The sequence below is a fragment of the Schistosoma haematobium genome, chromosome 5 (assembly GCF_000699445.3).
Source record: "Schistosoma haematobium chromosome 5, whole genome shotgun sequence".
Lineage (NCBI taxonomy): Eukaryota > Metazoa > Platyhelminthes > Trematoda > Strigeidida > Schistosomatidae > Schistosoma > Schistosoma haematobium.
In genome coordinates, this window is record NC_067200.1 from 6333320 (window position 1) to 6477498 (window position 144179).

A 144179-nucleotide genomic window follows, 5' to 3' on the forward strand; every position below is an offset into this window, starting at 1 on the left:
TCGTCAGAATTTTTTGTGTTCTCTTTTAGTAAAGTTAATAACTTCTTTGCAGTATAATATAATAGTGTCAGGAATGTATGATGCATTCGATTTCTCGAAAGTTTGCGAGATATCTAAATTCTGTTAAACTGATATCTTCATTTATGTCCATAAATTTGAACATTTGGATCCATACATCAGGTGTTTGATATATACTTCAGTGTTTCATATTGAATTCTATGCCTCTTTGATAAATCGGTATTACAGTTTTATCTAATTGTATCTTCTTCTTCTTCTCTTTCCAATGTCTGGATGTTTTAACTTTGAAAAATAAATCGTATGTCGGTGCGATTCGTCAGTTTACTGACCGTTGAAATCCGAGAAAAATTGGATAAATATTAGACCCTATTACAAAAATCCTAAACAATAAGCACTCACCACACTGCCATGTGTTGAAACTCAGGATCTTTAATTAATCACATGCATAGATGGGAATGGAATTCATACACTATAAATTAAAGTAATATCTTATGATTTTGACCTGAAAATAGCTTGCATTTTAAGATGATATTAGTAAAAGAAGATTAAAGTATAAAGCACTCACAACCCTGAACGGTATCGTATACGTAACCATTAGGTATCTCAAAACATGAAAACAAACATTTAGTTGTATAGACGTTAATCCATAAACTACTGAATATGATATAAGTATCACTTGTATTTCACTTAAATAGAAGGTGGTCAGTTTGAACAGCACATCTCCTAAAATGTAACTATCTTATTTACGATACACTTCAAGAATTTGACTATATTGTGAGTGTGTGTATGTGAATGTATGTAGGTATGTATGTATGTGGATCAACAATGAAACAAATCGTTAAAATATACTACTTTAATATTTAAGTAGTCATTTGTAACAAACTTACCGAAGTCTTTGATCTGACAGAAAATATGATATTCTTATTGACAAAAGAAAATTCTAGATGCAGACAAAAGAAAGACGTTTAATGCATCATACATATCTATATAGTATTACCTTATAAGTATACATATTAACATAAATTGTAAACATCCGTAAACACATCAAATGATCCTAGTTTCAAATACGACCTACATTGAGACATTAAAAAAAGACCATAACTGGATCATATGTGAAATTAGTTGAAATTGTATAGTTCCAATCGACTTAAACAGAAACATGTTATCTTTTCAAATGATATACCTTCCTCATAGAGTGATCACTTCTTTGCCTCAAAACTTCATAGAAGATTTGTAGCTGCTCAATAAATGTATCCTCATACCATCTAAATAATTTATAATCTGATCTAATGTAACTGGATGATTAGACCATTTGTACACTAATTGAGATCATGAACCAATCTAAGTAGGCAACAATTGAATGTCAAGAAGTGGTGAATAATCAATTTATCTTAGTTTTGGACTCTTTAGTAAGACTCAATGTTTGATTCCAGGATCGAAGGTTGAGCATATGACTTTCCATCTTATGTGAACACTTAACCTTTAGACCACTGAACGGGAATTCAATGGCGTAAAAAAGTAATTATTTCTCCCAGATACTGACTGTTTTGGATTTTAGGTATTTCATATCGTTTCAATTCTAGTGATGCTCGTACTCAGTATCTCCTATTTATAATACATCTTTTCTTAAAATAAAAACGGATATGCAAAAGTTGAATAATATTATACATTTAATAGTTGAATTCATGAGTAAATTAAAGCTAGACCACAGTGGAAAACCTGGAAGCATTGAACTACCGTTTCACCCTAGTATGAGACTCCTCAGCATTAGCCTTAAAAGTAAATGAATGATTTATGTCCGGACAATTGTCTTAAAACATAAACAAAATAAATAGATAGGGTTCATTTGACTGCCCTTAAACATGAAAATGAGCTAAAAAGCATCCTCATTTATTGTCATTTCGTGACGGTTAGGATTTACAACTCCACCAAGGATCGAACACAGAACCTTTATATCCCACAGTTATTGAATATTGAAGGTTTTAAGATTTTACTATTCATAAGAATTATGGAAGGGAATCACACAACAGTTATTTTTTAATCTCTATTTTAATCTATATCTGATACCTTCAACACTTACTGAGTTACGCAATCATTAAGAAATCATTTACTAAGCTGTAATAAATCAGATAGTTTTCATTCAGTTGAAAAATTTTTCATCTTTCACGGAATAATAATCTCAACTAACCAATTCTTGATATGATATTCACAGTTTACTAAATAGCTTTGTAATTGCGTATTCAAATACATTGGTTATCACCTGTGTTCTCAATCATTACAAGAATTGTATCCCTATTATACCTTTAGGATGGTAATACATATCATGGTAGAAGTTCATTAGTTGGAAAATAACATTTATTTTATCATTAAATCAATATAAAAACAAGAATCAGTCAATTTATCTATAAAAATGGACTTTTTTGATTGACATCATGAATCGATTGGTGTTAGACCACCATTGAAAACCTGAAAGCACTGAACGGTTGTCTCGTTCTAGTGTGAGATTCCCCATCAGTGCGCATCCACGATACTGCTAGCAGGACTCGAACCCAGGATCTCTGGTCTCGAGCACGAATGCTGAACCCCTAAACCACTGAGTCAGCATCCAACGGTGTTACCGTCCAACCTCAACCAATCCACGAAATTGAGTGACCATCTTCCATTGTACTGAGGTAGATACCTGTCTCTACCTGACATGGATTAGCTCCACTGGTCACGGCTTCTCACTAGTAATATCAAGACATTCCTCTCAGGATGCACATATGTCAATCACAGTCCTAAACATCAACAGAAAGAGTCAAATTACCAATACAAACATGAATTAAATTTCACCCCATTGCATATGGTAGTGACTATCTTGGCTTGATATCTAACTGAATAACGGGATAGTGTTTGGAATGACTGTTACATAGTTCAAGTTCCGGAGTGGAAACGAAACTGATTAAATCCAGTTCACTAGTCCTAAATAAGATGAAACACACGTCCTGCACTCCACTAGTAGCCACCATCCATCTCTGCTCATAATTAGCATATTGGTAAATCACATATCAATTGAAATGAATGCATACTTTTCACTCAAACTGGTTCTCTGAAATTATCAACAACAACAAGAACGAAAAAGCAAACTAATATGAGTTAAATAACACCAACTTACTCAGTGTTGTCAATTATTAATATCAATATCTAAAACATAAAATCAATTAGTGCAAAACTATACTCACAGAACTAAACATTAGTTAAAAACAACTCTTAGACATAATAATGAATTATCGTTTTACACAACAGAGATATATTCCACCAGATGTCATCAACCTAATCAACAATACCATTGGTCTCACCTTAGGGAATATAGATATGCATATCAGCTTAGTGGTCTAGAGGTTAAGCGATCGGGCGCGAGACTGATAAGTTCTAGGTTCGAATCTCGGGAGGCGGGATAGGGACTGAGCGCTGCTGAGGAGTCTCATACTAGGACGAAACGACCGTCCAGTGCTTCCAGGTTTTTCATGATGGTCTAGCTTCACTTGATTCATGACCTCAACTATTAAAATTACTATAATATCCATAAAACCTCTTCTGATACCAATATATATTGTGATGTCATGTCAGTCAGTCAGTAACAACGTAGAACTTCAGTCGGGGCATGTGATGTCATGAAAGATGGGAGATACAATATGACTTATGCATGATTTCATAAAATGAATTTCAAAGTGATAAAATTCCATTACAATAAAATAATGAAAAATATCTAAAAATACTAGAAAGAAGGAAAGAAAGGAAGGATGAATGAATGAATGAATGAATAAAGAAAAATAAGTTTAGTATAATTTGAGATTAAGACATTTCTACTTTAAACCAATTAAGAGTGAAAGGATTGTTTAAAGGTCATGATGAGTATACTAATTTAACATGATCTACATAGAATGAATATCAAATGAAGATTTGTGTAATGATTGTATTCTGGTTAATTTAAATGTAGGAAAAATATTATTAAATACTTAGTGTTATAGTTATTATGAAGATTTAAGGTCAAATATAAAATTTACAATCAGATTTAGAGTTTATGATTAAGATCTAACACTAATTGTTAACTAATTCAAAGTTAGGATTAAGAGTTTGGTTACTTATGGACTAGTCTTATGTAATCAATTGTAACCTTGATGGAAAATATTAAACTTTAGTTGCTAAGACGTTAATCACAGAAAGAAAAAATAACAAATAACATATTTTTTCCCAAGTTCTTTGATTTTTATAGAATTATTCATTCATTCAGATATTTATTTATAATTGATGCCTATTAATTGACTAAAACGGGTCTAGATCTTAGTATCATTGTATAGGATAAGTTATTATTTATCTCTCACCCTCTTATTCTCTCAATGCAATAATTCTTAATAGTTGAGATTATGAGTCAATTGAAGCTAAACCATTATGGGAAATCTGGTAGCACTGGATGACCGTTTCGTACTATTGTGGGATTCCTCAGAAGTGTGCAACTACGATCCTCTTTCGAGAGATTCGAACCCAGGACTTATCATTCACACGCGCGAGCGCTTAACCACTTGACCACTGAGATGGCTGGTATCCAAAGGTGTTACTGTCTAACTTTAACTAATCCAGCTTCAATTGACTCATGATTTCACCTATCGAAATTACTACAATCTCCACAACACCTCATCTCATATAACAATTCTTACACTCTTGACATTTAGAAACTACGAAATTACCTAGATTCAGGATTTATCATCAGTTACTTTCAACCATCTAACAACTGGACGTAGTACACTCAATGTAGAACCATTACAGTTTGTTCGATGGACAATTTGATCAGTCAGTATTCAGTTCTTTGACAAACATAATATTATTCGGTATTCAATGTTTAATCAACTGTAAATTTGATTAACTCAAGATTTGATCATATTTCTTTGATAATAACTTATCATTGCATTTTTGAACATCCACCTAGTGTGTGTATGTGTGTATGTATGATCATCATTAAAATTGAAGGATCGTGATAATTTTTAAACAAAGATGGATAGTGGCTAATAATGGAATCCAGGATGCACATTTCGTCTTATTCGGGACTTCTCAGTTGGATGTACCTACATCTTAGAATTGATGTTCACTCTGTAACTCAAAACCATTACCGTTCACTTCAAACGCCATCGTGTTCTCCATTTAGCTACTGAGTACTGATCGCCACCTGCTTGTGCAATGGGATGAAGTTTAAACTCACTTGGTGTTGTTTTACTTGTATCCATCTTTGTTTAATAAGCTTTTGACTTAAGGCTATATCGAGGAAATCCGCACAGGATGCACATATGCCAACATGACACTGATCAATTGCAGTTCTAAAGAACCATAAGAAGATACAAGTAAAACAACACCAAGTGGATCGTGATAATTATTTATCATTGAATAACTTGTCCTAACTAATATTATCACATATTAAATTTAATGGAATATTGTTATTCATCATAAAAGAAAGATTGATATGAATCATTCTATTACAAGATAGCACATGATTTATGTACATATGAAGGGACAATATGTATTAATGTATGTTACTTACGAATAACTGAAATCAACATTACTGTAGTTTTACTTCATCCATTATTGATTATATATCCTAGTTACTTATTCATTTTATATTTTACACAAATGTTATTGATTAACTTTCAATAAACTAAAAGTGATATCTATCTTAGAAATGACATTCAACTACATAAATGATAGTGTTATTCATATAGTTTGTTTGTTTATTCAAGATATAAACATTTTTGTTCATTTATTATCTGCTTTGTATTGGCTCATATATGTTGTAAATTGTCAATGTTACAATCTTGTTACATGTTAGTCATCAAACTACTTAAGTCGTATAGATAGATATCACGTTATATTGTAAAAATCTGTCATTTGTTTGTACATCAATAATAAATTTTTGATTGAGATCATGAACCAATTGATGTTAGACCACCACGGAAAACCTGGAAGCACTGGACGGCCGTTCCGTCCTATTGTGGGACTCCTCAGTAGTGCGCATCCACGATCCTGCTCGCGGGAATCGAACTCAGGGCCTTCAATCTCGCGCGTGAACGCTTAATCTGATGGACCACTGAGCCGGCATCCAATGGTGTTAATGTCTAACGTCAACCAATCCACGAATAATAAGTTAATTAATTTTCACAAATGATCATGGACATAAAGTATATTGCGGTGTGAGTTACTTATATCCATATAAGTAGTATATAAAAGTGGTCAGGCATAGAATGTATTTCAACAGAAAATCAATAAGGAAAGAACGGTAACAAAACGCGATCGGTATGAAAATGCATGAACAATGAAATCTGAAACAATGGACTGATATGTGCAAAAGGAACAGTGAAGTTTGAGACGATGAACTGATATTTTGCAAATTAACTTATTACTATATGGTTCTCAGAACTCAGTAGGACATTGATCGATTCACGATTTCAATGACATACAATAATCTCTACTACTGCAAACTGAAAAATACGATGTATCCACTGGTGACTGACTTTGGGAATTAATTTTCTGAGTTCTAATGAGGCAAATGCAAAGAAAATTTCCGATGACATAATAATTAACAATTAGAGTTGTGAATTTTTTGTTGTTGATTCCAATAATGTGTAATTTCAAATGTATACACAGAACATCCAACTAGTTACATGCTTCTAGTTCACTCATTTTACAAACTGAAATGAGACGTCTTTACACAAAACATAGATTGTAACTAGCAACGAAATCCACGAAATGGGGTTCGGCATATTTGAGACATGTCAAAGTTGGATACACTAGACTTTATTGTTTGTTTTCACATTAGAACTTGAATCCAATATGATTCACTTTAAATACTTAACAGCTTATCAATTGAGCTTCGAATTTCGAATAGCTACTCACCTGTATAACTCCTTCATAAGAGGCTTCAGTTTGATGAATTTAACAAATTACATTAACAATTTAAAAACAGAAATACCTTAAGATATTCATCATCACTGATGAACTTATTATTTGAAAATATGTAAGCATATTCATCTTATCATTAAAGGGTAATGAAGACTATTAAGTTTTTGATTAAAATCATGAACCGATTGATGTTAGATCACCATCAGGATCGTGAATGTGCACTGCTTAGGAGATCCACAATAGGACAAAACGGCCGTTTAGTGCTTCCAGGTTTTCAATGGTAGTCTAACATCAAGCAATTCATGATCACATTTATCTTATTTAGCTTAATATTAATAGCATCATATTTGGAAACATACAATTTTTTTTGTTAACTCTTGTTCAAATTTAATGTAAATGATAAAGAGAACATTATTGTCACATTCACTATGACAACTGAAGCAATGTACATTGAACTTAAATAAATACTGGTCATTAGTCGTGGTAATAGTATTATTATTATTAATAGTAATACTAGTATGGTGTGTGCTACTTATATTGACATGAGTAGTAATATGATGTTAGTCGTGAACAGAAGGTCTGACAGTAGAGAGACAAGAGGATCGAATAGTAAAGAATGGAAACAAGATGTAATTTGTATGAAACTGCAAAGTCTGAGTCATTTCGAGACAACTGATGGACATTTTGCAAATTAAGCATTTACTTAGTGATTGTTAGATTTTCATAACAAGTCCTGTTATTTTGTGTCAAATTCATTCGATTGTCCCCACTGGTGTTTGTGTTCACTACAGTAGTAATAATAAATAGGAACAAAACAAAATGAAGTACATAATTGACAAAATTTATCGATTTATTTATATTACATCAGAAATAGATTTTTTTTATAATTCAAGAATTCTACTGAATATTGAACAGAATGTGGTAACTTACTATTTCTTTTATTACATAAGACAGTCATTTGATTGTTCTTAATCAACGGAAATTCCAAACTATAATTATTTTTAGACAAAAAAATTAATATATCAGGATGGGCGACCTATTTTCCTTCACGAGGATTATTAGGAGTAAGTAAGCAAGTAAGTAAGTAAGGAAGGGACGGAGGAGGTCAATGAGTAAGTAAATAAGTAAAGTAGTCAAGTAAGTAAAGTAAGCAAGTAAGTAGGTAAGCAAGCAAGAAAGTAAGTAAGTAAAGGAAGAAAGGAAGGAAGGTAGTAAGTAAATTAGGGAGTACGTAAGTAAAAAGCACAGCAGACGCTTGTATAATTATTTAGAAAGAAATCAGTATTTAAGTTAAACATAGGAGATTGTAATCAGAATGAATTGAAGAATGAATGTTTAATTATCATACTATTTACTTCTATTGCTGAAGAAGTTGAAGGTTAACTACTGAATTTTTCTAATGGTTAATCTTGTTAGTTTTTATGACTTTTGTAAATTGTACAAGCAAGTGAATATCAGGACTCAGTATTTAAGTGAATAACACGATGGTGTTTTTAAGCGAACGGTACTGGGTTCGAGTCTGAGAAGTAGGTACATCCAGCTGACGAATCCCAAAAAGAACGAACTGTGCGTCCTAGATTCCACTGCTAACCACTATCCATCTTTCCTTATAATGCTTGTGAATTAAGACGATATCCAGGTAAGCACGTATGCCAATAAGTGACTGATCAAATGCAGTCCTAAACATCATTGGAAAGATTCAAGTAAACAAAGCGGAGTGAATTTTCTACAAAGTGCATTATTTTGAATGTACTTATCGTATTCAGTCTGTCGTATATCAAGTCAACTGGGAAGTTAATAAATGAAAAATTCTATTTTCTTTTTACTGTTATAGGTTAGTGAAAATTTACTAAATGAAATATGTAGGTTACTATAGTAATAACAGTAAAATCTGAGAACCGTACAGCAAATACTTCATTTGCAAAATATCAATCAATCGTTTTACATTTCATTGTTCTTTCGTTTTCACGCCAATCACTCTCTGTTTTTATTTACGTTTCTTCGATCTTCTTAACCTTCAGCCTTCAGGTATTTCACTATCGATTGATGATATATACTACTTATATCTGTCGATATCAGTAGCACACTCGGCATTATTGTTAGGCAAATTAATTATCTGAATGAATTTTACTTTTTAATACTATATTTAATCTATGACTAGTTCTAATTGTGATTAAATTATTTGTGAATTTCATTCAAACACAAAATATACTTGTTTTCAGATTTGTAAACTTTCATCTTACGTTACTTAAAGATACTTGAATATGTCAACCACAAGGAGAATAGAACTGTTGAGAATATCTGTTGGTTTATTTGGATAATTTTATACAACTATAAAATGATTAGTGGTTATCGACAGTGCACTCCATTCAATTTAGATGTTCATGTTGGTTATCACTTTTTGACAATACTTACTTATAATATTAAGGTAAATAATACTTTCTGTAAGATTCGAACCTGAATTATTCAACTTTACAAACTGAGCTATTATTATTGAGCTATTTAGACCGATATATTTACATTTCTACAGTAATTTGGATGACTCTCCCGGTCTCCCACATTGTACGAGCATTCCATGTACATAAATAAATGGTTGCTCTGGTTGTCAAAAGGGTCATCAGCCTCGTGACTTTCATCATGAGACATCATAACTCTTCTAATTGAAGAACTTCTAACTTCCATGACAGTTTAAATGGTTTGAATTATTTCTGCGGTATGGAGTCTTTAAACCCATTCCCAACCCTCCTCTTTTATCTGGGCTTGGAGCCGGTAGGAGCTCCAGAGGGGATTCCAGCTCCCGCCACTCTCAAGAAAATGCACTGGAAGTGGATATAGCACACGCTGGGGAAAACACGCAACTGCTTCACAGGGCTGCCCTCACATGGAATCCCGAAGGCTTAGCGAGAAGAGGAAGATCAAAGAACGTATTACGCCAAGAAATGGAGACAGACACGAGAACAATAAACCAAAATTGGCTGAAACTAGAAAGGAAGACCCAGGACAGACTGGGTTGGAGAATGCTGGTGGGAAGCCCATACTCCATTGGGAGTAACAGGCGTAAGTAAGTAAGTAATTCAGACCAATGTCTAACTTCTGTACGACTGAAACATTTTTAATCCGTTGGTCATTAAGCAGTGGCCAATGTGATCAATTTTATCTAGTGGTTTTTTTAGTGTTAATTAAATCTTATCAGTTAAGTTGTAATGTTCTCATTAGTCTAAGTGAGTCTATCCTAGTGAATTATGTTCGCGTAACCGAAATCGGTCGGTAAGAAACACTGGTGCGAGGTTTTATGTTGATTTTCATAAGTAATTAAGTATATATGATTAGACAAACATGGCATTTGTCCCTACTAAGTTCCTACTAAATAATAACTCCGCCTTGATCCCCTCAAGGGCCACTGCCGGTCTCAAGCCCGGATAAAAGGGGAGGGTTGGGCATGAGGTTAGCGACCCCATCCAGTAGAAAACTAACTCTCTAGAAAACGCTAACCAGAAGTAATCAGTCATCATAAAGAAAGCTTGTTTCTTGATAAGGTTCTTATTCTAGGTAACATTCAACAAATAGATCATGTTAAAGTGATCTTTTTCAAATTATTTTCCTAAGCAATAAATTTATAAGTTTAAAAAAATAAATGTTGATTTTTATTGGTTTATACGTTTGTTCAATAAAGGAGAACATGACTGTTTACGTGTCATATTCTCGTAAAATTTTCTTTTTATTTAATCGGTGATTACATGAGGAAATGTTTTGGTCAATGTATATATTATCCCGACTAAACATGGAAAAATACTAATATTTGGTACAGTACATATGAATATTTCATAGTTTGGATTATGTACATACTTTGGTTAGACAATTATTAAAAGCCAGAATACTGTTAACAGCTGTCTTGTCTCACTGTACGACTCATCAATAATGCATATCCACAACTTCATTGAGATCGAACCCGTCCGTCTCACAACAAAATAATTAAGTTCGTATCCATACATATATATATATGAATATTCCTTCCTCTCATCATTTATAAAAATCATTTATATCAATCCATAATGTTGATTTCCAAACACAATCATACATGTTTAGACTATTTTTGTCCAGGATGATTGAATAAACATGTACACATGTATGAAAAAACGTATATGCACGCATTTTCTACTTCTTTAGAGCATTGTGGAGGTGGCAAAGTGGAGGGGGACAGTAATTTATAGTCATCTTATAAAAAATGTCAGCGAATAAGTGTTTTCATAAAGAACGTTTGTCATAGATATGCTTTCAGAGATAACACTCTTATCGGTTGAGTTTCCAGGGATTAATCTTTTACTAGGAGATTTACTTGTTGACTTCTAATATGCATTTAATATGAATCTTTTTGGTGAAGACGCTGACAAAATATAGAGTCTTCTGACCACTTTAAGCATCCGTGCAAGCAAGACAGGTAACTAGGTATACGGATAATAAATAATAATGATTAAAACCTGTTTTTGAGGTGTAAATTCATAAAAGTCGTACAAAAATGTAAAATGGTAGAGTCAATTACAAAGAAAACACTGAACATATACATATCGAACAGTATCAGGGATATGACAAAGTGAATCAATATGAAGGGTTAGTTATTTTTACATAAAACTTAGTGAAATTTAATTATCAAATGGGTCTTAAGTAGCCAGCTTTAAAGTGAAATATTATTTCATTGTAATCATGAAGTGATCATGGTTAGACAACCACTGAAATCCTGGAAGCACTAGACGGTCGTTTTGTCCTAGTACTGGACTCCTTAGTATTGTCTAACATTGACCGGTTTGTCATCATAATGTAATTCAATAACCTTCAAAACCTTACATGGACAAGTATCATGTGCCCACTAGTGACTAGCTATGACTGTTCTTTCTCCTCTTGTTTTCTCTTTTTTTCTGGATGATTTGCCATCTTCAACAGAAAACACTTTTGTGAAATATTTGGACGATATCACTGTATAAATACCGATTTCTGCCTCTTTACATCACCTTAAAATGATTGCGTCCTTATTTCTTATTGAGCGATATTCCTTTGTTCATGGTCTCACACTTAATCTAAGTATCAAACTGTTAACTTTGGCTTGAGAAATAAACAGCCCTTAAACACTATGTTGGAATCACGTAAAGCTTGTACTATTGAAGATTCTTTAATAAAAACACTGTCAAAGATCATTTATCTTGGTGTAAGTATTTGCTCTTATTTCTCTTTGTCTTCTCATGTTTCATTGTTATTGAAGAAAGGTTTCCATTTGACTTTCTACATGCTTGCTGCATGCTTTTGTGATTACTGGGCGTTTGCTTCTACGATTTGTTAATTCTTGAATATTAACTATTATTCTTCTTTACTGTTCTCTGTTATTCTCTCACAGGCCTGTAGTGACTTACTTTTATCAATAGAACGCGGTTGGTATAATAGAAACAATTACTGTCATAACCAGTTGTACCAGGGATTGTTTTACGGTACTTTTTTGTTTAACTGTACTAAGAATATACATTCTTCCGTTGATTGTGACCTTGGACGAACTTAATTTCGCTCAGTAGTTCCACTTGCACTCCCTTGACACGATCTCGGTATTCTTTCCACACCACGAGATCGCCAACAAATATATCTTGCTACAACCTTCAATCGCCTTCTGATTTCTGGTTTAGTCGGAGGTTTAGCCTGTTCTGGTATGCAATCTTCTTGTAGTGGTGATCATAGGCAAACGAGACTTGGCGCCACATGAAAGGCCTTTGAGAACAGAATCTGTCGTACTCTGGAGAGTGCTAAAGTCAGTTATCAGGGTGCTTAGTAAATCTTTCAAGGTTATAGATAGACAACTAAAATCTTGCATATTCGTGCAATGTGTTATCTTGTCAGATACTAACAATCCACTTCATTTACTTCTTTCTACTGGTATATCTTCCGGTAAAACGAGACGACAATACATTAAGATCCATGTCCGCAAGTAAAGATATAAAAGCTCTCCAATACTTTATCTAGCAAATAGACTATGTGACGAACAGGTTGTTAGAACTGACCTAGTCAGTGTTTCTAATAACAAACTTGTTTAGATTCTAATCTTATTAAAAAACGTTTCATTTAATTCTAGCTAGTTTATTTACTGAACGTACTCAAAATATTTTGTGCCGAGAATTTGACATAATAATAATAGGAGATTTCTGAAGTTCTAATGAGAATCTGTGACTGGTGCAGTTCAACCGTGTCTAGTATCAGACAGTTACCCACCGAAGACAGTGGCAGATGGTCACAGAAAGTCATAGATTGATTGAAATTAGACATTAACACTGCCGGATACCGGCCGTCCCAGCAGTCTAGAGATAAGGCATTTGCACGCGAGACAATATGGTGGATTTTATTCCTGTAAGCAAAATCGTGGATGTGCGCTGCTGAAGCGTGACCATTTACTGCCTTCAGGACATCTATTTTTTGTTTAGCTTATATCAATTCGTGATTTTAATAAAATTCGACAATTTACACAAGCTTATATCGTTAAATATTACCTGTTGATTCATTTGTATCGATCGAGATTAGGACATTGAACAGCCGTTTCATCCTATTATGGGATTCGTCAGGCGTGCATAGGATTTTAACAATCTGCACAAAAACCTTCATACTAACAATAATGTTGTGTTCACTAGTAACGAACTTTGAGATCCAATTCCTGTCACCCTAATGAGAAGCCATGTTAATCAAGTTCTGACTGTGGCCAGTCGATTTCAAATATACCTTAGAAGCCCGAATATTTTAGCGGTAGCGCGTTTTTGCCCACGAAACTATATGATGTGGTTTCAAATCCTGTGACGACTATATATTTCACATTAGTACGTTGAGTTTATAAGAATAATTCATTTTTCAGACAAGAAAGTTCATAGATGCAAATATCTTTACTTCTATGTGTTTTGAAAGTCATGAAATAGGTTTTTAATTATTTTTCAAAAGATAATCTTTTCTGATTATTATTTCTCCTTCTTTCTCTCTGTTCTTCATCAAGTTGAAAGTATAAGTTTTTCTCAATAGTTGAGGATGCTTCAAAATTAATTAGATATTCAGGGGTTTACATAATTTAATTATATTTGAATAATTGATATAATCCATTACATATATAAGATCAGGTCACATTTTATGTTGATCATTCAATATACCTTATTTTCTCCAGATCGATTTTATGAAGCATAACGTAATAATTTAGGTTGTGGTGTGTGCTACTTATATTGATGTAAGTAGTATATGACGCGAGTTAAAAACGTAATGTCTGGCAGCAGAAGATGGGGAAGATCAAGAAAGGAAGAATAGGAACACAATGCAATTTGTAAGAAACGCATGAACAATGAAATGTGAGACAATGGATTGATGATTGCAACAGGAACGGTCCGGTTTGATAGGATGGATTAATATTTTGCAAACTGACGATTTATTATATGGGTTTTTTTATTTTGCTAAGTAACTCTGTAATTTTATGCTAAATAAGATTGGATTGTCCCCACCCGTGCTCTGTTTACAACAGGTTACCATAAATATTGTTTTTTCTTCCAATTAATGGGAACAAGGAGTCATTCAACACAGTTTAGTATTTCAGCTATCCAAACTTAATCGTTTCCTGTAAAAATATGAGCTTCTAACACAAACAATCAAATAGTAAAATGTCTATTATTATAATCAGATATAAGTTTGTAATGTCAATAAACTCTTACCCCTATTCAACAAGGAACTTAGAGTTTTCATCAACTTCTATTTGCTTTGAAAATAGTGTTAATCATGAACTGGTGTTCATTGAGAAATCTTTGTAAATCAAGATATCACTGACACACACCTATTTTATCCTAGGCTTGAATTGCTCAACTAAGACCACTACAAAAATAAAACCGTGAACCTTCAAATCAATCAGTTAACATATTACTTTCAGATCAATGTAAAAATTCCTATTTCTTAATTTCTTCTACATTAAATAACGACTGAAGTTTTCAGATTCAATCTTAGACAGTGTTCTATGCGTGCTTTGTTAAGAGGTCAGTCAACATCCCTTAATTTAAAATCACACCTCAACTATAAACAATCTATAATGAATATCATCTTGAGAATTGAACCAACCTCCAGATAATCCATTCCATTATATTATATTGTTTAAAAGTATTAAAAAACCTTATAGCTTATTGTTCAAATGGATAAAAACATTCTTTTCAGTAGTAAGTAACCATCATGATTTTTTTTCTTTTTCTATTAACAATGACAAATGAATGTGAGTATAAAGCAAGATATAAGCAAAATGCAAGATTAAAATCAGACAAATTATTAAATACTACTTATGTACCTACACAATAGTCAAACATAAACTTAAAAAGAACTTTGAAAAGTCAAATGTAACTTGAACAAATCATTGAAAAACAAACAAATTAAACAGTTGACAATAAACAATCAATAATACTGATGACATGACAAACAATTAGATAGACGGACAGATAGATAAACAAACAAACAACAAAACATAGATTTACCATGATTGTAATCATAGAGAAAAAGGGGATTAATGTGATTACGTAATAATAAGCAATTTATAAATTGTTGCCTGTTTCAGATAAATGAAATAATGAAAGAAATATTATTAATCAATATTTATGTAACAATGATCAAATCTTGGATTATTTAATTGATATTATTATTATTCATTGTGGTACTTCATTAGGACTAGTGGTTTCAAAGAAGTGTTGAGAATTTTTCTGAATTATTTTGACTAGATCTATGAAATGAGGCAAGAAGAAAAAAAAACAATGGAGATTGTAGTAATCTATCATTAATATAGATATTAAAAGTATTCCTGAGTATAACCAGATAGGCGTTTTGTGGATATAATTAGTAATCTATTAGTTGAATTCATGAGTCAATTGAAGTTGGATCATCATGGAAAATCTGGAAGAACTGGACGGCCGTTTCGTCCTGGGTATTTCATGGAGTTCTAGTGAGAAGCAACGACCAGTTGAGTTCAACCGGGTCTCTTCTGAGATAGTAACCCAATGATGAAATTGGTGGAAGGTGGCTCAGCTTCATAGATTGGTTGAAGTTAGACATTAACACCGTTGGATACCGACTAAATGGTCTAGAGGTTAGGGTCTCGCGTGCGAGACTGAGGGGTCCTGGGTTCGAATCACGAGAGGTAGGATCGTCGATTCGCACGGCTGAGGAGTCCCGTACTAGCACGAAACAGTCGTCCAGTGTATCCAGGTTTTCCATGGTGATTTAGCATCAATTGACTCATGAATTCAACTATTATATTCCTTAATAGTTCTATTCATTCTAATTATGTGCTCTTCAGCAGTTCTAGTTTACAACCTCACAGTCGGTGATCAAACCCAAAACCTATAAGTCTCATGATGAATGTTTAAACTTTAGAGTATTGAGCTAGCATTTAGTGGTTGACATTACCAACTTAACTCATTTCATGACGATTTATATCCATCTCCCAACGTCAAGGTTCGAGCACCAGTTAAAGCAAAAAATGCCCCTATACAATATCTTACGCATTAATAAATTTGAATAAAAAAGTCAGGTCTGATTGACAGGAATTGGAAACGGTAAACACTGGATAAAGATCTTCCCCATTTAAAGAATTCATATTTGTCACAAAACATGAATATAGTTGATTCTGATCATTTGAGCTTGAAATCTTAAAACGAAACCTCTATCAAGTGTTTTGTTTTCAGTTCTCAACAGTTTTCACCTCATATCACCATCAAAATATCTGTTTTTCTTTCTAAATCTACCTTAATTTTAAATTGCACAAACTTACTTCACATTGGTGTAGGGTAAAAATCTTATCATCGATTAAAAAGTTGGATTCGACTTGCTAGAAAGTCAATTAAATCAGATAATGTGGTCCATCTTTCATGAACGAATAGAAAACTAAATTAAACATGGGGTATTTATCATTTCCACCTAAAATATAATTGCAATTTCTATGATTCGACCTTCGAAAGAGATATCATCTATCTGTCTATCCATCCATATGTCAGTTGATGCACGTAACTAGTTAGTATCGAATGTCCAAAATAATATAAACTCCCTGCTGCAAACATCCAGATCTTGAATACAAGTTTCTAAATGTTCAGTGGTTCAGTAGTCAAGTGCTCGTCAATTACGAGGGTAGTCCGCGTTCGACTCCCAGCAGGCGCGCGTCGCTTGCCTCTAGATGCCCTGGTATGGCCGGGGGTGAGGAAAGTCAGCCTTCCGTTTCGAAATGTTCTCACATGGCCACATATATATAGCCACTATCAGGGAAGTACTACTCACTGCCCTCTCTTAGCGGCGTGTTTTAACCACGAAATTGAAGGAATGGAAAGCGAATGACTGGCACTTCAACTGAGTTTGTGAGTACGGGTGGTCGACCTAGGGGAGTTGGAAAACCCTGATTCCAAACCAATGGTGCATATGGGCTCTAGGATCCTGAAGGAACAAATGGTGTATGAACCTATTGTTGGTCACTGGATACCAAGGGACTGCGTCTCCTTATATTGCTCCATTGCCTTGTGGGTTAGACCTGTGGGTCAAAAGCTCGGGGTGTGACCCCTTAGGAAAACTGTCTGTTTCGGTTTGGGCGCTTGAGCAGTATTCCATTCTTAACACAAATCGAATGATTAATGTAGCGCATATGTATTTGGTGATTCCTTGTACAAATGTTTATATGTCTAAATAAATTTGAATAGTCACGTTAAATACACAATGAAAAATCAAAATTATGTAATTTATTATTGTTTTATAGACTAACCATTCGGTAAATTGGTTGCACTGGCTTGTTTACGTAGAAAGTCCATACATAATTCTTGTCCCATTCCTAAAGTATACATACGCCATAGAAATTTGCTAAAAAGCAAAATATTGAACAGTAAAAGTTTAATTTAATTTCAGATGACTTGGATTATCATGTTGTTGATATTTTTGACTGAATTTGAATCAGTCTAGGTTGGCATATGGCATCCTGTAATCATCGCCTCGATATAGTCTTTATGATACAATTTGATATCGAATAAATACAATGCGACTATCAGTGGAATCCAGGATACACGTTTTGCGCCACTTAAGATTCGTCAGCTGAGTGTACCTGGACCCTAGAATTGATGTACACTGAGGGATCGGATTATAAATGAGGTCAATTTTAAAAGTATATTACTGAGTTGTATGATAAACCATAGGATATACCCTACGATTTCTAAGCCAAACTGTTGAGGATATATACAGTTCCTATACAATTGGGTACATTTGACAGGTTTCAAACAGAAAGAAACGTGGGTTATAGATTTTACTGCTAGACACATTACATCTATTCTACTTCAGTAAAAATGTAGTTACTTAACTATTCATGTACTTGTTACCGATATTTTTCAAAGGGAATTCCACTTTCCTTGGCTTTATAATACTTCATCTTAAGTTACGGAATAGGGAATAGCTTCTAATTCATAAAAGTAACTAGAATACTAGAAATTTCTATCAGTAATGATGTCTTATATGATCATGTTAAATCTACTTACATTTACTAACTGATCATATGGAGGTTGAATATATCACAGACTACTCAATAATGATTTGATTATTTACTATTTTAAAATTAGTTACAATCTTTGGCAATTATTGAGTATATATTCATTTGGAAAGTACTAGAAACAGTTGTTCATTTCTTCTTCGTTTCAGTAGTAGTTATTTATCAAAAGTAATAGTTAGGTGTAACGTATGAAGCAGATATAAAAAGGATAAATAGCAATTGGAAAGGATTGCCCAGGACAACATTGGATAGAGAATGCTGGTGAAAGGTCTATGCTCATTCATGAGGGGTGACAGGCATAAGTAAGTAAGTATACAGACATAACATATTTACGGTTATAACTGTACCATTAGATACCTACTTAGTGACTCTAATGTTTGTGTATTCACTGCAAGACATGAACATTTGAAGCTCGATCTATGAAGAGGCCACGGATGAACACAGTTGGTTCTTTTACTAGTACTCAACAACTATTTATTACTCACTGATTTAAAATGATACACTAACTCTGACGAATCTATGACAAATACACTACACAAATTGAATCAATCTTCACGAAACATCATGAACTAAGAGAATGACATTATATGTGAAAATTATATTTGAAATATTCTCAGCGATTGAAATTTAACTAATTCCAACGTTTCGTCCAGCTAACTTGTCTGGACTTCTTCAGGGTAATAATCAAAATCAAAATTATCAAAGAAATATATAGCTTTTAACAATCAAGATTATACTGTGTTAAACCAATCATATTTGGGTGTTGCTTTTTTTTGTAAAATAGGATAAAATGAGTCAGTTGACTACAAATCATGTGATGAATTCAACTACATGGAAATACTTAACTGAGTAACAAATCGTATGTGTGTGAGTGTGTATGTATGTATGCATGTGTGAGAGATTGATATGAAGGAATAAATAAAGTTCAAGTTCAAGGATGAAAAAATTTGATAATGAAAGATCGATGTGCATGTCAAAACATAAATTGTATTGTTTAGAAACTCATTCAGTTCTTTCAATAATAATAACGATGCATGTGATATTAAAAACAGGTTTAAACAAGAGATAGGTTCCAAATTTACTTGTCAAACGAAATTTGCCAGGTAGTTGCCATTTGAATACCATCTTTTCGGTTCAGGCTGTTCTTGTTCGCCCATATATGCAGAGCTTCTGCTGTCAATCTTTCTTTATGGGTGTTAAAACCTTTCTGAAGTATTTTGGTCCCTTCAAAATTAATCTTGTGTCCTGTTTCTAACGCATGTAACGCTATCGCTGACTTATTTTCAAGTTTCTTTAAATCTACCGAGGATTTTGGAACATTTTTCAAGCATTGTTTGTGTTCCTTCAATCTTACATTTAATTGCCTGGATGTAAGATTGAAGGAACACAAACAATGCTTGAAAAATGTTCCAAAATCCTCGGTAGATTTAAAGAAACTTGAAAATAAGTCAGCGATAGCGTTACATGCGTTAGAAACAGGACACAAGATTAATTTTGAAGGGACCAAAATACTTCAGAAAGGTTTTAACACCCATAAAGAAAGATTGACAGCAGAAGCTCTGCATATATGGGCGAACAAGAACAGCCTGAACCGAAAAGATGGTATTCAAATGGCAACTACCTGGCAAATTTCGTTTGACAAGTAAATTTGGAACCTATCTCTTGTTTAAACCTGTTTTTAATATCACATGCATCGTTATTATTATTGAAAGAACTGAATGAGTTTCTAAACAATACAATTTATGTTTTGACATGCACATCGATCTTTCATTATCAAATTTTTTCATCCTTGAACTTGAACTTTATTTATTCCTTCATATCAATCTCTCACACATGCATACATACATACACACTCACACACATACGATTTGTTACTCAGTTAAGTATTTCCATGTAGTTGAATTCATCACATGATTTGTAGTCAACTGACTCATTTTATCCTATTTTACAAAAAAAAGCAACACCCAAATATGATTGGTTTAACACAGTATAATCTTGATTGTTAAAAGCTATATATTTCTTTGATAATTTTGATTTTGATTATTACCCTGAAGAAGTCCAGACAAGTTAGCTGGACGAAACGTTGGAATTAGTTAAATTTCAATCGCTGAGAATATTTCAAATATAATTTTCACATATAATGACTTCTCTATACTCGGCGCTCAATTACTGTCAAACTATTCGTTCTAATCTTGACGAATATTCGTATAAGAGAATGACATATTCTAAATTGCTCAATCACCTCACCGATCTTTCATTTATGTTAATATGAATTCTAATTTCATTCAATCATAAAATAAAACTCTTAACAAAGTCTCTACATGTAAATCAAACTATTTTATTATTTTAAACAAGGTATAGCATGTAAGGGTACATTCTTGTGAGTTGCCTTGTTTTGTTTTATTTTTCTTTCTTCTTTAAACAAAGAAAGAGAAACACGAAAATCCCACGACATAAACATAAAACAGAATGTTGTTTTTTATCAATAATTTATATGTTAGACTGTAATGAATGAACCTTGTTGTGAATTGTAGTCATTAATTTTTTTTATATTTAGTGTAGACACTATGATTTCACAACTATTGTTTGTATATATATATATATATATATATATATATATATATATATATATATTTGTTTTTCATAGTTTAAATCATGGGTCATGAAACGTCTGTCATGTCCTTCCTGCTTTTCGCTGGGCTTTTTTTAAGGAAAAAAATAAACTACAGTCCCTCCTCCATAACGCAAACAATGAAAAGAAATAAACGAACAAGTTTCATCTTTTCATAATTTTAAAATAGCAGACAAAATGATCTCAAATGAGTACAGATAAAGTTATGTTAAAACTAACGTTTAAAATAATCTCGTATCAGTTGGTTGGTATACTGGATAGCACACTGTTATCGGAGGGAATAGTTTGAATGTTATTCTATATACACTATCACAGCTGGTCAATAGATGATAAGGGGAGCAGTCGGTCATCATTACTGAAGAGTATATATATACATATAATATATGGTCTATGCTATTTATGTTTGTCAACATAAGTATTATGTAACACCAATCAGAAGTGGAATATCTGTTATCGGAAGGTTAAGGATATGAAATTGAAGAGAACGGTGCTGTAAACAGAGAGTAGTTGTTATAACAACAGGAATGAAGGAACGATGAAGTTTGTAAGCGATAAATGTTGGATGATGTGTATTTAACATAGTATATTAATTCGTTTCTAGCTCATAAAATATGACAAACATTTGTATACAACTGAATTTCAACATACACTTTACTCAACAATTTAGCATAAATAATTTAAAACTGAAACATCGAACTCCAGTTAATGTATGGGATGGGCGAGGAAAACAATTCAAACAACCTGTATCACTTTTGTATTTTTCGTAATGTTAATTAAAAGAAACGGAATGTAATTACTAAGTGAATTCGTTTGATAATTATCAAGATGAATGATTAATATCTTAGTCATTGGCTTATTTCTAATAATTTCGTTTAATATTGTATTGGAGGACCTTTAAAAGATTTATTATTAACAGTTATTTACTATATATACAATGGAATAAGATTGAAATGTCACCGGATGTGTGCACAGTCGAAGAGTCTTATATTAGAACGAAAACTATCCTGTGTGAAATGATTCTTGAAAGTTGTTCAATTAACACCAGTCTGTGTTGCAGACTATAATCTTATACTGTAGTTGACAAACAGGTCATAATAAATTTCAAGTAGAAGAGATTAGTAAAACTTGAATTTTATTACCGTCAATCCAAAATACAATTTTGATATTCTATTTCAGACATTTTATGAGAATTTACTTTTGTTCGTTCATGTAAAGTTGAAAATCAGGGACTATAGAATAAAACTGATTTAAAATCCCTTGACAGACCACATGGACAACCTGAGAGACTTCTATGATCTTTAATGAGCATTGATAAGGTGTTTCCCATAACAATCAAACAGTTGTTCAGTTCATCGTGATTACAAAACTATAATATAGAGCATCCACGATTTCCAATAGTATTGGTCTCGCTACTTAAAACTTATTAAGTAATACGAGTTAAAAGAAAATGTACCAATAAGATTGGCATGAGTGAGACAAATGGAGATTTGGCGAGACTACAATTTATGGACGAATCAATCACGTATAAGATAACACGTCTCAGATTTTGGTGCGAAGTTCACTCATCCACTTGGATAAATAGGGTTTTGGCATTACAGCTGATGTCGGTTCCTGATGAAAACCCTAAATCTAATTTCTAACCTTAATCATCAACTGTAAATCATAATTCTAATTCCTCACACAGGTTTATAACACTCATTTGGTCCTGGTTATTACGTGGACACTCTCAAGGTCAGTCTAGCGTCGCCCAAAGGTCATCCATAAATTATAGTTTCACCGGAGATTCGAACAGTATAAGCATAAAATTAATTGGATTTATCAGTTATTGCTGGTATATTTTACAATTTTGTTCAATTTTCAGTGGTCCTTGCTTATGTTGACTCATGAAGATTGTGTTCTAGAAGACAAAAATAACTGGAGAAAATCGTTGTCTGTCATTAAAGAATTTCGGTACAATGACTGTATAAAGCTTGAAACGATAAAGTTGTTTGACTAGGTAGCATTAAAATTTATCACAGTTTAGCCTCGACTTCGGCTGATTACTAACTACAAAATCAGTAGTACTATCTCATTTGAAAGCAACATAGTCACATGAATCTCTGATTGAAGTGAAACTAGGTAAGTTTTTTTCCCATACATACATCAAACTACAAAGAAACCAAGCGTATGAATATTCCCTTGATAATATGTCAGTAGAAACTTCAGTGTAAAAGTTTATTTGAAATATATTTGAAAAAGATTATTTAGAAAAATAGGACTATAAATATTAAATTATGCTATTAAAAGTGAATCTCCTTGACACTGTATGGGACATATTAAAAAACCGACTGCAAATACCTTATTCCTTTATTCCTCGTAGTAACGTATTCTATCTAGTGCACCACAACACAAAGCCCTAATGAAAAGGTTCTTGTTGATTACATTTGGGGATATCTTGAACAAACACCACAGTAAATACTTGTGATCAAGGTAGTTACCCAGTGCTTATTGAGAAAAAAAGGCTAAAACTACCAACCATCCTATTCAGACATATATTTATTGTAGTAAGTACACTTTGTCTACAGGGAATGTAACTTGGATTCTGTTGTTGTGAAAAAAGACTACGGAAAACTTTGTACATTCAAATAAATTCATCAAAAATTATCAAGTAAATGACTATAGTGAATTAAAGGTCTTATTCTTATTACTTCATTAGTTATGATCAAAAAAGTGTCAAAACGTTTTCCGGAACTACTCTTGTCATCTGAAACAAAAGTCATTTACTCTCAGTTAAGATGGGAGACATACACATACAACTATCTACTCAATACTAAAACTGTTTGTTAGATCTATTTGATTTCCTTATCTCCATCTTTCTAACTTCATAGAACAAATGCATTTGCAACCAGTGATGGAACACAGGATGTAAGATTCGTTGATGCTGGAATCCGTCGTCAAAATATTCTTACATCGCCTTTTTGATGTTCACATTAAATTTAGTAGCTTGCCTGAACCCTACTTTTCTTTTTTCTTTAACACGTTATACTACTTTTCAATATTCAGTAACTTATGTCATTTTCACTTATTTTTGAGTATATGTTATAGAATTTACATGAACCTGTGACATTTTATCGACTTCTTAATTTAACTGCATCCTCTTAAAATTCCTGACGATTTGTTTTCATGTGTTTAACGTGCATTTGACATTTGTTTTCTCGCAAAACTTTTATCTAGTTCAAAAAGTCACCGTTTCGACTTGTTGCTTTCTACTGTTGAATTTGACACAACTGCTAAATATTACTTGGTATAACGTATGCTCTTGGTGAATTGTTCTTATGTAACCAGATCATGAAGTACTTATTCCCAGATCGTACCTAATTATCCGTAATTTTTTGAGGTTTCTCCCGATCTAAGTTCTATTAGCTGTATATATAAGCATTTATTTAATAATAGTATCTTATTTTGAACAAATCATATTGCTTTGGATTTGGAATTTCATGAGTGACTCAATCATTTGATCTAAATCTTAGAGCGAATCTCACCAAATGTACTGAAGTAAACTTTACTCGACAGTAAAATATATATTCTAACATAATTCTAACTCACCTTAACTGTGAATATGCAATGTCGTTTTGAAAGTCAGTTTCCGCTTGGATTGGATCATCGCCTTCAATGCTAAATAAAAGGGAACAGAAAAAAATCAAACACAATAAAACATAGCAAACATGGTAAAACGAACGAACTCAGCTCTATTCTAAAATATTCTCTCTCCTTTTAAATTTCATGGTGAAGTCATCCAGTTAAAAGATCGATACTTAGTATCTTTTTTCAAAGTAGAGTAAAATCGGTGCAAGAATTCTATTCTGATGGCTTATATCTGTAAATATAGGACCAAATAAACTAACATTTATCTGAAAATACAACATTATTAGACGATGTGAAAATAATTAGTCAAGATTTGGAAGCTTCGATTAACAAGATATTCGTCAATCAATTAAACGCTTTATAAATGACAACAAAAGAAATGAATAGAATATACCTCAAATCAGTCTTCATTATTATGTCAGTTGACCTGTATGCACTACTCAATGATAACAGAACAAAAACATGTATAGAACTGTATATGATACATGACTGTATACAACCGTAGTATCAGAAACTAGAAAAAAAACATATGTTAGGAGTTATACTTACAAAATAGATAATCAACTTGAAAGAAATGGGATTTTAGAAAGTAGGTAGCACAAAGTAACAGACATATGAAGGGGTAAAAGATTATTGATGCGCATAAAATTAGGTGCTAAGATGTTGAAATAAAAAAATTACCGATTTGAATGAATGGTCGGTTACGAAAAAGAAATACTTATTATTCGATGAAAAGTACGAGGCCTAAAGACGTTAAATTAATGCTCAAACTAATAGTGTCGAGTTCATCTACTCATATTTAAGAAACAATGATGACAGTATGTGACAGTAGATGTTCAGTGTTTAAGATATTCGAATTTGAGCCTCCAGGTGACAGGTTCAAATATTGAACCACCCACCTGTGTTTTGGAAATCGGTTAGTATCATTGGATTCAAGCCTAGCATATTAATCTGTACTTGGTGAATGAGTTGAAATAAAATAAACTTGAATAAAAACTATTCATTTGTAATGTTTATTGAAAACTTATTTCCATATTTTGACCAGTAGACTACCACTAGTAAAATATTCATGAAGTGAATGCAGTACAGTGTGTGTGTTTGCCATACGTTTGAACTTCATTTTGTGAACCAAACCACAAATATATTCTTCCTCCTTAAATTTCTGAGCTTATATTGAATAAATGGATTATGGTTAACAGCGGAATCCAGGACGGCTGTTTTCACATATATGGGAGTCTTCAGCTGGATGTACTTGCATCCTAGAGTTGATGATCCCTCCGGATGAACACATGCCGAATAAGGCTGATCAAAATCCGGTCAAGATGTCAACAACTAGATAATCTAAGCCATTACAATTTAAGTTAAAATTCATACGGGTTGAATAAGTGGACAGATGTCTGAATAATGTGTTGGACGTTTCAAGCTAAAGCTACTAGGTTTAAGTCCTAATATGAAAATTAACACTTCAACATAACTACATCCGGTTGAAGAGTCCCAAATCAAATGAAATACACATCTGGAATCCACCTCAACCCAAATTCTATCTGTTCTACGTAAACATGTAAAGAATGTTTATGTTGAGACAATCATTCAAAATATCAATAATTCAAAACACTCTTCACTAAACTGTACGAACAGTCAGAGTAAAACCGATTCTAACAGACATGTTTCTACTGTACTTCATATTCTTTGTCACAAGACATTACATATGCATATGTAATTATTTTCACTATTGGATTCATGAGTAGATGTAAACTAAACCACCATTGGGAACCTGTAAGCACTGGATGGCCGTTTCGTCCTAGTATGGGACTACTCAGCATTGCACATCCACAAGTACGCATGCGGGACCCAAGTACAGGAACTTTGGTCTCGAGCAAACACTTGACTTTTAGACCTGACGGTATTAATGTCTAACTTCAATCGATGCATGGTCTCTCCCAACCCTTCAAACATTGTCATCGGTGGTTTATGTCTTACACCTGACACGGATTATGCTCTATTTGTCACGACTTCAATGATGCTTTAGCTTAGGTCAACTCATGAATCGAACAGAGAAAATACTACAATCTCCACAAATCCTCATACTGATATATTTATTTGTTTATAAAAACAAATCGTTGAGTCGCGCCGTTTGAACCCTCAGCAAAATGTTTGTATATTAATACAAACACTTATCTTTGTGAACTATTCTCCGTTTATGACAATAAACATCAGTTCATTACTGACTGTATTTCATTATTTGATTTGTTTGAAATGACAAAGAAGATTTACTTCTTATGAAGATGCTTTTGTTAGAAATGTTGTGTACTTTAAACTATGAAATGGCTAATCACTGAGATTTCATTGTTGTTCTAAACAATACTATCAGAGCCTACTTCATGCCGAATTGAGCTTTCCAGTCATTCCACAAACGTTGATTCAATTCTTTCTAATAGCCTTATATGTGATTGATTGTCTTCATTTGTACTTGCATTAACCTTGAATATCCATTTCAGTCGACCTCTGACCATGTATTTAACTGAGCTCTACAGTATGGGTTGATGTTACTATTGATTGTCAAATAATTTGAATTCCATCCTTCTTGAATTTCCACATCATACTTGTAGTTTCGTTGCTTCATAATTTTGACATCTCAATCGAATTTATGTTCATGATTGTTCACATAGATTGATTTCAGTGATGTATTACTTCCTGTGAAATAGACACTGGTGATATTGGCCAAAACTACAATGTCAACTTCCGAACTAAACCATTCAGTTCAAGCAACACAACGCCAACGATATGCGTAAGTTCACTGAATTATTTAAGCGTGATTGTGAATGCACAAATATGTGTAAAAAGAAAATCAAATCAAAGAAAGATATACTTACACTGGATATCTTTGACGTTCAGCCCGTTCACGTTGTAAAGCGATGAAAAAGGCAGCATTCCAGAACCTCATTGACTGCCAAATCACTTGATCTTTCAATAATACATAAAGATATTTTTGCTCAGCGGTACCATTTGAAGAGACAGCTGAAAACAGTAAATAATGCAAATAAGATGATGAGTGTTATAATATCTCACAAAACATAGAATGCTTCTATAACGACATGAATAAATATTTCATGAAAAACACGGACCGATTAAAGTTAGTTTACTGTTGAAAACGTGGAAGGTTGAGACAACCGTCTAGTCATAATACGGGACTCCTCAGAAACGTACATTCACGGACTCGAAGGCAGGAGTCGGACCCAGGACCTACAGTCTCATATACAATTACTAAATCGTGTCAGGTGTGAGGAAGGTATCCACTGAAGACAATGTAAAATAGTCTCACATTATCGTGGATCTTTTGAAATCGGGGTTGTACGTCAATGAATTTCGGCACAGTAGTATCGATGTTAAGCGTCAGCACGCGAGAGTAAAAGTCCTGTACCCAATCCCCTCTCTCAGCTTCGTGGATGCCCACTGCTCAGGAATCTCATGCCAGGATGAAACGGTCTCCCAGTGCTTTTATGTTTTTAATGGCAGTCTAACATTGATCAGTTCATGATTTCAATGAAATTCAATAACCTCCACAACTTCCAGTTGGCTACACCACATCAATATTATCAGTTTATCGCTCTATCAATGCTTGCATTAATGTTTAGATTAATATACTTTAAAAAGAGATTCTGGCTATCACATAAGGTGACTCTTTGATATCATGAATCGATTAAAGTTAGGCACTAAAATTATGGGGTGCCAGCTCAGTGGTCTAGAGGTTGCGTTCGCGCACAGAACTGAACTTTCTGGATTCTATTCCTACATGAGAGATCTAGGATGCGCACTGTTGACGAGTTCCATACTAAGACGAAACGACCATCCAGTATATCCAGGTTTCCAGTGGTCATCTAATTTTATTCATTTCTTGACTTTAATAAAACTTAATAATTTCCACAATCCCTCATCAGCTTTACTTACTTTCATGGTATAATGAGAAACTTAAATGCATAATGATATAAGCTGGAGTATAATCTTCATTTTCGCTACATTGATTTAATAATGGACCAATGAATAAAGCCAATTGTTCCAGAAGTTGATTAGGTATACATTTCATACCCTTTGTCTATAAATGAAGGGGGATGTACAATCAAAGTTTTACTAATTGGTTAAACATAAAAGCGAAAAAAGGCTATAAAAAGTTCTGAAAACAATTAATTATGGATGAATAAATTTGAAGAATTTATCATTTCAAGATACTACTTATAAAATGTAATAGTACTCTATTTTTGCAGTATAAAAATTCTAGGAACGTTTTGTCCAATCTGACCCAAACATTTTGAACTAATATTAATAGTACAGAATTATTCATGATCAATTTTGAACTTAGACGTAAGTCATTTCTTAGGTGATATGAATTGTTATACAGCTTGATTTAACTGGAATTGAAAGAAAGTAGTTCTAAAGATGAATACAATATATATTATAAGTATATGTAAATATTTTGGAATATTACACTATAAACTTGCGTTACAACATGCGCGTAGAAATTACTACGAATACAACTATTTGCTGAATATGATTAAGTAGTAAAAACAATATACAAAAGAGTTAAAGTGAAGAGAGTAGGAATAGAACATAAACAGACACAAGTTGGGATTGAATAAATGAGAAATATGTACAGGTGAAAAGTAAACAATCGTTTGCTTTTATTTCAAACTCCTCAGAAGTAATTGTTAACAACCTAGAGACTTTGATGACAGGATCACTCATTCACACTATTTCATGTGATAACGATAATAAGTAAATTTCGATAATGATATTAGAAGACGAAGATTATCAGAACTATAATAATAATAATAATAATAATAATAATAATAATGTGACATATTAGCGCAATACATTTCGAACAATCTGGTCGCACATATACTTGTTAAGAGCATTTATATATAAAGATAAAAGGTCAACTAGACAGGAAACGGGGTAAGAGGAGATAAGGATAATGAAAAGAGTAATAATAATAATAATAATAATAATAATAATAATAATAATAATAATAATATGAACACAAAGCGAAACCTAATCACTCTGGATAATAAGTCAATATTAATAAGTAATCTGAATTTCAGTCACTTTGTAATGAGATATCAAGCGCTACTTTATCCACGAGAGGATATCAGTTTCTAAAATATTGTTTGAAATATTGCCGTTCATCAAGATTAGACTATCAATGATATCCTTGAGCAAATCAGCAATATGCTTTTGACCTAAATCATTGCAGACATCAGATGGAAGAAACTAAAATCTTTAGTGGGATGACTGTTATATGAACGCTATTTCAAAATGAGAACTTCACAGAATCACTTGACTCATCTCAATACGAAAACATATTCTCCATGAAATGACAAAATAATAGTTTACTTGAGATTTTAGTTCTTTGGCAAATCTTGAACGACCACTATGCCTCTGAAATCAGAAAGTGAAAATTAGTCAAATCATCATTAATTTTTCGGGAAAAAGATATATTATGTTCAATTTGTTTATTTCAAGTGGACTTCAGCCATTTTTATTTCATTACTTACGCCATATTACTTAATATGCTTTCAGTAGTATTCCGTTTTCAATCATAGTTTATTGGCTTGTTATGACAATTCACTGACCGATTACTTTTGCTACTAGATGTAAAGAAGCAGTATTTTACTTCCATAATTCCCCTGAAAATTCGTTTAAGCACGAAAAATTTTGGGTACTGCTGATATACTAGGGTTATGGGAAATCAGATAAACTCAAAGATGTTTTATTTACGTTTAGACAATTATGAAACATAACTCCGAATGGAGTCCCTCCGGAGGCCACTGCCGGTCCCAAACCCGGATAAAGGAGGAGGGTTGTGCATGGGGCTAGCCACTCCACCCCGTAGAAAACTAACTCGCTAAAAAAACGCCAACCAAAAAAATTATTCAAACCATTTAAACTCTACCTTTTGAGTCAGAAGGTTTTCATTTAGAACAGTTAAGACGCCTCATGATGAAAGCCGAGTTCCTTCGGAAGTCACGAGACTGGTACCCCTTCTGACAACCAGAGCAACCATTTGTTTAGGTACATGTGATGCTCATACAATGTCGGGGACTGAGAGAGTCTTCCAAATCGCTGCAGAAATGAGGAGATACAACCTGGAGATGCTTGGGATTAGTGAAACACATTGGACACAAGTTCGACAACAAAGACTAGCTTCAGAGGATCTTCTGTTATACTCCGGCCATGAAGAAGAAAAAGCCCCACATACACAAGGAGTTGCATTGATGCTGTCCAAACAAGCACAAAATGCACTTATAGGATGGGAACCTCATGGACCAAGGATCATCAAAGCCTCCTTCAAAACAAAGAAGGAGGGCATTTCAATGAATATCATCCAATGCTATGTTCCTACCAACGACTGTAATGCAGACGTTAAAGATCAGTTTTACGATATGCTGAAGTCAATCGTCTAGAAGTGCCCAACAAACGACCTGACCATTCTGATGGGAGATTTCAATGCCAAGGTTGGAACGGACAACACTGGATATGAAGACATCATGGGACGACACGGACTGGGAGAAAGGAACGAAAATGGTGAGAGATTTGCAAACCTATGTGCCTTCAATAAACTGGTCATAGGCGGCACTATATTCCCACATAAATGCATTCACAAAACCACATGGACTTCACCGGATCACACCTCGCATAACCAAATCGACCATATCTACATCAACAAAAATTTCAGGAGGACGATGCAGGACGTGCGAACCAAGAGAGGAACTGATGTAGCATCGGATCATCACTTGCTGGTCGCCAAGATGAAATTGAAACTCAAGAAGCACTAGATAACGGAGCGGACAACAGCACAAAAGTTTAATACGGCTTTTCTTCAGGATACTGACAAACTCAATAAATTCAAGACAGTCCTCAGCAGCAAGTTCCAGGCCTTTCATGATCTACTCAATGGAGAAGGAACTACTGTGGATAGCAACTGGAAGGGGATCAAAGAAGCAATCACTTCAACATGTCGTGGGGTCCTGGGTCACAAGAAGCACCATCACAAGGAATGGATCACTGTTGATACACTGGATAAGATTCAAGAAAGGAGGAACAAGGAAGCAGCAATCAATACCAGACGAACAAGAGCAGGAAAAGCCAAGGCACAAGCTGAATACACAGAAGTAAACAAGCAAGTGAAGAGGAGAATAAGAACTGACAAAAGTAAATATGTGGAAGATTTAGCAATGACGGCGGAAAATGCTGCAAGAGAAGGAAACGTGAGACAATTGTATGACATAACAAAGAAACTCTCTGGAAATCACCGTAAACCAGAACGACCAGTGAAAAGCAAGGAAGGCAAGGTTATCACCAACATTGAAGAACAACGAAACAGGTGGGTAGAACACTTCAAAGAACTCTTGAATCGACCAGCCCCACTGGACCTACCCAACATGGAAGCAGCACCTACGGACCTCCCAATCGATGCTGGCCCACCAACAATTGAAGAAATCAGCATGGCCATCAGACAAATCAAGAGTGGCAAAGCAGCAGGACCAGACAACATTCCAGCAGAGGCACTAAAAGCAGACGTAGTGGCAAATGCAAGGATACTCCACATTCTCTTCAATAAGATTTTGGATGAGGAACAAGTACCAAAAGACTGGAAAGAAGGACTCCTGATCAAAATACCGAAGAAAGCCGATCTCAGCAAATGTGATAACTACAGGGGCATCACTCTTTTCTCAATACCGGGAAAAGCCTTCAACAGGGTATTGTTAAACAGGATGAAGGACTGCGTAGACGCCCAACTTCGAGACCAACAGGCAGGATTTCATAAGGATAGATCGTGTACAGACCAAATCGCAACTCTACGGATCATTGTGGAACAATCAATTTAATGGAATTCGTCACTCTATATCAACTTCATTGACTACGAGAAAGGATTTGATAGCGTGGACAGGACAACACAATAGAAGCTTCTTCGATACTACAGCGTCCCTGAGAAGATAGTAAATATCATACAGAGTTCCTATGATGGATTAAACTGCAAAATTGTGCATGGAGGACAAATGACAGACTCGTTCGAAGTAAAGACCGGTGTCAGGCAAGGTTGCTTACTCTCACCCTTTCTCTTTCTCCTGGTGACCGACTGGATCATGAAGACGTCAACATTTGAAGGGAAACGAGGGATACAGTGGAGATCTTGGATGCGGCTGGACGATCTTGACTTTGCAAATGATCCGGTTCTTCTATCGCAATCGCAACAACGAATGCAAGAGAAGACGATCAGGGGATCAGGGTAGCAGCAGCCTCAGCAGCATTAGGTCTCAACACACACAAACGGAAAAGCAAGATTCTCCGAAACAACACAGCATGCACCAATCGAATCACAATTGACGGATAAGATTTGGAAGATGTAAAATCATTTACATATCTCGGCAGCATCGTTGATGAGCACGGTGGATCTGATGCAGATCGACAAAGCAAGAGCAGCATACTTACAAATGAAGAACATCTGGAACTCAAAACAATTGGTAATCAACACCAAGGTCAGGATTTTCAATACAAATGTCAAGACAGTTCTACTGTATGGGGCGGAAACCCGGAGAACTAAGAAAGCCATCATTCAGAAGATGCAGGTGTTTATTAACAGTTGGGAGAGCACCCAACTGTGTTACAAGGCAAGCCCTCACATGGAATCCTCAAGTCCAAAGGCAAAGAGGAAGACTATGGAACAAATTACGCCGTGAAATGGAGACAGACATGAGAAGGATGAACAACAATTGGATAGAACTGGAAATGAAGGCACGGGACGGAGTGGGTTGGAGAATGCAGTTCGGCGGCCTTTGCTCCAGTAGGAGTAACAGGTGTAAGTAAGTAAGTAATATTGATAAAATGTTTGGTGTTAACCGTTCGGGCAGTAAGTGATAACTATCATGCTAGGATTAATACCAGGGGGAAATTTTCCCTTTACATTTATCACAGCAATAAACTACCAACTGCCTATAACTCAACAGCATGATTATGAACTTGGAACATTTGTTGCTTTGACATAGACTAAGATTTGTTTTGGCTTTGTTCTGTGAGTTAAATAAACTTACTCACATAATGTACTCCCCTATATTGTTATATGTATACACTAGCCCTATCTTCGAGGAGCATCTTAAGTAATTTAATTTAATTCCCCTTCTTTATTGTAGAATGAGAAGGGATCTCATATTAGTAGTCCGTGTCTTAAAAACTATTTAGGTGCAATGCTTTATCGTCTTGCTCCTTGTAGAACTAATCATACTTGAAGCTGTCATAAAGAGACTTCAAAATTAAAATCAAACAAACTCAGGGAAAGGTGTTATTTCTTCTATGGAATGGTTAACAACTGGAACACCATACTCGAATAAGTTGTATCAACCCAATTAGTGAACACTTTCAAGAAGAAACTGGATCATCAGTGGGAAGCCTACCTCGGTTATAATAAAGGTTGGCCGACCTATCGTCTTTATACTATACTCTCAACTAAAATCCCGCAGGCTTTGAATTAAATCTCGTACGGCATTCGTGTATATGTATCTTTAGTGGGCCCCAAATGCCCTGGTACATCCGATGGTGGAAAGTCAGATCTCCCTCTTGAAATGTCGCGCGTATACAGTCACTGTCAGCGTAGTCCTACTCACTACCTTTTCACAGCAGAGGTGTTGTTTACAAAATTGAGAGAACAAAAACCGAATTTCCGACGCTCTGACTGAATTGATGGGTTTGGATGATTCGCCCAGGGGAGTTGGAAAACCCTGATTCCAAACCAATAGTGCGCATGGGCTCCAGGATCTCAAGGGAAAAGTGGTGTACGAACCAATTATTGATCACCGGCTACCATGGAACTGCATCTCATGACGCTGCTCCACTGCCTTTTTGATCAGCCCTTTAGGTCAAAGGCTCCGGGAGTGGCCTCATAAGAAAACCACCAGCTTCGGTCTAGACACCCGAGCAGTATCACAGTCCACATACAAATCAAGTGACTTGTATGGAGCATATGTACTCAGTGCTTTTTTGTACCAATATTTATATGTTCAAATAAAATAAAAACCAGAAAATAAGCCTTTAGTGACTCTCAAATTCAGAGGAAATAACTCCGCATTAGTCTCTAAATTTTATTTTTTGTTTCTTCTTTGACTAACGTTAATTCATGATACGTATCCGACCTATATATTATCGAAAACTCTAATTTTCAAAAAAACGTCCAAGCAACGGGAGTGATAAAAACACTTGCTTTTAAAAGTTCATCAGTTCAATATATAATTGAGAAGAAATTTTCTTTGTTTTTGAACCATTATTATCAGATTATTTCTTTAAATAACGGAAGTTTACCTCATTGAACATACGTTTTCGTTTAAAGAATATAATATTTAATATTGGAGTGAAATTCATTCGAGTTCCATTTTGAATCAAAGAATAATGAACTTAGGTTCATTGTAGTTTACAACTTACTATTATAAGTCTTCGGTAATGATCCTGCGGATGGATTGAACTCACGAACTATATGTTTTGTAGTAATCATATTTTGTTTAGATCACCGAGATAAGATCTAATGATTTACACTTTCAATATCTATTGATTCGTTCTACATCATGGTGTTCGAGATAACTGTTCAAAGCTTTAGATGGTAATTGTAACCGGTTCGATTCGTTTATATTAAGAATTAAACAATCTTTAATAAAAACACTGGATGATCATCACGCTTCTTGCCAAACTCAGTAATGAAGATTCATCCCCCAACCTTGTCTTAATAGCTCTCTGCTAAGAAATACAATACTAGGATAAAATAGCTTACTAGTTCACCTTGACCTTTCTATTAACCTAATTGATGGAAACGTGTGACAAATATGTTTTTTTCTGTGTTTAAATAACTCAAATAACGGCCAGACTATAATTTGTGAACGAACCGATCACATATAAGATAACATGTCTCGAATTTTGGCGCGAAATTCACTCATCCATTTGGATTAATTGAGTTTTGGCATTATGGCTGATGTCAGTGCGTAATGAAAACTTGAAGTCTAATTCCTAACCTTATTCATCAACTGTAAGTCACAGTTCTAACTCCTCACACAAGTTTATAACCTTCATTTGGTCCTGGTTATTAGATGGACACTCTCAAGGTCAGTCTAGCGTCACTCAAAGGTCATCCATAGATTATAGTCTCACCCAAATAACTTTTATTTGAACTGTTAAGAAATTTAATCATCCAGGCTTTAGCTGTCTCTGTTGAATGTAGTCAATTGTCTGTCTATAAAACAACCGAAATTTCTTTCATCATATCAGACGATCTAACCACTTTTCGTAATTACAGGAAATAGATTATTAAAGAGTTTACTAATAAGTAAGTTGATAAAATGTATCATTAATGAAGTAATTCGGTAAAATACTTGTCAGATTAAGATCATAAAGAGAGAATACTTTGATCAAACCTACAAAAGTCTGTGTCAATATATCTTCCTGATTGATCATTATCTTAATAGTGTATGTAGCGCCGTATACTGAGTAAATGTGAAAAAGGGATAGGCTTTTTTCGGCGAGACTATAATTTATGGACGACCTTTGAGCAACACCAAGATGATCTTGAAAATGTCTACCTACTTAATTGGGTTAAATGAGGGTTATAAATTAGTGTAAAGAATGAGGACTAGAATTTATGGTTGATCGTTAAGGTTAGGAATTAGATTCAATGTTTTCATCACTAACTGAAACCGGTTATAATGCCGAAATAATATTTAGTCAAATGAATGGATGAATTTCGTGCCAAAATCCAAGACTTGTAATCCTAAATCTGATTGGTTCGTCCACAAACTATAGTCTCGCCGTTTTTTCAACTCTCATGATAAATGGGACCAAAGTAACTATTATGACTAAGCGATTAATACTTAGTTGTTGGTGATACAGTTTTCTTTGTAGTCTTTGGCTTCTCTTTTAGAGTTAGTTAAATTATAGGATTGACCACATTAATTGAACAGGACATCAGATCATAACAATGTATTGAATGCATAGAAATATTTGTTTAAAAGTGTGAAATCTCAAATTATTCTTTAGATTAAACCACTTGTAAATCTTAGTTTTATTCTGTAAGAAAATGATATTACATTTCAAGGATCTTATACCTTCATAGAAAATCATCGGTAATGTGGATTTTGATTAAACAGTGTCAAATCGGTCATATTACTACGTAGACATTTAAAAAATAAAACTGCAACATATGACTTATTCATGACTACTGGAATACTGCTAATATGAATAGCCATAAGTTAATATTTGTTATTACCATTTTCGGATAACTTACATTAAAATCTTGTTTCAAAAATATGAGTGAAGTCCAACATATGTCGGGTGGAAAGAGTTATCCACCTCAGACAATGGATGAAGGGTTGCGCAGGATCATCGATCGATTCAAGTCAGACATTTACATGATTGGATGCTGACTCAGTGGTCTTGGGGTTAAACGTTCACAATTAAAGCTGAAGGTCCTGGGTTTTTATACCGAGTGAGGGTACTCACTGTTGAGAAGTCCTATACTAGGACGAAACGGTCATCCAGTGCTTCCAAGTTTTCCGTGGTGGTCTAGCTCAGACTGATTCATGAATTCAACTTTGGAAATACTACAACCTCCACAAATCCCCATACTGATAACAAATATATGAGTTTCATTTTTAAAAGATTTCTTTAACTAAAATGTTACTGACATTTACAGTCGAGTAAGAAAAATGAATTAAAATACAGGCTTTCCTATCGATTGACTAAAACTATCCAACAATATTGTCTATCCATTATTTCGTATCATCAGGGATGTACATCCTACTGTCAACATAGTCAGTTGGTGATTGAAGCAAAAGGTACTGAATTATAACATCAATGTGAACATCAACAATGAGATTGAGGTATATCCAAGTGACGGGTTCTAAATAGGACGAAATGTACATCCTAGATTCCCTTGTAAGCCACTATTTGTTTTCAATAATAACTGAAAAATATTTTTATTGTTCATATAAAGTGTTTCGATGACTATTAGATCAGTTACTTCTGATTAACAACCGTTTGTTGATTAATTTCACGAATATTATCTTCAAAATGTAGTTAAAACATGTTGAAATGATGATGACAAGTTAAACTAGCTTATTGGAATGAGAAATTCGATGTAACTACATATGTGTTATTTATCTACTCAGTGAAAATTTTGTTGATAGATTAAACTAATCAGGACTTGTTTTTTTATAGTTTATGTTTGAAATTGGATCTTATCCAAGTAATACTATTACAGGTGATCTGGCTTAAATACACTCCAATGGGAAACAAATGTATGCACAGACTCATATTCTATCAGTGTCACTCTGATGACATATTTGTTAGTGTTCATTCACAAAGAATGTAGAAGCTATGTTACCTTATAAAAAAATAATAGAATAAACTTGTTTACAGTTATATAGACTAGAGTCTTTATCATTTACTCTTGTATATAAAGGTCGAAACATTGATAGTATGCCTTGGAAATACTCCTAAATCATATAAGAAACGCTAAAAACATTTCACTTATAAAAATTATCTTGGTAACAAATTCTTTATTTAAACAAATTCTGTGATAGATGACTAATTAAAGCCAATAGTTGTTTCATGGTCAACTCGCTTAACCCTGGCAGTATAGTATAAAGTATTACAATGCAGGAACAGAACCGAATAAATATATTTTGCACATTTTACTTTGGATTGGTTGTGTACTCACATTTAAACAAATCTAGTAGGAATAATTTTTAAAACAATTACTATGTTATTTGTCTAAACAAAATCTCAATAGTTCTCTTAGTGCCAGATCTTTATAGAAAGTAATCAGTGATGTGGTCGCTATCAATATGTTGAGTTACTGGCGTCGATAAACATTAAACAACTGTCGACACAAAAGTTTGTTTTTATGGGAACTATTGATGTTTTTTTATTTCAAACTTGAATGTATTTAAATTGGATTATCTAAAATCCAAATCGTATTGATTGATCGTTGTTCTCATGTGTTATCTGCTGTGAGGATTGCCTTCATACAGCCATTTTTCATAAATTTTTATGGTGTAGATGAATTTATGGCTAAGAGAAGAATCCAGTACTTTCATTTTTGACTTACTTGAGACTTATCAGCTGGATGTACCTGAATCTCAGTGTTGATGTTCACACACAAAATTGAACCCAGTGTCTTTCATTTCACCCCAAGTGTATCCACCTGATGAGTTCAAAATAGAGCGAAATACACATCCTAGATTCTACAGCTAACCACGAATCTATCTATTTGCTTAGATCTGTTTTAATTTATGAACTGAGTTTACCAACCGAGTACATTTATACGCTTTCATAGTGTTTCCAACCTATTACTAGTATGATTGCTGAAAGACTCAAAAAGTACATTCACTATACTTCGTATACCTTCGTTCCTGTGTCCTTTGAGGTAAAGAGAAGTAATTACTACGGGTTTCATGCATCATACTTATTCAGCGATGAAAACAGATGTCATCAGAGCAAGAATTTTTGTAAACATTTGTGTATGAATATCCATAGAAACTAGTAACTTTTTAAAAACATTTTTATATATCCTTTGAACACTGAAAAATCAATGGTCATAAAAAGGGAATTATTTAGCAATTCTATATTATTCGCTCAGTAAATAAATCATATTATCAAGATTCTCTATGAAAAAAAAATGAATTTGTTAAAAAAACGCGTGGACGAACCAAAGCAGAAAGTGAAGTGAAGTACTTCAAACTTACAATAATCATACTTAGTAACTAAGATGGTATTAAATTTATTCCTACACTAATAAATAATTCAATGGATTAAAATAACTTACCACAATGAAATCTCTGAAATTCTTCACCATTTTCTCATTGATCAAGCTTAAGAGTGAACGGCGTGTAGTAAGATAAATGGAAAGATGAAGCTATAATTGACTTTAATTATTCAAAATGAATATGCAATTAAACAATGACAGAAAATTTTATTCAGAGGATTAAAATAGATAATTTATTATTACTTTTACATACTGTGATGACTGAACCTTATATTATGAGAGTTTATTTCACCGGTTCACCCTACTTAGATAATCAGTGAAAGCCAGGAAATATTGGATAGCTATTTTGTTCTAACATGAGAAACCTCAGTACTGCTAATCCACAATCTCATGAGAAGCGCCTCACTTCCAGATCACTTTGTTGGAGTTCAATAATTTACAATTCTAGTCCCTATTTGTAGTTTGATTAAGGTTAACCCATGATGCACACTACAAAATTCATCACTTTCAAAAAACCCTTAAGCTTATAAACGACGATTAGGTATTTAGCGATTAGTTCATGTTACCACATCATGATTATTTAATTGGTCGTGCATGTAGATACACACTTATCCAAAACATATAATTTTGTATCTTGTTATTTATTCCACTCAAATAAGGACGCGAGAGAAAGTGCGAGGGAAAAAGGGAACTCATCAATAAGGACAATCATTGATAAGGGCGATCATCAAAAGCGAGGCCATCATATATATATATATATATATATATATATATATATATATATATATGCCATTCTATCTCTTAGGAAATTATTCTAATTCTTAGAGAATGTAATACACTTGTCTTTTAAATGACTTCTGATTACCGTCGACTGACCTTCTCATTAGGCTACTTCTGGTTGGCTTGTCATATCATTTACATCTACCCATCCGTAACGCTGATAAAAACAAATAAATTAACGAATATACACAATTAAACCAAACAGCAAAAGTGTTCATGATCCCGGTTAAGATCGATATTCTATGAATTTTGTAGTTTTCCATCACAGAATAGCTTTATCCAAATAATGAGTTGTTTTACTGGTAACTTACTTTGAGAGGTAACTGCTGGAATTCTAGTGAGAGACGATGATCAGTCGATCTGGACGACGTCGGATGTGAGAGTAATATCACCGACTCAGTGTAATAACTTTACCAAAGTTATAAATGTAAACCAATCGTATCCAATACTCTGACCTGTGAATTAAAGGATTTCTTGTGAAACGTGAATGTCCTGGGTGCAATCTGTGCTTGATGTGCATTTTTGAGGAACCGCGTACTAGAACGAAACAGTTATTCAATGTTTCCTAGTTTCAGATAATTCCTTAACTGAAGTCAGTTAGTAATGTAGAACTACAAACAAAAATATTTGCACGACCCTTTACCCAAAAAACAGTAACCCATTTTTACATTATAATATATCGACCATCAATTTACCTTTGTTGAAGTAAATCCGAAACTAAGGCACGAATTTCCGATTTACGTCGTTCAGCATCTTCATCTGGCAAACTGTCTATACTTTCAACTGATACTTGACGTTCTACTGGAGCTACTTCTGCATACATTGGACAATCACCATCATCTCCATATTCACTGGCTGAACTGTCATCATCATCATCATTACTCCTAGATTTCTTTTTCTTCGCACTCTCATTGGTCGACTGTTCGCCGGGCATTTTCAATGACGTTAGTTTATTCGATAAATCATTAATTAAACCATTCTTTTTTGTTTGAACAGAATCAAGAAATTTGGATGTACCAGATAGAAAATTATTTACTCCAGCTGTAGCTGAACTAGACAATGAAGTTGTTGTTGATGTGGCCCCGGTGGTCCCAGTTTCTTCTTGTTCCCCAACTTTCGCATCAGGATTTAATACACTTTTAAAAAATCCTTTCACACTCATTTTAACATCAGTGATAGTAAGTAGGTTACAGGTAATTCAATTACTTGATATGAAAAAGAAATCGAAATGTACTTTTAAGATTGTTTATGAATGACTAAAATAAAAGATATAATTATGATCAAGCCTAACTTAATTACAACTCATGGAATGTAAATATCTCATTCTTGCAATAATTCAGCTGTGATCGCAATACCTCTGAGGTAATATCTGTAACTGTAACAATAGGCGGCATGGCTTTTAATTCCCTGTAGATCAGCAATTTTCTTTAGATTTCAGATATACTCTGATGAGAAGTAATAACCAAATAGGAACCTAGTTGCGGCGCTTCATGTGGATTGTCTCCAACCACCTTATATGGTTAAATGATTTCACAGAATCAGCGATTCTTATCTAATTCTGTGTTTGTGAAACGAATTAATTTAGAGAGTCTTTGAAAACGTAGGATTTGAAACCAGATATTTTATTCACTTCTACAACTACTGAGCCTCAGATGTAAAGTAGCATTAAAATAAAGAAATACATATGAACATTATTAGTAAAACAGGTCGAGATTGAAATACAATCTATACGGACTCGTTTATATAACGCTCTGATCGACAACAAAATAAAAAAGAAAAATTTATTACACTGTACAATCTTGTTTACTACGCGCTGAAAAATCAGTGACTGTTACTGTCAATAATTACATGTACGAAGAATAGATTAGAACTTTTTCTGAGACAGATTTGATGAGAGAAGTACAAACGTGACTTTTATCATGAAAAGACTATTCTCTAGAGTAGTGGAGTTGGAAAATTAAATTATCTTAAGCACCTCAACAATCTATCATTTTAAATTAGTCAAACTCAGTGGACCAATGATTACTGGTATTTTGTATGTTGCACGATGTTAGCTTAAGCAACACAGAGAATGACTAGATAGTTTTTTCAGGCTAGTATGGGATCGCTTAACAGTGTCCACCAACGACCCCACCAGGGATTAGTCTTAGGAATTTCAAGTCTTCCTGAGAACACTTAAATATTACATTCATAGGCTCAGTATTTATTGATACACTTCCAATTTCAGTCATTTTACGACATAGAGTGCTGATCATCCAGTATAACTGTCGCCAAATGTTTCACACCTAGCTTGTTTAACCTCCAACGGCTTAGACTTCATACGAGAATTTTAGAAACATCTTTGAGTAATTCATTAATGAGCTCATTGTTATATTTTAGCTGGAGGATTATTTTGGAGACATTGAACAAAGAATTTTGATAGTTAATCGCTCGCTGGTGAACGTGAAGTTCCTGAATATAATCTATGGTGAAATTGTGGGTTCTCATTCTGGGTCTCATGTTCTTTAAAAGTAACTGTCTAGTGGGTCCTGGTCTTAAATGATACTCGAACTAAGGTCAGTTTGTGATAAATATAGCTTACTTATCCATTTGGTCTCCACAACACCTCTTAAATTATAATGCTATCGTTATTCATTAGACACACACACATTATATAAAAGTGCTCAATAATCTCGTTTTCTTTATTTCACTTTGTTCCTTTCCTCTCTTTTCTATTCCTATTCGTTTTTGTACACTCTTCTGTCTAACATCTATGTAATCAATAACTACCGATATCTATTGTCCTCTTGTTTGATTAACCGATGTCATTAACTTGAAAGAATATCAACATTTGGTGAGTCTGTGTGTATGAATGACATGAGATTACTCAGACTACATAGTAGTACAAATTAAAATACCTAACTTATGTTTAAATGATGTCGAACTTTTTAAAACAGTGAATTACAAGGATCTACAAATTGAATATTTTTAAATGAGGTTATTAGTAACGCTTTCAATCTTCACTAAATGTTGTGTACGTGGTAATATTAATCAAATTTCTATTCATTTAGTGGGTTAGTGTTGCATAAATAAATGTAATCTTTATTAAAGATTTCGCTTCATGTCCTAACGTCCCAACTGAATATGTTCTTAGTAGACAGTTTAAGAAAACTGCATTCACTTGTTATGAAATCTTTAATGAAAATTATATTTAAATATGGAGTATTCACCCATTATAAGAACGGACTGAAAACAGATAGTGTTGGGCATGACATACCTGAAAGAGCTGTAAGTAACCTCATCATAACTTTTCTACTTGTTTATTATTCGTCAGTAAAACAAGCGTCATATACTAACTATCCTCATATTACTTTATAAGTGTTCATGTGTGTAATATCAATCACTTCCATTTTCTTCGTCACATGAGCGATACTACTGCCAATCACAATCTGACCAGTAATATGACGTAGACACCATTTTTCTAGACATAACAAGAACAACTAGTTTAAGAGTACGAATGATCGTTTCCATTCAATTCTCTAGTATGGTCGCGAGTGGAGAAAGACAGCTTTTCCTCCCGAAATGCTCTCATATGGCCACGCGTATAGAATCATTGTCCTATTCACTGCATTCTTGTAACGGGCATGTTGTTTACGAAATTGAGAGGACAAAAAACGAATGTCCAGCGCTGGTTGGTGGATAAGGAAAAAGCGTCTAGGGGAGTTGGAAAACCCTGATTCCAAACCAATAGTGCAAATAAGCCCCAGTATCCTGAAGGAACAAATGGCGTATAAACCAATTACTGGTTACCGGCTATCATGGGACTGTATCTCTTTACGTCACTCCACTGCCTTGTGGATTAGACCTGTAGGTCAAAGGCTCAGAACGTGGACCTCTAAGAAAATCATTTGCTTCGGTTTGGGTGACCGAGTCGTACTCCAGCCTTCACACAAATCGAATTACGAAGTATGGCACATATGTATTCGTTGCCTCTTTGTACTGATAGATATGTGTTTAAACAAATAAATAACCCATTTTCCATAACTCCTTCATTAAAATCTACATCTATAAATTCAAAATTATCATTATTTCGTAACAATAAACAAAATACTGAAGATGAATTAATCCATTCTATAACATAACAACTGATATGACGATCAATTTGAAATTTTGTACATAAAATCAAGCCTTAAATCCCAAGTGAACAAATTTCCGTTAATAAAACAACTAATCAGATAACTTTTCAAATGGGGTGTGCTAAATTTAAGTTATTCATGTTTTGTAAAATATTGATCATGCCTAATTAGTATGATCATGAGTAATTTGCCGGTTATAGTCAATGAACAAAGAAACTAAAGTCCAACAAAAAAGCAATGATTATTCAGTTTAACGCATACCCAGTTGACTGGATTTCATTCCCTTATCGATACTATTGACATTTAGAGTAACTATAATCTGAGTAAATTTACTAGTGAATTATTATATTAGATGTTGGATTAATAGTCTAGAAATTAAGCATTCTTACGCAAGACAGGAATTCCTGAGTTCGGTCTCTTGTAGCGTGGTAGTGTATGTTCACTATTGAGGAATTTCATAGTTGGGTGAGATAGTTGTTCAATGCTTCTAGTGAAGGTCTAGCTAAAATCAGTTCGTTGTTTAAATTATAAAGGTTCTACAACCTCAATTAATCCCCCCCCTGTACTGAAAATACATATATTCTGAACTTTTACATCCAGGTTAGTTAACTAATATTTATGGACCCTCAATGTTTTATTAGACATTATTCTTCAACCTTTCGATAAATTAGCAAAATAAGGTTGAATATAAAGCATTGGTAATTCATATCGCGAATTGATATCAGATGATTTAACGAGTGAAAATCAAAGAAGTACTATCTAGCTATCTCACTGCAGTTAAAAGATTCTCAGCACATTATTTTGGAATCATTGACCTTCAGATTTTATCGAAAGCTGTAGAAGTAAGTTATAAAAACGAACGAATAAGATTTCAGACGGCAGAGAAGTTCAAAGCACCCTAAACCGGTAGTCCATCACTTTAATCACAATAGATTTTAAGGATTTGGAATACGTAACTTGGAAAGGACTACTTTGAATTTGTTCCAGATAGACAAGCTACAATACTGTTCTCATTACAAAACTTCCGTAGTACCTGGAATTACTATGTACTCAGATGACTGGATGGAATACTTGAATCTTTGAAGAAACGTCTACCATCACATAGTTGTCATGTAAAAGCGACATTTTTAGGTTTCACGACATGAGAACACAAAAAAACACATAGAAGCTATATGATACCCTCTAAAACATTACTAACGTGAATATCCTGTCTCAACAAAAAGAACTTGCTTTTCAGTCATATGAACCATTTTATTCATTAGGCACTTCGCAATTTTCATCTACTGATTCGATTTCCGGCATGGAAACATTCCCTGTTAATCGACTAGAATCTTATGAACTCCCTTGCTACAAAGTATTTTATAACTAAAAAGAATCTAATGATTAATTAAAAATTTGTTCAACATTGTCGGTATAGTTTATTTCTAGACAGTGAATAAATAAGGTTCAGTGAAGCTAGTGTTTACTCTCATTGCGATTATTAGAATTTCATAAGAGTTTTCTTGAGTACTTCTAATATTTAAATCAATAATTCTCGTGAATAATTAATTAAAATAAAGGTTAAGAACATACTATTTATTTATTTATTTGAAAACACAAATATGGGTACAAAGGGTCACCGAATGCATGACGCCAAACAAGTCACTTGATTTGTGCGTGAGCTGTGATGCTACCCGGGTTCACAGACCAAAGCACGTGTTTCTCTTAGGAGGCCATACCCCAAGCTTTCGACCTAAAGGTCTGACTTACAAGGCAGTAGAGCAACGTCAGAATACACAGCCCCATAGAAGCCAGTGACCAGCAATGGTTTCGTACGTCATTCGCTCCTTCAGTATCTTGGAGTCCATGTATATCGTCGGTTTGGAATCTGGGTTTCCAATTCCTCTTGGCGGATGCTTCATATCCACCAACCAGGTTGAAACGACGGACATTCGCGAAAATGCGGTGAATAGATCTTCCGTGACAGTGACTGCATACGCGTGACCATGTTAGAGCATTTCGAAAGAGAGAGGGCCGACTAAGAACATGCCATAATTTATTAATTTTAACAAATATATAAAAATAGAACGTTTTTGATGCAAACTAAATGACAGAATGAGCTAAATCGCTCGTTTTTTTAAAAAAAAAACGATTTTTTAAAAAGGTAATGGAAATAATCAATGGATTCAAACAATCAAATTTCATTACTCATTCAAAGTATATACAAACTGATTTATCTAAAGAGTCATTACTTATGTTTTTGTGGATGCTACTTATGTCCGTCGACATAAGTAGTATATAACACCAATTGAAAGTGGAAGATCTGGCAACAGAAGGTTAAAAACATTGAGTTGAAGAGAACAGAAATGGAAATAGAGAAGAATTGTTAAGGACAAATGATGAAAATTTGCAAGTCACGTATTCAGTTTATGATACTCATATTTTACCAAGATACTTTGTTTTTTTCTGTAAATTGGATGTCTCCACCTGAGTGATCGTTCACAATAATGATTCATATTACCCTTTTCCTTAATAATATTAATATATGGGCTAATAGTAATAGAAATATTCTTTACCCATTTCATTTAGATATTAATTAACAAAATTTTGCTTCACTAGTTGAAATCATGAGCCTCTTAGTATGAGACGAAACAGCCGTCCAGTGCTTCCAGGTTTTCCATGGTGATCTAGCTTCAATTGACCCATGATTTCAACTACTGAAATTATTAAAATTTCCACAATACCCCTTCTGACAAAATTTTGTTTGTTAAAACAACAAAGATAAAACTAAAAAGGTGTAACCTTAAAATAGCGATCTGTTTTCTTTCTTTTTTTTTAATTCAACATCCGATTATCATACAAGGTCATGGAGAATCAAATTGAAATAATAATGAAATTGAACAAGAATAGAATAAATTGAAAGTTCATTTTATCAGTCAATTAATTCTTGTTTACATGAAAAGAGAATAATTTATATTTTATAATTGAAGTAAACTAGTTCACTTGAATGTAAACAACCCGTTTGAGATAATAATATTTAGGCAAATGTAAATTTTATAAGCAGAGATAGATGTTGGTTAGCGGTGGAATCCAGGATGCGGGTTTCGTCCCAATTAGGGCTCGTCAGTTAGATGTATCAATACAAAGATGAATTGAAACTTCACCGCATTGCACAAGCTAGTGGCTATCTGGACTCAGTAGCTTGGTGGATAATGTGATGGAGTTTGAAGCGAACACTACTGGTTTCGGGTTCTGGAGTGAACATTAATTCCTGTATGTACGTACATCCTACTGAAAACTCATAAATAGGACGGAACGCGCGTCCTGGATTCCACTGCTAGCCACTATCTATCACTGCTCATAATACATCTAACTTAAGGCAATATCGTGACAATCCTCACAAAACACGCATATTGGTTGAAGTCCTAAACATCAATGGGAAGATTCAAACAACCAATACAAAAGATAAAAATTCATTTCATATCAACCTTATCTAATATGTCAAATACATTTATTTCAATTTGAATAAAGTATAATTTATTTCAATTTATAAGTGATTAATCATGGAATACTCAACTTAACGATTTCACCAGAATTTTTGAAAATAAGTTACAGTCGACAAGATAATAAACTATATTTTACTGAATTATACTTTTAATCGTATACCTAACCCTTCAGTCCTGTTTTAAGAATGTAAATAGGTTATTTGTTCAGAATCAAATTGATAGTGTTACTGTTTACTTTTGTAAGGCAAAACTGCGGGAGAAATTATAATTGACAAATACATGGGTTTCCTTGAGTTCCAGTGAAAATACGTGACAAGTGCAGTTCAAACGTGTTTGTTGTGAGCCAGTTACTCCCAGAAGACAAAGGTAGACGGTCGCTCAATATCGTGGATTGATTGAAAGTCAGACATTAATACCGTTGGATCCCAGCTCAGTGATCTACAGTTTAAGCGGTTGCACTCGAGACATAAAGCCCTGGGTTTGAGTCCCGAGTGCAGAGTCGTGGAAGAGCACTAGTGAGGAATCCCATACTATGATGAAACAGCCGTCCAGTACTCCCAGGTTTCCGAAAGTTGTCTCACATTCATTATATCAATCCAAACTCAACAATCTCCATAACTATATACTGATAAATAAATCTGTGGCTTTCATAGTATGATGAATGTTCACAAACGTGTTCATTACTTTACATTTGAAATCATATAAAATCTCATTAGGTACAAAGCAGTTTCTCAACGATTTGTCTTCAAATAAACTGATGATTGATATAGCTGTGAGGAACCCCATACTAGAATGAAACATCTATGGAATGATTATTTAACTAAGGTGAAACGATGCTCAGTATTTTGAAGACTCATTCAAAATTGGATAAACTAAGGAAGGAATAAAGGAGTCATCCAAACACTGTTATTTAAAAAATTAGATTAAGTAAAATAGATGCGATGAATTGAACAATTAAACTGTCAACAGTAAGCAGCTGAAATGACTGTGTACTTTATTCATATCCTTTTCTAGACTACTTATTAACAAACAAGTAGTTTAAGAGGAACTATTCCACAAAACTTTAATTAATATCGTAAAGTTTTTGCAATCACATTATCTGTTGAGCTTAAATAAAAACCTAAGTATTTGGTTTTAAAACATACGGAATAATTTTTAAATGTAGAGAGGTTTTATTAAGTTTGAGCAACAAAATACAATACAATCGTTTTGTGAGTAATACTGTAATACTAACTGGGGAGAGACTTTAAGAAAATAAACTATTACAATTACTAATACAAAATATGGTAAATAAAACTTCAACTAATGTAGAATTAAGATTAAAATAAGCTTACAAACGGACAACAAGACGAACTCATATAGAAATTTAAAGTATTACGATAATAGATACAAAGCATATTAGGTAAAACTATACGATTACTAATTCATTTGCGATGTGAGTTTATAAAATTTAATCGATTATCAATAATGATGATTAGTTTCGTTTGAGCGGTTCTGTAAAATACTACTAAGCCTCCAGAGGCTACAAAGGAGCCGAAGAGATTCCATCTAATCAGAACCTGATAGAGTCTTCTACAGTACCAATGTGGTATGTTATGTTTGGTTAATGGTATAACTTTATTACTTGTGGATTGGCTGGACTATAATAATGTCATAGCTAATACTAAAAACTATACATACCCTTGTTTTTCTATACAATTTTTGACGTTTACTCAATAATCAGCTAGATATACCTGCATCTCAGAGTTGAAATCAGTCTTTATTATCTTTGATTAACTTGTAATTATTTGTCTTGGTAAAAATATTCCTAAAAGTTAATCATTCGAAAAATTGTTCCTTAGTAAGATTCTTCTAACTTATCTTCCGTACTATTTTATTACTATCATTCTTAACAAAGTATCTAAATGTTTAATGTTCTTTTACGATGGTTATTGTTATATACCCATAGAAAACTTTATTTAAATAGTTACTCAGTACTTCAAAATGTTTAGTGATCATTAAAATGATAGTGATTTGATTTTATATGGTCTTTGAAAAAACATCACTTGTACAGATGAACAGTATATAAATATATATAAGTCGTCATGACAACAGCAATATCATTGTAACTCTATGATTATTGAGCGATCGATTAATAATTTTTAAAAAATGCTATGGTTTTTAGAAAAATTAGTAAATTCCTATCTTCTTTTCATTAAATTCCATTATTATCTTTTAACTGATTTCAAATTAAAGTCAAATCAAATAACAGAATACCCATTCAATTTCATATTGATTTAATATTTCTTTTGGAATTATTTGATCTTTGGATACATGAGTTGATTTAAACTAGACCACCCTAGAATCATTGGACAGCCTTTTCATTCCAGTATAAGACACTTCAGCTGTGCGCATTCACGATTTCAAATCAAACGGATTAAAACTCATAACATTTGATACCCAAAGTGAACTCTTATTCTCCAAACCACTGAACTGTCCAGCATCCATGAGTGTTAATGTCTAACTTCAACCATTTTACAATATTGCGCAATCATCCACGATTTGACTCCACTGGTCATGTTATACTTAATAGAACTTCAGAAAACTCATCTTAAAATTATTAAGAAAAGTTTAAACAAAGAAAAAAATATGTAGATGAAAAATCTTTATTCAACATACCTTTTATTTATTCTTATAAATCAATGATAATAATAATTATTGATTTTTATTAATTCAATAATGATTCTTTATTTTACTGTATAAAATAAAATTCAAATGAATCCAAAATTTAAATTTCAAATTACATGATACTATTCTATTTCTCTATTTGTTGATTGGTTAAAAATATTCTCACATTCTGATTGGTTAATTTATTATTATAAATATATTTACTAATCAATAAATATTGTATGTAAACATAAGGATAGAAAATAAAAATAATGAGGAGACGAAATATCGATTTTATTGATTAAGCTAACATTCAAAATATTGATTATATGATTCTATTGATTATATACTACAATTATAAATGAAAATAATGATGTAAACAACATCATAATTTCAATGGTTAAGATCAAGAGTCAATTGAAGTTAGACGACCATGGAAAACCTGGGAGCACTGGACGACCATTTCTTCCTATCGTGAGACTCCTCGGCAGTGCGTATCCACAACCTCGCCCCCTAAGGGATTCGAACCCAGAACCTACTGGTTTCGCGCGCGAGCACTAAACCACCAGACCACTGAACCGGCATCCAACGGTGTTAATGTCTAACTTCAACTAATGCATGAAACTGAGCGACACATTCACCATTATCTTCAGTGAGTTACTATATCACAACAGACCTGGTTGAACTACACTGGTCACTACTTCTCACTAGAACTCCAGGATATACCTCTTGAAGCCAGTCACTAGTGATTAATATCAGATGGGTTTTTTTGTGGAGATTGTAGTAATTTCAATGGTTGAGCTTAATCAATTGTTTACCCAATAATCACTTCCTTTGCTCCTTCCATTTTTTTATTTGTGACTGCCGATGGTTGCATACTGTTGCATGTATTTAAAGTTATGAAAGATGTATAGTTGTATAATGCTGAGAAGGAAATGGTTGTTATCATTGGTATTGATTAGTTTTTGTTTTATATTAAAAATTAGTTGAAATGAGAATCATATGCATTACATGTTGACAAGACTAAGACTAAGATTTAAATGTTCACTATTAGATCTCAATGTCTTGAGTTTAGTTCCGTGAGTTGTTCATGAGTGATTATTACAGAAGAATTCCGTGGTATGAAGAAACAGCTGTTCAAAGCTCTCTGATTCACATTAGTATTCTAACTGAGGTTAGCCTGTAACGAATATATTATAGGAATTAAGCCCATCTTTATTAAGTTCATTAAACTAAACAATAAAACCTGTTAGAAAAATTAAATACAGTTCGTGTTGATTCATTAATCGTTTCTTAAAAATAATTTCAAAATTTGATGTTTGAAAGTAAAGAACAATAATCCTGTTTTTGACTACTGACAAATGATATTAGTAGGACGGAATACTTTGAGTGCATATTTACAATAAAAGAATATTCAAATTACAATGTGTTTCTATAACTTATAAATGATGTAATAGGACAAAGTTTTGAATATTTAGGAAGAATGGTCATATTCTATCAATTCGAACATGACGAGTAAATGATTACACGATGTGATTTTCATTATGAATTGAAAGTATTAGGATTGTCCTAAGATTTTTTTAGTAACTGGCTTCAGGTACCCAGGACGTGAAATAAATATCATTGATCTAAGTGGAAAATTACTTTCTTACTGTTATCCCTCATAAAAGAGCATAGGCCGTTCAGCAGCATTTTCTTTCTAACTCTGTCCTAGGGAATCCTTTACAGTTATTTCAACTTCCTATTCATCCTTTCCATATCTGCTTCCTATTTTCGAATCAGTGTATTCCTTCACCTTCCTCTTTTCAAATTCTCTACAAGATTACAAATTAGCGCTTGCCTCGTGATACACTTCGATGACTCTCTCGATGTATATCCCAACCAACACTTCCAGCGTCTTTTCCTAATTTCCTAATCAACTGCAAGCTGGTTTGTTCTATCTCAAAGTAAGCTGTTGCTAATAGTATCCGGTCAACGGACATTGAGTATCTTGTGTGAACAATTGTTTACAAATATTCGCAGTGTTTTGATGATGGTTGTGGTAGTTCAACAAGTTTCAACTCCGTACAGTAGAACTGTTTTGACGTTCGTATTGAAGATTGCGACTTTGATACTAGTTGACAGTTGTTTTGTGTTGCATATATTCTTCAACTGTAGGAATGCTGTCCTTGATTTGCTAATCCTTGCCTTTACATTTGAATCAGATTCTCCAAGTTCATCGATGATGCTCAAGAGTTACGTGAAAATTTCCACCCCAGTCAGTCAGTTACAAGTTGCATACTTCGTTAGCACAACAAGATGAACACTGAATTCATACAAGTAGTTAATTCAGTAGTGGTAATATATAAAAGAAAGATTGTAAATAAGGACGTAGTACAAGAAGAAAGAATTAGTTTGTAGAAAGAAAGATATGAAACAATTTTAATCTCATAGGGTAAGGGAAGACAAAGAGCGTATACACCTACACTATTGTGATCGACTCTGAGCCATGTCATCCAGTCTCCAACCATTGGTTACGATAGTCACGCGGACCCCAATCAAGTAGTCTGCATCTACCGATATGGCTCAGACTAGAAATTAGTGACTTCGAGGTCTGATGCCACAACTTCCCACCTGTTCCAGAGTTTCTCCGTCAATCGTAATTGGATTGTTGTTCTGCGTAATGTATTTGAGAATGTTGCTTTTTCCTTTTTGTATATTGAGATCTACTGCTCTAGAGGCTGCTGCTACACTGTTTGTGTTGACCTGCATTTGTTGATATGTATGAGTTACAAGGGCCAGGTCATCTACGTTGCAGAAATCGTCTAGTTGTATCCAACCTGTACACTGTACCCAGTTCTTCACGTCAGATGTGTAGGTTTCCATAATTCAGTCGAACACCAGAAGAAAGAGGAAGGGGGAGAGTAAGCAGCCTTGTCTGACTCGTGTCCTTACTTAGAATGCATCTGTCAGGTGACTTTCACGCACGACTTTGTAGTGTAATCCTTTGTATGAATTCCGGATGATGTTGACAGTCTTCTCAGGTACATCATAGTGTCGAAAAAGGTTTCATAATGATCTTTACGGAATCCAGACTGTTGATCTTGAAGTTGGACGTCTACTGAGTCTTTCTTCAGGTTCAGCAACACTCTGTTGAATACCTTTCCTTGTACTGACTGTAATATGGTGCCCCAGTAGTTCTCGCATTTACTCAGATCTCTTTCTTTGGTATCTCGATGAGGTGTCCTTCTCTACAGTCGATAAGCACTTGTTCCTCCTCCCATATCTTCCTGAATAGGACGTAGAACATGTTTGCAGTTACTTATATATCTGATCGGTGTATGATAATCGCGCAATATTGCAAAATGACTGACGTTAAAATGTGTACTACTCGATTCTGACACAGTAGCCTAAAGATTAAGCTCTCTATCTTTCCAAGAACTGAAGACTCTGGGTTTCATTTGTTTTAGATACTTGGATGTACAATGGTGATAATTTGTATACTACGATAAAATAACCACTCAAGACTTCCTAGTTTTCAATATTGTAAGGCATATAAATTCACTTAAACTAGTGAGTACATTGCAGCTAGATCGATAGATTTCGACCAACACTAAAAGATTAAACAAGCATCGCATTGATCACAATTCAGGGATTGAAATTTTATGTAAAATTCAATTCACATAGATATTATTTTGGAAAATGTTAAGTTACTACTAATATAATATTTAAAGATAGATATTTCACTGGTAAGAAGAAAATAGTCGGAGTAGTAGTAGGAGTAGTAGTAATGGTAGTAGCGTAAAAAGGGGATCGAAATCCGACTCAGAGCCTCTATGTGGCGCTGATGGGTAGTAAGAGCAACTTTGTTAGCTAATTCGGGCGACCAGCAGAGATCGAACTAATCCACTAATCCTATATTGAACTTGGATTACTCACAGTTCACTTTTCAGCGCTTTAAAAATCTTGACGACCTGCCCGATATGTATGCTTAAGTGTTTGAATTGCATAAATCTCGGTTTGTGTAGTTCTGTATGTATGTACTTTAAAAAGGTATACGCTGGACTCGCAAAACGAACGTAGAATGAGATCCTTGCCCTATGTCTAATAAAATCAGCGACCTAAACCATCACGTCCAAGACATAATAAAAAGATACGATGCTAAATACTAATGAGAAGAGACTATCAACCCCCCCCCTCAGAAAGTGCTTATGATTGTATGTGTATGTTATGAAATGAATGGAAGAAAGTCTTTATACCAGTAGTATGCATGTAATGTGTAATGGACAGTCAGTTGTTGCAATTACATTCGAAGGAAGCGGTGAAGATCTACCCTTCCAGATTGATGAATATACCTACATGTATGCTACAGGATGCATGAGTGAAAATTTGTGCATAATCAGTGTGTATGTCACATTTGTTTGCTCACTGGATAATTATACCTTTGTGTAACGGTGCGATCTTGTGTGTAACTAATATGTATGTAAACTATACATGCGACGATTATGCACCGAAACCCGGGGATTCCAACGATCATCTCACAAAATCACGTCTACGTGGTGGGTTGGTGAACCTTGGAAAGTGTAATCTAATCCAAATAAGCCAACCGGCTATTCAAAGTAAGATTTCATCAACCTCAAATGTATGGAACACCGTACAACAGTTTCTTCAACTTGAATATTGAGCCATGAAATGTTTTTATTTATACCTAAATCTCTATTATATGCTTTAGTTAAACAAATGAATTTTCAAAATCATTCGATTAGTTACTAAACATCGGGTCATTTTTTTGACATTTTAAGACAATCATGGCTTTCTTATATATATATGATATTGATAATAATCCATTCAATAGATAAATGTTCATTCTGTATAAAAGAAAGTAGGTCAGAAAATATGATATGATGTGGATCTGTTATAATATGATACGATACTTATTGAATTACTTCCAAGTTGAATAGAAGATAACTGAATAACTGATGGATGAATGAATAAATGAATACATGAATGAATGAATGAATGAATGAATGAATGAATGAATGAGTGCGTATAGATTTGAAAATAGTGAAAATATAAAAACAAATCGTAAGATATATAAAATCAGTTATTTAGTTGTTGACATATCGAGACTTCTTTGTTTTGTTTCTTCATTGAATACATGTTAAAATAATGTTCATAAGGAAAAAAGATGACATTATTTAGTTCAAAATTTTTTGTATCAATTCAGTATGATGAGTGTGATTTGATTCCCTGTATAGGATGGTGGTTGGAGGTAGTCAACAGGAAACTCTGGACCCGGGTATCGTGCTACTTGGCACTCGTCAGCATGGTGTACCTGTAATCTTGAGAAATGGTGCTCCATGACGGATTCCATCCCGTGTCACTCAGCTCCACAATCAGGTACGTTACCACTGGGCTATCCGGGTTGTGACCGACCTTTTATAGGACTGAGATATACTCACAATTGATTGATCACTGGGTGGTGATCAGTGTCATGTGTGTCAAGTCCTTCTTAGTGCAGATCGAATGCTATCGACCAATTTGCAATGTGGCCCTGTATTAATTCAAGTGTTTTACTGCAAGCTCGTGGTTTCATTGATAGAAGTGAATCTTGCCTAGATCACAGGTGTAATGTTCTTTAACCCAACTGAGCATTTCGAATCTACGTTGAGATTTAAAACGACACTAATCGACTGGTGTTGATGAGACTTTCAAGATAATGAATATGATCGATACACTCAACTATTTCACTCTCTACTATTAATTCAAGTGAAGATGTAGACCAGTTCTGAATCAACAATTTAAATTTCAAGGAAAAGAATCCCATCTCAAATATGCTTACATTATTGATAAAGGTGATCAGAAGACTTTGGGTTTTAACAACATCTTCATGAAAGAGAACTATGCCATTTACGTGTTATAATTCAAAAGTAAGTTTCCTAATGTACAACTAAAAACGGAAAAAAAGAATATGTTAAACAGATAGAGAACTTTACAATTTATTGATCATTGGGTGGTGATCAACCTCATGCATTGTCCTTCTTAGTGCAGATCAAAACCTATCGACCAAGTTGCGATGTAGCCATCAGTCTAGATGACTCGACATTGTATGCACTATGCTGAGATAGGATGGTGGTTGGAGGTATCCAGCAAGAAACCGTGGACGTAGGTTTCGTTCTACTTGGCTATATTGCAACTTGGTCAATAGGATTCAATCTGCACTAAGAAGAACCTGACATACATGATATTAATCAACACCCATTGATCAATCAATTACAAATACACCTCTTTTCTACAGGATGTCAGTCGCGGCCCAGATATCTCAGTGGTAACGTAACTGACTGTGAAGCTGAGTGACACAGGATAGAAGCCGTTAGGCAGCATCAGTTCCCTCAAGCTTATAGATAGACAAACATTTCATATTAAGACTAGATAGATACAATATTTCAAAAGATTTATCTTTATATTGATTTAATTTACATTGATCAATATTTCAGATGACACAAATTTTTTTATTTTTAACGACCATAGATGAGTCAAATTCACCAATGAATAAATCAATAACTTATTTAATAGTTGGATTTATGAGTGGATTAAAGTTAGATCACCATGGAAAACCTATGCTCTAGCGATCACAGATTTTTCATGGTGATCTAGCCTTAATCAAACTCATGAATTCAACTATTTAAAAGAAACTACAATCTTTCAATACAAACGTCAAGGCAGTTCTACCGTATGAGGCGGAAACTTGGAGAACTACAAAAGCCATCATCCAGAAAATACAGGTGTTTATTAACAGTTGTCTACGCAAAATCCTTCGGATCCGTTGGTCAGACACTACCAGCAACAACCTACTGTGGGAGAGAACAGAGTAGATCCTAGTGGAGGAAGAAATTAGAAAGAAGTGCTGTAAGTGGATAGGACACACATTGAGGAGAGCACCCAAATGTGTCACAAGACAAGCCCTCACATGGAATCCTGAAGGCCAAGGGAGGAGAGGAAGAACAAAGAACACATTACCCCGGGAAATGGAGATAGACATGGGAAAAATGAACAAGAACTGGCTGGAACTAGAAAAGAAGGCCTAAGACTGAGTGGGTTGGATAATGCTGGTCGGCAGCTTATGCTCCATTATGAGTAACAGGCGTAAGTAAGTAATTAAGTAACAATCTCAACAAAAGATCCCTAAATCTGACAATAACTTATTGTATGTGACCAACTTATTAGTGTATAATAATAAATATCATAGGTGACAATATTAATTAAATTATTCATTCACAGTGAAGTGAACGAGGACTCAGATGGGAACAAGCGGATTGACTGTGCAATAAGAAATTACGAGCAGTCTAGAGTATTTATTGGTCATGCTTCCTGCCTAGCTCAGCCAGTTAATTCCAGAAAACCAATCTCAGCCTCTGCCATATAAATCATTTATTTCAAATATACTGAGTTTATATACCAATCAAACAGACCACCACGTACCATAAAATACATAAAATACAATTTATACAAAATTTGGCCAAGTGTGGCTGTGAATGTGTGAAGCAGTGACTAATAGACAGGGTATAATTCAAGAATGGTAAATCGTATAATAATAGTTCATAGATGAAAATGAAACGCATAATAAGAGGGACATGAATATGAATAGTTGGGTCATTTAACAATTATACGATAAAAATAGTATTGGTATAGTAGTATTGGTCCATAAAAGGACTCCAAAGTTACCATTCATTATGTTTATCGGGACCTAACAGTATATGTCTAAAGTAAAAGGGTCAATTGTTGCCCAAACAACTAATTAGTAATATCTGTGAAGCTGGATCGAATGGGTTCAAATACTGTTAGGAGGATTAATTTTTTTATGATTCCAGGTGTACTCAATGGTGACAAGTACCAAGTACCACAAAACCTGTGTCCAGGATATCCAGCTGATAAACTTTCACCAGCTAACAGCACAACATAACATGTTTGAATTGAAATCGGTCAGACGAGTGGTAACATTTTAATTTGTTAGACAGAATTCACTGAGCAATATCGGATTAAAAAAACATGACATTAGTCACTACTAACTGATCAGACAAATGTACTAAAAGAGTACTAAACACAACTCTTTATTCACCATCGTTATCTATTTACCATCCTTTTAGTATAACAACAAAGAACTTATACGCAAATTAAGCCAATTGAAATGACTAATTCAAACATAGAGACCAGTTGATTGTTCTATCACTTTACATAAGTTATCACAGTCAACAAATAATTATTACTCAATCATTCAATCCATGTTGTTATGGTTAGAGACTGTTCATTAAATTGATTTGTAATAATAATTGTCAAGGTAAAAACTGATTTGACATTTTATAAATAATACCCTAGTCGAGTATTGTTTTTCTTCAAATTTTAAAATCTCCACGGTACTAGTCAACAATAGAACCGTTCATTAACTGAATACCTGGATTTAATCAATAATTGTTTTATTGAGTCTTCAGAATTGATCAAATTCTCCTGCATGAACGTCAGCCATACATATGTAGTGTGGCGTCGAGTCGCCGTTGACTATGATCACCTTTATAAGAAGGTTGCGTACCAGAACAGGCCAAACCTCCGAGTAAACCAGAAATCAGAAGGCGATTGAAGGTTGTAGCAAGATACTTTTGATGGCGATCTCGTAGTATCGAAAGAATACCGAGATCGTGCCAAAGGAGTACAAGCGGAATCACTGAGCAAACGTAAGTGCCTGCAAGGTCATAATCAACGGAAGAATGTATGTTTTTAGTACAGTTAAACAAACAAGTACAGTAAAACAATCCCTGGTACAATTGGTTATAATAATAATTGCTTCCATTAAACCATTCGCGTTCTGTCGATAAAAGTAGGTCACTACACATATAATGAACAACTAATCGACAATATTCTCATGTTTAATGATAACCAGAGCGTATTTGAGATAATGAGCAGCAACACATATCTCTCCATGTGACTAACACTCTTTAATGACGAACACTAATTAATACAAAGTGAAGATTTATCAGACCTTTTGAAAAAATATGCCGGTATCAAATTCTGCACAAAAGTTTGTGAAAGTTGTTAAATTTTGTGGCCCGACATTGTAAATTAATTTTAATTTTGATAATCGTTGAAAAATAGAGCAGAGCATTCGAAATCTAATTCGTTATGTTATGGAACTCTACGACACAATCAGCTATAGGAACTATCACCTTCAGGTTTCGTAGTAAATGCTTAATCTTAATAACACAATGCTGTCAACCAATGGTTTGCAATGGTTTGAAGATTAGGCGCAAATCCCAAAGTCTGGAGGTATTTTGCGTAGATGACTGTTAATAAACACCTGTATCTTCTGGATGATGGCTTTCGTAGTTCTCCAAGTTTCCGCCCCATATAGTAGAACTGTCTTGACATTTGTACTGTTGATTAACAATTGTTTTGAGTTCCAAATGTTCTTCATTTGTAGATATGCTGCTCTTGCTTTGTCGATCCACACCTTCATATCTTAATCAGATCCACCGTATTCATCAATGATGCTGCTCAGATATGTAAGTGATTTTACATCTTCCAAATCTTCTCCGTCAATTGTAATTGGATTGTTGCATGTTGTGTTGTATCGTTGAATCTTACTTTTCCCTTTATGTATATTGGGACCTAGTGCTGCTGCTAAGGCTACTTCTCCACTGGTCGTCTTCTCCTGTATTTGTTTTTGCGTGTGCGATAAAAACGCTAACCAGTTTGTGTATTACATATGTGCTAAACATTTTTACTCTGTGCTAATAAATAATCGATTATACAAGAAAAATATCTCTGAAATTATCTCATTGATTTCTAACCTACACTTTTTCATTGACATTACATCTATAACACATTAGCTGATCATCCATATCTCACAAATTGTCTTGACATTTTCACTCTTTTCAAATCTATACTCACTCACTCACTCATTCAGTCATTCATTCATGTATTCATCTATTCAGTTATTCAGTTATCTTCTATCCAACTTGGAAATAATTCAATAAATATCGTATCATATTATAATAGATCCACATCATATCATATTTTCTGACCTACTTTCTTTTAAATAGAATATTTGTCTAATGAATGAATGTATTGTTCTTTATTTTTTCTTTATCATCTATAATACGTATACAATTAGACGACTAGTCATGAAACATACTTAAATAATCTAATATGATTATGAAGTAAAAGAAAAAGAAAAGAAAATATAACTGTTTAGTTGAATTATTGGTTTTGTCAGTATTTTTCATGATTAGTTCACAAGGGCTAGAAAAAGAAAACAACCAAACATGAGTGTTTCCGCATCGCAGTATCACACCGTCTAAATCCGTTTTACATGTCATTCGAAAGATTAAATGTTTGCATTTCATAAGAACTTATACTATTGCATTGGATCAACGATTTGTTTTCAGAATATCAAATTGAATTGAAGATATAAACAAAGATGGATAGTGGTCAGCAGTAGAATCCAGGACACACATTTCGTCCTATTTGTGACTCGTCAGGTGACTGTTGAGATTCAGTAGCTAAATGCATAACCCGATGGCGTTTGTAGTGAACGGTACTTGGTTCGAGTCTCAGAGTGAACGTCGACTCTGAGATGCAGGTACATCCAGCTGACGAGTCCCAAATGAGGCGAAACGCGCGTCATGGATTTCACTGCTGGCCACTATCCATCTTTACTTCAAATGCTTGTGAATTAAGGCAATGCGCACAGTATGCACATATGCCAATAAGTGACTTATCAATTGCAGTCCTAAACATCAATGGGAAGATTCAAGTAAACAATACCAAGTGAATTCGAATTTAAGGTAGTTAATAACTGATATAAAACATTAATTTTCTAGTTTCATGAATCTATGTCCTTGATGATCTTTTCTGGTTCAATTATGTGGAATACGTTCCACATTCTTGATGTGCATTAAAGGTAGATTTCATTCAAAAGAACCTGTTTCAACTGATGTATCTACACTTAAAATTAGTCTATGGGATTTAGTTATGTGCATTCAAATCTCAATTATCATGTTTCCCAAAACAAAACACAGTGTGTTTTTGCATTTTGTCTTTGATTTTATTACATCACTGCTAACTGGTACTCAATGCAATATATGTATATTTCATACCTGGTCTGGTGAACTGTATCTTATGATGTATTTGTAAACCATTATAGGAAACAATATTCAACCATTAAGATTTTGAAATGGAACCAATCTAAACATCTACTGAACTTACACAATCAAAATATTTATTGTCAATATGGCGTGGTGGAGATTGTTGAATTTCATTGAAATCACAAACCAATCTAAGTTAGACCACCATTGCAAACCTGGAAGCACTGGACGGCCGTTTCATCTTAGTATGGAACTCCTCATCAGCGCTCATCCACGACCCTGTCCGCGTTCAAGCGCAGTACCTAAGGCCCTACGTTCTATGATGCTAGTAATTTTACGGTGAATGTATCTTAATTCATACGTATATCTTATGGTTTGTTATATTTACGGTTATTTGGATAAATTCTGCTAGGGATTATCCATTCTAACTCTTTTATGAACCCAAGCTCATATGTGAAGTGAATCGCACAAGAGATTTAAACCTGTGATCTATACTTTGAAATGTTTAGATTTATTTCAGATAAAAGATGAGAATAAGAAATGTAATAAAAAAGGCAGATACTTCCAACTCATATTAAATAGCACAATAGTTTTCCGAATTATCCGTAATATGTGCAATAATATAACTAGGTTTAATTCGTTAACGTCTGATGTCACGTGAGATAAAATTAAGAACGAGGAGGCACAGGGCACTTGTTTCGTCCTCATATGCGATTTCTCAGCAGTGAACACCTAAGGGTTCTCTATGGATTGGAATCAAAAACTTAGAAGACTCACTTATTGATGGAACCACGAGTGAGATCAGTCTTTCAATTCCTAAGCGACTTTATAGAATAGTGTTTCATCGTTAATCTTAAGTTTTTTCCATGATTGACTCATTAAACAGTTAGATGAAAAGCCTTTATCAGTAAAATTAACTAAACTGTAAGTATCAGAAGGGGTTTTGGTGGAGATTGTAGTAAATTCAACAGTTGAGATCATGAGTCATTTGAAGCTAGACCACCATAGGAAATCTGGAAGCACTGGACGGCCGTTTCTTTCCACTGTGAGGCTCAGCAGTGCGCATCCACGACCCCGCCTCGCGGGATTCGAACCCAGGACCTGCCAGTCTCGCACCAGGCGCTTAACCAACTAGGCCACTGAGCGGTCATGCAACGGTATTAATATCTAATTTCAACTGATCCACGAGATTGAGCGACACATCGACCATTGTCACCAGTGAGTTACTACCTCACAACTGACCAGGTTGAACTCCAGTGGTCACTGCTTCTCACTAGAGCTCCAGGGTTCGAATCCCGTGAGGCGGGGTCGTGGATGCACACTGCTGAGGAGTCCCACAATAGGACGAAATGGTCGTCCAGTACTTCCATGTTTTCCATGGTGGTCTATCTTCAATTGACTCATGATCTCAACTGCTGAAATAAACTATAAGTGAAAGATAGTACTTTTCAGAACTCCTTCTGAGTGAACAGTAATAATTTCACTTCAAATGAAAATGAATTTAACAGAAAAATATTATCCATTCAATTCTGGCAAGTAAGCCTAAGCTACAAAGAGCTTTCTTGTATTTCGTTTTTACTAACTCTAAGGATTTACAAATTTTCAGTCAGAAAAATAGGTTGCTTTGATCATTGAATATTCTGTCGATATGTTTCTTCGATTTCCTCAAAATTTATTTAAAAATTAAATCAATAATCACCAAAGAGTATTATCGTTTTCACTCGTCAATTGCTTTCAGATGAGGTTCTGAAATTTTGGCATGAATTCGTTACTGTTGAAATGCTATCGTTTCTTGAATGAAATTGACACAGTCATTGACTTTGTATAATCGTCAAACTGATTGGAGTTAGAGCTGTGAACCATCAAATTTCAATACTATAATACTAATGGCAGTTACAAATCAACCCCAAAATGACTAAAGTTAGACATACAAAATATCAAATAAAAACTCAGTGACCTGAAGGTTAAGAGCTTGCCGCAAGAACTAATGATCATAGGTTTGCTCTGTTAATAGAGATCATGCACTAATGAAAGTGTTGTGCAGTGTTTCCTGGTTTTCAATAGTCGTCTAGTATGGTTAGCCTGAGAATAAAACCGTACATCAACATCATTGTTTGTACTCACTTATGACGTGTCTGAAATCAAGAAGAAACAGTCTTTGAATGTTTTCTAAATATAAATTGCTCTCCACCTGATTTCAGTGTTTGATAAGAATACAGTGTTATTATTTATGAATATTTTACACTAGGATACGTTTCATTACTTTACAATATTAAGAAAACTAGGAAAGGGCATGAATTGAAGCCACTGAAGGACTTTTTATGTACTTAGAGATATCTGTTTTCTGAGTTTAAACGTTTAATCATAAAACTTTTATTTCTATACAATATTATCAACACATATTTTCAAATGAAATGAACCATTAGACGTTTTCCCTCAAAATTGACTAACAGACTGTTCTATTGATTTAGGATTTGGTCAGTGGTTGTTCATTACATGCATAACCATTGTCTCTATGTGTATTTAATTGTTTACTCTCCTGATTTTATCTCGAACCTTTCTGTTATTCATCATTTTTCTTATTTGTTGAGAGATTGGATCAAATTCATTGTGCCTATTGATTGGTTTTTGATCGAAGTTTCAAGTTTCTAAAAATTCTCTGGCTTTCTTTGTTTTTTTCCTATATTTTGAGAGTTTTTTTCCACATGTTTTCCATATGTATCGATATAAGTTATATCTTGAGGTTTCACAGCCACCTGGTTTTTATATAAACAGAGAGCGAGGATATATTGAATATCACTGAGATCAGAGAGCGCAACACTTTCAAAATCCTTATTTTGTGCTACAAAATATTCTTCGTAATTTTAACGTTCATCAGATACTTAGATCATCCTAGATTAGGTCTTGAAAACAATTCTATAAAAGTTTATGTAGTTCTATTCATAATCTTATACCGGATCCTATTCAGAACATAGAGATCTAGTGGTGAATATGTTGTATTTGAATTAGTCACTCAGCATTGATCATTCTCAAAGCATGTACAAACATCCCTATAAAATCATCTTAACTACTTACTTGCGCCTGTTACCCCCAACAGAACATAGGTCGAAAACCAGCATTCTCCAACCCATTCTGTCCTGGGCCTTGGTTATGTCCCGATAAGCATAATGAATGGTAACTTTGGAGTCCTTTTATGGACCAATACTACTATACCAATACTATTTTTATCGTATAATTGTTAAATGACCCAACTATTCATATTCACGTCTCTCTTATTATGAGTTTCATTTTCATCTATGAACTATTATTATACGATTTACCATTCTTGAATTATACCCTGTCTATTAGTCACTGCTTCACACATTCACAGCCACACTTGGCCAAATTTTGTATAAATTGTATTTTATGTATTTTATGGTACGTGGTGGTCTGTTTGGTTTGTATATAAACCCAGTATGCTTGAAATAAATAATTTATATGGCAGAGGCTGAGATTGGTTTTCTGGAATTAACTGGCTGAGCTAGGCAGGAAGCATGACCAATAAATACTCTAGACTGCTCGTACGGTTTTATGCATCACTCATCCGATCGATAATTCAGTGTTCTCTAATTGGCGGTGTCGTTACGTTATACAAGAAATAGGGCACGCAGGTTTCAAGTTATAACAGCCTTCCTTTCTAGTTCTATCCAATTGTTGTTCATTCCTCTCAAGTCTGTCCACATTTCACGGCGTAATGTGTTCTTTGTTGTTCCTCTTCTCCACTGGCCTTGAAAATTCCAAGTAAAGGCTTGCCTTGTGACACAGTTGGGTGCTTTACTCAATGTGTATTCTATCCACTTTCAATGCTTCTTCCTAATTTCTTCCTCCATTGGAATCTGGTTTGTTCTCTCTCACAGTAGGTTGTTGCTGATAGTGTCCGGCCAACGGATCCGAAGTATTTTGTGTAGACAGCTATTAATAAACACTTGTATCTTCTAAATGACGGCTTTCATGGTTTTCCAATTTTCCATCATATACATTTGTACTGAAAATTCTGACTTTGGTGTTGGTTGACAGACAGTTATTTTAAGTTCCAAATGTTCTTCATTTTTAGATATGCTGCTCTTGCTTTGTCGATCCGCGCCTTCATATCTTCATCAGATCCACCGTGTTCATCAATGATGCTGCTCAGATATGTAAATGATTTTACATCTTCCAAATCTTCTCCTTCAATTGTGATTGGATTATTGCATGTTGTGTTGTATCGGTGACTTACTTTGACCTTTATTTATATTGAGACCTTTATAAAATCATCTAACCCACATATTCTGACATATCAATTTTATTAAGTTCATATAGTTATATCTACAAGAACAAAGATGTAATGAAGTAATGATAGAAATATATAGAATATTAAAGATTCCCATTGTGAAAATTAGAACAACACATATAAGCGAGCAATATTGTTTTCAATTAGATCGTCATCAGGCTTTACTCTAATATACATGAATATTTATACGAAAATGTTAAACCAATCAAGGCAATATGGGTCAATAATCACAATGAAATAGAATAAGTCTCTACACATAATAAGTACAAATACAAGTTGATAGTATGAAGACAGGTGAACTGATAATAGTGAGAATAATACAATACAATAACAAAACTCTTTTCAATAGTTAAACGTTGGAAATAGAAGGTCAAACAAACATGGGTAAATAGACTAGGTATAGTAATCACAAAACGTTAAAATCATTACGTAATAAGATGTGTGTAAATAATTCGATAGTGAAGAATACAAAGATAATAATAAAATTTTAAAATAAAAATTTTAAAAAAAATTGTTAGTTAAGTTATAACCGGCCATGGAAGGGATAGGGGGGTTACGTATTTCTTCTGTACACATAAATTGGGGTTATATGTACGAATTCCAATGGCTTCAGCTATATGTAGGAGACGGGAACGGACTCCGTCGGGAAATGATGGAGGTATACGATAGATAACTCGAAATGATTTCGATTTATCTACTGCATGACCGCTATATAGTACAGAATGCTTAAAGTAATGTTTCTTTGAATGAAATTGATGATGTACACTAGACAATGACCTTGGAAATTGTTCCTTCACAATCATTCAACCTTGAAATCATAAGATTGTGTTCAATGTCAACAAAATATATATACTTGTTTATCTGGCAAATACTCAATCATAGATTTAAAACAAATTATTATTATTATTATTATTATTATCAGAAATACAGTCATGCTTTTAAGTATCATATATAACAGACTATTAACTGTTTCAATGGATTGTTATTGTCAATTCCCTCTTATAAAAACAACTTATATCAACCTAGTTTTTATTGATAAGTATAAACTTATAGTTACTATGTAAAGTTACTACTATAAATATTACTATTATATATAGTTAAACTATTATTATATTTCAAATAAAGTAAAACACAAACATTGATGCAGAATAGTATGAATGTATAATATTTCGAGGTTTCTCGTCAGCTGGTTGCAGACCAAAACATCTGATAAAATTTTTATATTGAGATAGTGCAAAAACACTTGACATAAATAAGTGTAAATAACTGGATTACAATAATGCTAGAAACAGGTCAGAGGTAAAACAAGGGGGTGGGTTAATTCAGGTTGGGTGGTGTAATAGTTTAGTAAAGTTTATAAATTGTGTGATAACTTTAGAGATTAATGGAATTGAATAATGATAAGATGGGTTACGTAATAATAATTCAATAGAATTTGAAAAGTTAAGATAATTTAAGAGGATCAGGTGGTGGGAATATATGAATAAAATTTTGGTTTAAGAATTAGGTAATAGGGGAGGAGTATAACACAAAATAAATATTTTAAAATGAATAAATGAATAAAATAACCCAAATAACCAACAACAACAACAACAACAAAAAATTGGATTACCAGGATAATAATAAGTTTATTACTGTCTCTTTTTGAGTGCATCAATCAGGTTTAAGTTTTTTTTATCGTAATCGCTCCAGTGAAGCGGAGAGTAGTCGTATTTCTTTGTCTATTGATAATTTTAAAAGTGTGCAAAATGTTGACGGTATGCCCGGTGTCAGCTAAATCCCGAGCTATTGCACTGTTGAAAGCTTTAGTCCCTTGCAGCCTCAAGTTCTTTGGAACATGCTCAGAAATGCGAACATGCGCTCTTCTCTCAGTTCTTCTAATGTATGTGCTTTGGCACGTACATGTGAATTGGTAAATGCAGTTGGAGCTACTAAGAAAAAAGAGCTTGTCGATTTTAGTTTGTTTAAGTAAGCAATTCGTTTGCCATACTGTCGTAAGTTTTGCTGCTGGGTAAGCCAATTTCAACGCAGAATTTATTCTGTGATTAATTAATCCGGCAATTTCATCTCCTTTGAAACGTAAATGTAGGAAGCAGGTTTTCTTTTCTATTCCAATATCGACAAATGTCAGATGGTAAAAAATATCGATTGACAATCACCTGTTGATCATCTCTCATCATTTAATAACAATGATGTATCATATTGTTAAATTAATCGATAAAGTGTTGGATAATCATCACTAACTAGATAAGTAAAACTCTAATCACCAATACGTAATCCGTTTTATACTGTCAGTTCAATCATTTACCTTATAAGCTGTTTTATTTACTTAAGCCGAATAAATAATAATGCGTTACAAACAGCGGCGAGAGAGAGAGTAGTTGCATTTTGGCTTGAAAATATTGTCTAGAAAAAGTAAGCTTCATAGTTAAACTGTTCTGATTATGAACTAATACAGCTTCGTATCTGCCTAAAAAATGGAGGAGAATAAATAAAACATTTTTAAAGAACTTTTAATTCAATCTTATATCCAGTAAGGCGTTGTGACATTTGTTGAACCACATTGAAATCATAAACCAGTTCAAGTTAGACCACCATTGAAAACCTAGAAGCACTGACAATTACAATGACATTTAACAATCTTCACAACTCCTTACTGAAAATTATTATGTGTTTGCTACTGACCAGCTTTTCCGGACTGTTACTAAGAAGCCGTAACCATTAGAACTAATCTATGTCGAGTGTGAGAGATTTACCCTTTGAAGACAATGAAAGATGTTCACTCAATTTAATGGATTGATTGAGGCTCGATATTAAAACTGGTTGATGCTGACTCAGTGGTCTAGAAGTTAAGCATCCATGAGTAAGACCAAAGGTGATGGGTTGTGTATGTGTACTTTTGAGTAGTTCCATACTAGGAAAAAATGGCTGTTCATTGCTTCCAGGTTTTCAACTATGGTCTAAATTAGACCGGTTCATGATCGCAATAAGTCTTATCCGGTGTATAACCTGTCAATCAAAATTTCACTAAAATATGAAACAGAATTGTTTTGAAAATGGTTCATCATTTCTGATAGTAGAGAGAAATAGTAAATTTTCAAAAAAGTGTTTATTGATCTAAACCAGTTGACGGTTGACTTTATTAATAAAATTATTGAAGACTATAAAACATTGGATAGCTGTTTCATGTTGGTTATTTCATGATTTCATTAGTAATTAACATTAAGAAGTAATTTTGAAGTTCAGATGAAAAATTGTAACCATAAAAGTATAACTGTGTTGGATTTAAGATAAGTGTTATCAGTGACAAAGGATCCAGGATCATGAAGAAACAGAAGGAGTATGAACCTACAGTTGGTCTCCGGCTACCATGAGCTGCATCTCCTAAAGTTGCTCCACTGCCTTTTGGATTAGACCTGTAGGTCAACGGCTCGGGGTGTGACCCCCTAAGAAAACCACCTGTTTCAGTTTAAGCGCCTGAGCGGTATTCCAATCCTAACACAAATAAAATAATTTCACTCAGAAGTTCTTTAATCAACAGTTTATACATAGGCTATTTCTGTCACAGAATGATCTCAGTTGAAAAACCATTGAAAACGAGGATGTATTGGAAAGTCTTTTCGTCATAGTATGGAACTCCTTTGAAGTGAACTTACAAGATCAAATTATAGATTAAATTATGGATTTTCAAGTCAGTGATAACTAATATAAATCTGTGAGGTAAATTAAACCATGCTTTACATAACTCCTTTAACTCAAAAATAAATAACATTTAGTGTAGTCACTACTTAATTTGCATGTGATGCCGTGTTTAATGTTATTGTAATGATCGATTTATAGATCGATTACCCAACTCATTAACCATATTAGTTTATTGATATTAATGAATACAATCAGATTGTTACTAACATGATGATGAGTCTATGACTATGCATGTTTCTGTCATAATAACTTATACTGATATATCAGATGCCTGAAAGAGTAATAGTGTTATGGAAATGAAATGAAATTGTACGTTCTCATCTCTGGTCGATTTAATAAAACTATATGAATGCTAATAGTTTCTTATAACAAATGTTACATTTTAGTTGAGCTTAGTTAAATAATACTAAGCTGATCTGTTAGATAGTCGAAAGCTTACTTAATTACGCCTGTTACATCTCGTGGAAGAGTATAGGCCACCTAAAAGCTGTCTTCGTCCAACTCTGTCCTAGGCAATCTATTAGAGTTATTTCCGCTTGCTGTTCATCCTTTCCATATCTGTTTCCTATTTTCAAATCTGTGTGTTCTTTCACCTTCCTCTTTTCAAATTCCCTTCAAGATTCCAAATTAGCACTTGCCTCGTGATACACTTTGATGACTCTCTCGATGTATATCCCAACCAACACTTCCAGCGTCTTTTCCTAATTTCCTAATCAGCTGCAAGCTGGTTTGTTCTATCTCAAAGTAAGCTGTTGCTAATAGTATCCGGTCAACGGACATTGAGTATCTTGTGTGAACAATTGTTTACAAATATTCGCAGTGTTTTGATGATGGTTGTGGTAGTTCAACAAGTTTCAACTCCGTACAGTAGAACTGTTTTGACGTTCGTATTGAAGATTGCGACTTTGATACTAGTTGACAGTTGTTTTGTGTTGCATATATTCTTCAACTGTAGGAATGCTGTCCTTGATTTGCTAATCCCTGCCTTTACGTTGGCATCAGATCCTTTTGGTTCATCGATGATGCTTTCTAGGTACGTGAAAGATTCAACCTGTTCCAGAGCTTCTCTATCAAGTGTGATTGCGTTGGTGTTCTCTGTGTTGTATTTGGGGATCTTGCCTTTTCTGTTGAATGATTTTAAAACCTGATGATGCAGAGGCCGCTGCTACACTTTTTGTCTTGTTCTGCATTTGTTGATGTGCATGAGGTAGTAGGGCCAGGCCATCTGCGTTTTAGAAATCGTCTAGTTGCATCCAAGCTGTCCATTGTATCCATTACGTCCCCTCAGATGTGGAAGTCTTCATATTTCAGTCAACTACGAGAAGAAAGAGGAAGATGGAGATTAATCAGCCTTGTCTGACTCCGGAATGCATCTTTCAGTTGTCCTTAATGCACGACCTTGCAGTGTACTCCGTCGTATGAATTCCGTATGATATTGGCGACTTTCTCAAGTACTCTATGGTGTCGAAAAATGTTACATAAGGTTCTCCCGACAAAATAGTTGGAAGCAGTTGACAGAAAACACTGAAGCTAGGTTTCGTAATGTTTGGGACTCATCAGTAAAGTGTATGCTTAATCTTAAGTGAACTGGCACTATCCAGAACATTTGATTCAATACGTACACCTTTCTTAAAAGTGCTGAAATGCATGAGATCTATGTCCAAGATCTCCTGTCGATCACCTAAAACCACCTGAAATTTCAATATCCTACACGTGATATTAAATCACTTAGTGGCTGCACTAATATTTATTTAATGGACTTCGATCAGAACTTAAAATGGACTAAACAAACATAACAGTATTCGCCTGTCGTTATTCAGTCATTCGTAGAAGTTGAGTTATTGTCGTTTAGATTGGAGTAAAAACATTTGAAGAATTTATTTGAAAGCTGAGTAATATATGGGACTAATAGTAATGTCAAACCATCAATTAAATAATAGAATTCTTTTAGTTCTCTGTAGTACATATAGATGACCTAGACAAACGTTTTCGACAAGGTTATTGAGTTTATTTGATGTCAGACACTAACGGAGTTTGAAATGTTGTCTTTTGAACTTGTAAAACCAACCTTACTTTATTTTAAGTCTAAATGTTTACATAAAATGCTGGCGACCTATCGAGAAGCTGGTTAATGAGAAACTGAAGAAGTATCACAGAAAAGATCCCTATATTTTCCTCCACCATGTATGTTGTTTGGTGAAACGAGAGGCCATTATCGTAAAACTCATTTAAAGTACAATTTTATTTTAACAGTTGAATTTATGAGTTAATCTGAGTTAAACCACTAGTGAGAAACCGGAAGTACTGGACAGCCGTTTCGTTCTAATATATATATGTCTAGCTTCTAATATCTAACTATTTATTACACAGCACAATTCAGTGATTTACCATTCGGTCATGAAGCAACATAATTAAAATTCTAAATTCACTTGGTGTTGTTTACTTGTATCTTCCCATTGTTATTTAGAACTATAATTGATCAATCTCTTGTTGGCATATGGGCATTCTGTGCGAACTGCCTCGATATTGCCTTAAGTCATAAGCTTTATAATTCATTACAAATTGACTACTATAGAAGAATGAATGAAAGACAAGAAGTACTGAAATTGTTCAAATTATTTTCATCATTCCACATCAACTAATTGAAACTAAATCAATCTCAAAACATTTATATTTATCAATAGGTGTAATACTTAATCAACATTTCATTATTATTCTACTCATTCATTAAAAATAGATCAACAGAAATTGGTCTATGATTAAAATAATCTTCAAATATAAACATTTCATCTTTACTAAAATAAATTAAACTTCATCACTTCACTGGTTGGAATCATGAATCAATTGAAGCTAGACCACCACGGAAAACCTGGAAGCACTGGACGGCCGTTTCGTCTTAGTATGAGACTCCTCAGCAATGCGCATCCACGATCCCGCCCCTCGCGAGATTCGAAACCAGAACCTATTAGCCTCGCACCAGGCGCTTAACCAACTGGATTAGTTGAAGTTAGACATTAACACCGTTAGATGCCGTCTCAGTGGTCTGGTTGGTTAAACGCGTGATGCGAGACTGATAGGTCCCAGGTTCGAATCTCATGAAGCGGGTTCGTGGGTGCGCACTGCTGAGGAGTCCCATGCTAGGACGAAACGGCCATCCAGTGCTTCCAGGTTTTCCATGGTGGCCTAGCTTCAATTGACTTATGATTTCAACTAGTGAACTTTCTAACAATCTCCACAAAACCCATTCTGATTTTTCATTTTATATAATTCATCTAATAACTTCCATGTTCACGTTTATTTTCATCGATTGAGACCCAATCTAGTGACAATAGATAGATATATATATGTTTTAAAAGAAAACAATTAGGTTGGTACTTTGCTAATTTATCATTATTATTATGTATCTCTTCTGCGTGTGTGTGTGTGTATGTAGGTATGTATGTATGCTTGTTTGTGTTTATCACTATACTGAATTCTATTTGCCAAATATTTTAAGTAACCAGTCTCATTATAGTATTATTATCTTTGTAATATATACTGTCTAATTGAAGTTATCTTATATAACTGTTTATATATATATATAGTAGTAGATGACAAACAATAGGTCAAAAAGGTGGTCATCTAAACAAGTTAGATTCGTGTTTCTTTTCTTCTTTTTATTTTGCTTCTTTTTTAAATAACAATAATGATCATTACGACTATTATTATTATTATTATCGTGATTTATTTTTCTTTATGGTAGTGTTATTTTATTTATTGTTTTAATAAACCATCTATAGATGATGATGATGTTGATTTTGATGAGAGGGGGTGGACATAGTGATTATGTTTACGTTATTTATCCAATATTAACTCAGAAATAAACAATCAATTCAAATTCACTTACATATATATATATATATATATATATATATATATATATATAAACATTATTGAAAACACAATATAGTTACGTGAATAGGCATTAGATGAGACAAATTTGGTCTAAACAATAAATAAATAAACATATATATTTACTTCAGTTAACCAAAAGGGAACATTGTGAATTCACTTTGGATTGTATTATTCTGGCATTGAATATTGAATAAATTATATACATATATAAACAAAATAATGTAAGTACGCTATTGTAATATATTTTTTCATAATTATATGTTACTTACTTACTTAATTACTTACTTATTTACTCCTGTTATTCCCATGGGAGCATAGGCCGCTAACCAGCGTTCTCCTACTCACTCTATCCTGAGCCTTCTAATTGTTGTTCATTCTTATAATGTTTGTCTCCATTTTTCGGTGTAATGTGTTCTTTGATCTTCCTCTTCTCGTTTGACCTTGAGGATTTCAAGTGAGGGTTTAACCTGGAGTTCCTAAGAGGCTATTGTCGGTTCCACGCCCGGATAAAAAAGATGGATTGGGCATAAGGTTAATGACCCCATCATGTAGAAAACTAAATTGCTAAAAAAACGCTAATTATATGTTAATTATGTTCAATTTAACTTAGTATTATGATATATAGTGATAAACGTGTATGACATAAAGTGATAAGCTATACTGAATAGCTTAATTTTTAGTGATAACGGATGTAAATTTCATTCATGTCGAATATTTATTTTATTGGTTTGAATATATGAATATTGGTACAAAGAGGCGCTGGATACATATGTGCCACACAAGGCACTTGATTTGTGTGTGGGCTGTGATACTGCGCGGGTGGTTTTCTTAGGGGGCTACACCCAGAGCCTTCGACCTAAAAGTCTGATCCACAAGGCAGTGGAATATCGTAAGGAGATGAAGTCCCATAGTAGCCGGTGACCAACAATGGGTTCATACGCCATTTGTTCCTTCAGGGTCCTGAAGTCCATGTGCACAATTGCTTTTGAATCAGGATTTAACAACTCCCTATGATGGATCTTCATATTCACCAAACCGATTAAAGCGCCGGACATTCGCTTTTCGTCCTCTCGCGAGAAGGTAGTGAGTAGGACTTTCCTTGTAGTGATTGTATACACTTGGCGAGGTGAGAATATTTCGAGATAGAAGGCCGACCCCCCCACCCTCTTCCGTACCAGGGCATTTGGAGGCATCTCGAATGTAAGAAATTTATCACTGACAGGCAATTGAATATGATAGCTCAACATTACAAATGAGTTGAAATTAAATATGTATACTATTGGGTGCTATACTGATAAGAAACAACTGTGTAGAACGTTCTGGGATTCTATAGATTTCTTTAACTAAAATTACTTCATGATATAAATTAGAATATATCAGAAATCATAACCCTTCACCCTTCAGTTTATAAGTCATAGTACAACTCAGTTTTATAATTCTCAAATTCATTTCATCACATTTAATAGGAGCTATAGTTAACAAGTCAGTTTTTGACTCTATATTAAATGTTCTCATATCTACTTTATACAGTTGGATGGTATATGGTTCCAGTAGAAAGACATCGTAAGTATCACATTAGTAGGTATATGTCCAACCGGAATGGTAAACGTTCTACGCTACTAATTATTGTTAATCATATAGGTAGAGACAATTATTCTATAGGATACTTGACTGTCGTGCAAGCGGAATAGGTCAACTTTGGCCTGTTCGATTTGTACATATTTATATTATATATCATAATCTATTTATCTTTAAATAGATAAACACTAATTAACTAGAAATCTGATCATTTTGCACGTGTAACTATTAAGTATATTGATTTCGGAAAAGTACTTCAAAATATTGATAATGAAGAATATGTATGGACTCACACACACACACACACACATACACTTAATCAAGTGATCTTCTTGTCACCAGTTAGTATTCATTTTTTATAATGATAACTAAAGATCTAATACAAAGACTCTTCATTTATATCCCTTCAACCAGTCAATCAATAATCAATCGATTTTCTGATCAATATGCCACTTAGGGTCATGTGGTTATATGCATTGAGTGTCCAAGCCATTATTCACATTATTCAATGTTAATGAATATAAAACCTGTGAAAATTGAACATATAAATGATGTTATGATTTCAACGAAGTTACGTTGACTGACGTTTTATAAATATGTCAACCTTTAATGTATACAATTCCTTAACACACACACTTACACCGAGTTAGTAACAAAGACAATATGAGAATAATACGTATATTAACAACAATCTACTCAAGACTCAAACCTTGGAATTGACATCTACAAACAGACACAGAGAGAGAGAATTGTTGCATACTGATATTTGTTTACTTGATTACTATGCGAGTTGTATTCACCGTCAATTGTGACAATGTTTGATTATGAAGCATTTCCTATGGAAACACCATAGTCAACTATTTCACATACAACCACACTCAGTTATGCATTACTTACTTACTTACTTACGTCTGTTACTCCTAATGGAGCATAGGCCGCCGACCAGCATTCTCCAACCCACTCTGTCCTGGGCCTCCAAGGGCCTTCAAATAACCACAATTCTTTCACATTATTGAATTAGAATGTACTAGTTCACATTTTCGAATTCCAGTCTATACATTACTTACTTACTTACTTACTTATTTACTTACTTACTTACTTACTTACTAACTTACTAACTTACTTCCTTACTTACTAACTTCCTTCCTTCCTTCCTTCCTTACTTACTTACTTACTTACGCCTGTTACTCCCAGTGGAGTATAGGACCCCGAACAACATTCTACAACCCACTCTGTCTTGGGCCTTCCTTTCTAGTTCTATCCAATTTTTGTTCAATTTTCTCATGCCTGTCTCCATTTCTCGGTGTAATGTGTTCTTTGATCTTTCTCTTCTCGTTTAGCCTTGAGAATTTCATGTGAGGATTTGCCAGTCTATATATTAGCATCAGTGAATTACCATTTTTAATCCAAAGTTGACTGATATAAATACAGTTAACTTACTCTTGAGGAAATTCATTTTCATGATGAAATACCAGTACAGATTGAATTGTTGCTTAAACAATTGACTTACCAGGGTATTAGATTAATCTTGATCATAATGGTCATTGAAATAAAGATACAAAGACAAAAATGAAATATCCCACTACCAATATTTTTTCGTTCTAATTACTTCCGTTATTTGCAAAAAATTGTAACTATGCTACAAAGAAATATTATTGATCATTTCTGGAACCGGAAATAATGCTGAAATGAAATTTTTATCATTTAAATATGTCATCATCAAGCAGTTATGAAATGTGCGAGGGGGGAAATGGCTATCAATAGAAAGATATACGGCGAAAAGATGACCTAGAAATATGGTTATTATTGCTTCATATAAGTATATTTTAAAATATGGTTACCAATTACTTTTCCACCAAACTTAGAACTAATACTTCATCTTATAAACAGAGTATTCAACAAAGTGTTAATCTGATAAACTGTACATGATCAACTGAGAGTGAACTGAGAGATCGTGATGTCATTCAAGACCACTGATATGAAACTAACTTGTGTACATACAGCCTAGAGGAGGTTTCTGTATATTAGAAACTTAATGGAGGTAATTCTCGAGTCGATTGTATATGCAGATTCGATATTCCTGAGGATAATTTCCACCAACTGACTAATAAGATCAAATTCAACTTATATTTAGATATCTTAAAATTACATATATTTTTTCACTCAATAGCACATGATGATTTTAAGATTCCAAACTTATGCAAGAATGGTTAAACTATTATGATACTTGTGATATGCTGATAATGTTGTTTAGGAGCAGAATTTGATTCACATCACACGATAAATTTATGAAATCCCATACGATTCGATAATATTTAGTGAAAAGAATTGTACTACTCACAAGTAGAATGAACTTGAAATATAAAATATAAATGAGACATTGTCTACTATGGCTGGATCTGCTGTAGTGAATAGTTTCCAATGGAATAACAATAATGATAAGTCTTGTTAATTGAACGCTAGATTTAGTTCCCAAGTTCTCCCAGTAACCCATAGGCTAGGTCTACACAGTGACTTGAACACAAGAGAAAAGGCGCGAAATCTGCAAGAAACACTTTACTCCAAATATTCGTGTATGTACAGAAAATATAGGGCTATAGTATTTTAGATGTCCTTGGGTTTCCGGGAAATTCTAGAATGCTAATGAACGTAGTAGCAGTATAAGTAATCAATCAATCAGAAACTCTACATGTGACTTTACTTTCTTGATGTTTCTGGCTAAACGTCTAGTGAATGCTGATTGGATAAGATGCTTCTCAATGTTTTCAGAAGCTTTCCTAGCTTTTTTTGAAGAGTTTTCTGGCTCTCCCCAACAAATAATTCTCTTGTATTACGTAAGATATGCAAGCCAATCTTTTGAAATCAATCAATATTTCCATCCATCATTTGTTTCTTGAAGATGGAAAGTAACTCCAATAAAAACTATGGACACATTAAATTAAATGTTTTATGTTCTATTACAGATATAAACTACACTTCACATTCCATCTCTACACACATTAAATCTGTGAATTAAATTTGTAAGGGAATACAATCATCATTAAATCATAAAACAATGAACAAAAAGAATTCGTCAAAAACATCATCTTTACGAAAATCGTCTAAATCTGAATTGACACCAGAACAAATAATGAATCTTAAAACAGAACTTTATCAATTGGCTCAATCGAATATTATTCCTTTACCGAATGAACCGGATTTTGCAACATGTGATGATACGTAAGTGTTTGTTGTTCATTTATATTCACTTGGTATTGTTGACTTGAATCTTCTCATTGATAGATTCCAATGGTAGCCACTATTCATCTTTGCTTAGAATGCTTGTAAATTAAGGTGATATCGAGGCAATACATGCAGTATGCACATATGTCAATAAGTGACGGATCAATTGCAGTCCTAAACATCAATGGGAACAGTCAAGTACTTACCGATATCAACTACAAATAAAATAATCCCTTGAAACATCCTATATTAATAATAATCCAATTCAATTTACTATACCTAATAATTAATATGAGAGGACAACTAATGGGTGGATTCCAAGTGAGAACAGGAATCAAACAAGGTTGCTTACTCTCACCCTTTCTCTTTATTATGGTGGTTGACTGAATTATGAATTCCTCCACACCTGAGAGGAAGCACGGAATCCGGTGAACAGCTCGGAATCAACCAGAATATTTGGACTCCTTAGATGACTTAGCTTTTCTATCTCATGCACACGAACAAATGCAGATGAAGAAAACTAGTGTAGCAACAGTAAACTTCAACATACACAAAGAAGAAAGTGACATCCTCATATATAAACGGAGAACATCAACTCAATCTCACTTGATGGAGAAGATCTGGAAGATGTGGAATATTTCACGTACCTGAGAAGCATCATCGATGAAAGTGGATGATCTGAATCAGAAGTAGAAGAGAGGATTGGCAAATTCCTATAATTGAAGAACATATGGAACTTAAACCAAATGTTAACCAGTATCAAAGTCACAATCTTTAATACGAACGTCAAGACAGTTCTACTGTATGGAGCTGAAACGTCGAGAACTACAACAACCATCATCAAGAAAGTACAAGTATTCATAAATGGTTGTCTACGCAAGACACTCAACATCCATTGGCCAGATACCATCAGCAACTGCTTTCTATGGGAGAGAACAAACCAGCTTCCAGCTAAAGAAGAAATCAAGAGAAGACGATGGAAATGGATAGGACGTACAATACGCAAATCATCAAACTGCATCACGAGGCAAGTCCTAACTTGGAATCTTGAAGGGAAGCGGAAAAGATGAAGGCCAAAGAACACATAACATCGGGAAATAGAAGTAGATATGAAAAGGATGAATATTGACTGGAAGGAGCTGGAAAGGATTGCGTGGGACAGAGTTAGATGGAGAATACTGGTGGGTGGGCTATGCATTTGCACGAGGGGTGACAGGCACAAGTAAGTAATAACTAAAATCCGATATTATTCAGTTATACATCCTATTGGTTTCCGTACTTATTCATTCAATACAAAGTATTTCATTTCGAGCATAATGGATATACAAGGATTCCCAAACAATGTACACAATCGCACTCCATAGCATTTTCTTCGTTTTTCCTGATCAACTGTATAATCATTTAGAATATTTATATTATTTTCTAATATTAAATCTCAATACTGTTACTGTTAAATTATCTGAACATGGGTTGTATCATGATTAGAGGATTCTTCCTCTAGAGAGTTCGACGTTTAACGTCTAACATTACACTCACATACACCATCACTAATCTCTTTGGGTTATGTGAGGGCGGTCGACGAGTGAACTCGAGAAAGCTTTAAGAAGCTGAGAAACAGCCGAAGATATTCCACCCAATCATCTTTTGGAAGGATATTCTAGTATCTCTACGTGTAGCTTCCCGATTGGACGATGCTAATAACACCCTGTGTGCGGATTGGATAGCTATAATAATGACAGTTTCGTACTATAATTTAACACTGTCTGGAATAACATTCCTTTCACTAGTCTTCTGTCTTCTCATTGCGACTTGAAAGGGTTCTAGCGTTCAAGTGCTCAAGTTATACGTGGTATATCAAGAATATAAGCATCTACATATTACAGGTTATAATCAATTTCTTGTCGGACAAACATTTTTTACTCAATTCAATTACTTAATGAGAACCATTGAATTGTTTCAATCAAGAAAACTACAATCTACTTTATACATCTGATATTTATTTTTACTCTCTTTCTTCTCAACGTATTATTAGATTAACTCGATTTCTTGTGGCAAGAAATTATGTTGTTGAAGATGCTTTTAAACAATTGAAAACAGCTGTAGAATGGCGTCGAGAATATCAACCATTGACAATTCAATGTAAATGGTGTCATGAAACACCAGGATTTCATTCAGTTGTGAGTTATTATTGTTGTTTGTTTATGTACGTTACAACATTCTCGGAAGTCTGATTGTGCTGGATTATTATTATTATTATGATGAACACCATGACCAGTGTTCATATAAAGCAGATAAGATCTTTATTTAAATTTACGTTAATGATTCTGCTCACTATGTCAACGAGTTGATTGATTTCTGAATTCGTTAGCTGAGTGACTTACTCCTTATTCTTATTCTTTTGAAGTGATATGTATTGAGTTAAAACCTCAATGTGAACATTAACATTAGAAGCAAGCAAGTACATCTGACTGGAATAAGTTACAAATAGGACATAACTACTGCCTACTATCTAGTAATACAATAATAATAAAATTAGTTGATTAAGTTTACTGTTGTTGTTGTTGTTGTTGTTGACAAATAACACCAAATAGAGTATTTTTATATTCCATCGAGAGATAGCCTATGCTTATTCCAAATTTAAAACCATTCGAATATTGTTCTAACACGAAACATGATGTAGGCTAATTCTATGGACTGGACATCTAGTAATCGAAGAAACTGAGGGGTCAAAAACTTAAACAAAACCAAATCTGCATACAGTAATAAATATAAACTCTACATATAACAGAATTACTGAACTGAAAACGAGAACACCCAATCAGATAACAACATAGGTCGATGAGGAAATATTACTTACTTACTTACTTACTTATGCCTATTAACCCTCGTGGAGGAGCATAGACCGCTCATCAGTATTCTCCATCGAACTCTGTCCTGAGCAATCCATGGGGAAATATAGATTGGAAAAAATTCACTGCAAACTGGCTTATCAGCAAGTAATAAAAGAAACAGAATATATTAGTCTTTCTAGCACTCTAATGGGTCTAAACAAACTTTTTTGATTGGGATCATGAATCGATTGGTGTTAGACCACAATTGAAAACCTGGAAACATTGAACGATCGTTCCGTCCTATTGCGGGACTCCTTGGCAGTTCACATCTACGATCCCGCTCGCAGGATTTCAACTCAGAGCATTCAGTCTCGCGCGCGAGCGCTTAACCTATAGATCACTGGGACGCATCCCACAATAAGACGAAACGGCTGTCCATTGCTTCCAGGTGTTCATTGATGGTCTAACATCAATCAATTCATGATTTCAGTCAAAAACTTAATAGTCTCCACAACCCTATACTGCTAAATAAAATTACCATCTTATTAAACTTTTGATATCTTAGACCGTTTTATTTATTTTTATCTTTTCTACTCTTCGCTTTCATTTTAATCAGCGACAAGTTGGGTTCGATCGTGAAGGTAGACCATTGATGTATGCTTGCTTTGCTCAATGTCAAACATTGAAAAATAATCCAGAAGATGTTGTTTGCCATATGGTTTATCTTATCGAACATGCAAAACGAAGTATACAAACCTCAGTGAATACATTGGTATTTATTATTGATTGTACAGGTAAGATTATAATGTACTACTTAAAGATAATACGATTTTTTAAAACAACTTCAATGTAATGAGAATCACAATAAACATCCTACTGGTGCATGTGTTAGTGACTATCTAGACGATTGACCTAGTAGATAACGCGTCGAACATTTGAATTGAAAGTTGCTGTGTTCAGTGCTAGAGAAGTAAGTGTATTCAGCTGATGAGTCCTAAATAGGAAGTTATCTATGTTCTGTTAGACACGATCCATCTATTTCAGAAAACCCGTAGAAATTTTCAAGGTTATAACCAGTCGAAAATGTCATAATGTTATGATCCTTCAAGATGCTCCTCACCTTTGATAAAACATCTGCTCTATCTATATTTCTGTTGTTCCAAATATAACTAGCTCTCAAAAAGCTATCCAATGAGATGCTCTGAAGAGTATAGAATTACTTAAGAATTTCTTTTAAGCAAACATCAGAAGAACTAATCTTTATTGATTCACATTTTATATGTGCAATTTTTATTTAAACAAATAAATAAATATTTCAAGTGTTTTCTTTAGTATTCATATGTGTGGTACTGATATCTAGGGATATAAGTAGTATATATCATCAATCGAAAGTGAAATGCCTGGTGGCAGAAGGTTCGTAGAAAAATGAATGGGAATAGAGAATGATTGGTTGGGAAACGACGGAACAATGATGTCTGAGACCATTGTTTGACATTTTGCAAATGAAGTCTTTATTGTACAGTTCTTGGATGTTACTAGGATGTTCTGTAATTTCATATTCAAACACATTCTATTGTCCCTATTTGTGTTCTCGTTCAACACAATATCATCATGAATTAATGATATCACAGCATTCAATAATGGTATTTTTTACAAAGTTATTTGTTAGGTAAATTGCATCTGATAGTGATTCTTGAATTTCATATCTAAACTGAAAATGTATTATTACATGGTGGATTAATTCAGCAGTGTAATATATTATGACCATGGTGGGTTTTCAGCGAAAAGTAGACAGGAGTCCTTATTTGACCCACATTTTGTACAAGTTGACGCTCAAGAACAAGGTATATCTACAATCTTGAAGGAACTGATACTCCTGCAGAATTCGAATCTAAATGACCCGAGTTTATAGTTTAAAAAGCTATTGGATAACTGTTTTGTCAAAGTGCAGGACTTCTCAGAAGTGCACTTTTCGTACCCTCACCTAAGATGAAACCCGAATCTTTAAGTCATATGGCAAATCCTGAACGTTTATACCATGGAATTGTCATCTAGTGGTTTACATTTCTAACTTCAGTCAACTTTACACATTGCACTATAGAAAGTCTGGAAGCACTGGACGGCCATGTCATCCTAGTATGGGACTGCTCAGGAGTGTGCATTCAAAATCCACCCAGTGAGATGCGAACCCAGGACCTGTTGGTCTCTCTCGAGCGTTTAACATCTAGATCATTGAGTCGGCATCCAACAGTGTTAGTTTCTGACTTCAAACAATCCACCCATTCCCCCACCGTCCATTATTGTCATCATTGAGTTACTATCTCACAACAAACCCGGTTGAATTCTACTGGTCATGGCTTCTCACTAGAACTCTAAGAAATACCTCTTGCATGTGCACTGCCACTGAGGTATGTCATACTAGAACGAAACAGCCCTCCAGTGCTTCCAGATTTTCCATGATGGTCTAGCTTCATTTGGCTAATGAATTCAACTATTAAAAATTACTAAAATCTCATCGAAATCCCCTTCCAATATAATTTATATCAGTTTGATGTGATATTCATTAACTGATTATCAAGTTTGTGTAAAATCAGTTTATAATTTAGGGTATTCCGTTTAATGTTATCACATTTTCAAAGAGTTAATAATGCTTCGTTTGTTGTCATCTCCATTTCGCCTTAGTATGGGACAGAAGATGTTTTTGTGATTTTGCGAATCAATAAAATCATAATGGAGATTTTGTAGAGATGTTAATAATTTTAATAGTTGAATTCATAAGTCGATCACAGGTAGACCACTATTGAAAACTTAGAAGCACTCTACAGCTATTTAGTCCTAGTATAGGACTCCTCAGCAATGCGCATCCATGATCCTACACGCGAAACCTGAACCCATCTCAATGTGGTGTATCTGGAAGCTTGTTTATGATATACCGCGTATAACGTGAGCAGTAGAACGCCAGAACCCTTCCAAGTCGCAATGAGAAGACAGAAAACTAATGAATGGAATATTATTCCAGACAGTGTGAATTATGGCACAAAATTGTCAGGTATTTATAGTTTTTAGTAAGAACGAAATCATCATTACAGTCCACCAGTCCGCATAAAGGGGGTCATTAGCATTTCCAAACCGGAAGCCTCACGTAGGAATTCTAGAGTATTCTTCCAAAAGATAGTTGGATGGAATATCTTCGGCTTTCTCTGAGTCTCCTACAGCTTCCTCAAGTTCACCCGTGGTCCGTCGTCACACAATGGTTTATAGGTTAACGGTTTGCTTGCAAGAACAAAGACTTTGAATTCTAGTCCGACATGCAAGATGCACACTGCCATTGTGCTATCTCATACTAGAACTAAACAGCCATCCACTACTTCCAGTATTTCCATAACGATCTAACTTCAATTCACTCATGAATTCAACTATTCAACTAACTATCATCTCCACAAGACTACCCCCAATCCCTCTTTGATTATATTGACAAAATATTGTTTTATTTCTCGTCTGTTTGTCTTTTCTCATTTATTCACAATTAGGTTTAACGGTTGCTTGTTGTAATCCAAAAATTGGTAAGAAATTTGTACAAACATTTGCTGATTGTTACCCAGAAACTTTATATAAATTTATATTAATTAATCATGGTACATTTTTTCATGGTATATGGAAAGCAATTAAAGTTTTTATTGATCCAAATACAGTAAAAAAAGTGAAATTAATTCGTAAAGAAAAAATTCAACGAACATTTAATGAAATGTTTACCCCAGATACAATAACATGGTTATTAGATGAAATTAAATTAAATAAAATCAATATCACAGAAAATCAATTAAAATTTTGGGAATCACCACATTCATATGAATTACATGATCCACGTGGTACACATGAATATATTCAACGTTGTATAGAACCATTAAAATTATTCATTGAACAACAACAACAACAACAACGACAGCAACCACAGCAACAATCTAATCAAAAATCCACTATATTAACATATGATAATTTAGGCTTAAAAACTCATATGCCACATACAAATATTATGGATTGTTTAAATAAAACATTAAAACAAGTTAAAATTCAATCATTCTATAATGGTAAATATATTAAACCAAATAAAGAAGAATTACAAGCATATGGAGTTGATATCAATGATAATCTATCTGAAATTAGTGGAGGATCTGAAGAATAATAATAATAATGATGATAATAATAATAATGAAATGATTTAAAATATGCTCCTTTTCATGAATTGATCTTCTTTTAATATTATTCTTAAAACTCTATTTTGATCTTTCTATTCTGTTCATTTAACTTCAATGATCATTGTTCAATATAAAGTTGTATATTGAACCCTTGTGTAATATTTTTTGTAAAAAAATTTCTTTGGCTTGAATGTAAATTTCTGATATTTCAATTGATTAAAAAGAATTTAGGCAATAACTATAATTTATGGATGTAAGCATCAGCTGGTGAATTTGGCGCCGTGACATTGAAATCCATCAGACGTTGCTGATTGGTTCGTCTGCAAATTATAGTATCGAGACTACTAGCCAATCAGAAAACAGTTAATATAGAGTAAAAATATATACTAAACAAAGCCAAAGAATTAAAGTGGATACACTTCTTTTATATGATTTATAAACTTTTCAAGGTTAGAAAGAGGTTCAGAAGTTCTGAAATCGTAATGCATACAGTAGAGGAACTTATCCATATGGCTCCATAATAGTTGGCTTCTCGAGCCATAATAGTATCGTAAAAACTCTTCCAGCCTCGACCACATAACTTCATTATTGTTTGTGTGCACTCCAGTTGTCGGATCCACAAAATGCCGCTTGTGTATAACGACACGATGCTCATAACCAATTTTATATAGGCGCCTGTACGCTCTCCAATCCTCTGTATATATTGTTGTGCTTGGCTGTACATATTCCCGTATAATTGGTATTATTGTCATTGCCTATCGGTATCTGACCCGCTGGAAGTGTCCCTATTGAGATGATATGTCCTAAATTCCAAGGACCTCTGAGGTATATTTATGGAAGTGCTACTTACCCAGTCTACTTCAATACTACGTTTTCTGTTACATTTTCGTTTCCTGACTATTGTTTCGTCTATTTCAACGATTCTCTCAACTCCCTCCAAAAGACTCGCGTAAGCTTGTCCTTTTTTGTTGCATATATACCTCTACAATACTCATACCACTGAACATCCAAAGCTTCACTAACATCTGAAAATGTTGTAGCTAGTGTTACTGGCGCTTTTATTATCCCATTCGCAACAATTTTCATGATTTTCTTTAGTTTTAATCGGGATCGAGCGGGAAAAGTTCCTGTTTTTCCACACTTCTTGTTCCAACATAAACAACATCGAAAGACAACTTCATTATGGCAGTCTGTACACAGTACAGAATTCATTTGATTGCCTCAGACACAAATAAAGGAACTTCTTTATAATCCTATTTGTTGTAACCGCTCAATTATCACGTTTTCTATAAAATCCACTGTAAACCGATTGTATGTGAGCATCACGCACTGAAATTGGCGCTGTGAACTTGAAAACCCTCAAGCGCTCCTGATTGGCTCGTCCATAAATTAGAGTCTCGCCGAAAGTTATTATTTTAAAAAAAAACATCATATAGACTCTAATGATTCCGATCTAATCTGAATGTAATTTAGATACTGAGAGATCATGTAAAGTAGCATATGTGAAAACAAATAAAAAGCTGGAAAATAGGAGAATAAATAAAACAAGAGTAAAGGTTAATCGATAATTGAACCAAAGTACAAAATGCATCTATTTCTAGTGAAGAAAGTAATTGATAATAATTTTTAATAATACTGTAGTGAATGAGAACACAAGTGGGACAATCAAATGTATTTGAATACACAATTACAGAACGCCTTAGTAGTAGTATCTGAGAACCATATAGTAAATACTTCATTTGCATTGTATCAATTAATTGTCTTAGACATCATTGTTCCTTCGTTTCCCAACCAATCATTCTCTATTCCCATTCCCTTTTCTTCGTAATTCTTAACCTTCTACCACCAGGTATTTCTCTTTCGACTGATGATATATACTACTTATATCTCTCAATATCAGTAGCACACATCACAATACTAACGTAAAATTATGATAGTTTGGTATTCGAAAATTGTCGGCGACGTTAGATCCCCAAAACTCATATTTTGTAATTTCATCTTTGTGGAGCTTGTATGCAGATGTATGATTGAGCATTTCTTACCATCCACGCAGATAGTCGATTGACGAACTTATCGATCAAATTTATACGGATATTCGTCAATATTAGAACGAATAGTTTGACAGAAATTGGGCTCCGAGTAAATGTTTAAAAACTTCCATGGGAATATCGATTATATATATTTTGTATAAATACGCTTGATTTGTGTGCTTGATGGACCTGTTATCTTCTGTTTGTCTGTACAATACACTTTCTACATCTTACCAAGACTTCTGCATCGAGTTAGCTGAGTCGGGGACAACGGATCAGTATAGCCTATCGAGTCTCTGAATCCTCGATTCTTCGTTCGTTCCGAGTAAGACGAATCAGTAGTAGCATTCAAGTTGACGAACATAACAAAATTATAAGTTAGTAAAGTAAGGTTTCGAACTTGTTATTTGAACTCATCAAGAATGAATATTATTTAAAGTACTGATGTGTGGGCGAGAATGATAATGATTGATTATTTGCTTAGTAAGCCATGTAGATAGTCTGACAAGTGTCAGTTGAGTTATATATTCTCCTATCCTTATTATTATTTATTATTATTCATTGTTCCTTGCTGTTGAATTTTGTCGAGGTTTTGGTGTGGAAATATATTTACGTTTTAATCACGCTAATCACTTGATAATCAAAATAGTGAATGTTACATATACATTTCAACTCAGAATTCACCACTTGTTTAAATACACTTCACTGTGGGTTCAACTAAGAGTTCGTTGTTTGCTTCAATCTCACTGATATGCATTATTTCATCATATTGAAGAAAGTAGAAACAATTATCGAACTAACTAAACTTACAGTAAAATTGAGTACAATGAATATTTGAACAAACCAGTCAACATTGTAAGAGGATATTTTGTTGCGTGAAGGTAAGGCGATGTTTAATGACTAACATTCGTCTTCAAATTCAACCAGTGTATACCTTCCATCAAATGTTTGTCTCAATGTATCTTGATCATAACAAAAACCATCTTTCACCTAGTCAATGATGATTTTCATCTGGTCTGGCAATAAATATGGGTTGATAACTTGCCAAACTGCTCCTGGTGCGATTGATGATGATGAAGAAACTTCTGACTTGTGTGCTTCACTACTCCACTTAATATTCTGAATGATTTTCCCCAAGATCATTTTCAATCTGAAGATGAACACGACATCTTAATAGTATAGTTGAGTTAATCGAGCATTCGTATGCATTAGACCATGTGTTGAACTATGGTGTTTTGATGCACTGTTTGAAGCTACTGATATTTGTATAAGTAGTAAAGAAATCAATCAGTAATGGCAATAACAACGTCAATTTAAGCCATAACAATAAATTAAAAAATTAAGATTCTAAATCACATTAGCTGCATAACACCAATACTCTTTGAATGATACAAGTTTCCAGGAATCGAAGTATCATTCAACATATTGTTGAGTGAACCAGACTTTTAAATGATGAGTGAATATCAAAATATCACAGTATTCAGTCTGTGTAGATTTCGATTATTCAAGAAATCAATCAAACTAAGTGAATAACACGATGCCGCTTGAAACGAACGATACTGGGTTGGAGTCACGGAGGGAACATCAATTCTAGAATGCAGGTATATCCAGCTGACGAGTGACAAATAGGGAGAAAAGCGCATCATGGATTCCATTGCTAGTCACCAGCCATATTTCCTGATAGAGATTGAGTTATATTGATGAGGACAGACGAATGCATTGCATTCGGAATTAGAAATCGGACAGTCTTCAAGTACAAAGGTATCACTAATTTATACAAGCACCACAAACCTGTATATCGTATGCATTGAGGAATAAGATTTTGAAAATTGAGAATTCTGTCTCATTCATCACATTGAATATAACACAACATCAAATTCTATCATTTCTGTCATATTCAATAAAATATTCAAAGTAATATTGATTACTTCTTCAATCTCATTGTAAACAACGTGTTTGTCTAATGAAGAAACATATTTGTGTTGACCTCTTTTTTGTTTGTAGACCCAGCTATGATTATATTTTGTTTATCATTGATCACCTCATTCCATCTCAAATAATCAAATAATATGGTATTCTCTATTCTGTATCGTGGGCGTAATATCAGTCTTCGTTAGAATTAAACAACATCGCTTTCTAATAATTTGTTTATTTGACTGACAGTCACCGACATTCAAACATCAACGATGAGTGAAATTCTCATTTTACAAATTACTACTACTTTTGTAACAAGAAGATGAAGTGAGAGCAAATGTTCTGGTTGTCGATTCATAGATGGTCTTGTTCCAACTGTGAACAAACACTCCAGTCATTCACCAACTCAGTTGTATTGTTCAACTAACTTCATATTTTGTGATGAGGATAAGTCTCTGTTGTGATTTCTGTTTTGTAACACTTCTGATAGATTTACATACACTGGATGAGTTGCATAGCGTTAAACATGGAGTGTATCTCTCTGGTGATGTGAAATTAAACTACTATGGCGAATACGACAATACTTGAATCCATTAATCAATCTGAGCTAGGCCACCTTTTAAAACCTGGAATCACCGGAAGGCCGTTTAGTATGATACTCATGAATGTCAAGGTTAAAATTACTGAAATCTCAACGGATACCCATTCTGACAATAATATAATGCTGTTTAAAGTTTTGTTAGATAGAGAAAAGTCTCATATATATTCCATCATTCGATGTCAATAATAACGCTGACACTCAATTTAGAGGAAATCTGAATGACTTTAAAAAACCTTCTACAACTTCGTAAATTTTCTGGTACATAAATTTTGTTTTCATAATTTGAAAGATACTTCATTTTAATTAACATACAGATTGCTGGAGGTGTTAGATGCGAACTAAGGTTTGGATTGAAGAATAACTGACTAGATGGGTTGGATACGCGCCTTTGCCCAGATGAAACCGAAACTATGTGATTGAGTAAAATGACGATTCTGAAATTCATTATAAATTTAAATGTACCCTATTACCTAAACAAATATGACTACCCAGCTATTCAGCCAATAATTGTTCAATGAATCAAATCCTAATTACAATAAATAAGGAAGTTGATAAAGGATGCGAAAAAATTACCAATCGCAACAAATCAATGTTATTCCATCCTGTCTGGATAGATCACGCACAGATTCGTTCAGAACATACTATTTGATTGCTTTATAACACAGAGTGTTGTCAATTCTGGAATCGTGCCTCAATTCACAATCAAAAATGTACATTTCTAGTCAATACAAGCAACACAATCGAATGGAGGAACAAACCAATGCAAACCAATATGGCTTTTGCCAAGACTTAGTATCAAGTAAACACAACATAAATGCAGTTCACGAAGAAACACGGAAACTTAGTGAAGGTGTAAGAAAAATATAAACTATGACAAAATACAAATATGACCAACTGAAATGCAATCAAACAGAATAACAAAAATGTAAAACTAAAGGAACAACAATAGGAACAAACTACAAATGTGTACATGGAGGGATATTCACACACACACACACACACACACACACACTCACAAAACCTTCATAATGGAACTTACAGGAGGTGTTATTCCATTCATAATATCAGTGACAAATGTTGTGTAAACGAATTGTTCTTTTTGAAATCAACGTTATATAAAGAGAAGAGTGCAAAGCAAACGTAATCAGTTTAGAAACGTTTATTTAAACCGGAGGGATATAAGCTATGATACTTTACAAAACTAGTTATTTCACACTAAGAATGATGATCTGAGTACTCATTATGGAAGCGGTTATTTCATCATTATGAGATATGTTGTCCAATGTCAATATCTATCGTTAGAACGTGCTAGAATATCACTCAATAAATGTAGATGAGTACATCAGTCTGCGAATAATGTTACACTTTGAACAAACTTCGATTGGGGAAGTAACCGTACAACCTTAAACTCGTTGTACTTATAAAAGAACTGAAAAGGTTGAATAGACTGATGTTAGCGTTCAATGTTGCCTGACCTAATACTGACCGATCAACGAATTGTTAATGTACTTTACTTGACAGCTTTTTCGAATAACCAAGCAAAGTTGTTCTAGTCAACACAATGTGAACTTCACGAGTAAATTACTGAGGAAATATTTTCACAGTATTTATAGATAAAATATTTCACAGTCAGTGGTATGGATGACAATTCAAACCGGAATAACACCGTTAGAATCATCATGAAACGAAATTTTTATTTCTTCATATAGTCTACAAAAATGACTACAATAAACACAATGTGTGACGTTTTGTCAATGAAACTAGATGCATTCCAGGATATATGATTTTTGATTGAAATTATGGACCGACAAATGTTGGAACTTTATTAAAAACCCGGAAACACTCAACAGCCTGTTTGTTGTATTACGAGACCACATAACAGTACCTATCGACAATCATGAAAGGAGAAATCGAATCTAAGACTTTCAGTCTTGTGCGAACGTTCATTGTTCATTCACACCTGAGTTCTCACGCACTACAGCCACAGTGCCTAGATATCACCAAACACTGGTCCACGATACTATTTAATAAGAAGGTGTGACGTTGATTTAGGAGAGAAGTTCACATAATTCCCACCCAACTCGAGTAAACAATGATCATCGTTGCAGATTACAAGACGATGATGATCTACATGTTGATTGTGAAGAAGTGAATGACCAATTAAATTCAGTGATATAGACAATTATAAACTGGAGTGATAGGAAAAATAGAGGAACATGCACATTTCTCTGTAGTTGTAAACATTTTGTAAAACCGAGAGCAAGATAAAATGAAATATAGTTTTCCAATGAATGCTGAGTGAAGTTTACCTCTTTGTTTCATTATTGTTGCTGGTTGATAATCCCTAAACTCCATCCTTGATATGACGGGGAAATCTTTGATATAAAACACTTATTGTGGGCACAGTCTAGAAACTCTAAAGATCAGCATTATTTATTAGTCAGATTCCATCAGGTGTGGTGGATAACCCATCGATCCTGGCAAAGCATACCGGAAACCAACGTTTCACATCACAATTTCAAACTGTTCTGATAGTCCATATTACATATCTCAAGTATCAACGTAGAGAGTTTGTACGATAATGAAAATCAGAAATAGAAAGCGAATAATAATGAAGAGCACCTGGTAGTTTGCATAATTGTGTAGGGGTTTTTAGAGATGGTGAAATTGTAAGTGAAGCTTATCGCCTCATATCTGGTCTAGAATCAATAATGTCAGCTTAATATCCAAGACATTCAACACCAAACACATAAAATGAACCTTTCATTTGACTTAACGACAATTTTTTCTCAAGCAGACTACGAAGAAAGTAGTATGTCACTGACCGTGAGATATTTTTGATGGAAAGCATAAAGATTGAGATCATCTGGACAAACGTCAACTCTTTTAAGATCACTGACTACATTATGGAGCACTTCATGAAATATGGCTGGAGAACAACTTAAACCAAATGGAAGGTAATTATATTTGAATAGACCACGAAGAGTGATAGTTGTTGTCAAATCTGATGAAAGTCTATCCAGAAGAATCCGAAGAAAGACGTACTTCAAATCAGCCTCAATGCACACTTAAGAAAAATGAGCATGGCTAAAAATATCAGCAGCATCAAATGGGAATTCAACGTTGAGCAATGAATTCTTATCCATTCACAACACTTAACGTAATCAGTCATGAAATGTTCAATCAAAGCATCGGAATCTTCTTTGAAAGCTATTGAAGGCAGGTTCACTTTGTGAATTTGTAAAGTCAAATCTTTGTATAAAATAACGAAACTATATACCACGTTCGTCAACAATCTAATTATAGAACGAACCGAAAAGGGTATATAATCTCCTTTTTATGTGGAAATAAAACCATAAACATCATGATTAGATGTGGATTATTATCATCAAAAGTTCCAGTCTAATTAAGATTTAATAACGTGGTTTGGAATCATTATTAACGAAATGAACAGTAGTCTAACATATCATCATAGTCTGTCAATTTTTGTCACAATTCAAGCATTCAGCATCACGGAGAAGAAATGACTTTTGGGAGTGCAGACTGCCACAGGACAAATATTTATCATGTCTATGTTCACCTTAATATATATTACATTGAAGTTGTTTGTAGGAGCCAGTGGATATGTATACTGAGTAGCTTAGGAGATGACGCGACGATGTTTGAAATAAACGATATTGAGTATGAGTAAAGCAGTGACATATCAACTCTGTGATGCAGATTCAGCTAGCTAACGAGTGACGCGTGTCATGGATTTCATTGCTGGCCACTAACAAACTCTGCTTTTATTTTTCGTGACGTTATGGCAATATCGTAGCAACTCGCACATGATTCACATATAACATGAAAAGACTGAACACTTTTCAGTCCTAAACACTAACGAGAACATTCGAACACCTAATGCAAATGATTTTTGTAGACTAGTTTCTCATAAATCCATGAGAATGGGACCGATTATTAACCAAGTTCTGTTTAATAATGTGATTAACCATTGACGCAAACACTTCAGTGTTTTCTTTCTTTCAAATCTCTCATCTCATTACCAATGCAACGGCAGAACTGTTACTAGTTCATCATTCACTCTACATCTTTATTCGTTCCTACTTGAGAATCAGCTAGACCCTCTAAAATTATTGCATATTCAACACATTCATTACACCCAATTAACAACAGTCCGTCAACCAGCTTTCACTCAACAATGAATAGTCAAATAACAAAGGATTGAGGTGCCTTGGTTAATATTGATGCCTCATTCCCACAGTTAAGTTTAAAACAATGAACGACGTCAATTTCGAATGATATTTCTCAGTATTGAGACTTTAACAAGATGGACATTTACAACGGACTCATTTTTGGTTTTCAATGGTCACATAATCACGTATACACGATACTGTTAATTGACAAGTGCAATGTTGTAACCTCGTGTGAAATTACCCATGTTTCTTTTATTGAATGAAGATAATGACATAAATACAAAAAATTATATTTTTATATTCTACCAACAAAGTGACATCAGTCATTACGTAAACAATCATCAATGTGATATGCAGTTCCATGAAACAATCTTCAATGTATTGAAATGATTAAAAAAATTGAAAGTGTGTTTACTAAACTAAAAAATGAACAAAACAAAGTCAACTTGATGAAAACAAGTGACAAACTGTTTGTTGGGACTATGGATAAACTCTCTTCCTTCTGTAGAACCACAGCCAAATGCCAATGCCAATGCATACAATAAGGAAAGATATAACTAATGGTACAACGATGTACACGTATTGCGGTGATTTTCTTTTCTCTACTTCTATTGTTGTATCGGTGGTCATGTTCTGAAATGAACGAAATAGTACAATGATTACAAAATATCAAATATTTACCAAATGTGATTCAGTGCTTCCACTAGTCTCCTTCAATCCATTTATTAGATCAGTTTCAGTAGTTGCTATAGTTGTTGGTTCGCTGGAAACCTCGACAATCGAACTCTTCAGAAGAATGAAACAGTGGAAATATAATTAAATATCAAATATTTCATCATTCATTATACACCATTGTCAGTATTGATGACACAAGTGAATTCAACATTTGGTTACATAATTTACATTTGCACAATGTGATCAGTGAATAATGATTTAGAATATCTGATACTGATTTGACAGTCAATGTGATAAGTCCACACTATCCAAAAACTAACTGACGACTTTTGTTTTGGTGATGAAATTTGTTTCCTGGATGTCACATCTTATCACAATCTATACACTATTCAACAAACTTATGACTGACGGCTTTATTGAAGCAATTCATTCACGGTACACATTTCTCAACAAGGAATCAGAAATACTTGTTCTGTACTTCAACAATCGGACTACGAACTTTCACTCATTATCGGAACATGCTACACAATTTTCAACAGATTACGCTTCATCATTCAAACTGATTTCATCTGTATTCTTCAACAGTTCACGTAGATATACGGTTTCAAATAGAACATCGGGAATCACTACACATTCTATGAGCTAAAGAATTAACATCTTTCTAGGCATTGGTGTTAACCAACTCTTCTATTCATTGTTGAATGTCCACATGGAAATGGAACATTGCATTCATATGTGCTTAAATATCGTATAAGTTACTTTGATTTACGCACTTAGGGTACAATAGAAATCACTACTAATTCGTAAGTATACAAATGTTCTTCCGAAAAAATAGATTGCGATTTGGAATATCGTAATACTAAGAACAATCTTCAAAGTCTACCAATTGCTTACTTTATTTCGGCAACCATTTTCTTTAAAGTCATGATCATCCTTATCATTTGTAGTGATGCATGTATTGGCTATTTCACACCAAATACACTTTGGATTCGGTGTTGCTCCGCCTCGACATGCTTCAAATGAATTGTGATTTGGACAATCTTCAGTGAAAAGAAGAAGGTGGTTGCATTTCAAGTTATCAAACAAAAGATAAGTGAATTACAAAACATGTAACTGTAACCGAATGATGGCGATTTCGGAGTTAAATGAGTATTTCGTTCTCTGAGCATTTGTCATCACATTGCTCAATCCAAAATTCAATGCACCTTCAATGTCATTCACATTTCCCGAAAACATGTTGGAACTGAATAAAATTGCGTTGCATGTCGAACGATGAAATTTGTCAGGAGAATGTCACGGATGTCAATCACTGTTAATATTAGAAAACAAATGTACACGCTAGACGGTTAACGAATCTCGTTTCTGCTTTATGATTCGAAAATATCTCGTGTATACCATTTTTACGTATGCAAAATGGAGTATGACATTGTTATTTCACTCTAACTGACTATTTAGAAGCCGATGCACGAACGTCAGTTGTTCTCAGGGAGAAAATTTATATTCCATTATGTTAATTCAATGGAACAACAAAGGGAGAGTGACATTGGTTCTCAATTAATTGTCGAGAATTTCCTTGAAGAGATTTCCGTCAACCTACAATGATAAAAAGATTCAAACTACGTGGCTACATTCTAGTCTGTGTGCAATCAGTAAGCACGTCAGACTAGTTGGATTATGAAAAATCAGCGACAATCAACAATTTTTATTCAACGAATATTGAAGTCGATCTGAACATCAGATTATGGAATGATTCTTCCAGTTGTCGGAATGTTATTTCAATAGTCTAACACATGATGAACAGAACAATGTTTGTGATTATTCACTGTACGTATTCAGGAGAAAGGAAACACTTCCATACTGTGAAAACCCTCAGTGTTTTCGATACTGTACAAATATTTACTGACTATGATAAATTGAAATTTGAACACGTGATTTTGGAAATCAAGCTATTGTTTCCAAGGCAATTGCAGTTTCATGAAGTGTTTCTCCAATGTCAATTTCTCGGCGAAATTCGATATTGCATGTACCAAATGAAAATCAAATGACACTTCCCACTCAATGCACAATCAACTAACAGACTGATATCACCTCATGCATCGTCTTGCGACATTTTGTTCAAGTAAACTTCATCAAACTGAAGACTTCTGTTGTAGTTCAAAATGTATCTAGAATCATTTTAAATATTCAACAGTGAGTCGTTGTTTGGTGTAACGTCAGTTGTGACTGATGGCTTGAGATCATTTAATAGCTGTCTGAAATCATACATGAAATTTCCAATTTTATCAAACAAAGTTGATTGATTCAAGTGTGAAAATAGTCAACTGTGATAAAATAAGGTTTGACATACCACCGAGAACTTCATATTCCACTAGCGTTCCACTTTCGATCCATTCATCAGGAACATATATTGTAGGCCCTTTATAATCTATTGTAATTAATTGTACAGAAGAAGACAGTTAAAATTCTGATTTCCATTTTGGATATAACATGTTGTTTGTTCGTTTAAGAGGAGATCAAAATAAGAAACTGTTTAATATCTGATTATAGATACAATGGTGGTCAAGTAACATCCTTATGAAATATGCTCTACATCACTTAAGGTTCTGAAAGTGACCGATGTTCAACCACTAAATGAAAAATGATATCGATAAAATTGCTGATTTGTTTTACTAAGGTATCAGTGAGACATCTACAGAACAAATATGTTTATCTCGTCACAATTTGTTTCAGAAATAGTCAATATTGAGAGGCTGCACGTTTGACTGTCTATTAGTGGGTGAGTGAATAAATGAGTAGATATATCGTCTGTCTAGTATCCTCGTTCATATATTCCTGTCTGGATCGTTAAGACTATACAGAAGACTTCTCCAAATATCTATCTGCAAATTCGTGATGAAGACATCCACACATCTAAGTTATATTACTCGGTATACTAAATTAGACAAGCGTCAGCTGACGTGGATCTTGAAATTCTTTTTGATGGAGCTTAGTACAATAAGATAAAACAATACGATTCCGATTGAATCACAACAACTCAAATCTGCTTTGCGATATCAACGAGGATGACGGTTGTTGAATTGAGGATACAGATACTTTGGTATCAATTCTTAAGATAAGAAATATTTTCAGGTTGAGTTTCCATTATGAATTTTTATTACATGTGACACTTGAATGTTGCTTCAAGATTTCTAAACACCAAATTGACGTTGAATTTTCAATGCACAGTAACATTAGGACAGTGAGTTTGCCTAAATTATTCAAATTCTATTTCACACAATTTTCCTCAGCACTTCAACATCATTTCCATCAATTTATTGTAAAAACAAAAACAACTGAATATTGTAGACTGTAAGAAACACAAATTCGGTCACCATTATGAATTACAGAAAATCTGCACGTTGACATAGGGATGATCGTGTACAAACAGAAGCTAACATCATGCTAACAGATGACTACTCATGTAAGTCAATGTAAATTAGAATGTAAATAACGTTTGTTACCTTTTTCACACGTGATATAATAACCAAAGCCCGATTCGAAAACTTTTTTGTTTAGTCCTCTAGGAATCTGAAAAGGAGCAATGGAAGTCTGAAGTCAAGATCTATCAATACACAACCACGTATATCAAAACCAACCAAACATTGAAGCAATGTGTCGTCATTTGCATTATCTTATTCAAAGACAACTAATCACACTTACAGTAAGCATACTGATCTCCTCGGTTCCCTAAGAAATATACTCCATCTAATTTGCAAAGATATTCTGCCTCACCTCAGTTGACAACTTCAGTGAAGTTAGATGAACGATCTGTTTATCATGGAATGAGGCTATACATAGTAAGATGAAGATCTACGTCCGTTGGTAGAAGTGTGATTGTGAATAACTGCAATGTCGCTGAACGTGAATTTGTTGTCCTGTTGTGGAATTGTGTTTATGTGCTTACTTATATCAATTGCTGTTCATTTCTCAACAGAATTCATTCCACAATTTGTTCTGATTACCTCGAAACAAACAAGATGGATTGAATTCAACACTCATACAATTCATCATCTCACCAGCCATTTCTAGTCCTCCAGTATTTATTGTATTCCAAATCGATAAAGTTCTAAATAGTGACATTCGAACAAATACAATCTGAGGAACGATCAAGATTTTAACAACATCTCTCTCAAAATATTCAATTATGAACTTTCCAACAACTGGTCTGTAGAAGGCTGAAAATGACCGTTCACGTAGAGAACTCTGACACACAGTGTTTGTCGTTAATTGGCTCGAAGGTATCAGAATTCGTTTACATATTATATCACTTCTTTGTTGTTCGTTATTCTAAAAAGTGCTAGAATAAACTGTGTCATTAACGGATTATTAATACTTTCATAAAGTGTGTATACACAATACAAAATGTTGGTGTCCTTTTATCTTTATCCATATATTTCGATGTATTTGACAGTGCTGATATGCATGAAATAATAGAATAATCCATGCATTTGCTCAACTTACGTTCTCATAATAGAAATATATCTTCCCATTCGAGTGTATCACGTACATCACCTTGATTGTATCACCTGCAAAAGATAAAACTATCGATATTTAACATTTCAAGGATTAGTATCGAGCATGTCATTGCTAGATGTGACACTGTATGTACCTACACACACATGGGGATCAGATTTTAGCAGATATTTACTGTGTTATCCCAAATGTTTTCTGTAGTTGAATTCGTAATGAAAATAATCTCGTGAATATTGTATAAATGAAATAGGCATGTATCCTTCATAATGAATGTCAGATGCTTATTTTGCTTAGTTTTCATATTCAAACAATAAATCATCTAGTTTCTAATCAGATCCGATAGTTGGACTGGTATTCAAATTGGTGGAATATTTTCTATATTTCAGCTGATGCAATCGACTCTAGGAGAAAATGAAATGAGCTGCGGTTTGTTTGTTTATAACCCGAGTTTTACAATTTATTTAGTTATGTAACACATTGGTATATCAATCAATCAAATGACTTTGACCACATTATTTGTTAAAGATGAGAAGTGAATACGCTTAATACATATTGTTTTAACGATCTCTTAATTTGAAAGAGAAGAAGCTATGAATGACCGTGTAATGAGTGAATATCCAGATGAATGTGATGTATACAGAAATGATTTTCCGATGAACACATATGTACAGACTTGTCATCATGTTCCTTTGAAACCTGTCAATGAAGATGAATCTCTGTATTCGTTTATCTACAAATGAAATGTGATTATGACCTAATGTATCCAAACGTATGTTAATTATTCTTTAAGTTTCAATCAAATATGTATGGACAATCAATGGATTCTATGTATATTTAGCCTTTGATTTTGTAGAATGGTTACACTTGAATACTTTCGTCAGTTCTTTTAAGAAGAATTCAATTACTCAAACTGAATAGAAAATAGTTGAGTAATAACAATCAATGATGATGATGATGTAAAGTGTTAATAGTTTACATGTGATCAAACAATCATGGATATGGATACATACTTTTATCATCAATGTTTGTAGGACATAATTTTCTGACAGCTAAAAATTCCTCTGAAATAATGAAAGTAAAATAAATTTGTGTTCATGTATCTGTATAATGAATATTTACCTCATTCAATAAACCAAATGTGTTTGGACACAAGTTGTGATGTTCCTTTTCAAGAATGAAGTGAACCAATTCAACTAAATGAGAGTCTCAATGATCTGCATTCTGAAATGTTGGGCTTGTTTGTAAGCTTTTGGCTAACTAAACAACCGTTAATATCTATTCGACAATAAACATACATAATCATTTTGTGAAATTCTGTTATTCCAATTGAACAGTATTCTCCTAACTGAACTAATTATTGCCTGAAAATGTTACCCCAATGACATTAATTTCAGTAAGTGAATAAAATGAATGCCCTTCATTTTGATATTCTAGGTGTTCTAATTCGAATCAATCATGTTGTACCAGCCTATTATTCGTGATTGTTAGTTGATTGGATGTTTAAGGTAGTGCATGAGGTCAAATCTCATGATCAAACGATTATGATAATTATGAATGTGTTTAATATCCAATGGTTCAACGACAGTGAATAAGAGGGACTGAACTATTAAGAACCGAGTAAGTGACAGAAAGATTTGGAGAGCATCAAATACAAATTATTGATAGTTCATGTGCTTCAATAATCCAAACTGATTTCTCACACAACATCGCTCATTGTTGCATCTGTGATCAGCTTGATTCGTTCAATCTATCAAGAAGTGTCGTATTGATGAAATATCAGTTTTATGATAGTTCGAACAGATTGAAGAGTAGATTATTTCCACCTGAGCATTTACACCGTTTGGTGTATTATTTCTACTCAATCAATTTGTGTCTACTTTGAAGTGAATCATTGTTCTATTCAACATTTTCACTTCACAGTAATGAATTCGTCTTGTGAACACATTTCAGGGCAAGAAATCACACAAATATAATATACACTGGGTACTGGTCAGCTCTCATAAAATAATCAAGTTAAATGCCGAATTATTTATGTAAAATAAAAATGAGGAATGAAAGACATAAAACAAAATGTCACTGAATAATAGAAGAACTCACCTCGATCCGAAATCTCAGTTTCACACTGAAATTCCGATGTGACATCGTTGTTAACTGATGCGAAAGCTCCATTTCGATCTAAATAAATTCTTCCTGTGTTTATCAAATGAAAACATGCAATTAGATTAGTAATCTACAGTGAATGAATGAAAGACTTTGAAATTAACTGGAGACTAGAATGAATTGCATGAAGTGTCATTAGTTTGCTGCAACGCATCAAACGATTTAACTCCGCCTGTAGCTCTTCTAGAGTTACTGCCGGTCCCAAGCCCGGGTAAAGGAGGAGGGTTGGGCATGGGGTTAGCGTCCCCATCCCGTAGAAAACTAACTCGCTAAAAAAACGCTTACCAGAAAAAATAATTCAAACCATTTTAACTCTGCCCTGGGAGTTAGAAGGTCTTCATTTAGAAGAATTATGACGCTTCATGGTGAAAGCCGAATTCCTTCGGAAGCCACGAGGCCGATGCCCCTTCTAACAACCAGAGCAAAAATTTTTATAGGTACATGGAACGTTAGAACAATGTGGGAAACCGGGAAGACCAGCCAAATAGCAACGGAAATGAGGAGATACAACTTGGCAGTACTGGGAATCAGCGAAACCCACTGGACCCAAGTTGGACAGAAAAGGCTAGCTACGGGAGAGATGCTGCTATACTCCGGTCACGAAGAGGAAAATGCTCCACACACACAGGGAGTTGCTCTTATGCTGTCCAAAGTAGCACGAAATGCACTTGTAGGATGGGAATCCCACGGATCCAGAATCATCAAAGCATCATTCAAAACAAAGAAGGAGGGGATCTTAATGAATATTATCCAATGTTATGCACCCACCAATGATAGCAACGACGACATTAAAGATCAATTCTACGAGCGGCTGCAGTCAATCATAGAGAAATGCTCAAGAAAGGACCTCACCATTCTGATGGGAGATCTAAATGCCAAGGTCGGAATAGACAACACTGGATATGAAGATATTATGGGACGACATGGACTGGGAGAGAGGAACGAAAATGGAGAAAGATTTGCAAATTTGTGTGCATTCAACAAATTAGTCATAGGAGGCACAATATTTCCACACAAACGTATACACAAGGCTACATGGATCTCACCGGACCACACTACAGAGAACCAAATAGACCATATTTGCATCAAAAAAATTCCGAAGGACAATGGAAGATGTGAGAACCAGGAGAGGAGCTGACGTAGCTTCAGATCACCACCTAGTTGTAGCCAATTTAAAACTGAAGCTAAAAAAGAACTGGACAAGTGGACAAACAGCAATACAAAGGTTCAATACAGCCTTCCTTCGAGATACTGACAAACTCAATGAATTCAAGATAGCTCTCAACAACAGATTCCAAGCCTTTCAAGATCTACTGAAGGAAGAAGAAACTACCATGGAGGACAACTGGAAAGGCATCAAAGAAACATTGACTTCAACGTGTCAAGAGGTTCTGGGCCTAAAGAAACACCATCATAAGGAATGGATCTCTATAGAAACACTGGACAAGATCAAAGAAAGGAAGAACAAGAAGACAGCAATTAACAACAGCCGAACACGAGCAGAGAAAGTCCAAGCACAAGCTGAATACATAGAAGCAAACAAGCAAGTGAAGAGGAGCATTAGAGCCGACAGGAAGAAATACGTGGAAGAATTAGCAACGACGGCAGAAAAAGCTGCTAGAGAAGGAAATATGAAACAGCTCTACGATACAACGAAGAAACTATCAGGGAAATACAGTAAACCAGAGAGGCCGGTGAAAGACAAAGAAGGCAAGCCAATCACTGAAATTCAACAACAGCGAAACAGATGGGTAGAATACTTCGAGGAACTCCTGAATAGGCCGGCTCCAATGAATCCACCGAACATCGAAGCAGCACACACAGATCTTCCTATAGATGTCAACCCACCAACGACGGAAGAAATTAGAATGGCCGTCAGACAAATCAAGAACGGGAAAGCAGCAGGACCCGACAACATACCAGCTGAAGCACTGAAATCAGACGTCGAAGTAACCACAAGCATGCTTTACCCTCTATTCAAAAAGATTTGGGAGGAGGAACAAGTGCCAATGGACTGGAAAGAAGGACACCTCATCAAGATTCCAAAGAAAGGAGATCTGAGCAAATGTGAAAACTACAGAGGCATTACACTACTGTCAATACCAGGGAAAGTCTTCAACAGGGTGTTGCTGAACCGGATGAAGGATGCAGTAGATGCCCAACTTCGAGATCAACAAGCTGGATTCCGAAAGGATCGGTCGTGCACAGACCAAATTGCAACACTACGGATCATCGTCGAACAATCAGTTGAGTGGAACTCGTCACTATACATCAACTTCATTGATTATGAAAAGGCATTCGACAGTGTAGATAGGAGGACATTATGGAAACTTCTTCGACACTACGGAGTTCCTGAGAAGATTGTCAATATTATCCGGAACTCATACGACGGACTACAGTGCAAAGTAGTGCATGGAGGACAGCTGACAGATGCATTCCAAGTAAGGACCGGAGTCAGACAAGGCTGTTTACTCTCTCCATTCCTCTTTCTTCTGGTGGTCGACTGGATTATGAAGACCTCGACATCTGAAGGAAAACACGGAATACAATGGACAGCTCAGAACCAATTAGACGATCTGGACTTCGCAGATGACCTAGCCCTCCTATCACGTACACGTGAACAGATTCAGATAAAGACAGCCAATGTAGCAGGAGTCTCTGCATCAGTAGGCCTCAGCATACACAAAGGGAAAACCAAGGTCCTCAAATTCAAAGCGGAGAACAGCAATCCAATCACCCTTGATGGCGAAACTCTGGAAGATGTAGAATCCTTCACATATCTGGGAAGCATCGTCGATAGACATGGAGGTTCAGATGCAGACGTAAAGGCGAGGATTGGCAAAGCAAGGGTCGCATTCCTACAATTGAAGAACATATGGAACTCAAGACAACTTTCAACCAATATCAAAGTAAGAATCTTCAATACGAACGTCAAGGCAGTTCTACTGTATGGAGCTGAAACTTGGAGAACTACAACAACCACAATCAAGAAAGTACAAGTATTTATAAATAGCTGTCTACGCAAGATACTCAACATCCATTGGCCGGATACCATCAGCAATAGCCTTCTGTGGGAGAGAACAAACCAACTACCAGCTGAAGAAGAAATTAGGAAAAGACGATGGAAATGGATAGGACATACATTACGCAAATCGTCAAGCTGCATCACGAGGCAAGCGCTAACTTGGAATCCTGAAGGGAAGCGAAAAAGAGGAAGGCCAAAGAACACATTACGTCGGATAATAGAAGCAGATATGAAAAGGATGAATTACAACTGGAAGGAGTTGGAAAGGATTGCCCAGGACAGGGTTGGATGGAGAATGCTGGTGAGCGACCTATGCTCCTTCACGAGGAGTAACAGGTGTAAGTAAGTAAGTATCAAACGATTTACAACTTCAACAAGGAAAGACATCAGTAAATGTTTTGAATCTGAAAAAATGCCTAGAACTGATCTATTGAAGTAATGAAAGCGACTTTGATTCATGGAATTGAAATGTGAGTAAACAAAACTTAGTCAAAATTTTAATTCGAGGAAAATAATTCTCTTACCACTATCATCTCCACTGAATGTGCTGATATTAGAACCGTGTAATGTAAAGGGGAATTTCATATTTATTTCCTAGAAATATGCAAACATATGGATTAGCATCTCCGTTGCAAAATGTAGTTAACTCACCTCATCAGTAACCGGTTCCTCAAAATTTTCACTACCAATTGGAGAGGTCTGATTACGGCGAATTAACTGGGAATAGTCATAATAATGAGACTGAATATTTGTAATGGAACTTGACTGATGACTTACATAGCTATATGTATCACTTTGGAAAATTACTTTTTCACCATTAGAAATTTCAGATTTTTCACAAAATTCATGACAGTCAAACAATTCCGATGTAAAGAGAATGATCGAATAGATCGCTACCAACTGACCAAATGAAAATGTATATCTGAAATGGTTCAGATGAATAGAACAATGTTATCTCATTAGATCAAATTGAAATTGATGTAATACACTCATTTGTCTTAATTAAACAGTCAATACTCACATCATTTTCTTGTATTAGACGTTGGTAGAACGTGTTGAGTTTTATATAGAATTTTGTTAAGTGTTTATATGTTACTTTCAGATTGGATGATTCAAATTGACCATTAAGATGATCAAATTTGATAAAATCATTTCATAATTATTAACCAATCGTCATAGAAGATGAACTCATTGTTAAGCAATATTCTTACACTTGCTAAGGTAATAGAGCCTGATATTGATCCACAGTTGGTTGAAATTCCTGACCCCCCCCTCCTCTATTGACGAAAACTATTTTGGATATGAGTAAAAATATTTTAAACTAAGTAATTAGTGCTCATATTTTCATGAACAAACATTGTGTTACTTGTAATCAACTGTGAGTAGGTTGTCAACGGTGCACAGTTTTGATTTGATTGGATAAAATCAAAGTGCACACACTGCTTAAATTAGATAACTAAATTCACATTTTTATATTTGAATTTTACTTCAATAAAATGAATTCTTTCACTGGTTGAAATCATCAGTCAATTGAAGCTAGATCAGCATTGAAAACCTAAAAGCACTGGACGGCCGATTCTTCTTCCTAGTATGGGACCGCATTCACGATCCCGCTCCCCGTGAGATCCGAACACAGGATCAATCAGTCTCACGCGAGAGTGCTTAAGCATTAGACCACTGAGCCGACTGACATCCAACGGTGTTATTGTCTCACTTCAACCAATCCACGAAGATGCACCACCATCACCGTCGTCTTCAGTCAGTTGATATCTGACAACAGACCTGGTTGAACTACACTGTTAACGGCTTCTCATTAGAACTACAGGAGTGTCTCTTGAAGTCAGTCACTGGTGAGCAAATGATTATTATCAGAAGGGGTTTTGTGAGAACGAGACTGATAGGTCCTAGGTTCGAATCTCATCAACATCAACCTTCTGAGCAACAGATCTTCTCTCTGTAATCTCAATATTTGATCACAGTTTGTAATGTTGAATATCATCTTATCAAGTGAATTGCAGTGTGATCGTCAGAAATCAATTAACTGGAAGGACAGCTTCATGATAATCAACATAATCAATGTTAAATTTATATTTCAAGTTGATGATGAGGATGAACCCAGATATCATGTTCATCTACACTTAGTGGTAGATCAAATCGTCATTTCTGATAGCACCCTGATCATATATGCCACTATAAACCTCCTAAGAAATCTTCCAGATCAATTCGTGAATATCTACAATACTCAGGTTTGAAGGCAGTTACGACCAGATTAATTTCAATTCAGAACTGTTAAGGAAAGGAAACTTACAGAATCTTGTGATTTTGGTGGAATAATATGAATCAAAATTACATTAGCTGCATAACACAAATGTCTTCTGAATGATACAGCAATCGAACTACTTTTCAACATTTGCATGATTAAATCAATCTATTAAATGAGTGAATAGCAAAATATCACAGTATTCAATCTGTGTAGATTTCATTTATACAAAACAAAAACCAAAATGTGTACTTCTGTTTGATGAAACACAAAGATAACTATGTGTAATCCATCATCGAGGAGATTGATTTTTGAGGACACGAATTATGGGATTGTGATTCATTGGTTTATTTTCATAGATTACGTCTTAGGACTGAAAGGCTGAGTGAGCAATAGCATGTAAAGAAGAGCTGTGATGGAGTCCCGAATTGTAGCGAAATATAGATTGTTGTAGATTTATCAGAATTTCCCTAGCTAGTGTAAGTCAGCAATGGGAAAAACGAGTAACGTGGAATGAAAAATCATACAGCTGTGGAGTATACTACTTCTGTCTGTCGATATAAGTAGTTTGTAACATCGATCGCAAGTGGAAAACCTGACAGCAGAAGGCTAAGAAGATCGAGTTGAAGAGAATATAAGGGGAAAAAGAATGTGTGGACTGCAAGAACCATGCAGAATGTGATGGACAAACGATGGAAATTCGCAAATGAAGGATTCATTGCAATGGTTGTGATATTTTATCAAGGCTGCCAAATGCCCTGGTATGGCCAAGAGTATATTTATGAATGTATGTAAATAGTTAACTATTTTAGCATTCCTAAGTTACTGTCTCAATCAATATCCATTGAACCGTAGATAAAGCGGTTTTATGAAGTTAATTGTCACGAACACTTGTCAATTCCCTCGTTACGCCAAACCTACTTCATACAACCAACACAAACCTGTATATCGTATGCATTGAGGAATAAGATTTGCAAAACGATTGAGAATTCTGTCTCATTCATCACAATGAATATAACACAACATCAAGTCATGTCATTCCTGTCATATTCAATAAAATATTCAAAGTAATATTGATCACTTCTTCAATCTCAGTGTAAAGAACGTGTTTGTCTAATGAACAAACATATTTGTGTTGACCTCTTTTTCTTTAATAGAATCAGCTATGATTATACTTTGTTTATCATTGATCACCTCATTCCATCTCAAATAATCAAATAATATGGTATTCTCTATTCTGTGTGGTGGGTGTAATATCAGTCTTCGTTAGAATAAACAAAACATCGCTTTCTAAAAATAAGTTGAATATTGATCTGTTAGTTGCTTAATTGAATAGATCCTAATAAAGTATAACACAGGAAAATGTTAATCAAATTTGAGAAAACTACTATCGATCTTCTGTGAAGAATTCAATCGAAGATCCTCGCTCCGAATCTGAGGTATGAGGTTGTCAATGCTCACCTCTGAATAGCCTAATACTAAGGTTTCTAATCGTGGCGTAGCTAAGAACAGTTCAAGACTTCAACTGTGGAAATATTACACTCTTCACAAATCCCCCTATACTAATATACATGATTGCCATTCTCTGACCAAAGCATTAAGCCTAAAACATTGAAGTAACATTTGACCGACTTTCTCTAGTATTTGGGTTTATTCATAGTTTTCCACCTAACATCTAACGTTTAGACGACATGTGAGTGAGTATAGGTAGGTGATATGTGAATACTCGACTAGCATTTCTCTGCACCTCCCTTTTTTTCTAATACGGACTTTCAGTTTATATATCTATCACATACCGTACTCACTTTGATTGTTTGATACTAATTATCGACATTTCTAAATTACTTTACTATATAAGGCTATCTTTCGTGTCATATATATATTAAAATTAATACATTTTGCTCCTTTATATTCTAGTTTGCCTCCACACAAATACTGACATAAATACTTCATCTCCACTACTATCTTCCTGCCATTGTCATCTTTTTTTTGTTTTTGATACCACTAATCCTCACGATACATTCACTCTTGGTTAAAACATAAATTTTGATTTTTAGACCAAATTGAGCCCTCGGAATCGATTTTTTTTCATACCTTTCTATTTCCAACATTCTGTTCAATCCACTTGCTATACGTCACTTTCTTATCATGCCACAAAAGAAAATGAAGACCCCTGCTTCTAGGCGTCCAGCCAAACGTAGGAAAACGACACAATTTAACACCACTACTGACACGATTTCCGACAGTTTCAACGAGACGAGCCACTCCGTTCATCCGGAAGCAGACAAGCTTTTACCAGTTGTCTCCATTCCAGACATGTTGAAAACTCTGCTGGTAAACAGTGATGATAATCGCAACTGCAACCATATGGATGCTATAAAAAAGTTGCAAGTAGACATGAACATTCTCAATCCGCTTAAATATCTCATCAACCCCAACCTCACAGAGACTCCAGATCAAATGAATGACATAAATATTTTCCTAGATCGTGTTGCATAAGAGGTATTTGAAAGAATAAGACGATCTAGCAATGCAATTGTGTTTAATATACCGGATACACATGCCCTTAAAAATATCAAATCTAGTCTGCTTAGAGCCAGCAATATGACACACGTACCATGTGTATGCACAAGATTAAAAAGAAGTCATCCTGGTATGCACTCACCGATATTGTTCAAATTCAACTCATCTGTAGACGCCAGTGAATTTTTAACTTCCTCCAATTCATTGAGACAAAAACAGATTTTTAAGGATATTAAGACTCTGCCGGATAAAACACCATGCCAGCGAAAAGCAAGAAGAGATAGCTACAGACCACCAGCGTCAAACTCTCTCCTAAGTAACCTCGCTGTAGGTGGTGTCCATCCTCTTAAGAATGTTGACTTAGACTCAACCCGAAGTAGTTGCGGTCAAGACGAATGGGATAACACAGTCCAAACCCCTGTTAGTGCAACACCCAGTTACAGTAACTGTGCAACGGATAACAGGAAAACTAATCATAACATTCATATAACTGACCACGCACTTAACGTTGATATATTCGAACCTCGCAAACCATCGCAAGTATGTTTAACAGCACACAATCCTCTCCAACTTATGAAGAAGTCAAAATCAACCACAAACCTTGGAAATAAACGTCCTAAACACGTTACCCATACGTCAGGTATAAATAGTTATCTGAATTGTAATTGGCCACTTGGCCGCACACATAGACCTGATAGCCTTCTTGGTCCGGCTCCCAATATGTACACTATCCCTTTATCAGATGCTGTATCCAATAGCAATGAGAAGACCTTTTTTGTAATTCCGCCGGCTTTCCTGCCGGCAACGGTAAACATATTTCACATGATGACAAAGTGGTTAAATCTATTTCCCCTTGCAACACAACTTTTACCTTAGCTAATCCTATGAGTATTCATGGAACTACCAATTGCGATTTATACTCTAACCTGCTTCACTATGATAACTCTGAGTTTCTTATTCTTTCGTTCAATGCCCGCTCTCTGTCCGATAAAATTAATCATCTTAAGACTCTTTTATTCCTTGTAAATCCAACCATTGTACTTATTACGGAAACGTGGTGTAATTCATCTATATCCGATCATTCCTTGAATGTAGATAACTACGTTTTCTTTAGAACCGATAGATGTTATGGAATAGGAGGCGGTACAATTATCTATGTCCGTTCAGACATTCAAGCATGCAAATTTGAGGATAAATCCCTTGATGCTATAGACGACTCCACTTGGGTTACTGTAAACTGTGGATCTCAAAATTATTTACTGGTGGGATGCATATATAGACCACCTCATGCGGATACTAAGTTTGATAGATTACTAACAAACATATTTTCCATTGCTTCGCACCAACCGCATACTTTTAAAATCATCGGAGGTGATTTTAATCTGCCAAAAATTACATGTGGCTTGACTCCGGTACCAGGTCGATATAACAAGCTAGTTGAAATATTAGAAATTTGTGGTTGGGTTCAACAGGTCCGAAAACCGACCAGGGGGAATAATAAACTTGATTTAATGTTCACAATCAACATAGACTCTATCTCAGTGCATACCAGTCATGAGTTTTTGAAGAGTGACCATAGAGTTGTATTGAGTATTATTCGCTCTTTAAACGCCATACAATTGAACTCTAAAGCTTCATTGATGTACCAAAGCAGACATTTTGATCAACAAACATGGAAACGGACTGGAACTCTCATTCGATGTTTACCATGGGAAACTTATTTTACCACAAATAATGTTGACATTGCGCTTTCCAATCTATACCACAACCTGACATATTGTCTTGACTGCACTGCTCCAGTTATTGGCCGTGTGGCTTATAATGCTAATAGGTGCCAAAATACTTTTGAAAGAAAGCTGAGGAAATTAAAATGCCGCTACTACGAGCAGAATGATGTGTATGCACTTCAGAGTATACTTAAATTAATCAACAGAAATGCTTCATCTAAACATAAGTATTTTATGAATATAGAGAAAATAAAGCTCTACGTAGTAAAAGCCCAGAATTATCAATACTTCGACGTTTCCCTTGGCACGACTAAATTCTTCATAGTTAACGGAAGCATTGTCAACGACCCGAATACTATATGCGAACAATTCAGCAAGCACTTCTCGCAGTGCTACAAAACTGGAACTGAAAACTCCATCATTACATTTCCAATGCTGACATCCAGACATCTGTCGAAAATTGATTTTACACCCTCCAACATCAAGCAGGCCATATCTGCCCTGAAAAAGTCTTATGATGGTGGACCTGACGGGATACCTTCATCATTTGTGAAATATGGAAGTAGAGAATTTCCACTATTTTGTTTGAAACTTTTCAATCTATCTATGGAATATGGGACCTATCCATCTGTATGGAAAACATCCCTTATCACCCCTAGATTCAAAACAGGAACACGTAGTGATATTATTAACTATAGACCAATTAATTTGACATCCGTGCTCTCAAGAACCATGGAAAAAATCATCCACAAGCAGCTTTTATCATTTTTGTTTTCGGCTAGTCTGATCAGCCCATCCCAACACGGGTTTATGACTAAACGCTCATATTTCACAGCGCACCTGGAGTTTTTTGATCAAATTACCCAGAAAAGAGATGTTGGTCAGTCAGTGATAATTCTTTATTTCGATTTTAGTAAGGCTTTCGATAGTGTCTCACACAAACTTCTTTTAAAACTCTCTTCATTTGGCATACAGAATCCCCTTTTATCTTGGCTCAAACCTTTTTTAGAAGGACGTAGCTGAATCGTTCGCTTTGGATCTTGCTACTCTAAACCTGTGAATGTAGCCAGTGGGGTTATACAAGGAAGTGTGGTTGGTCCAATACTCTTTCTCCTTTTTATCAATGACGTGTGTTCCCTCTTTCAGTATGGTAAGCCTTTCCTTTTTGCTGATGACCTGAAAGTAGTATATTCATTCTCTTCTCCTATGAAAGAAAGCTATATTTCAGCGGTAATCCAAGAGGAAATAAACAAGTTGTACGAATGGACTGTTTTGTGGAATATGCCACTTAATGTTGACAAAAGTGGATTTATTCACATTGGTCGCTGCCTTAACTTAAATCTGACTGTACACACACATACACTCAAACCTCTCAACAATGTTCGTGACCTGGGTTTAAGATATAGCAACAGTCTGAACTTTTCTGAGCACATTATATCTCAAGTATCCAAAGCTAGAAAGCTCATCGGATTGATAATGATAAACTTCAATAATATCGAATCGAGATTGTTATTATACAGAAAATGTATCATACCCATTCTTGAATATGGTATTTTAGTTTGCAGTAATTGCAGACATAATGACCTGATTAAAATTGAAGGAGTTCAAAGAAAGTTCCTCAAAGCTGTTCTGGGGTATTCTGATAACAAAGACTATCACCAAAGATGTCAACAACTCAACTTAGAACCTCTGTGGATCAGACGTATCAAATTAAATCTTGTCTTCATCTACCGGCTTATTAACGGTATTTCCTACTCTTCGGTATCCACCCCTTCATACCTTATGATATCATCCCACAATCTACGCAATAAGGAGAATATTCTAGCGATTCCAAGAGCCCACACAAACTTACGTCAGAATTTTTTCCTTATTTGCTACTCAACCATGTGGAACAGACTGCCAGTGAACCTCCGTTGCAGTGAAACTCCAACCCGGTTCAGAAGTCTGCTTGAAGATTTTCTTTCCGAAAGTGGACTATGTCACCTATTGAATATCAATGTATTTAATAATGATTTATACAAACAAGGTCCGTCATCCATTGAATTGCCTGAAAAGCAAAATAAAACCTCTAAATCTCTTCACGTCTATTTTATTTTATTTCTATTCATCTTGATATATGAAGTCTGCTTATGTTCGTATCTATAATTATTACTGTTATTAATATCATTATTGTTCCCCCGACATATTAGATATTCCTTTTATATCTTCTTATCTTAATTCCTGACTGTCCTTTGAAATTAATTGTGACTTTCATAGCATCAATCTTAATTATGATTGCACAGATGTTTATACTAATATCCGGTTTCACTCTGTATACTATTACATAAATCTAAATGTATTCATCCAAGTGCATTGAAGGATTTTTATTTTATTTTTCTAAATTGTTGGTTTCCTTCTGAGGTTGATATTCACTACACAATTATTATTCTTATCATGAATCAAAACTTTTCACTAGGTGTTCACTTCTTTTCACTCCATTCTTTCCCTCTAAATAAATATTATTCTTAAGATTACGAAGTTTATAATTAAGACAATAACTTGTGTTACACTTACATTAACTTCTCAGACCCGTTTTATCTTCACTATGTATATATGACTACTCATACATATTGATAGTTTATTATCCTTTTCACTTAATTGAGACTTTCGTAGCATCACTCCAAACTATGTGACTGCACAAACATTTATTCTACTGCCATAACTTACTACAATAATAAGTTGCTTTTTCTTAATTATTTTTAGTTACTAATTTGACGATACAAACATAGTCGTTTGTTCATGTTTTTTGATGTTCATAAACACGCCAATTAAACTGTTTGCGTATTTCACGTCTCCCTTATTTCCATTCCCTTATTTTCTACATTTCCTTCATTAAACTCAATTCAATATTCTTTTCACTTACACAGACCCGATTTATTATTAATCATATTCTACCATGATTACTCTAAATTCTTTTTTTTTAAATATGGCAAGTATAATGCGAACATTATTGAAAATTGTGTATTATTGCATTTTTTTGAAGAAGCCCGAAATGGTTTCTTCACAACACTTATGTACCCATAAGATGTATGTGAACAATAATAATAATAATAATAACTGCAGTAAAAACGAAATGATTATACTGAGCAACACAGATGAACAATGAATGATGATGATGATGATGTCTGATCACTGTGGTGGAGTTGAATAGCCTGTGCTCCAACGAAGAAGCCAAGCACTCGGCACATAGAACATGGAAGAGACCATCTTTATAGAGCAACTGATCAATAAGTCAGTTCAAAAGATACAACATCAACCTTCTGAGCAACAGATCTTCGCTCTGTAATCTCAATATTTGATCACAGTTTGTAATGTTGAATATCATCTTATCAAGTGAATTGCCGTGTGATCGTCAGAAATCAATTAACTGGAAGGACAGCTTCATGATAATCAACATAATGAATGTTGAATTTATATTTCAAGTTGATGATGAGGATGAACCCAGATATCATGTTCATCTACACTTAGTGGTAGATCAAATCGTCATTTCTGATAGCACCCTGATTATATATGCCACTATAAACCTCCTAAGAAATCTTCCAGATCAATTCGTGAATATCTACAATACTCAGGTTTGAAGGCAGTTACGACCAGATTAATTTCAATTCAGAACTGTTAAGGAAAGGAAACTTACAGAATCTTGTGATTTTGGTGGAATAATATGAATGTAAATCACATTAGCTGCATAACACCAATGTCTTCTGAATGATACAGCAATCGAACTACTATTCAACATTTGCATGATTAAATCAATCTATTAATTGAGTGAATAGCAAAATATCACAGTATTCAATCTGTGTAGATTTCATTTATACAAAACAAAAACCAAAATGTGTACTTCTGTTTGATGAAACACAAAGATAACTATGTGTAATCCATCATCGAGGAGATTGATTTTTGAGGACACGAATTATGGGATTGTGATTCATTGGTTTATTTTCATAGATTACGTCTTAGGACTGAAAGGCTGAGTGAGCAATAGCATGTAAAGAAGAGCTGTGATGGAGTCCCGAATTGTAGCGAAATATAGATTGTTGTATATTTATCAGAATTTCCCTAGCTAGCATAAGTCAGCAATGGGAAAAACGAGTAACGTGGAATGAAAAATCATACAGCTGTGGAGTATACTACTTCTGTCTGTCGATATAAGTAGTTTGTAACATCGATCGCAAGTGGAAAACCTGACAGCAGAAGGCTAAGAAGATCGAGTTGAAGAGAATATAAGGGGAAAAAGAATGTGTGGACTGCAAGAACCATGCAGAATGTGATGGACAAATGATGGAAATTAGCAAATGAAGGATTCATTGCAATGGTTGTGATATTTTATCAAGGCTGCCAAATGCCCTGGTATGGCCGAGAGTATATGTATGAATGTATGTAAATAGTTAACTATTTTAGCATTCCTAAGTTACTGTCTCAATCAGTATTCATTGAACCGTAGATAAAGTGGCTTTATGAAGTTAATTGTCACGAACACTTGTCAATTCCCTCGGTACACCAAACCTACTTCATACAAACACCACAAACCTGTATATCGTATGCATTGAGGAATAAGATTTGCAAAACGATTGAGAATTCTGTCTCATTCATCACAATGAATATAACACAACATCAAGTCATGTCATTCCTGTCATATTCAATAAAATATTCAAAGTAATATTGATCACTTCTTCAATCTCAGTGTAAAGAACGTGTTTGTCTAATTGAACAAACATATTTGTGTTGACCTCTTTTTTGTTTGTAGACCCAGCTATGATTATATTTTGTTTATCATTGATCACCTCATTCCATCTCAAATAATCAAATAATATGGTATTCTCTATTCTGTGTGGTGGGTGTAATATCAGTCTTCGTTAGAATAAAACTACATCGCTTTCTAATAATAAGTTGTTTATTTGGCCGATAATCACCTGCCCTCAATCAAATTATTACTACTTTTGTAAAAAGAAGATGAAGTGAAAGCAAATGTTCTGGTTGTCAATTCATAGATGGTGTTGCTCCAACTATGAATAAACACTGTAACCATTCACCAATTAATTTCAAATGATTGTAGTTAGTCGTTTTCTCAGAAAGTCATCCAGTTTCACGTCCGTGATTTATAAAACTGTGAAATGTCCATTAATATATTCGATTCTTTAAAACTCGTCTAGTTATCACGTCCTGTGTATATCGGTGAAGGAGACTGTGGAGAATAATCCTGATTAAATAATCCACAGCACATTCTGTGTATCAATCACTGTGACGGATAAACTAATTGTTAGCCGATATTCTGGATGAACATATTTGTCTATTAAACAGATGTATGCTTTCATTGAACATTCATTAAGGCTGGATATCATAGTTTAATGGAAGCAATCGAATTCTATATGTGGCTGGATTCGTTTAGACATATCAGTTGATATTGAAATTTCTCTTCATTTTTCTACAGAATTGAAATGTATTTCCTCATAAAGAAGCATTCTTATTACAGATGTTGGGGACATTAGATCCCCAGAACTCAATTAGCAAAGAACCTAATTTCGTAATTTTATTTAGAAAATTTGTATTTCTTTGTTTTCGTGCCAAAAGCGCTCTTGTCACTTTCATGCGGTATTTCCCACTTGGGAAATATCTTAAATGCTATTGGTCCATTGCGTCTCTTAATATGCTATACGGTAACTCTCGCCGAGGACGGTTTTGTGCTGTATATATACGTTTTGATTTGTGTTTATTGTTATCGCTCGTTTCTGGCTGTTTGTAGAATGTACTTCCCCATTCCAAGCTTCGACTTCTTCCTCTAGTAAGCCGGGCTGGGGCGCATCAGAATATCTAGCTTATTGGTCTTTGGTCACCGAGTCTTAGTGCTCGTTCGCAAATAAGTGAACTCGTAATAGCTTCAAACATAGCAACAGAAGACTACAGTTAACGCGAAACTGCTTTGGCTAGACAATGCACATAAATTTTTATTCAAATCATTCCTGTAGCTCGTCTAAGGTTATTGTCGATCATATATCCAAGTAAATGAGGAGGGTTTAACATGAAGTCAGCATTTCCATAGTTCAGAAAGCAACGTCGCTAAAAATATGCTAACCACAATAAACAAATTATAGCATACGAACTCTGACCTGGAATTTAAAGAATGTTCTTGCACCACAACTGTGATGCTTGATGGCGAAGCCGAGATTATTCCGACGTCACGAGACCAACTTCCTTCTAATAATATATATATATAGTTTAACTTAATATGAGAATAAAGTTATACCCATCTACATATAAAAATAATAAAAACATCTTTTCATTTTGAATATTGATCCGTTAGTTGCTTAATTGAATAGATCCTAATAAAGTATAGCACAGGAAAATGTTAATCAAATTTGAGAAAACTACTATCGATCTTCTGTGAAGAATTCAATCGAAGATCCTCGCTGCGAATCCAAGGTATGAGGTTGTCAATGCTCACCTCTGAATAGCCTAATACTAAGGTTTCTAATCGTGGCGTAGCTAAGAACAGTTCAAGACTTCAACTGTGGAAATATTACACTCTTCACAAATCCCCCTATACTAATATACATGATTGCCATTCTCTGACCAAAGCATTAAGCCTAAAACATTGAAGTAACTTTTGACCGACTTTCTCTAGTAGTTGGGTTTATTCATAGTTTTCCACCTAACATCTAACGTTTAGACGACATGTGAGTGAGTATAGGTAGGTGATATGTCAATACTCGACTAGCATTTCTCTGCACCTCCCTTTTTTTCTAATACGGACTTTCAGTTTATATATCTATCACATACCGTACTCACTTTGATTGTTTGATACTAATTATCGACATTTCTAAATTACTTTACTATATAAGGCTATCTTTCGTGTCATATATATATTAAAATTAATACATTTTGCTCCTTTATATTCTAGTTTGCCTCCACACAAATACTGACATAAATACTTCATCTCCACTACTATCTTCCTGCCATTGTCATCTTTTTTTTGTTTTTGATACCACTAATCCTCACGATACATTCACTCTTGGTTAAAAACCTAAATTTTGACTAGCATTTCAAGTAGTTGTGTCTGTTTCGTATTCATGGACAACTAATTAAGTAATGTGTACTCATAATAAATGTACATGTGAAAATCTAAAACATTTTTCTTCCTTTTCACTCAGCGAATATGGTACCTTTATTCAGAACAAAGTCGAAACCCACTGAGCTACTGTTCAACCTTTAAAATAAACTACTTACTAATAGTAAGTAGTTTAGGTAAATTCATTTATTTATACAAAATAACTACTACAATAAAATACGCCTTTATTACTTCTATTTATATAATTATCTTGCATTAGATTTCTAAATCCTCAAATACAACATATCAGGAAGACAATTGAACTTTATTTACAACGATTTCCATTCACTTAACTAACAATGCATTTCCTTTGTATGAACCAATTCCGAGGGAATTCAATTCATAAATTATACAGTTAATTAATTGATTTTCGATCCGTTTTCATCACAATGACGAATCCACTGCAACTATTGCTAAGTTTGATAAAACTCTGAAATTAATAATCACTAAGTCAGTTAATATATAATGTGAATATACTTGAATATAATTCAATTATTTTGAGGATATAAATAGAGCAAGAACAAACATTGATGCAGAATAGTATGAATTCATATTATTTCGAGGTTTCTCGTCAGCTGCTTACAAACCAAAATTGTGATAGAATTTTTACATGGAGATAGTGTGAAACAATTGACATAAATATATATATATAGTTATTATTGTAATCAAGTTATTTACACTCATTTATGTCAATTGTTTCACACTATCTCCATGTAAAAATTCTATCACAATTTTGGTTTGTAAGCAGCTGACGAGAAACCTCGAAATAATATGAATTCATACTATTCTGCATCAATGTTTGTTCTTGCTCTATTTAAATTCATAAAGGGAACCAATTGCATGAAATTTCTGAAAAGCCGTCTCCCTGTCCACATTTTCAAGTCACTCAACAAGTTGGTGACAATTCGTTGCAGGATATCGAGAGAAACAACAAGATTAAAGTTTTTGTCACGTTGCCTTAACGATGGCTGCTTCCCTCGCCACATTTTTAAAGCTGTCCGCGCCTGTAAAATACCTCCTTCGTTAAAAAATCTTCGACGTGTCACCAAATCCCAAATTGAATGCACTAAGGATCTTATCTCTAAACTTAAAATAGAATCCTTTGGTTATGACAAAATCGTTATGGATTTAAATATTGTATGTCGTATTAAACTTATTAACTTCATTCGTGATGTTCAGTCGAAAACCAGTCACAAATTCATGAAGACATTAACCAAAACACTTGTTAAAGAACAAAATCACGTGGCATTTCCTACCAATCCACGAAAATACATACAAAACTTATCTAATAAAAAACTAAATCAATTGAAACTGAAGCACTCTGCCTTGGATTCAAATTTCATATCCCAAGGAAATGCAACAGAATAGACACTGAGACCCAGTTTCAATACTTATATCAGCAACTGTCGGACTTTAAACCCATGAACGACGAAAAGCACAGTTGGTTTAAATCTAAATTAGTGGATATCACAAACCAGTATGTTACGACACCAATCCCACACTCAAGGGTGTTCACCGAAGACCACCATCAAGCATTGGAAAAACTTATTAAAGACGAAACAATAATGCTACTTCGTCCGGATAAGGGTTCCAGTGTAGTCATTCTCAACAGAGATGAATATATCAATAAGGTAATGACCATTTTAAATAACTCCACCAGATTTATCATTGATAATACCCAGAAAGACTTAACAGATGCGACAGAGAAACGTGTCTTAAGAAAGTTGAGAGAACTTGTTAAGAAAAATCTAATAGATATTCATACGTATAACGAACTCAAACCAAAAGGGTCACAATTGCCATATTTATATGGGCTACCCAAAACACATAAACCCGACACCCCTATAAGACCAATATTATCGATGGCCAAATCACCCTTCCATAAACTTGCCCGCTGGCTTACCAGATGCTTGGAACCAATCCGCAAAAAGATAGCAGCCTAGAGTTTGAAAGACAGCTTTGAATTTGTACAAAAACTTGAAAACCTTAATGTCTCTGACAAATTCATGGTTTCATTTGATGTCTCTTCGCTTTTCACAAATATTCCCTTGGAAGAAACGGCAGCGATCATATGTGAATATCCAGAACTCCTGCCTTTACCACCCCAGGAATTTAAACAGCTCCTGTTTTTGTGTACAAAAAACATACAATTTAAATTTAACAATGTTCTGTACCGACAGATTGATGGAATAGCAATGGGCAGCCCTCTAGGCCCAATTCTTGCCGACATATTTATGGGACATCTGGAACAAAAGAAACTGAAGCACGCAATTGACAGTACCACTCTCTACTGCAGATATATGGATGACACGTTCCTTGTCTGCAAAAATCACCAACACTCCAGGTACCTACTTAGTCTGTTCAATAAAGTACACAAAGATATAGAATTTACCATGGAACATGAAGTTGATGATAAATTCCATTTCCTAGATATTGGAATTAGGCGAACATCAGACGGCATACTACAAAGACACATTCACCGCAAAAATACTTGGAGCGGAATTTATCTCAATTTTAACAGCTTCTGTCCAATAAGTTACAAAAAGGGTATTGTGCGAAACCTTTTTGACCGCGCACGAAAAATCTGCTCAAAAGAATGCCTCGAAGAAGAAATTACTACAATCACCAAATGCCTACGTGAAAATGCATATCCGGATAAATTCATCCACAAATATGCTAATACAAACCATCCGATTAAGCATGATACAGTTGAAAAGAAAACCTGCTTCCTATCCTTACGCTTCAAAGGAGATGAAGTCGCCGGAATTATCAATCACAGAATTAATTCCGCTTTAAAAGTGACCTACCCGGCAGCCAAACTGACTACGTTATGGAAAACATATTGCTCACTGAAACAAACAAAAATCGACAATTCCTCTCCCCTCAGTTGCTCCAACTGCATTTACCAATTCACATGTACGTGCCGTAGCACATACATTGTAAGAACTGAGAGAAGAGTACGGGTTCGCATTTCTGAGCATATTCGGAAGAACTTGATGCTGAGAGGGACTAAAGCTTTTAACAGTGCAATAGCTTGGCATCTACTTGACACCGGGCATACCGTCGATATTATGCGCGCGTTTAAAATAATCAATAGACAAAGAACTACTACCACTCTCCGCTTTGCTGAAGCCATTGCAATTAAGAAACTGAAACCGGATTTATGCATTCAAAAAGAGACTTTAATAAACTTATCACTACCCTGGTAATCTTTTTGTTTCTGTTTGTTTTGTGTTTTGGTTATTTTATTCATTTACTTATTCTAAGATAATTTATACTCCCCCTATTACCTGATTCTTAAAATAAATTTTATTCACACATTTCCGTCACCTGATCCTCTTAAATCATCTTAACTTTCCAAACCCTATTTAACTATTATTACTTTTATAACGTGAAAAATATTTAACAAGTGAAGTAAACACCGACCAATAGGAAATGTACATTTAAGGTCCAAGGCCACCGTAGACTTAACACAATAATTATTGGTATATTTTTCCGACTATCCCAACATTGTAATCAAGTTATTTACACTCATTTATGTCAATTGTTTCACACTATCTCCATGTAAAAATTCTATCACAATTTTGGTTTGTAAGCAGCTGACGAGAAACCTCGAAATAATATGAATTCATACTATTCTGCATCAATGTTTGTTCTTGCTCTATTTAAATTCATAAAGGGAACCAATTGCATGAAATTTCTGAAAAGCCGTCTCCCTGTCCACATTTTCAAGTCACTCAACAAGTTGGTGACAATTCGTTGCAGGATATCGAGAGAAACAACAAGATTAAAGTTTTTGTCACGTTGCCTTAACGATGGCTGCTTCCCTCGCCACATTTTTAAAGCTGTCCGCGCCTGTAAAATACCTCCTTCGTTAAAAAATCTTCGACGTGTCACCAAATCCCAAATTGAATGCACTAAGGATCTTATCTCTAAACTTAAAATAGAATCCTTTGGTTATGACAAAATCGTTATGGATTTAAATATTGTATGTCGTATTAAACTTATTAACTTCATTCGTGATGTTCAGTCGAAAACCAGTCACAAATTCATGAAGACATTAACCAAAACACTTGTTAAAGAACAAAATCACGTGGCATTTCCTACCAATCCACGAAAATACATACAAAACTTATCTAATAAAAAACTAAATCAATTGAAACTGAAGCACTCTGCCTTGGATTCAAATTTCATATCCCAAGGAAATGCAACAGAATAGACACTGAGACCCAGTTTCAATACTTATATCAGCAACTGTCGGACTTTAAACCCATGAACGACGAAAAGCACAGTTGGTTTAAATCTAAATTAGTGGATATCACAAACCAGTATGTTACGACACCAATCCCACACTCAAGGGTGTTCACCGAAGACCACCATCAAGCATTGGAAAAACTTATTAAAGACGAAACAATAATGCTACTTCGTCCGGATAAGGGTTCCAGTGTAGTCATTCTCAACAGAGATGAATATATCAATAAGGTAATGTCCATTTTAAATAACTCCACCAGATTTATCATCGACAATACCCAGAAAGACTTAACAGATGCGACAGAGAAACGTGTCTTAAGAAAGTTGAGAGAACTTGTTAAGAAAAATCTAATAGATAATCATACGTATAACGAACTTAAACCAAAAGGGTCACAATTGCCATACTTATATGGGCTACCCAAAACACATAAACCCGACGTCCCTATAAGACCAATATTATCGATGGCCAAATCACCTTTCCATAAACTTGCCCGCTGGCTTACTAGATGCTTGGAACCAATCCGCAAAAAGATAGCAGCCTAGAGTTTGAAAGACAGCTTTGAATTTATACAAAAAATTGATAACCTTAATGTCTCTGACAAATTCATGGTTTCATTTGATGTCTCTTCGCTTTTCACAAATATCCCCTTAGAAGAAACGGCAGAGATCATGTGTGAATATTCAGAACTCCTGCCTTTACCACCCCAGGAATTTAAACAGCTCCTGTTTTTGTGTACAAAAAACATACAATTTAAATTTAACAATGTTCTGTACCGACAGATTGATGGAATAGCAATGGGCAGCCCTCTAGGCCCAATTCTTGCCGACATATTTATGGGACATCTGGAACAAAAGAAACTGAAGCACGCAATCGACAGTACCACACTCTACTGCAGATATATGGATGACACGTTCCTTGTCTGCAAAAATCACCAACACTCCAGGTACCTACTTAGTCTGTTCAATAAAGTACATAAAGATATAGAATTCACCATGGAAAATGAAGCTGATGATAAATTCCATTTCCTAGATATTGGAATTAGGCGAACATCAGACGGCATACTACAAAGACACATTCACCGCAAAAATACTTGGAGCGGAGTTTATCTCAACTTTAACAGCTTCTGTCCAATGAGTTATAAAAAGGGTATTGTGCGAAACCTTTTTGACCGCGCACGAAAAATCTGCTCAAAAGAATGCCTCGAAGAAGAAATTACTACAATCACCAAATGCCTACGTGAAAATGCATATCCGGATAAATTCATCCACAAATATGCTAATACAAACCCTCCGATTAAGCATGATACAGTTGAAAAGAAAACCTGCTTCCTATCCTTACGCTTCAAAGGAGATGAAGTCGCCGGAATTATCAATCACAGAATTAATTCCGCTTTAAAAGTGACCTACCCGGCAGCCAAACTGACTACGTTATGGAAAACATACTGCTCACTGAAACAAACAAAAATCGACAATTCCTCTCCCCTCAGTTGCTCCAACTGCATTTACCAATTCACATGTACGTGCCGTAGCACATACATTGTAAGAACTGAGAGAAGAGTACGGGTTCGCATTTCTGAGCATATTCGGAAGAACTTGATGCTGAGAGGGACTAAAGCTTTTAACAGTGCAATAGCTTGGCATCTACTTGACACCGGGCATACCGTCGATATTATGCGCGCGTTTAAAATAATCAATAGACAAAGAACTACTACCACTCTCCGCTTTGCTGAAGCCATTGCAATTAAGAAACTGAAACCGGACTTATGCATCCAAAAAGAGACTTTAATAAACTTATCACTACCCTGGTAATCTTTTTGTTTCTGTTTGTTTTGTGTTTTGGTTATTTTATTCATTTACTTATTCTAAGATAATTTATACTCCCCCCCCTATTACCTGATTCTTAAAATAAATTTTATTCACACATTTCCGTCACCTGATCCTCTTAAATCATCTTAACTTTCCAAACCCTATTTAACTATTATTACTTTTATAACGTGAAAAATATTTAACAAGTGAAGTAAACACCGACCAATAGGAAATGTACATTTAAGGTCCAAGGCCACCGTAGACTTAACACAATAATTATTGGTATATTTTTCCGACTATCCCAACACCTCCCTTTTTTTGGAAGATCCGGAGTTGACATCGGATTTTGAAATTTTTCTCGCGTCTATCCTCCCCCTCGAAATAATGTTGGGTCTTCATAAATCCAAATTACAATTAATTTGATGGTATTTAAAACATATTGCACAGGGAATACAGTAAAGTCGATCAGATATTGAGGATAAACGCCATCCAATTCGAAGTCATCAAGGTTTAAATCTTTAGTAAGTAGTGGAGCATTATGATAATCGGCGTCCAACAAAACTGTGCCAGGTTCTTGATTATTAGTTGATGCATGAAACACATTTTCTGGCAAAGCAATGGGATCTTCCCGTGAGCTGGATACGTTGCTGTCTGTACATGCTGTTTCGGGGATAACGGAGTTCGAATCCATTACCGGGCATGTTTCTGAAATGGGAAGTTCTGGACCACTGGGCGCATCATGGATGACTGCCGTTCCGTTTGAAGTACAGTTAATCGGGGATTCATGGAGGCTGCTTTCATTTTCCAGCTCACTGTGTAATTCAGATATCAATCCATCCACTTCCGTCGCATCTTCATAGCATGAGTGATTTAGCAGCTGCGTGCGGAATTTGACTAATAACTCCAAATGTCGTTCAAAGAGCAGCTGTAATCGATCGGAAGGGAGAGTCATTTTTTTGAATCAGCACCTGTGATGAAAATCACTGTATGACTAATGACCAATGTGGATCAAGGACACTGATGACAATCTGGATACTGATTGGTTGAATAATTAGACTGGATTTCGTCCAATTACCGAATGACTTTGGATTGTATTTTTTCTTCGCCCCGTCGCCAATTGTTATAACGTGAAAAATATTTAACAAGTGAAGTAAACACCGACCAATAGGAAATGTACATTTAAGGTCCAAGGCCACCGTAGACTTAACACAATAATTATTGGTATATTTTTCCGACTATCCCAACAATTACGTAATCTACCTTATCATTATTTAATTCCATTAATCTCTACAATTATCACACAATTTATGAACTTCACTAAATTATTACACCACCCACCCTGGATTAACCCCCCTCTTTTGACCTCTGACCTGTTTCTAGCATATATATATAGTTATTATTGTAATCAAGTTATTTACACTCATTTATGTCAATTGTTTCACACTATCTCCATGTAAAAATTCTATCACAATTTTGGTTTGTAAGCAGCTGACGAGAAACCTCGAAATAATATGAATTCATACTATTCTGCATCAATGTTTGTTCTTGCTCTATTTAAATTCATAAAGGGAACCAATTGCATGATATTTTGAGGATCTCTATCAAGAAAATGTTTGAAACAAACATGAAGTTCTTACTAAGGTTAGTGGGCCAGAAAGAATGCGATAGAAAAACAGTCTTGTTCCTGATTGAAATCATGAACCGACTGATGTAAGACCATCATTGAAAACCTGGAAGCACTGAACGGCCGTTTTGGTTTATCGTAGGACTGCTCGTCAGTGTACATCCAAGGACCCATGGTGCACTTCTGTGGAGTCCCATAATAGGACGGAACGTCGTGACTTCCGAAGGATCTCGGCATTCACCATGAGGCGTCATAACTCTCCTAAATGAAGACCTTCTAACTCCCAGGTCAGAGTTTAAATGGTTTGAATTATTTTTCTAGTTAGCGTTTCTCTAACGAGTTAGTTTTCTACGGAATGGGGTCGCTAACTCCATGCCCAGCACTACTCCTTTATCCCAGCTCGGAACTGGCATTAGCCACAGAGGGGCTACAGGAGGAGTTGTAAATATTTTTACTTTAATTTAAGTGCATTAGTGTGGTATTTTCATGTTTATCGACAGATGAATAGCAAAGTAAGAGACTATATAATTAAATATTTCTATGAATAACAATAATCTTTATTATGGGAATATTGTGAAGATCATTTAATGAGAAAATTCACATCAGAGACTGATTTTAGTTAAATAACAATTAGAATCCAAGAAATAGCAGACAGTTATTTGAGACTCTTCTAGTCGAAACCATCCATGACTCTATTAGGAGACGAACACAGGAATTTCAGTTCTATTTAATAAGTCAAAAGATAGATTATCTGTTAGTTCAAAGGCTAAGACTTCATTTCATCCAGTTCAGTCTGATTAATTTATCAGGACGTAGTGTTCTGTAGTCCTATTCCCTTACGACATATATACATCTGACGCTACAATAAAAACACAGTGTATGTGAGGAGACTGAAGAGTGAGGTGGCTAGTTTAATTTTCAAACCAAATTTTAATGTATGTCAATCATATTCCATTGTTCTTCTAACTTTGATAAGGATTTGTAGGCTGAGATATTGAATTGGTGCATAGTCGATTACCTCCAGTAGATTCCCGTGTTTATAATTTCGTACTTGCAATTTAACCCTCACATGGAATGTAAATACATGTACATTGATAAGTCTTCCTAATTGAACGCTAGATTTGGTTCCTAAGCTCTTCTAGTAACCGCCCAGACTATTTGAACACAAGAGAAAAGGCATGAAACATTCAAGAAACACTTTACTCCAAAGGTTCGTTTATGTACAGAAAATCTATAATTTTTATAGTATTTTAAATGTCCTTGGGTTTCCGAAAAATTCTGGAATGCTACTGAACCTACTAGTACTGTAAGTAATCATTCAATCAGAAACTCTACATATGACTTTTCACATTCTTGATGTTTCTGACATAAATTCTAGTGAACGTTAATGTTTCTCAATATCTTCAAAGCCTCTCTTGGCTTTTCTCAAGGAGTTTTCTGGATCTCCCCAACACATATGATATCCTTATTATATCTCAGTTTATCACCTTCCTATTCCAAAATATATTCTCGCTTTTTCAGGATTCAGCTGAGGTGATGAAATATAGTTTCCCTCCTTAAGTCGAATACATAAACTTGTAATTGATGAATATAAGAACACAAAACAGTTTTTCTTTTCTTTGGAAATGAACATAGTACATCTTAACTTTGCATAGTAATTCACTGAATAATTCTGTAAACAAATGACTTCATTCAAGTTCATGGAAGAAAAATAAGTCTATTTCATTAGTCTGTATTTTAACGATGTATTCATCATCACAGTTAGTAGCGATTTCATTGATTAACAACTAATGATGTGATCGTGATCGATATTGTGAGATTAGCGGGCTAATCCATTCACTATCTTTTACAAAACAAATTAAATAATACTAATCAGTAATTCATAGACTACTGAAAACTAGGTAGTAGTAGTAGTAGTAGTAGTAGTATTATAGTGTATGGTATCTGATGTTAACAGATATAAGTAGTATGTATCATCAATCGATAGCGAAATGCCTAGTGTCAAAAAGTTGAGAAAATTGAAGAGAAAAGGGTGAGACTATAATTTATGGACGACCTTTGGATGACTCTGAAGTGACCATGAGAGTGAACAACTACTAATTAGGACTAAATGAGGGTTATAAAGCAGTTAGAATTCCCATTTACAGATGATAGTTAGAGTTAAAAATTAGATTTAGGCTTTTCATCACGAAATGACAGCAGCAACAATGCCAAAACTCTATTCAGCCAAGTGCATGGGTGAATTCCGCGCCCAAATTCATGATTGGTTATCTTATATCTGATTGGTTCGTCCATAAATTATAGTCTGACCGAGAAAAGAACAAGGATTGGCATAGAAACAAAAGAACAATAAAGTCTGAAACGATTGATATTTTGTGATTTTATGTTTAAATATATTCGATTGTCCGCATTTGTGTTCTCATTCACTACAATATGGAATAATCGTTTAATCCTTATTTAAACTTCTTGAATGATGCATGTGCACAATAACTCATGAAAATGAATCCAAGATATTTTTGGCTTACCATAAATACTACACTAAATTTAATCTCTGGAGTGAGATCTAACGATTTGTTTCTTTAGAGTTACGATCAAATCACGATATTCAAAGCATAAATTGTCACGTGAATGAAGTTTTCAAGCCTATCTGAATCCGAGTGTTCTAATATGGTGAGTGGGTCACAGATGGCAACATGATATCAGTATGTTTAATACGGAATAGTAGTATTTCAAAGACTCCGACTCGAGAGACCAGTAGTATAAAGTACAGAGATTGATTGAAACATGGGTTTTGTGATGTATGCCGATGACATGATAAGGTTTGATTGGTTGACTGATATGGCCATTAATCGTTCCGTGAATTTTTTTATCATGTCTACGTAATCCAAACATTTATTCTGATTAAACAGGCAAACATAACATTAGTCATACTTACTCACTTAATTACACCTCTTACCCCTCGGAGAAGAGAGTAGGCCGCCCACAGGCATTCCTAACCCAACTCTGTCCTGGACAATCCTTTCTAGTTCTTTCCAGTTGTTATTCATCCTTTTCATGTCTGCTTCCAATTCCTCACTCAATGTGTTATTTGGCCTTTCTCTTTTCCGTTTCCTTTCAGGATTCCAGGTAAGCGCTTGCCTCGCGATGCAGTTCAATAATTCTCGTAATATATGTTCTATCCACCTCCAACGTCTCCTGATTTGCCGTTCAACTAGAAGCTGGTTTTTATTACCTACAGTAGTCATACACATAGATACAAATTATACATGAATAAAAACACACATTATCAACCATTTGAACGAGTAAAAATCAATATTTATTGCAATCAGATTCCCTTAGTTAATTACCATATCAATATCTTGCCTTATACTTGTCCGAACCAGTATACATCTACGTGTAAGTGTAAGCTCACTACACTTTGAATGAATAATATGATGCTACTAATAAGCTTTGTTAAAATTATTTTACTCGTAATCAACATGTGCTCACTAGTGACTAGCTTCGTGAGGGAATTCTCGGAGTTCTAGTGAGAAGCCGTGACCAGTGGAGCTAATCCTTGTCGGATAGAGACAGTTATCTACTTAAGTACAATGGAAGTTGGTCGCGCAATTTCGTGGATTGGTTGATGTTAGAAACTATTACCGTTGGATGCCGGCTCAGTGGTCCAGTTGGTTAAGCGTTCGCACGCGAGACCGAGGGCCCTGGGTTCGAATCCCGCTCGCGGGATCGTGGATGAGCACTGCTGAGGAGTCCCACAACGGCCGTCCAGTGCATCCAGGTTTTCAGTTGTGATGGTCTAACATCAGTTGGTTCAAGATCTCAATTAAAATTACTTTACTCAGTTAATATATTTATATACAGTAACATTGGTACACCACATAGTCTAATGATAAGTATGGACTAAATTCATTTCCATTGAACCCTTTTTCCACAACTATCTAATTGTAATTGTGCATTTGTAAAGGAAAATTTATTTACCCATCAATAATGATACAGAAGCTGCAGTCTATCGTATTCAACAATGGAATTTCGGAATATTTGGTATGTCCTACCACAGTGTTCCAAATGTAACATAAACATGTGAAATAGTAATGGAGAAATAAATGAACGAGCATTATCAGAAGGGGGTTTGGTGGAGATTTTAGTAGTTTCAACTGTTGAGATCAGTAGTTCAGTGAGGCTAGACCACCATGGAAAACCTGGAAGCACTGGACGGCCGTTTCGTCCTATTGTGGGACTCCACAACAATGCTCATCCACGATCCTGCTCGCGAGATTCGAACCCAGGGCCTTCAGTCGCTCGCGTGCGAACGCTTAACTTCTAGACTACTGAGTCGGCATCCAAAGGTGTTAATGTCTAACCCCAACCAATCCATGAAATTGCGCGACCATCTTCCATTGTGCTGAGGTAGATACCTGTCTCTACGCGACACGAATTAGCTCCACTGGTCACGGAGTGTTTATCCCGTAGACAATAAACACGTATCATGAAAAAATTTTTACTAACATTAATATGCTTATAGAATTGGTAACTTTGATGGATGTGTAGTGATAAATAATTCCTTAAAATAAATAGACAAGAAAACCTGATGGTCATGAGTTTGATCATTAGCGGAGCCGTATATGTATATCGTTGAGGAGTTCCATATTAAGATGAAGTAGTTGTCTTATGCTTTTCATATTCCAATGGCTCTTTAAATGAAGTAAGTCTACAATTTTGAATTGTTAAACCTGTCAACCCTCATAATTCTCTAAACTGATATGTATACATTCATTTTTCGGCTCTCATTATTGTTCATTTTTAACGTAAATCAAAGAAAGAAATGAATTTTCATAGACCCAGAATTTAGGCTTATGGGTTTTCTTAAGCCTTATTAGGTAGAAGACATTTTTAGAAAGCTTTGCCTGATCTAGATATCGTGCTTACTGATACTCTTCAACAAGGTATATGAATGATATGAAGGAAATGATGTTCTTCGCGGAACTCGGACCAACTTTATTCGATTCCACAATCGGAGACGTTAACACTGATATATTCAGGTTGAGACTGATCTGATGTAGAAGTGATTTGTTTACGATGAATAAATTGAGTAGTGATCAATTGCCTGTTTGCTTAGGTTTTAGCGCTGATCAGAATTTTGTCCACTGCTTCATATATAGATTTCTTAATGAATATTAATGTTGAGCAATCAACATTAACGGAAGCTCAAAAAATTACTTCAACCACTTTAGGGGAAAAGAAGGTACTGAACAAAACTGTGAATTCTTTGACAGTACAAACATGGGATCACAAAGACTATAAAGTTGATATTATCGTTACATCGGATAGGAATAACTGGAAATAACCGAACTTTTCAAACGATTCTATGAAGAATTATCACACGTAATTGTATTGTATATTTGTTAAATACTTGATTTGCGATATTTTTGTACGGATATCACTATAAGCTTCCATTCTATTCATTAACAGTTGTAATGAATTTTACTGTCCCTAAATTATAGTGAATTCATCATAAACACATAGCTCAGTTTCAAACCATAAATAACCTACTTATGTACACAATGTGGTGTCTTATTTGCAATGTGTTATGGTTATGTAATTGAGTTGCTGTGTTGTTTGTATGAACTGATGATTCCTTTATAATTGGTGTTACAACTTGTGGCCTAGGTGCCCTGTTGATGTATAACATAACGATACCGCCAATTAGAGAACAGTGAATTATCGATCGGATCAGTGATGAAATTTTGACATTCCTGATGGTAATTTTCTCCCAGTTTCATCCCTCTCTATTCAATAAATTGGAATTAACACATCATCGTGAAACTCATCACCGTTTAGATTGTAACAACTATGACAACAATCAATTATCTGTTATACACAACATTCGCGAAACACTTAAACAATGTATATCATTTATATTGTTGTACAGAAGTGATCAAATGTGAATAGTGATGTGGTAACACCCATACTTATAAGAACATTCTAAACCCCCTTATATATTCAAAGACAATTTGTAGCTGAATGAAATCTACTCTGGTGAATATTGACTTTCATGTACTATAGATGTTACAAGTAATGTGTTTGACTTTTGTTGTTTTCATGTGCATATTTTTCTGGTGTAACCTCTCCCATTTCTTAAATAAATTTCTAATATAAGGTCGATGTTTGATCGGATGGCAGTTCGAAATGTATTGAGTTAATATCATCACATGATTTTGATAAACTTTGTCTTCTCATTATAAACACACACTCACTTGTACTACAATGTTTGAGGAAGTGGATCTTGTTGAAATGGTGATTTGAATTAATTCAAATCTTGAGGTGAATTTTGTTTGACACTTTGAAAATCTTCTAACGTGGATGGGCATGATAAATGACTTTAGTGCAAAATGTATTTGTTGAATCCGAGAACTACAACGGAGCCTCTAGAGGCCTTGAAGGAGTCGAAGTGTTTCTATCCAATCAGAACACGATGGAGCTTTCTAGAATATCAACATGATATGTTGCTATTGAACAGTAGCATAATATGTCTCTTTATGGATTGGCCGAAATATAATGTTGATTTAACAAATGCTAATATCTTTAAATACCCGTGATTTCATATACATTTCGTTCCTCACCAAATAAACACTTCCTTAGCTTTTCTTCTGTCTTCTGATTTACGACGGTAAAGTTCCAACGTTCGAGTGTCGTAGTTGTAAACCGTATTCCGCGTTAATCAAGTAGCGAACTTAACAGTATTATACTAAGTAATTTGTTTGCAGTAAAGATATTGAACTACTTTTCAAATATTTTGTCAGAGAAATATCATAAAACGTATGTGGAATTCAACATAAACTGCTTTACTGATATTGAACATCTTTTTCTCGAGATGAGACCTTTTAAACAACTTCTAATGGTTACTTGTTGTGCTTAAGTGACTTTATTGTTTCTGGATATGATGTAATAGATGGTTTACGATATTTTCCTCTAATACACGTATATGACAATAATAAATTAACACGCCAATAAGACTAATTACGTTAGATTAGAACCAGGATTCACGAACCAAAATAGAGAACCAGGTTAATACTAGAGAATACTTTATTCAATGCAATTACAAGCAATCACATACAATGAGTCTGGAGTAGAAATCAATGACAGGAAGGAAAATCACATATTAAATAATCCGTAGACTGTAGTTGTTTGCCCAAACTCAACGACTAATCATACTTTACTTTCACTACCACACAGGACTGATTGTGCTAAGTATCTATTATATCCCAGTGAGAATAATAAATGGTAACTGTTGCGATCTATTTCTGGACTAATAACTATACATATATTTTTTATTGTATAATTGTTAAGTAACTAAACTACGCATATTCATGTTTCTCTTATTATGAGCTTTATTTCGACCCACAGACTATTACTATACGATTTACCACTCTTGAGTTATACCCAGTCTACTAATTACAGTCCCCCACATTCACATCCACACTTGGCTAGATTTTGTATTTCTATTTTATGGTACGATGTGGTCTGTTTGGCTTGTACATGAACCCAGTATGCTTGAAATACACTATTCGTATTGCGGAAGCTGAGGTTGATGTTCTGGACTCAACAGCCAGGAATGTTGCACATATCACAATTATTCAATTGACCAATAAGCATATTTATAAATAGACTACTAAGCCTAGAACATGGGGTGTATCAAAGTTACACAGCAAATATACAAATATGAGAATAAGACATTATATGGGCAAATAGATCCTTCACTAATTCATATTTCAAAACAGATTTTGGTATTATTTAGATCGCCTTAACTACACATAAATAAATACATGAGAAATATAAGTACTGACAGATTATTAATAACACTTCCTACACTGTTCTTTGCCCTTTCTAATCTAGAAATGTCGGAAAACAACTCAGAGAATTGGCTAGTATATGTATATGTATCATACATCATTGGCGATTGCTTGTTAACCGATAGATATATGGATAATACAACTAAATTATTAAACCATAATACAGTTCTATTCAAGTTAAAACGTGCCAGAACAATAATGATAATAATAAGAAAAATATATAAAAAATCAAATTAGTCAAAATGGGGTTGATCTCATTTCACACCATCATCAACTATCATTTACATATCCGCGCATAAATCTATTCTATATACAATAGATTAGTTACTATAGAAGAAGATATAATGAATGTGTTTCTGTTAAGTACATTTGTAGTTGATCATCGATCTTTTTTCATTGAACAAATCATGTTTACTCCAGACCAAAGCTTCTGATTTATCAAGGAATAAATTAGCTTCACATATATCTGTATGTATTTGTTTAATTAAATCCGCTAAAGTTATCTACAACAACAACAAGTTAAAGGAATAAACTGATTAGCAAGAAAGAAAACATTCATTATTATGTAAGTAGTTAACAGTTTAATAAAACAATCGAACAAAAGAAGCATTACAAAATGCATACAGTTCATCTCGCTGATAATAGCTCATTTGTCAAATATAAGTTTTATGTGTTTATTATTATTATTATTATCATTATTATTATTGAAACACATAAACATTGGTACAAGGAGGCACCAAATAGATATGCGTCACACAAATCATTCGATTTGTATGAGGGCTGGGATACTGTCCGGGTGCCCAAACCAAAACAAGTGATTTTCTCAGGGAGTCACACCCGGAACCCTTGACCTTAAGGTCTGATCCACAAGGCAGTGGGGCAACATTAGCAGGTGCAGTCTCATAGTAGCCAGTGACCAGTAATTTGTTCATACGCCGTTTGCTCCCTCAGGATCCCGGACCCCATGTGCATCACTGATTAGAAATCAGGGTTTTCCAACTCTCCCATGTGGACTCTCCGTGTCCATCAACCCGGTTACAACACAGGATATTCGCTCTTCGTCCTCTTAATTTCGTAAACAACACCCCCGTCGCGAGAAGGCAGTGAGTGGGGCTTCCTTGGCAGTGGTTGTATGCATGTGGCCATGTGAGAGCATTTCGAAAGGGAGAGCCGACTCTCCCCTATCTCAGCCGTACCAGAGTATGTGGGGACTTTATGGTTTTTATGTGTTCAGCATGTATATGACGACTAATAATGCCACTAATTAGCCTAGATCGAAGTATATATGATTTAAGCAAATAACTCACTTATTAAAAGCCGGATACTTTACGTATTTATATGATAGAAATGATGGTTTGGTTGAAAACGATAAATGTTATTTGTTTAGTTAGATATTTTTAAAAATTCCTAATGATACTGTATTCCCAAAATACAGTAGTCGAAACAAACTACATCGATGGGCACAGTGGTTTTATTTTATTGATCAATCATAACAAAACTATAATGAATTCTAAGATCAGCAAGGACTAAGTCTTTTGCAAAACAACCAACAAATTTTTATTATAAAATCCTTTTTGTTTCAGCACAGACATGTGTTTACAGATTATTTTGTGTCGATAATACCCCATTTTTATATTAAGAGATTTTTCCAGAAATTTTTGAATCGCACCAAAATTCATTTAAGTCATACAAGGAAATCTGACAGCTCTGTATAACTTGAAAATTTTCCAGTACAATCAACAGTAGAGACAGTTGTCATCTAATTAAATAAACACATCGATTTTGAGACTGTCTAAATAATTCGAATTTGCTTTCCCAATTACAAAGACGAGTAGCTGAAGCATTCCATGGTATAATACATCACACTGCTCCCAATAAAAAGTATCGCTTTATATATTTATAAACCAAAACTTATAACGACGGTAAGCTACTATGAGGCGAATAACCTAGGTAACTTAACGTCATCGTCAACAATCCAGGTTCTCAACCACTAGTAATAGGATCATAAGTTCAAATTAAGGTGTAAACACTTGAATAACTCGAGTGTTCTCCTAGCACGATAAGTATTATCCATAGATTTATGCACAAAAATGTACTTTGTTACTGAAATGCAAACTTAGCTATATATGATCTCAGCTCAGGTAAAATAAATGTGAAATATAATCAACTTACCAATGCTTGGAAAGTCATATTCAGGTCTGAAGTACTTAACAGCAATTACCTCAATTGTGTCACCATAGAAATTCTCCTCAAATCTATGGAGTATATGGACTTCCTATAATAAATTAGACGATAAGAAAAAGGATTTCCTGACCACAGAACGTTTGATATTTTTAAAATAAGGATTCCATCCAATACTCATCACCATTTTATACACTGGAGTGTTGCTCAATTTAGCCCATCCGAAGTAAATGCCATTTTTAGTTGAGTCTGGTATTTCAGTAACAATAGATTCTTCAAGATTTGCTACATAGACCACCAATAAAGCAATAAGCGATAACATGCAACAAACCAGTTGGAATTCCCAGCTGTTTTGATCCTCTTCCAAAACCATGCACGACTTTACCAGATGCATAAAACAATGCTCCAGCTGACAAACTAACAAACATTTCTACAAAAAAGGACGTTGAAGGCATACAATAAACTGTACAGAACGTACATAGATCTCATACAACAATGAAAATAGTTTGTCCTAACCCCGAAGTAAGACCAAACGAACACTGAAACGACCATAAATGAGAGAACACATATAAGACGTTCAGGTATAAATAGGGCAAGACTTGTAAAAAATTCTCATCTACTCTAAATTAGCACAATTCACCGAAACGTATACCGACCATGAAACTTTGCATAAAAATACCGTTGAAAGGTGATTTCAAATACAATATAACTTTGGCTTTTCTTGAATGACAACGGTGGTTGGTGGAATTTAAGTTAGTCTCAATTCATTCCGTTTCCTGCTCATTTTTACCAGTTTGCTGTAAATATGACAAATAATAGTTTAATAAAGCTTATCGCTCCTAAAGTTGGGATGAATTTCATGAAATCGGTGTATCGTCGAACCTATTTTCGTAGTTTAATGGTTCTTGCTAAATTACAGATACAGAATGATTTTGGAGTGTAAAATTATATTTTGTTATATGGTGTTGTCATTAAAACATAACATTGCCAATAAATCGAGGGTTCGAACAGTGCCCCTCCTAATTTGGTCTAGACATGAAGCTAATATCAGCATCTCTTAAGTACTAACCAAGTCCTAGAGCCAAGTACATAAGTGTTGTGCTTGGTAAATGAGTTCCCACATGCAAACAACTCTTCAAAGGCACTTACAGTCAAACACTAGCCATCTGAGCATGTCACTTATCAAAGATCATAGCTTTAAATTGATGGATGAGAGTCTTGTGATAAACGGGAAAAGGATTTACACCACAACATTATCCCACTGCAAAGAAAAGCATGAGATCTTTACATGCTCCATCATTATGATTTCTATATTTGCAGCTCATAAGCAAATTTGGACATAAACTAAAAACAGTGGAAAAATAGGCGACGAAATCAACAATTCATGTATCGAAAACTGGCGAGGTTGTGTAAATCCTATCTGCATATTAATAAATATACTTTTATGCAGTTAACTTACCTTTTGCTTAATAGCTAGTTAAGTGATGTCAATCCACTTAACGAAATTGCCGAAAAAGGAATACAGGAACAGCTTACTATCTACGGGCGCAAAATGCAACTATGTCTACCAACAAACATAAATCGTCGTAGTTAACACTGCATAATCATAAATTCATGACAAATTATTACTCAAAACTAGAAGGAGGATGTAAAGGACTTAAAACCTCATAACAGCAGTTCTGGTTGCAATTAACGAGGTGTCCCAGGCTCATGCTATCGTTGATTGCTACTAGTTGCTGCCATCACTAATTGTAAGCTCACGCTACTTGGTTGCTGAGTTGTCAGTTCATTTATTCTTTAGTTCTTCTGTTCATCTTTCCTTACACATACGTCTCTCCATATCCCTGTAGAACCTAAAGTACCTTTGTGCTAGGCATGAAAAGATACAAGTAGGATTTTAAATGTGTTGGATAGTTTATTTTGATTAAAAGTGATTTTTATTATTCAGAAGTACCTGAAGTGTATAAAAGACGTAATGTATGCAGTTTATAAGTCTTAGTAATGAGTATATCTATTGTAGTCCGTAAGGATTTAATTACTAGAGACTTACGCTACAATTTGGGCAGAAAACATATGGTTTGGTAATTATTAGGTTTTAGCATTGTTTGAGGGCACCAATAAAATGTGGAACAGTTTCTATTTTTGTTGAGAACTGTGTAGATTCAGTTTGTCTATTAAAGGCAAATATCTAATGCGTTTCCAAATTTAAATACATTATTATTGATGAGGTAACTAGGGCAAATGCAGATCAATATTGATTAAAAAGTGGTCATTGAAGTGACTTAACGATGCATGCATCGTAACAATTATTAGCATAATTGTAGTTTAAAGGCAAAAATGTACATAAATGTTGGAATAAGATAACATTGACGACCAGGTAGTGGTTTGTCTGATCCTAGGGTTCCAAATGATAAATGCATTTATTCCTTTTCGCATATGAGAAAAATATCCATACACCACTCATATAAGTAGGAATGTGATACGTTTTAATAAAGCAGGGACCTATACAGTCACTATATAATGTGAGATGGAACGTCAAACGAATGTACAAAACAACGATTTTGACGTCAACAAATAAACGTATAAATTCCCACCTGGTGTTTGATTGGACGACAGTAATTATCGTGATCTCAAGGACATCAAGACGCGCTCAAAGGTGACACGTTTTAGTAAAGTAACCAAACACAATTATCTTTATCAATGAAAGCATTCTACTATTATCTTCAGTGAACGTGAATCACTCACTGATGGCCTAATAAATGAAACTGTGATTGAAAAAGCACGAATTGTTGTTCTTCAAGTGACAACCGCATTAACTCACTCGAAAGTTGTTGAACTACTTTTACGAAGCTCTCTATAGACTTGAATAGGAATGCCTACAGAACCTAATGTGAATTGTATAATTCATTGTTTCTATGAGCATAAGTCCAAACTAACACTGCATAAGGTATGTAGTCGTTCAATCCTCGAATGTCGTTCGTTCATATTCATTAGTATGACAAGTTGAGAGTCGAAGGAACACAGTGATATCTCAATAAAACTATTCAATATTAGGCTGTGTCAAAATTCACTCTTTATTATGTGACACATTGAGATTGGAATCACTTTGGGAGAAGAGATCTAGGCTGGACCATGTGTTCACTCCAGTCTCATACACCGATTACAGCACTTTTCAAACCTGATAGTTGGTTTCACCGATTCGCTAATCTAAGGAACCACACTACACTGATTAAAATACAACACTATTGGTTTAACATGCCGTAAAACTTCGTCCCGCATAAGTTTTCTTTCATAAGTAAATTGGAATAGGCTATCATTTGGAATTGTGAATAAAATATGCATAAAGGCTAACCTACGTTGTAGATTTGTAGTAGCATTGGGCCCTAACTAGACAATCTTCAAAGTTGAACACGGTACAATTGGGGAACTAGATATTCAACATTGAACGTAGATAAAAACCTAGCGACGGAGAAGGCGGTAACAATGACTTGAATCAATTCGCTTAGGTCTGACGAAATGGCTCGGCCTTGCACGCGTGGTCGATCTGTACAACATGCCTTTATTCGAATAAAAGCAAGTTGTACATCCAAATTTGGATGTGCCGCATCGCGTACTTATGTTTTCATAAACGTCAGAAAAATAAGGCACCGCCTAATAAAAAGCAAGACTATTGTCGTAAACACAAGTAACAAAATACGAACACAGGGATTTGTCTGAGACGCATAGACACTGACCTCGTTTTTTTGTTTAGCTAAAGTGTTCCGACATGCTTGGTAGCCATCACAAATGACTAAAGTGATGCAGGTGAGTGACGTGCTCTCTATTTTTCATGTTCATTATAACTAATTACCTTGTTAGTCCATTACTGTGAGTTCAATTAAAGTCACTGAGCTCGTGGACGTAGGGCCACTATTAAATTGTCACGCGTCCCCGGATGTCACAGATCGACTTATCACAGACGGCAGAATAAAATACGAACAGCTTTCATGAAAAAACATAACTTGCTTTCGTTTAGTCAGTTTGCTAATGAAAGCACAATCAAATGTAACTGACTATAACAGTGGTGTATGTTTAATTCATAGCACTCGATAGAGAAATTAATTGTGATAAGAATCCTTCAACTGATACACCATCCAATAGCAACAGCACTCAAAGGTTTCTAGATAATAATGGTATGTACGTGAATTCAATACGTTATTATATTTCTTACAGGATATAATGACAATAACTTATGCTCTCAAAAGTACGTTAATCGAAAAGAGCAGATCAACAATGTACTGATGAAATTAATTACAAAAAGCTTTCTCACCATCAGTGATGCTGATCGAATTCTGAATGATTTCCGAGACCTGGTTCCGGACTTACCAAGGGGCATCAGAAGTGTCCTGAGGACATGCACAATTGTCCAACCAAAAATCATCAGTAGTGGGGTTTTTAGTGGCATTGGATCATAACCACATAATCCTCAAAGCTGAACACGAGATTACTTCGAAAATATATATTCAGTATTTAACGTGGAGAAATACCTAACGATGGAAAAAGTGGGAACAATAGGTTGAGTGAATCAGGGTTGATCGGATGGCATGACTTGGACATGCAGGCGTGGTCCCTGCGGAATGTTACCTAATATCTTTTAATCATATTAAATATATTGTTCTTTCTCTAGCCTAAGCTTGTTCTCCATCATATATTGGTAGTTGTTACGATACAGTGAATTAGTGTAGACGATGATGTGACTTCCACGTAAGATCTTATGGATTAGGCAGTTATATCATGGCAAATCTACAATTTTAGGATTAGGTCTATTATTAGAGCAGTACTAAAATCGCAGTAGACCATAATTCTACAGGTTTACAACCACCTCGGATTGAAAATCAATCTGCTAAGATATGTTGAACTTTGGTTGTGTGCTTTTGGTTTTGGTACTTCAAATTGTATATTAATGTAGATGGACGTTCTATGTCTAGGAGCTCTAGTCAACATTTAAGGCCTATGTTAGGATGGATCGTTGCCCCAAAGTTTAGTGACGTGTTCATGATAGGGAGCTACGGAGGGAAAAGTAGACCGGCAGAAGTCAACGAATTTTCTGCGGACATAATTTCTGAAATAAAAGAAATGACTGACGTGGGTCCGTTTAGTGCTAAGTTTAATAAATACATATCTATTAAGTTGTCCGCTGTAATATGTGACGCTCCTACTTGTTCTGCTGTTAGGTACAGTGTTAATCACAATGGTAAGGCAGGTTATGGCAGGTGAATTGTACTTAGGAGACAGCTTGAGGGGAAGACGTCTTTTCCAAATGGTGAATATACGTTAAGAATGGATGACAGCTTTCGTCGTCAGGCTCAATCTATTCACCATCAAGGTCACTGGATTGTGTAAACGCTTTCAATTAATATGATCTTAACTTTTCCTTTAGATCTTATGCACATGGTGTACCTAGGTGTCGCTTAAAAGCTAGCTAATATCTGGATAGAATTTTCATATGAAAAACAGCTTAACATGAACTCATGTGCAATTAGAGACATAAATAATTTAATATCTGGTTGCGCGGCAAGTACTTCCCTCGACTTTCAGCGTAACTGCCGTACACTTGACTTCGTATCAATATGGAAAGCTTCGGAATGTAGGTTGTTCCTTCAATATCTAGGTCCAGTGATTTTGCAAAAAACATTGCCGCAACCTTTGTATCTTAATTTCCGGTGTTTAGCGTTATCCATTTATCTGCTTGCGCACCCTAAATGACATAATACGGTTGTAGAATTCGTCAGAATAGATTTACGAAACTTTCTTCAGGAATACGAATGGTCTTATGAGTCTGAAAACTTAGTTTACAATGTGCATATGTTGCAGCACCTTCCTAATTACGTTCGTGCACATGGACCTTCAGATAGTATGTCAACCTTTCCATTCGAGTCTTACATGAGATAAATAAGAAAATCTATGCATAGCGGGTGTGATGTTGCAAAGCGAGCATCTCAGCGTTATGCGGAGAAAACGTCTCCAGATGTTTAACCAATACTACCCCAATAGCCACTAAGGAGGTCTCAAATAAACAAGTAATTACGTTTAAGAATGGTAAAATAAATTCATTTAGGCCTAATAATGTTGTCGTTGTAAACGGAAAGTCTGGTTTAATCACTGATATAGGGGAGAATATACTGCTAAAATTTAGGTCTTTCACTGACCCACGTAATTACTTCGAAGACTCTTTCCCCTTCAGTGATATAGGAATATTTATGTGCTCCGTAGTTAGCCATGTTCACACATGGTTATCGGTTAAGGACATTGGCTGTAAATGTATAGTCATTAATTGTATCAATTATTTAGTTATAGTTCCATTGTTGCATGCTTTTACGTGAATGTATTTTGTTTCATTTGTGCTTAATTCATGATCATAAACCTTTTCATTACCTCTTATGTTATGTTTAGCCCTCTAACAAACACTACGTTATGGTTGACCCTCCTAGCAAGAAACAACTTATTATAGCAGCCAAGCAGTGGATTTTTGTCAAAGAACTTTGCCTCTTTCCAACGGAGCTGGTCGATATCGACCTGCTAAACAGCCACCGACCAGATGACAGTTGGTCAGTTCTGAAATGTAAAGTCACTCTCGAATTCAGTGGGTAACAAACATAGAGACTATAATTTACTATGGATGGTCCGAAGTCTGCAAAGGTTATGTTATTTTCCCTCCAAATACTGGAACTTCACCGTAAAAACACTTGAGCGGAGGAAAACACCTTGCCACTCAACACTGAGAAGCCCAAGTGGTCAGTACAATAATCTTACTAACACTTCTTAGAGATGCATTGAAGCGTAAAGAAGGATTTCTTTAGAGTTCAGTAGACATGGATGTGGCCGAGATGCAGGCTGGAATGAGTCACGTACAATATCCGAAATTTCTGTTGTTTGACAAAGTCGTCTTGCCATTGCCAAGTACGTTTCATTACTATTTAGATGTTAATGAAGTAGTTCGACACAATAAGATACATCACCGTCAACATTAGAGTCTATGTATGTAGGCTGTGCTTTAGAAGCCCACTAAGTCACCTGTACGATCAAGTGAAGTTTTTCAAACTTGATAGGTTGTATACAATGATACAGAACATATCTTCAGCTATTACCGACTTGAGTACAAATGTAAAGCTGCTACTAGCGAAGTTCAGTGAACGCGAACACCCGCATCAATTTGATTACGTACTATCAAGTCAGCAGTTCCCTTTGTCATTTGAAGCGGAACTGCAGATGTTGGACACTGGTTTGCAGCAGAAAGAAACAAGGGATAGATTTGTAAGTCAACCACAATAATCTTACAGTTTGTTCGTATTACATATGGCCATGTTAACGTGGTTAGTGGATAATGATCCTAAAACATCAGTGTGATAGGTTTTGTCGTGCCTCATGAAACCTGAGGTTGCCAGTAATTTCACACTACTTGTCACTTCGCCAAAATGAGCACTTCAGAAATGCCGATTTTACGGCTGTATAGGAAGTAATCTATATTTATTATTTAAAATTCAGGTGCATTAACCAATCGCTTTTTGTCATCATCTGTTAACGAAAAGACCTTGCGAAACTGTAAGAAGCACCTTAGATGCTGTTGCTGTTCTGCATCACAATATAGTGTTCAGCTTAGAAAGGGTAAGAAGTATGTTCGATGTGCTTTTCTGGACTATACTTCAGCTTTTGATTCTATACCAAGACAACGCTTAATTAACAAGTAAATCAGCGTCAACACTGACAGCTGGATAACCAACTGGCTATGTTCCTACCTCTCTGGAAGGGAACAGTACACTGTGGTTGGAGGAAAGTGTTCAGAATCTCTACTGTCTCATGAAGGTGTACCACAGGGGGATGTTCATTCATCTCTTCTTTTCTCTATTTTTCCTGCATGATCTGCCATCTTCCACAGAAAACACTTTTGTGAAATATGCGAATGATCTCACGGTATGTATGCCTATCTCTTCCTCTTTACATCCCATATAAATGAATGAGTTTTTGTCTCGTATTGATTGTTGGTCTGTTGGTAATGGTCTCATACTTAAACCGTCTAAATGTCAAGCTGTTAACTTTAGCATGAGACATGAACGGAATCTAAACACCATTTTGAGATCCCATAATGCATGTGCTATTGAAGACTCTTTGATCAACACAGTGTTGAAGGCCAATTATCTTGGCGTTACCTTTTCCTCTGATCTGTCTTGATCTTCCCACGTTTTATTGTTATCGAAGAAGGTTTTCCGTCTGACTTACTACATAAAGAGATTGCATGCTCTTCGAATTGC

General features: G+C 34.6%; 4 protein-coding genes across 6 annotated transcripts; 1 reads left to right on the forward strand and 3 right to left on the reverse strand.

The window, feature by feature from the left end:
* Positions 1 to 14901: 14901 nt before the first annotated feature.
* Positions 14902 to 50679, reverse strand: MS3_00009044 (uncharacterized protein). Of its 2 annotated transcripts, XM_012939329.3 has the most exons (9): positions 50582 to 50679; positions 41019 to 41528; positions 39604 to 39649; positions 30138 to 30182; positions 28698 to 28842; positions 27623 to 27767; positions 24711 to 24779; positions 17723 to 17817; positions 14902 to 15700 (listed from the first exon to the last, which is right to left on the reverse strand). In XM_012939329.3, the coding sequence occupies exons 2-9, from the start codon at positions 41483 to 41485 to the stop codon at positions 15627 to 15629; spliced, it is 1086 nt and encodes a 361-aa protein (XP_012794783.1). In that variant the 5' UTR covers positions 41486 to 41528; positions 50582 to 50679; the 3' UTR covers positions 14902 to 15626. The 2 variants fall into 2 exon arrangements, with proteins under 2 accessions (XP_012794783.1, XP_051064769.1); XM_051217377.1 differs by lacking the exon at positions 30138 to 30182 and having other exon boundaries at positions 15141 to 15700.
* A 22984-nt stretch (positions 50680 to 73663) lies between these two features.
* Positions 73664 to 85865, forward strand: MS3_00009045 (uncharacterized protein). Its single transcript, XM_051217378.1, has 5 exons — positions 73664 to 73812; positions 78133 to 78388; positions 80424 to 80568; positions 81839 to 82016; positions 84753 to 85865. The coding sequence occupies exons 2-5, from the start codon at positions 78225 to 78227 to the stop codon at positions 85403 to 85405; spliced, it is 1140 nt and encodes a 379-aa protein (XP_051064770.1). The 5' UTR covers positions 73664 to 73812; positions 78133 to 78224; the 3' UTR covers positions 85406 to 85865.
* Positions 85866 to 94430: 8565 nt separating this feature from the next.
* MS3_00011116 (uncharacterized protein) lies at positions 94431 to 105389 on the reverse strand (the record flags this gene model as incomplete). Its single annotated transcript, XM_051219524.1, has 11 exons — positions 94431 to 94789; positions 94838 to 94942; positions 95726 to 95871; positions 97179 to 97256; positions 98332 to 98398; positions 99332 to 99396; positions 100354 to 100404; positions 101441 to 101533; positions 105053 to 105122; positions 105180 to 105269; positions 105306 to 105389. Coding segments are annotated over 11 exons (1002 nt in total), but the record flags the coding sequence as incomplete, so codon positions are not given.
* Positions 105390 to 132986: 27597 nt separating this feature from the next.
* Positions 132987 to 138554, reverse strand: MS3_00009047 (uncharacterized protein). 2 transcript variants are annotated; one of them, XM_051217379.1, is made up of 5 exons: positions 138486 to 138554; positions 136223 to 136321; positions 136025 to 136176; positions 135883 to 135985; positions 132987 to 134203 (listed from the first exon to the last, which is right to left on the reverse strand). In XM_051217379.1, exons 2-5 carry the CDS (start codon positions 136317 to 136319, stop codon positions 134070 to 134072), a joined length of 486 nt encoding a protein of 161 aa, XP_051064772.1. In that variant the 5' UTR covers positions 136320 to 136321; positions 138486 to 138554; the 3' UTR covers positions 132987 to 134069. The 2 variants fall into 2 exon arrangements, with proteins under 2 accessions (XP_051064772.1, XP_012801905.2); XM_012946451.2 differs by lacking the exon at positions 138486 to 138554 and having other exon boundaries at positions 133745 to 134203; positions 136223 to 136369.
* Positions 138555 to 144179: the final 5625 nt, after the last annotated feature.

What these genes read in the sequence shown, in the direction of transcription:
- MS3_00009044 (XM_012939329.3), bottom strand. Translation starts at nt 41,485, where the DNA reads ATGAGTGTGAAAGGATTTTTTAAAAGTGTATTAAATCCTGATGCGAAA. An exon ending in ATTTCAGAGATTTCATTGTG is followed by an intron (nt 30,183 to 39,603) that starts GTAAGTTATTTT and finishes TTCTGATTTCAG; the next exon opens with AGGCATAGTGGTCGTTCAAG. An exon ending in TGCAACCAATTTACCGAATG is followed by an intron (nt 15,701 to 17,722) that starts GTTAGTCTATAA and finishes CTCATTTCATAG; the next exon opens with ATCTAGTCAAAATAATTCAG.
- MS3_00009047 (XM_012946451.2), bottom strand. Translation starts at nt 136,346, where the DNA reads ATGCCTTCAACGTCCTTTTTTGTAGAAATGTTTGTTAGTTTGTCAGCT. An exon ending in ACAGCTGGGAATTCCAACTG is followed by an intron (nt 136,177 to 136,222) that starts GTTTGTTGCATG and finishes TGGTCTATGTAG; the next exon opens with CAAATCTTGAAGAATCTATT. An exon ending in ATATGACTTTCCAAGCATTG is followed by an intron (nt 134,204 to 135,882) that starts GTAAGTTGATTA and finishes AGATAACTTTAG; the next exon opens with CGGATTTAATTAAACAAATA.
- MS3_00009045 (XM_051217378.1), top strand. Translation starts at nt 78,225, where the DNA reads ATGAACAAAAAGAATTCGTCAAAAACATCATCTTTACGAAAATCGTCT. An exon ending in TTTGCAACATGTGATGATAC is followed by an intron (nt 78,389 to 80,423) that starts GTAAGTGTTTGT and finishes ACGTATTATTAG; the next exon opens with ATTAACTCGATTTCTTGTGG. An exon ending in ATTTATTATTGATTGTACAG is followed by an intron (nt 82,017 to 84,752) that starts GTAAGATTATAA and finishes ATTCACAATTAG; the next exon opens with GTTTAACGGTTGCTTGTTGT.